At 41.0% G+C, this 144,179-nt stretch overlaps 1 protein-coding gene and 1 pseudogene across 1 annotated transcript; both read left to right on the top strand.

Moving 5' to 3' along the window:
* Window positions 1–33,099: 33,099 nt before the first annotated feature.
* LOC148031097 (uncharacterized) lies at window positions 33,100–136,841 on the top strand. Its single transcript, XM_087684623.1, has 11 exons — window positions 33,100–34,491; window positions 34,993–35,760; window positions 36,483–36,779; window positions 85,760–85,864; window positions 85,951–87,086; window positions 92,911–93,425; window positions 134,256–134,817; window positions 134,987–135,070; window positions 135,187–135,407; window positions 136,077–136,187; window positions 136,390–136,841. The coding sequence occupies exons 1-11, from the start codon at window positions 33,253–33,255 to the stop codon at window positions 136,539–136,541; spliced, it is 5,190 nt and encodes a 1,729-aa protein (XP_087540749.1). The 5' UTR covers window positions 33,100–33,252; the 3' UTR covers window positions 136,542–136,841.
* LOC148031098 (uncharacterized) lies at window positions 56,430–80,674 on the top strand (annotated as a pseudogene).
* Window positions 136,842–144,179: the final 7,338 nt, after the last annotated feature.

The raw sequence follows: 144,179 nt of genomic DNA, 5'->3' as shown, positions 1-144,179 counted from the left end.
TGTCCCAAGTATTCTACTTGTTTGGCCATGAATGTACATTTGGTTGCTTTAGCAAACAACTTGTGACTCCTCAATATGTCAAAAACTTCTCTAACAAGCTGTAAATGCTCTTCTTTGTCCTTGCTATATATCAATATGTCATCAAAGAGCACCAAAACTATTTTGAATAAAAGTGATTGAAGTATTTGTTCATTAAAGCTTGGAATGTGACTGGAGCATTTGAAAGACCAAAGGTATAACCATGAAATGATACAATCTCCTCTTGGTCCTAAATGTAGTCTCGTATTCATACCCCTCCATGCATATTTGGTGGTATCCCGATCACAAATCGATCTTTGAAAAGACCTTGGCATCCTTCAATTCATCCAAGAGATCATCAATCCTTGGTATTAGTTACCTATTTTTGATAGAGGCCTTGTCCAAGTCTCGATAATCTATGCACATGTGGAATGAACCATCCTTCTTCTTGACTAAGAGAACGTGAGAAGCAAAGGGAGATTGACTTGGTTGTATAAGACCCATTTCAAGTAGCTCCTTTACTTGGTGCTCGACTTCTTCTCTTTCCGCCTTTGAAAGGCGATATGGAGGCTTATTGATAGGCTTGGTATTTCGAAGCAGGTCGATGGGGTGATTCACTTCACGCTTTGGAGGAAGACAAGGATCAGCCCTGTTTTGATCCATTAATAGTAGGAAATGTAGGAATCTTGTTGTAGGTATTTATTGGCTTCTCTCCTTGCTGAAATTCAGTCTTTATTTGCCCATAATTTGCAGCTGTTCTAGTGGAATGCTTTGGCTAAAAATGTTGCCATGTTCTTTGCTGAAAACTCTTGTATTTCTTACCATACCTTTCACCCAATTGTATGGCAACTTGTAAAGAGGATGGTTTTATAGCTCCCACTTCCAAAGATAGAGAAGATTCAAGCCCAAATATATACTTATTCAGCTTGGCATTGTTGGATACTCCATTCACATACATGGAGAGGTTAAGGAAATGGTTAGAATAATATCTAACCGATAATCCCCTTTGCTCAAGAGCATACCACTTCTTCTCTAACTTCTCTTTTTCAATAAGAGACACAAAAACTTTGATCATTGCCCTCTTTAATGCATCTTGGTTGATAGGTATTGCATGGAGCTAGTGCTAGATGATGTAACTATGGTTGAGCTAGTGGCAGTATTTCTAGTGGTTGAGGTTGGTGTTCTAATGTCGTTAGAAGTTTGATTTCTTGTTGGTTTGTTGGACTTTGCTCTTGTGCAAGGAAAGTTGCTATTGTTAGAGTTTTTTTTTTGTATTAGGTTAAACATATTATGAGATTTTAAAAAAAGCATGTTTAGAGTGCTTACCTAAAAGGTATACTATCACACTAAATGGATTGCTTTGGGTGCCATGGATAAGGTTGTAGATGTCTATATTGAGTAAGTATGATGAGTGTATTTATTTATTGCCATATATTTTTTTAGTGTTTTGTTAGCTTCTTGTTTTTTAACTTCTACCAAGGCCTCAAGTGAGATGTTGAATCTGTAATGCAAGATTTCGACAATGTATGTGGAGATGCTATTTGTCCTAGTGTCTAGTAAGACTTGGAAGGCAACTCTTCATCGTGGATTGTCATGCGAATCTTCGTACTATAGTTTGAATTTGTCGAGTATGTGTTTTAGAAGTCTTGCCACAATGAGATGTGTTTGTATTAGTAGGGCTAGGATGTGAAAGAAAATAAATTTTTGAAGATGATAGCAATGTTTGTAACATTTGCAATTCTATTATGTTCTCCACATTGAGTATATACTTGGATGTGTCCATCAAGTTCTAGAGATCAATGTAGTTTGTAAAGCCATCAATGTATGTCGATGGTCTTTAGCCAAAAATATTTGCCATTCTCATCAGTTTGTTGTCAACTGCCTACACTTGTGCATTCACATGACAATGCTCAATTTGTTGTTGTATATTCTTATGGTTTTGGATGTATAACTTGAACGTTTGCATGCAAAGTTTGATGTCATTAGGTGTATTTATACTATTTTTTTAAAATAGATTTTCTAAGTAGTAATCTTTGTGATGTATGTAGCTAACCTGGAGTCATCTTTTGGTTTGTAAATGTTGTTTGTTTGTAATAACAAGCAAAAAGGAATCATGTTAGTATTTGTGAGAGGAGTCTAATACAAGCAATAATTTTTAAAAATGTATATTGAATTCTGATGAGGTGTGTTGTTTGTGTGTGTGAGTTATTGTACTATGGCAGATGGATCTAGGAGTCCGACTATATGTAATTTTTTTCTTTCAGTTATGCAAGAGAGCATCACATAAAATAGTTCAGGCATGAACACATTCCTTATATGTAGGAGTGATTTTTGGGCAATTATAGCTCCTTGAGATTTGTGACCAGTGATTGCATATACAAGTGTTAGTGAGAGTGTCGATTTGTGGCACCACTTGTTATTTAGTGCCTTGCATTAATGTTTGCTACATCGTAGTGTTAGTTGTTGGTTGGTTGATTGGATCATGACTTGGATTTTGGAGATCATGTTATCATTTGTTCTTTCGATACGGTCAATTTGACATGTGGCTCATTTGTGGTGCCTATGGTAAGATCGATATTCTTTGTTATCATTGCATTCACTCTAATTACTATCTCTTCTATCTCATGGAAGTTCTGGTCTTGTAACTAGCTCTACAATGTTAGCTCGGCAATTGCATTTGTTTTTGAAGATTGACAATGTGAATCTCTTCAGATATGTAGTATTTATGCAATAGCTACTTCTTGTACTTGTGAACGTCTCCCTTGTGTGCACATACGATTGTTGTTTCTTGGTCTACAAAGTCTAGAAAATTGTTGTTGTTGTTAATGATACACTCGTCTAGGCACTATTGTATCTCTTCCTTGGTTGGATACCGATACCTAATCACTTGTAGGAATTATAAGAATGGCAGGTCTTGAGCATGTTGACTGAAGTGTGGAGGGCATGGTGTTGCGCATGTGTCTGATATGATGATGAGGTGATGTGGCATTTTTGGAAAAACTTTATGCAATGGTTGCGAATTGATGGACTGTGCAAGGTCTCCAAACAATATCACAAGCTTTTTGTTGAATGGATTGAGTAGAGAGACTTGGCAAATGTTGACTATCTGGCATACTATTATGTCGAATATTGTTTGTGTCAACATTGACATCTCATCAATGATGGTCATGGTTGATTCTCTTATCACGATAAACTGCACATCTATCTCTTATAATGATATATGAGATTGATGTGCATGGACCAATATCTTAAATTAGTAGTGGATTATGGTTGGCAGGCTGGATAGTCTAGCTGCAACTACTCCTATACTTGTTGTTAACAATATACTTTTATTCCTAGCAATGAGATTATAACTATAGGAGCATATAAGGAAGCTTTTCCCACTGCGTGGTATGCCGATAACAATGTGGAGGCCGGATATTACATGGATGAGGTGGTTGTAGACCGTTTGTTGTTGTACTGTTAAGCTCCTATTAGGTATTGTTCTGAACTCTTTTCTCAGCTCTAACATCTTGATTCATGTTGATGCAACACTATTTTGATGCTCAGTTTACGATACGATTGTTGTGGATATTGTTGGGTTATCTTCAATGAAAGGGATTTTTTGGATGATCATATTCATTAATTGGTGGGCCCGGTCCAATGCAAGTAAATTCCTTTTTGTATGCTCGATGTGATGTATATTGCTCATTCATTATCAAACCTGACATTACTTGCTGCAATAATGTGTTGAAGAAAAATCCTTCAGTTTGCTGGCAACCCAGATAGAAATCGATGAATTGTACTAGTCTTTTGCGAGGTTAGATGTTGTTTCTGTAAGTGTCTTGTAGATTTTATTCTAGATCAAATGTAGATGAATATTTGGTGATGCTGTAGTTTTTGTAGTACTCATAGAATATTAGCTTCTAAGCATGATGGTCAAGTATAGTAGGTTGACAGAGTGCATGATAATATTCTGTGTCCTTGTGAGCTTTCATCGTCATATGTTAGGAGGGGAGGTGTCTATGTATTCGACAACCTTGCTTCTTATTACTATCAAAATTTGCATGCAATTCAATGCCACCTTAGTAGGAGATATTGTCTTAGAAAGTATTACAACGAAGACTAGTTTTTGCTTATTTGAATGCAAGCCTTGCAGGTCTAGTATTTTGGCAACTTCTGTTTGAATGCTTAATCTACCCATTGACTCTTCTCTCATTGCATATTTTAATAGGTAGAATGAGATGGATTCAATGAGTTTGTTACTCATTGAATATTCATGTGGGCCCCCCACAATACTAGTAATATTGGGTGATATGGCACAACATTGCAATGCTCATCTCCGAGATGGTAGTAGCTGTATCATTGTGTTTTAGGGTCTATTGTTGATTTTGGATTGTTGTGTACAATGAATAAAATTTTGTGCTTACATTTTCTATGGCATCTAGTACTAGTTATGTAGCAGGCATGATGACACTTATGGAGCTGTTTTGCCAAGAAGAGGGCTCTTAGTTTTTATGTCGAACTGCATCGATCATCATTCGATAGAATATATGCATAGATCTCATTTGTTGTATTGATAGTGTCTACCTTGTGCAACCATAAGATGACATGTGCATGCAATGAGCCCTTGTGTTAACTCTTGTACTATCTGATCACATGATGATGCACATGTCCTAGGCAAGCAGCTTTCCCAATGATGTATTCATTGAAAAACAGGTGGAACCTAGCAGGAAATAGGACAGTGCACTTGATAGGGAAATCTTTCCATGAGAATTCTAGATTGAACTGCTTTGCAATGGCTCCAATATTTTGATCTCAATCCACCTTGTACAAGTCACCTCATCTCTATAGTGAATGTAGAAAAAAAGTGAGGCATACCCTACATATCCACCATAGAAATGCTATAGCGAAGTATATGCGTGAAGACTTTCTCATTGTTAGAAATGTTCTTGTTTGCTCGCTTGTAGTTGTCGATGTCTCTTTACAAGCAAGTCATGTTTGTGTTGTTTACAACTAGCACAGCTTGTTTTAGTTGGTATAAGATTAGGATATAGTGTGTAGAAGCCAGTTATTGTCTCGAAGGATGATGCATGCAAACTCATGTTGATTACCCCCTTTGAAATGCTTGTCATCGACTAGGCTTGACTATATTGTCAACAAAGTATTACTTTCTTTTTTTTCTTGTTTATAGCATTGGGTTGAACAAGATCTTTGATGATGCAACTCTAGAATCCTTTTAATTAATTGTTTACTGAGGATGCAAAAATACATCTTTGGATGACATGGATGTTTTGCTATTGTGTTTGTACTTTTGGATAATTGGATTATCAACATATGAAATGCAAATACATAAGCGATGGTAGATGTTGTCAAGTTAATTATGGCAGATGGATGACCAAGCACTACATCAATCCAAGAGACCAAGGGATTGTCAAGAATTGATCATCAATCCAATGTTCCATTTGCCATTGTCGTCGTTGTTTTGGAAACTAAGATAGAGACATCAATGATGCTTAGAAGCTATAGTTGTAACGGTTCAGCATGCAAAATTCTTTTTGTGTGGTCTGGCAATAGGGGCACTACATGTTTGTTCCAACCTTTATTTGCACGAGACGATACACATGTTTCCACTACAATGTCAACTACGTGTTGTTGGCATGCAACAATGAGGATACTGCTTGAAAAAGCTATCAAAACTTACATTTGTTATGTGTATCTCTTACTTGTTTGTGAAGCTATAGTTTGATTATGCATCATGACTACTCTAGAAGTTGAACATATTGCTAGTGTGCTAATGATGCTCGCACATTCTATTGCTCAATAGAATTCAAATTTGCATATATCATACCAACTTGTATCATATGGTTTTAGCATTGTTTTTCTTTTCCTAGAAGGTTGCAATGACATCCTAAGATTTGGCCTTCACATGGAATCCATTATTGTTTGGTATCCTATTAATATACATCTATGCATTAGAATGGTATCATTCCATGATTAAATGGACTCTACCATCTTAATTTGAATGCTTGAAAAAAAATAGAAATTGTCTTGTACTACAGCTGAGCAAAATGGAACATCATCTTTTTAAAGTATGCATTACATGAATAATACTTATGAGTTTATGGAGCTAACTAATTTTGGTTGGAAGCTTGTCGTACATCTTGGCACTGTCTATTGATCAAGAGCACCTTGCAAAACTTAAAATAGAAAACAAAAAAATTGTTTTCGAGATGTGTTATTTTCCATGTTTGACTATGTTTAAAAACACATTTTGATTGGGGATTGAACTTCTAACTTTATAAAAGTGAAGTAGTAAGAAAAAAGAAAACATAAACATGCTATACAAGTAGCAAACCAAAGAGTTTGCACATGTCTCTTTGTTGTTTTATAATTATGGGGGAAGGTGCCACTCCCCCATCTTTTGAGAAAGATTCAACTTTTATTTGCTTTTCTTTGCTTTCCTTAACTATCGATTATAATAAAAAGGGCAAAAGGTAAAATCTAACCTTGTCAAAGCTTGTATGTATGCCAAATATAGTTGCTTTTCTTAAACTAGAGTCTGCAATGACTAAATAGAAGCAAATGAGCAAATTGCATTAATTCTAAGTAAATCAATTATTAGTTTCATGCTAGAAAATAATAACAATATAGTTACTGACTTTTTTATAATTAATTATTATATAAAATAAAATAATTCATTAAATTAAGTAATTAATAAATAGTGATTAATCTATTCAACTACTAATTAGTTATTAATCAAAGTAATTAAGTAATTTTACTAAATAATATTTAAAAACTCATTAATTAAGCTACCAAAAAATAATGACTAATTTATTAATATATGAAACTATGTGACTGGCTAAATTAATTTTAATTGTTCTCTATAACTAACTAATTTTCTAATTTCACATTGTATACATTATTTATTATACAAAAAAATTATTAAATTGAATAATTAAAATATAACTAATTACTAAGTCATTATTAGTCAAGTTAATTAAATTATAATGTCTAATTAATTATTAAATAAATAAGTAAGTAATAATCAAAGTAATTAAGAAATTTTACTATGTAATATAACTATTAAATTATTATTAATCAAATTAAAATGTTCAATAGTAATTAATTATTAATAGAATTCATTAACTAATTTTATTAAGAAATATAATAAAAATTACACAAAGTAATTAATAACAATCTAACTAATTAATAATTAATTAGTAATTAAATTAATTAAGTAATAAATATTGGTTAATGTTTAAAATAGTAATTATATTTAAATAAAGTTAATTAAGAAAATTTACTAAGTAATCTAACTACTAATTCATTATTAATCAAATTAAAATAGTAATTACTAATTAATTATTGTATCTAAGTACTAATCATTTTAACGAATAGTTACTACTAACTAAACTAATTATTTTAACTACTCCTAACTAAACTAATCATTTAATAGTTTAAATACTTTCTAAATAGTGAACTAATTACACTACAATTGAATTAGTAATGTTGTTAATAACTATACTAAGATCAAGTTATTAATGTTATTAATCATAAACTAACTTAATTACTAACACTAAGTACTAACATTATCCTAGAATCGAATTATTAATGTTATTAATCATGAACTAACTAGACTACAATTGAATTAGTAATTAAGTACTAACATTGATTATACTACACTAATACTAATATTAGTAACATTAATTACTAACACTAATACTAATACTATTACCATTAATTACTAACAATAAGTACTAAAATTATTGCACCACATCAACACTAAATACTAGCACTAAGTACTAATAGTAATAATACTACACTAACACTAAATACTAATGCATCTATATAGTTGAGCCAAACTAACTATTATACTATGATAACACTACAATCAAATTACTAATAATATTAATTATAATACACAATATTATAACATTAATTATATGAATATCAATAGTATTAACATTAACTACTAACAAGTACTAACATTAACTACTAGAATTAATTATATTATATTATGATAACACTACAATCAAATTGCTAATAACATTAATCATAATAAATAATATTAATTACATTAATAACAATACTGTTAAAGTTAATTACTAATAATAAGTACTAACATCAACTACTAAGATTAATTATACTACACTAATAGCACTAAGTACTAATACTAATATTATTGACATTAATTACTAACACTAATCAAATTAAGTGAGAGATATATCCTTCAGATAAAATTTTGATATTATTTGAATATACTTCTACTATTTCTCAATAGCTCATAAAATCTTTTAGTAAAATTTTGTACCAACTTTGGTTCTTTGTGTACAAAGTCTTGAAATTTGGTGCTTGTATTTTGAAAGTTGAAATTTAGGAGTGTTTTATTTTTGTAGGGGTAGGGGATTATTAGCCTTGAGAAATATGATTTGCTACCTTTATTGTTTTTCAAATAACTCTTGTAACCTTTTGGTACTTTTTGTAACTAGGTTGGGTTCTTTGTATACTATGTTTTAAAATTTGTACTTGGAAATTTAGAACGTTGTGTTTCAATAGGGAAGAACTAATACCCTCAAGAGAAATTTTTGATATAGTTTGGTATCTATTTCTATCTTAGATACTTTTAAAAGCTATTTGGTACATTTTTGGTGCAAGGTTATCTTCTCTATGTTTTGGTGCTTGAAAATGATGTTATGATGGATGAAGTGCTTAAGATGTGAGGAGAACATGTCAATAAAAGTAGAGCTCCATCATTGCACCACCAAGTCCTTTATTTTCTTATCAATCCCATATGCATCTACTTGCCTTCTTGAGACATCCATGAAGATCTTCATAGTCACGTCCCTACTATCCACACTAAAGTCTCATCACAACACATTGTCTGTTGGGATGAGTGCACAATGAAGTGCAAGACACATATGGAGTAGGTTTAGTGTTGAGAGTGAGAGTGAGAGAGTCCCAAGATGAGTGTATCAGTTGAGTGATGGTATACAAAGAATAAAATGTATTTGTATGTTAGGGTACAAATAAGGGTATGTTCATACACGTATAAGTTTATACACACAAAGATTAAGGGACTTTACATGCAATAACCTCCCATTTAAAGGCCCAATATGATACCTTTAAGCTAGTCAACTCCCACTAATCGAATGCAATGCTCATATTGGGCCTTGCAAGACTCTTAGTGGGAACATCAACAAGGTTATCTTGGGGTTTGACCCTAGTTTGTGTGACAAGGCCATCACCCAAGACCTGCTGAATGAAGTGGTACCGAACATCTATGTATTTGATATGTGAATGAAACATGGCATTCTTAGCTAGACGTACAGTACTTTGGCTATCACAACCAAGTATTGGAGTATGGGAAGAAAGACCAAAATCCTTGATTGAATGGCCAAGCCAAATAGCTTCCGTAGAAGCTTATGTGGTGGTTGAAATATATTCAGCCTCTGTAGTACTCAATGCCACAATTTTTTGCAACCGTGAACACCAAGAAATGGCCCACCAACCAAAGTAAAGACATACCCACTAGTAGATTTTTGAGTGTCAAGATCTCCTACCATGTCCAAATCATAGAATCCCTACAACTCTAGTGTACTCTTTGTTGAGATATTGAGCTCCACTCGTGATACGCCAGGGTGACCGTTGTGTATTTATGTCACCGACTTGTCAGTTGCAGACGCGGTTGGTACACCGCCCATGAATAATAGCTACATGATAGCTATCCTTATCTACTCTAGTTCGTGGCTCAGTTAGTATGCCACCTTAGTTAGTTGAGTTTGGTTTGAGACCCATATATAGGGTTCTTCTATTTCTTTGTACTAGAGTTCTTTTGGCTTCCACAACTAAGAAGAGGAAAACTGTTTTCAGCCTCCACCCTTGTGTGTATTCCCCCATTGTGCAAGCAAGAAAGCTACAAGTGAGACTCCTTTCTTCTCTCCCACAATCTTGACATGGTATCAGAGCCTTGTTCATGGTAAGGAGCTCAAGAAAGCAAGCCAAGCTCGCGGTGTTCTGGTAAGAGGAGCAGTGTTGCTTTCATTTTCTGTTTTGGGAGCAGATCTCTACAGGTAGCACAACCGAAAAGTGCATGAGTGCATTGTCTCAGGTTGAGATGCCCTTCGCGGTGAAGCAAGAGGGCAATATATGCTGCGGGAGAGGGCTTTAGCCCATGGCGACCTTGTTTTTTTGATTTAAGGCCATTTCGGGGCCTGCTTTGGAGGCAAAAGTTTTCTGCATGCACTCAGGAAAAGGCCCAGTTTTATGCTGTGCAGCCACTGTTCTCCAGGTCGGTGAAAAGTTACTGTAGAAATTGCATCGTATGCTTGTGCGCAGAGACATTGGGAGTTACAGAATCATCCTTGGTTCCTGTTTATGCAAAATCATCACTAGGAAGTGACTGTGTGGTCAAATACCACTTTCGCCAGTTTTGCAGATTTGCCCTTGTGAGGGTGAAGCTGTGTTTTTTGCAGTGACAGAATTTTTTGCAGTGTTATGTAATGGCGTCTGATTCTCTTTCACAGATTGTCACTGAAAAGCTTGACAAGAACAACTTCCAAGCATGGAAGTTTAGAATGACGAATTTCCTCATGGGAAAAGGATATTGGGAATTTGTTGCAGGAAATGAAGAAGAACCAGTTCTTCCTGATGTTCCTAATCAACAGCAAATGCAGGCATTTAAAGCATGGCATGAGAGAGCCAGGAAAGTTATGTATTGGCTGTCTATCAGCATTTCAGACTCTATGATTGTGCATATTCAGGATGCAAGTACGCCAAAGGAGGCATGGGATACTTTGTCAAAAATGTATAGCACAAATATGCAAGCCAGGAAAATGCAGCTCAAGCAAGAGTTGCATAATGTGCAAAGAGAAAATATGAGCATCAATGACTACCACATGAAGGTGAAGAAGATTGCAGATGCACTTGCTTCAATTGGGTCGCCAGTGGAAGATGATGATTTAGTTTCTGTGACCTTGAATGGTCTAGGAAAGGATTATGCACAGTTTCGGACATCCATTTCAGTTCGTGAAAGATTTCCTGATTTTGAGGAGCTGATTGCTCTTCTAATTTCTGAGGAGCAAAGAAATGGTGGTGCATCTTCTTCAGGAGGAACTTCAAAAGAAGCTGTCTTCTACTCAAATGCTGGAAGAGGTAGAGGCAGAGGTAGAGGAGGCAGATTTGGAGGCCGTGGTAGAAATCAGAATATGCAGCAAACTCAAGAAAACCAGTCCTATGGAGGAGGACGTGGTAACTCTAGAGGCAGGGGGAGCCAAAGAGGTCGTGGTGGATGGCAAAGAGGCCAAAATGCAAACAGTAATGTTGAATCCTACTACTGTGGTAAAATGGGTCATATGGCTAAAGACTGCTATAAAAAGCAGAATGACATCATGAATGGAAAATTGCAACAAGGGAATTATCCATCTTCTAGTAGACAGGGTGATGACAGAAATGAGCACTTGTTTATGGTGCAGCACATGAACAATTCTGTGACAAGTGTAGAAGAAAGCAATGATGTATGGTATGTTGACTCATGTGCATCAAACCACATGACAGGTCATGCAGAATGGATGGAGGATGCAAGGAAAATGGAAAAACCAGGATTTGTGGAGACTGGTGATGATACTGCACATCCTATTGTGCAGATTGGAAAAATTCCTTTGTCTATGCAGGATGGGAAAAAGAAATACATATCCGATGTATTTCATGTTCCCAATATCACCAAGAATCTGGTTTCTGTTGGTCAAATGGTTGAGCAGGGCTTGCAGGTCAGATTTAATCCTCATGGATACTTTGTTGAGGATATGAAAAATAAAGGTCACTTGATAGCAAAAGGAAAGAAGAAGGGCAGAATATTTACATTGGATGCAGACATGTCTGAATTGAGTGCAGCAATGTTTGCATATGGGACCGGTGTAGTTGCAGATATTGATATCTGGCATAAACGCATTGGTCATGTTAATGTACAACGACTTAAATTAATGCAGGCCCAAAATATTGTTGCAGGTTTGCTGAAATTCAAGGTTGCAGAAATGCATAAGGTATGTGAAGCCTGTCAGTTTGGAAAACAAGCAAGGAAACCATTTCCTAGACATGTTCAAGAGAGTAAGAAGCCATTGGAATTAATCCACTCTGATGTGTGGACAACTAAAGCTGCATCTCTTGGAGGCTGTCATTATTTTGTCAGTCTTATTGATGACTATAACAGAAAAGTTTAGGTGTATTTTATGAAAAAGAAAAGTGAAGTTTTTGGGCATTTCAAAACTCTTAAAGCGATGGTTGAAAAAGAAACAGGCCTGCAGATAAAATGCCTAAGGTCAGATGGAGGGGGAGAGTACCTCTTAAATGAGTTTGCAAGGTTCCTACAGGAGCATGGCATAAAGCAACAATATTCATGCAGTCATACCCCACAATAAAATGGAATTGCAGAAAGGAAAAACAAGCATATTGGAGAGGTATCTCGTGCCATGCTCAATGAAAAAGACTTGCCATATTTTTATTGGGCTGAAGCAGTTGCTACAGCAGTCTACATAATGAACAGGACTCCTGCTGCAGCAATACATGGAATGACTCAAGAGGAGAGGTATACTGGTAGGAAACCAGATATTTCTCATTTGAAATTTTTTTGTTGCATTGCCTATGTACATGTGCCAGATGAGTTGAGATCCAAGTTGGATCCAAAAGCTGAGAAGTGCATCTTTATTAGTTACTCTCTGCAGCAAAAAGGGTAAAGATGCTATAACCCTTCTACTCGTAAGTTTACAGTCAGCAGAGATGTTGTTTTTGATGAGATGAGTAGCTGGTATAAACCAGTAAATGTGATTGATGATGTAGATGCACAAAATGGTAATGCTGCACAGAATTCACAGCAGCAGTCACAAAATATTAGTGGACCTGGAGCGTCCTCTAGCAGTGGTTCACATTCTTCACCATGGACAGGCAGATTGAGATCAGGAGAATCTTCTCAAAGCAATGCAGATAGTGGTATGCAGGTATCACGAAAAGGAAAAGAGAAGGTTGATCAGCCCATGTTTGATATGAATGCATGTCACTCTTATGTGGATGGTGAATCCAGTGGCTCAGAACAGAGCATTGATGATGAGTTGGGTATTCCTTCTATTGTTACACCTGGAGTAAGGAAGACCAAGGATGTTTTGAGAGCACCTGGGAGTGAACCTACTTTGCACAGGTCTACGAGAGCTAGGTATCCTGTGGATAGGCTGAAATATGATGGATTTACAGCCATTCACTATGCATATATGGTCAAAGTGATACAGGAACCAGAACCCACTTCTTTTGAGCAAGCCATGGGAAAAGAAAAATGGGAGAAAGCCATGGATGAAGAAATGGATGCCTTGGAAGCAAATGCTACATGGGAATTGGTACCTTTGCCTGAAGGTAAAAATGCAATTGACTGTAAGTGGGTTTATAAGGTGAAGCACAATGCAGATGGTTCTGTGAATAGATACAAGGCAAGATTAGTAGTCAAGGGGTATGCACAAACATATGGCATTGACTATGAAGAAACATTCAGTCCGGTTGCAAGGATGGCAATCGTAAGAGCAGTCATTGCTATGGCTGCATCAAAGGGATGGTCTTTACATCAAATGGAAGTAAAGAATGCCTTCTTGCATGGTGATTTGCAAGAAGAGGTCTATATGGAGCAGCCACCAGGTTATGTGCATGCTGTTCATCCTGAGTTTGTTTGCAGGTTGAAGAAAGCCTTGTATGGCTTGAAGCAAGCACCTAGAGCATGGTCTGACAAGATAGGACAATATCTTGTCACTATTGGCTTTCAAATTTCCAAGGCAGATTTCTCACTTTATGTGAGAAAAACAGAGAAAGGTATTATGCTACTTGTCATTTATGTTGATGATTTGATTATGACAGGTGACAGTGATGAAGATATCCTTCATGTGAAAATGCTATTGAAGTAGAAGTTTGAGATGAAGGATTTGGGAGAGCTACGTTATTTCTTGGGCATTGAGGTGATTAGATCACCAAGTGGGATACAGCTCTTGCAGAGGCAGTATGGATTGGACATGCTGTCCAAATATGGGATGACTGGCTGTAAGCCTATTTCAGTTCCTTTGGAGCAGAATGTGAAGCTGAGCACAGATGCAGGTGAGCTTCTAGAAGACCCTACTATGTAGAGATGCATAGTAGGAAGTTTGATTTATATGACTATTACCAGGCCAGATTTGAGTTATGCTGTTGGATTGGTAAGTCAGTTTATGCAGGCTCCAAGGAAACCACATTTGGATGCGGCTAGACGCATACTCAGGTATGTGAAGTCCACATTGCAGTATGGACTATTTTATGAGACTGGGGTTCAGATACAGTTGCATGGATACACTGATGCTGATTGGGCTGGTAGTATTTCTGATAGACGGTCTACCAGTGGATATGTGTTCTCTTTTGGGAGTGCTGCAGTCACTTGGAGCAACAAGAAACAGCCTACAGTTGCCTTGTCGAGCATAGAGACTGATTACAGGGGTGCAGCAATGGCTGCATGTGAGGTAGCTTGGTTGCATAAGCTACTTTATGATATGCATCAGTCTACAGATGGGCCAGTTGTCATTTATTGTGACAACATGAGTAGTATACACTTGGCAAATAACCCAGTCTATCATGCTAGAACAAAGCACATTGAGGTGCATTATCACTATGTGCGAGAGAGGGTTTTACTAGGTCTTATTGATCTAGTTTATGTCAGCACAGAGGATCAGGTAGCTGACATATTCATGAAGGCATTGGGCGCAGAGAAGCTGCGCAAGTTCAGAGACCTGCTTGGTGTGCAGGAATTGGGATTGAGCTCGAGGGGGAGTGTTGAGATATCGAGCTCCACTCGTGATACGCCAGGGTGACCGTTGTGTATTTATGTCACTGACTTGTTAGTTGCGGACGCGGTTGGTACACCGCCCATGAATAATAGCTACATGATAGCTATCCTTATCTACTCTAGTTCGTGGCTCAGTTAGTATGCCACCTTAGTTAGTTGAGTTTGGTTTGAGACCCATATATAGGGTTCTTCTATTTATTTGTACTAGAGTTCTTTTGGCTTCCACAACTAAGAAGAGGAAAACTGTTTTCAGCCTCCACCCTTGTGTGTATTCCCCCATTGTGCAAGCAAGAAAGCTACAAGTGAGACTCCTTCCTTCTCTCCCACAATCTTGACACTCTTTCCATAGCATATACACTTTTCCTATGTACCTTTTTAAGTATCTAAAGATACATTTCACTACTTCCCAATGTGGCTTTCTAGGGTTAGACATGAATCTACTAACAACTCCCACTGCATGAGCAATGTTAGGGTGAGTTGCAACCATGGCATACATTGAGGAGTCATAAGCCGATGCATAAGGTGTGCTCTTCATAGCTGTAGCAACTACATCATCTTTGGGCAATCAGCTTTGTATGTGGCCACAAAGGCACACCAAGAGGCTTAGCATCAGCCATATTAAATCTGTCAAGTACTTTGTTCATGTACTTATCCTGTGAGAAAAACAACAAATGCTACCCTCAATCTATTTTAATGTGCATGCCCAAAATGTATTTAGGTGCTCCCAAATCTTTCATTGAGAAGGCTGAACTTAGCTACCTTTTAAGAGCATTTTACGTACTCTTATACTTTTCTGCAATCAACATGTCATCTACATATAAGAGTAGCACAATAAGGCTTCCATCATCAGCCTTTTAAGTGTATAAGTAGTGATCTGCATGATTGCGTTTAAATCCATGGTTGAGCATAAAAGTATAAAACTTTTTATACCACTTTCTAAGGGGACTTGTTTCAACCCATATAAGCTGAATTTCAATTGACAAACTAAATGCTCCTTCCTTGGAATAGCAAAACCTTCGAGCTATTTCATGTACAACTCTTCATCCAAGTAACCAGAAGAAAAGAAATATTCGCATCTATCAAATCCAACTCTAAATTCAAGGATGCAATGAGAGTAAACAAGACACGGAGCATAGTCATCTTTACCACTGGTGAAAAATCTCATGGAAGTTTATGCCTTCCTTCTGTGTATAGCCCTTAGCAACCAAATGTGCCTTATACTTGGGCTTACCATCAATACATTTCACCTTGTAAAACCCATTTGTTAGGGATAAATTTCCTATCCTTGGACAAAGGACTGTGCCTCTCTAAATGTTAGTAGCTCACCTTCATCAGTTAATAAAATGCAATTCAAAGATGGTTGAAACCTCTGTGGGTTGCCTTCTAACATGTACATGCCTTCTTACCCAATGATTTGTATTGTTAAACAATGGGGCTACATCCTCAGGTATGTGCACACCATTGCCTGGTGACTAATTCTTAGCATTTCTTGCTATTGTAACGTGCTTTCAACATGTTATTCTTGCTGTCCTATTCTATCATGTGCATTTATTTGTTGTCCATTATCTTTTGACTGTAGCACAATAGGTTGCTGCTCATTTTCAACATCAAAAGGAATAGAATCTTTAGCTAATGGTTGCTGACTGGCTGGCTATTCATACTGAAATTTAACCTTCTTTTGTTCAAGCTCACCATGTGTAGCATTTTTTAGCAACTTTGCCTCATTAAATACTACGTCTTGGCTACGTACTATCTTCCTGTCTTGAGGAAGCCAAACTCTATAACCCATCTCTCCCTCATCTCCATATTCCATGAAGATGCCCTTGATGGATTTCATGTCTAGTTTAGTCCTCTGATTTATAGGAATATGCACAAAAGCATCACAAGCAAAGACACACAAATGGTCATATGAAGTAGGTTTGCCAAAACAAACCTCTTCAGGAATGCCATTTTCCAATGCACATTTGGGAGAGTGATTACACACATGAACTGTAGTTTTAAGAGCCTCTCCCTAGAATTGATGCACGAGATTAGATATAGACAGCATGCATTTGACTCTCTCACAATATGTGAGATTATATATTTCAGCCACACCATTTGATACAGGATTGTAAGGAGCTGTCAACTTCCTCTTAATGCCATGCATCTCACAAAATTTTTTGAATTCATTAGAAACATACTCACCCCCATTATTCGTTCTTATAGCTTTTAAATTAAGCCCTTTCTGTATGATAACAAAAGCACGAAACCTTTTAAGGCGTACAACACTTTCTTTTTGCTCTTTAACACATATACCCATGACTTTCTATTGAAATCGTCAATAAAAGTGGCAAAGTACCATGCACCCCCATGTGAATTAATAGGCATAGTGCACACATCAAAATGTACTAAGTCAAGAGCATTGGACTTCTTAACTGTTGCACAAGATTAGCTATGGACAGCATGCATCTCACTCTCTCACAAAGTGTGCAAGTATATCTTTCAACCACGCCATTTGATGCAAGTTTATAAGGGGCTATCAACTCCCTCTTAATACCATGCATCTCACAAAACTTTTTGAACTCATTAGAAACATACTTGTCCCCATTATATTCTCTTATAGCTTTTAACTTAAGCCTTTTTGTGTGGTAACAAAAGCATAAAACCTTTTAAAGGCATCCAATACTTCCTTTTTGGTCTATAACACATACACCCATAACTTTCTACTGAAATCATCGATAAAAGTGACAAAGTACCATGCACCTCCATGTGAATTAACATGCATAGTACACACATCAGAGTGTACTAAATCAAGAGCATGGGACAATGACACTAGAGTAATAAGGAGACTTCACATGTTTTCCATATATGCAATCATTACAAAAATCGAAACCAGAGCCTTTTACATCAAATTTCCTTAAAGAGGAGAGAACTTGAAGGCCTTTTTGGCTCATATGGCCAAGTCTTTTATGCTAATGTTCCATATGTGAATGAACTATAGCCACAGCTTAAAACTTGCCAGGTAATGCTTTACAATGCAAATAGTACAAAGTCCCCTTTTTGGTGCCTTTAACAATCAACATAGAGCCCTTGTAGACCTTCCAAGATCCACCACCAAAGGTAGTAAATATCCTCTTGCATCAAGCTGCCCAACTAATAATAAACTTTTCTTTATGCCAGGTACATATCTGACATCATGTAAAATCAACTCTTGACTATTTTCAAAGGCCAAGTGAATGGTACCTATACCCTCTATTTCACATGCATAATTGTTGCCTAAGTAAATCTTACCTAGACAACCTCCCTAGTGTATTCATAAAATGACTCCAAAGAGGGAGTAACATGAAAATATGCACCATTATCCACTATCCATGATTGGGACACCCCATCATGAGCTAAAAGCAAGGTATCGATCACTTCCTTTTTTGTGATATGCATATCACCCAATGTTGCCATAACATCTACATCATTGCATGAGGCTGCAACAAGTATCTCTCCAATGTCAGAGAGCTCTTCAATAACCACATTAGATGCAACATTTTCATTTGCAACTTCTTTTGAGAGAGAGTTGTCATCCTTCTTTTTCTTTCTTTACTATTTCTTTTCTTCTTGCTCTTTCCTATAGTACCGATAATCAGGCTCTTTATGCTCTTTGCCCCCACACTAATAGCAAGTAACATCCTACTATTTGCCCTTGCTTTTCCTCCAGATTTTTCCTTTATTTCTTACATTACCCCTCTTTTTTGACCTCCCCCTAAGATGATAGGATGAACCACTACTTTCTCCACTGGACTTTCTTCTGATCTCTTTCATTGAGAATAAAGCCCTTAACACCATCAAAGGTTAAATAAGGGTTGTTGCTTAGTGAAACAACCAAAGACTCCCAACTATCAAGCAAAGTCATCAACAAGAAAATAGCCTTCAATTTATCATTGAAGGACTGCAACCCAGAGTCCTGCAAATTGACTCAAAATCCCTATGAAAGCACTCAAATGCTCCAAGGTTGGCTTAGACTTGTCCAGCTCCATGTTCACAAGCTTGCGCAAATGAGATGCACTTGATTTACCGGAGTTGTATTTTCATAAGTGTCCATCAACTTTTTCCATATGGCATAAGCTATATCAAGACACTTAATGTCTGTAAGTACATCAAATACAACCATTTTAATATATGCAATGACCTTTTTGTTGCATCTAGCCCAATCCTCATCTGTTATAGCTGCAGGCTTGATTTCCAAGAGGGCATCATCACAATTCTTGAGAAATAAAATGCATTGCATTCTGTCCTTCCACAAGTCAAAGCCAATGCCATCAAACCTCTTGATTTCAAGAAGGGATTTAGTGTCACTGCTGCTAGAAGCATTAGTGACCATTGTTCAGCAAAGTGTTAAGTACCAATGTTGTATTTTGTGATAGTAAATATTAGGCTAAATATTCAATTAATTTCCATCCAAATTTTCAGGAGAGAAGAGCAAGATTTGATCCAAGTTCATGTATGTCAGTAGAAGGAATGACTTTCAACAATATAATTGAGATTTCAGCATATAATCCATGCATACACCACTGCAAGGTGACTCCCACTTTAGTAATATCACCAAAAATACATTTGCAACAATCCCAGATCTGCAAATGATCACTAAAACTATTGCACCGTGAATATTCAAGAGTATATCAAGTCAATGGGAGTTGCTGAACATGTGTAATGCATACATAAATGCCCAAAAGCACTTATGAACTAAAAAAACACTAGAATTCTTTGCATTTTCTTCAAAATTTCACAAGTGGAATAAACTCAAATTTCACTACTTACAACACCAATATTGCTTCAACAATGTCCCCAATATGCATTTCACACATCAATTTGTCGAAATTCACAAATTTCAACAAAAGCCTTAAAATTTCACTGACCAATCTGCCCCAATTGCACTACTATGTGTTCCCAAGAGCATAAAATAGAAAAATTTAGCAAACTCCCCAAATTTCTTGGGTCCAAATGTGCACCAATATCAGTAAATTAAGCTCAACTAAGCAAAATTTCACTGATACAAAAAAACCCTAAAATCTTCAAGGCAATGTGCACAATTTCTGCAATTTTCGGATCCAATGTCATTGTTATGCATGAATAGTATCAAATCTTGGGAAAGCTCCGGATTTTTGGACACAAATATACAAAAATATGAGAGCTATACTTATGCATATGAACCCCCATCGTCAGTGAGTGTTAAAATATGCGAGATCTAGAGCATGGCTATGGCGGCTTGTAAGCATAGACTAAACTCATGATGACATTGATTGAAGACCACAACTGTTACACAAGTGAATTAGGTTCCAAGATGGAAGCTTGGACTCATAAACACAATCTTGTGTAAGACTGACAAGTACAAGATTGACACTAATTGATAAAGAAAAGCATCATCATGTATTCATTCATATATCAAAAGTGGTAGTCAAGTACAATGCTTTATAATTGTTGGATGGGTACAGTTTTCCCTTTCTATGCATATGGGATTCCTATAGCCTGCATGTCTTCATCCCAAACTGCCTCATACAAAGAGACTACATTAGGTGTGATTGCTAATATCTCAACACCCCTCCTCAATCACAACCAGAAAGTACAAAGTGTGTAGAGGCTTTAGTAAGAGTAGCACCTGCAAAGTGTGGGCACACCATAAACATGGCAAAACACTAGAGACTGTCGCAGAAAAGGCTAAGTGTGGGTACCACAAACATGACGGTCATCTAGAGGCTGTAATAGGGGCCTTACAGAGGCTGTAGTACAAGGCTACATGAGGAGTTTTACAAGCTTATGATAAAGACATTTGGGCTAGACATTACAAGACTAAAAAAGTCAGTAAAAAATAGGATTAAGGACCGTGAGACCCTTGCAATTTTTAGCATTTCTTTTGACATAGATCTTCGATTCATTGCAGTTCTTCTTGTCTAGCTTTCTTTACTTGTACTTCACTTTGTTTGCCACTTCAAAGTCTTCATGATTTTTCTGCTTCTTCTTCTTATTCTTGTTCTTTTGGTCCTCTTGATCTGCTTCTTCATTGACTTTGCTTGCAATAGTTGCATCAGTCTTTATGTCTATGTTCCCCTCAAGCAAAGGTATCATTGTCTTTGAGGCAGCATGAATGTCTTCAAAATCTTCAAATAAATTCATCGATTGCTCTTCAAAATAAGTAAATCCATCCATCCCTACAAGCAAAATAAACAAGTCTTCCATGTAGTTGAATTGAGCAATAAGAGTAATGTTACTCTTCATGAGAAGCATCTTCATAAAGACTTGATTTTGGTCATTCCCAAGATGAAAATCAACTTTAAATGACTGAGAATAACTAGCAATGAGTTGATCTTTGTATGTGTCAAAAGACACAAGCAATGACAGTGAAGTATCAAAAGATACGAGTTTGAAATTTGATGTTTGTTGCTTGAGTTTGACTTGATGATCTTCAAAAACTCTTCATAGCTTCCTCTCCTTGCTAATTTGATGGTTGAATACTTACTGAAAACTTCAGATTAGAGTGGCCTTGGCTTGGTTTAAGTGGCAGGAGAGAGAAAATGAAGGAAAAATGAGCTTGAAGGTAAGTGGCTATGGCTATCCTGTCACAAAACAGGGACCAACGACTGGTAAATGAGCTCCCATGAGCTCCACATGTCAAATGTACTCAAACCATTTAAGATGGAGGACCCTCACTAATGGGTCTAACTTCCCCTAAGAGGGTTTGTACTCGTTTTGCCGAGTTGGGAGATCTAAGCCCCCAAAGTGGTCACTATCAAAACTGTGCCCAGGTTTGGGAAAATGCAAATGTCAAGCATGGTATGCATCAATCTCCTTGATTTTTGTGCCAAGAAGTTGCATCTTGACCTGAAGAACAAATCTCGAGAAGAAAGCTCGAAGAGATATGGCCTGGTTGATGAGATATGGCTGCTCGAACAGAGGTAGGTAGGTGTTGTTCCCACAGACATAGTTATGGCATCGACTCTGAAAAGAGGCAATACTAAAGCTATAGTTGCCCAATCTCTTTGAACTTCCTTCTGGAGAAGTGTTTCTCCACTTCCAAAGCTCCTCCCTGGCACCTCAAGTATGGAGATAAGGTCCAGCAGTCAAACTAAGTTGAGCAGAGATGGAAAGGAGCTGAGAGGAGTGAAAGGAAAGTTGGGTCATGCTTAGCTGAGCTCTGATACCATGTTAAAATACACGAGATCTAGAGTATGGCTATGGCGGCTTGTAAGCATAGACTAAACTCATGATGACATTGACTGAAGACCACAACTATTACACAAGTGAACTAGGTTCCAATTGGAAGCTTGGACTCATAAACACAATCTTGTGTAGGACTGTGACAAGTATAAGACTGGCAAGTACAAGATTGACACTAACTGATAAAGAAGGGCATCATCATGTATTCATTCATATATCAAAAGTGGTAGTCAACTACAATGCTTTATAGTTGTTGGATGGCTATAGTTTTTCCTTTCTGTGCATATAGGATTCCTGCAGAGCCTACATGTTTTCATCAAAAACTGCCTCATACAAAGAGGCTACATTAGGTGTGATTGCTAATATCTCAACAGTGAGAAAGAAAATAGAGTGCAAAAAATAATTTTTTGAAACATGACAAAAGGAAGTTGTCATAGTGTGATGCCCGTTGACCTGCCTGCTATTCATGTGGTCTCTGCCCAGGTTGTCGCCTCACGCTTGACCTGTTGTGCATGTTGTTACCTTTGCTGACTTGTGCCTCACACCTAGCTTGTTGTTCACACCATCGACTGCTAACCTATGCTTGACATGTTTGGCCAAAACGACTGTCACCAGTTAGCAGTTGCCTGCTGCTGGCCACAACACTAACCTAAAGAAGTGCAACTAATGAAATTGGCTAGTCGCCTGGTCAAGACAAATGCTTGCTACCCATCGATTGACTAAAAGGTGGACAGCCCAATTCCTTCTTCGCGCGCGAGTGCTCAACTGACTCACGCTGTCCTCGAGAAGCACACACACTCTTACAGTAGCTATAATACCAATTTGTTGAGATGAGTGTGCAATGAAGTGTGAGACAAAAATGGAGCTAGAGCAATGTTGAGAGTGAGAGAGAGAATCCTAGATGAGTGTACTAGTCAAGTGACTATACACAAAGAATAAAATGTATCTTGTACGTTACGGTACAAATAAGGTTGTGTTCACACCCGTATAAGTTTATACACACAAAGATTAAAGGACTTTACACCAAAGCAACTTTACACCCAACATTGTCAACCTATTAATGCATCTACCACAATCCTTAAACAAGCTTTTTTTAAAATGGCATTCTAAATCACGAGGCTTTGGACATATAAGTGATTCCCACATATTGGTGATGTTATAATATACTGATTAGTTTGCTATACACACTTGGACCAGCAAATCTGTAATAGATGAAATAAGTGTAGGCATGATGCTTTCCATGGTGCACCCAAACTTGTTTCATCTCATATGATTAAATGCCTCCTTTAAATATATCATTTGAATGGAATATACACAACAACACATGTAGGCTCCTTCAATTTCCATACAAAGTGAGACTTTAATGCATCAACACATCTAAGATATATTTGTACTTCTAGACATGCCCTTTTGAACTCTTTAAAATATATCATTCGAATATGATATACACAATGACACATATAGTGCTCCTTCAATTTTTAGACAAAGTAAGGCTTCAATGCCTCAAAACATCTAAGACTCATTTATACTTTTAGATGGGTCCTTCTAAATCTTTGGTACAACTCAATCTATGGTATTAACCATTGAAACTCATGAGGTTAGTTTCTCATTTAAAATAATCATATGTATTGTATTTGAGCATTTTGTAGCCTTATTTGATACTATACAATGTAGATTTGGGAATCTATTGTACCAATTTGCTGCTTTATAGTACCAATTTCAAGCTTTATAGTTCCAATTTGAGAATTTAGATTACGAATATTGGTATTATGCTAGGAAATATAATAGATTAGTAGGCCCATTTGGTAAATAGAGTAGGTCTCATAGGTAATAAGAGAAACCAACCAAAGGAACAATTGACTGAGCAATGCACAAGTGTGTAGCCGGCCAAAGAGAGAGATATGTTATTTTTAAATTTCTAAATATAATGAGAGAGAGAGAGAGAGAGAGAGAGAGAGAGAGAGAGAGAGAGAGTGTGTGTGTGTGTGTGTGTGTGATGATAAAAGAAGAACAAGTTTGTGAGGAGAGATAAAAGGGGGGAGAGAGTGAGAGAGGGAGAGGAGGAGAAAAAGAAGGGGGGAAGAAGAGAAAGAAGAAAAGGGAGAGAGAGAGAGAGAGAGAGAGAGAGAGAGAGAGAGAGAGAGAGAGAGAGAGAGAGAGAGAGAGAGAGAGAGAGAGAGAGAGAGAGAGAGAGAGAGAGAGAGAGAGAGAAGAAGTTGTGAAGCAGCCTAATGTTTTGTGTGCAAAGTGTAGGTAGTTTTTATTAAAAAATTTATTGAAGAAACTAGATATAGATTCCTTGATAGGCTAATTTGTGAATCTCCCGGGTTATGGCAGAATGTTTTTTAGGCTATTTTTTAAATAATGTGGTGAAGTTGTATTTCAAACAAAAAGATAAAGTGAGTACAAGATCTTACATATGCAATAGGCTTCAGGCTAAATTGCTTAGTTTCCTCCAAAAGAGCCTATATATCCAAGACTTCTTCTTGCAGCTACCTATAGCCCCGTAAGGACTTCAATTCTAAGCTGGTCTAAATTTTTATCAAGAAGCTCAGCTATTTTTCTTCTAAATACCATATTATTCCACTTGTGCCATATAAATTTCAACGCCACTCCAGTGACTAGACCGATGAGTCTAATCATCAAAATGTGAGTGGTTTGCAAAGAAGGCATTTGACATCCCAAATTCAAACCTCAGATTAGCTTCCTTAAGCCATTTTTTAATGGTCGCCCACACTGGTCTCGCAAACAAGCAATCCCAAAAGACATGCTTTTCAGTCACCTCATCTTTTCCATAGAATGGGCAAAAAGGAGAAACTCAAATTCTCTTCGAAAGCTTGGTCTACAAGGGCATCTTTTTGACCAAAATTCTCAATCCTAATACATTAATTCTAAAGGATGGCAAGGCTTTCCACACACTACTAGCTCTTCTTTTCCAACTATTCATTGCTGCCTTGGAGCATTCCTTTTTCCACTTATGCTTCAATTCTAGCAATACTGCAGGTGAAGGAGACTTAAGGTCAACTAATCTCTTACACAAGGCTAGGGCTTTCCCAAAAGGACTCACAATGTCAAGAAGTATGGAGTCATTTTTTTTCACATAAGACGTTGGCCAATCTAATTTGCAAGATTGCGTCATCGTTCACAGCCAACCTCACTCCTACTTGTTCAGACCATACTTACCCGCCAAAACATGCAAACTCATCATGCACATACTAGAAGCATCCCAAGCATCAACCCAGTTCTTTAATCCTTTACAGTGCATAGCTCTTGACAACTTGCTATATCTATGTACCGGGCTAAAGCTTGGGTCACATGCCATCAGAGACAGCCACACTCCTGCTTAGTAAAGAGTCACCTTTCAACGGCCCTTTGGATTTTCAATCCACATTTACCAGAATCCTTTGCCACTGCCTAGCTAGGCCTTGACAAACTTTAGACATTGGGATCTTGATAGAGAGGTGTGGACATGCTAGGACATCCTACCACTACACATCCTTCTAGCTTTGGCCGTGGATTTTAGTGTTTGCAGTCTAGTGCTTCATCAATAACATCCAAGGCTGTGAGCTATCTACTCTTTTAAGAAGGGCAAAGGAGAGACTTTGAGCCTTAAGGCTAAGTGACACTAGTCATGCACCTCCTAACTTTTTATATGCAATCTTAGGAGATCCCATCCAATGATAGGATAGCCAAAAGTATCTCCTCTACTCCATAAAAAGCCTCTCAAATATTTTTCAACCTGATTCCAAGCAGTCTAAGAGAACGACAGAAACGAGTCTACATAAACAGTTGTTGAGGAGAGAATGTTATTGATTATGGTCAATTTACTGGCAAATGAAAATGGGCCATCTAGCACGCTTTTCACTTTTCCCTGGAATTTATCATAGAACCAGTTGAACATTTGCTTCAGGGTAACACCCACACCTATTGGTACTCCTAAGTATCTCATCATTTGACCATGCTTTATGAGTCTAAACCCCAACTGCATAATCCAGTCCTCCGACTCCTTCCATGATTGAAAAAGGGGCTCAGTTTTCTTTTCATTGATCTTAGACGTAGTAAGTACCAAGAATTCCTTGTATATCTCCATTAGATTGGACACATATTGTTTATCAACTTCAATCACATACGAATTATCATAGGCAAAAAATTGGATTGTAGTTTGTGAACCATCGAGGAGTGGAAGACCTCTGATTATGCCAGCTTGTAAAGCTTTATCAATCCTCCTAAGTAGTGGATCTATTATGAGTGCAAATAGGAGGGGGGCTAGAGGACACCCCTGCCTGATAGACTTATGTAGCTCAAAGGGTGCTATGGCAGTGCCATGATGTTGATAACATCTATTGCTTCTTTAAAGAGAGTATTCACCATACCAATAAACAGTGGACCAAACCTCATAGATGATAATACTGTTGTGATAAATGCCCAGTTCACCTTGTCATAGGCTTTATCCCAATCCATGTTGATTAGGAAAAAGTCTTTCTGCAGGGTCATTGCATGGTCAATTGACATTATGAGGTTCAGCACAACATCATGGATTTTTCAACCATGCACGAATCTATACTGCTTCGGGTGAATCAGCCTGCCAAAAAGATATTTAACCCTTGTTACCAATGCTTTGGCAAGCACCTTGTAGTTGAAGTTAAGCATGGTAACGGGCCTCCAATTCAAGACTAGTGTCCTATCTTGGGATTTAGGAACTAGTTTAATGAGCCCTTGATTAACATATTAGGGCATGATCCTTGAGGCTCTAATGAAATTCAGCAGATCCACCAAATCTGCACCACATTGGCCACATTTTCGAAAATACTTATGTTGGGATACCATCTATACCTAGGGCTTTCCCAATTTTCATGGAAAAAACAACTTACTTGATTTCATCCAGACTAAAGGGCCCGTCGAATAATAGAGCTTGATCCATGGGGACCCTATTAACAACTCCTCTTAGGAAATTATCCACTCTCCCTCGAAACCCGTGCACTTCATTTGGAGGCGTTCCAACGATGGAGGCCAAATGTTCTCTGAATGCTTTAGCAATCGACTCATGATCCTGCACCAATACACCCTACCGGTTGATAATCCTAGTTACGAACTCTTTTTTCTACTTCGCCTTGAGCTTAGAAATGTAGAAGGCATTAGGACCATCCCCAAGGAGCTCACGCTGTCCTTTAAACTGCACTTTAGGTGCCTGAACGACCTCATTTTTCATTAGTTTCATGTACTCCTCCAAGCTCCTGAGAAGCTAATGAGTAACCGCATCATTAAGGTTACTATTTGTTGCCAGCAATAGGGCTCTTCTTGCTTGTGTTGCTCTCTCAAAAATTTCCTTCCTGTAGGCGGCTTTCTTCTTACCCTGCCATTTTGCCACTTCAATGATTGCAGACATGTGTTTCTTCCATTTGTAATCCGACGTAACATGGGGATCTCTAGCCTGCTCCCATGCCTTCATCATTCTATTTACAATGTGTCTTTCTTCCAAGAAGGAAGAGTTGAGTCGGCGGCCCTTGGTCATTACCACTCAATAGGATGAGCTTGAATGAGGTGAGAATTGGGATATGGTCTACGATGTGCAACCATCAAGTATCATGTACTTGATTCCTCCACCTAACCACCATGCCCCATTGGAAGCATAGAATCTGTCCAGCCTAGAGCCCCTCCATGTGAGCCATGATGTCTATTATGCCATGTTATTTTTTGCACTTCTTCTCCTCTTGCCATCAATGCCATGTCTTCGAGCTCACATGACTTAGAGAAAGATTGCTGGGAGTCTCTTTCCTTAGTGATCATGACCGCCCCCATGCGTCCTGTCACAGAGCCTCTCCATCATATTCCAATCTCCCCCTAGCAAGACATTCATGCCTTGGAGATGTTGGTTAAGAAATGCCCATTGTTTAGCCTTAAAGAATGAGTATTACTAGCATAAATTGAACATACAACAAATATCTCATCATTTACCTCAACCCTTATGCAAACACAACTGCCATCACCAGCCGAGAAGGCCAATTGCGGCTTGAAGTATCCCTTGATGAATAATGGTGTGCCTTCGCACCCCTGAAATTGATTATCATAGAAGGTTAGAAAGCCTAGAATGATGAAAGCTCTGTATGCTTCCTCATTAAGTTTGATCTCCTATAGAGCAATGAAGCCAGGTTTAATTTTTTTAACTATCCCGAAGACAACCTGCTTGCGCAAGTTTGAGGACAAGCCCCTGATGTTCTAGGAGAGGAATTTAATCTTCCTAGAAAGGGTCTATCTCTCAACGCAATGGAGTCGAGTGGTCCAGCATTTCTTGGTCCTTGATGGGAGCATAGTAGTTTTGATCAACAAGCACGTTCCTGACCAAATACTTGATCAAGGGCTTGCCCCCGCTCCTCTTGGTACTGCCCTTATTTTCCCGTGCTTTAGGGGGTAGGTTCTCTTTATTAGCTTCCATATGTTCTTTGCCCTGCACGGCTTCAAACTGGTGCTTATTGGATATAGCCTCCTTAATCTCTTTATTCTTGGCATCTACTCTTTGAGCAGACGGCATTGCAGGCAGGGCCTTCGAAGAAGTATTGCATATCATCTGCTTCCCTTGCTGAGCTACGAACAGCTCCTTCTCCTTCTCATTCTCACTCTCCTGTGCTGCCGGGTTATCAGCAGCCTCTTCATTCTTGTTAGGACTGTTTCTTGCAAAATGCCCATTCCTTTTACAATGATAACATGCATCTAGAAAGGTACCAAACTTGATCGATAGTAATACCTCCACGCTTGAGGGGTCCTGCAGCTGCCAAAATTCAGGAGGCTCATTATGTCTGTCCCAGAGTATGCATGCACAACTAGCAGACTGAATGAGACCCCAAGGACTTGCTGGAGCCGGTGCATATAACAACTTCCTGAGCGTTGCCGCAATGGTAGGCATTTCATCGACCATCCACGACGGGATGTCAGATAGCTCAATCCAAACTAGGCATTCATGATTGAGGACCCCTTCAGGGGAGAAGGAAGACGACAAGGGTAGGGCATAAACCAGATTGCCCCGATAGCCAACAGCTGATGCAAGGAGCCAGTCTTTTTCTGCTCTGGATCCAAGCAAAGCCAAGTAAAAGCCATAGCCAATAAACTTAAACTCACAAAGACAAGCTTTACCCTGATACGTGAGGTCAAACCACCTGGGAAACTCATCCTCCATGGGGGGTCTCCTCATGAAGTATAGGTAGACACCGGTAGTAAGGAGGGCAGCACATCTGTCATGCACCCTATCATGAGAGAGGGAAACCGTTGCTTTGTGCACCCTGGCATCCTCGGCAGCCCTGGCCCTACTACAGACATTATTGTGCCTTTCCTGGTCCTTTCTCAGAGCCTTCTCTACTTGTTCCATGTCCTGAGTATGCTACTGCAGTGCCACCTTGTACTCCTTAGGTCGAGCTCTTGCATCTTCATGCATGTCTTCTGTGCGCTGCCTTTTGCCCTGGGTCACCAGCATGCACTCTGGCCCAACACACGTCACATTAACTCCTTGTAAATGCGCGTCAGGCCATGTCAGGGTAGTGGGTTCTTTCCTTGCCACGTCTACTCACTAGAGGGAGTGGAAGAGGAGCTTCTAGAGAGTATTGGTCTATCTCCTTTCATTCTTTTTGGCATACCTCCCCTCCTAAGGGAGGCTATCATATCTTACTACTATATTATTTTAGCTATAGGTTCGGAAAGCCTCGACCTCCAGAGGGCTTCCCGAACCTACCCCCTTGTTCAAACCTCTTTTCTTTCATCAAAACCCCCTCCCCTACTCTCTTTCTCACGTGTAATATCTCATTTTCTCTTCCTCTTCCCTTTTTTCATTAAAGCCTCCCTTCCTCACCTCCCTTTTTTAAATTAAAACCCCCTTCCCTTTTTAATTAAATTCCTCCCCCCTCCCCCCCTCTCTCTCATGTGTAGGGCCTAGGTTTTCTCTCTCCCTCCCTCCCTCTCTCTCTCTCCCCTTTAATTAAATAAAACTTCTTTTTAATTTTTTTTAAAAAAATATATATATATCTCTCAGTTAGATTAAGTTTTTTTAAATTTAAAAATTTTCAAACATAGTTTTTCACACACTTTGAGAAGGAGATAGAATAAAAGAGAGAAAGAGAAGAAGAAGAAGAAGAATGATAAAAAGAAGAAGACGGAGAGAGAAGGGCGAGAAATAGGAAAGAGAATAGTCTTTTTTTAATTCAACATTTTTCTTCTCCCCCTCCCCCCTCTCTCTTATGCGTAGGGCCTAGGTTCTCTCTCTCTCTCTCTCTCTCTCATATTGAACTTTTTAATGTAAACTTTTTGTTTAATTATAATAGAGAGAGAAAGTTATATTAATGTCTTCTAAAGACCAAAACTGGCCTATGAGATAAACTGTGATACATCTGATGAGGTCCAACTATCCAAAATAAAAGTGCTGAATGAAAAGCTAAAAATTGGAAACTAAAAATACGGTGCTGTGAGTGTGATAAGTGTCGTGTATGTGTATGTGTGTATGTAGCTCTGGTACTCCAGATAATGGCTACAAAAGGGGAACAAATGTCGGCTGTGATAGGGGAACAACTGTCAGTTGTGATAAAGTGGTGCGATGTGTATATGTAGCAGATGCAGGGAGATATACTATCCTGGGATGTAGTAGCAGTCGTCGAAGTCACTAATAGCAGGTGATCCCTCCTGGATGCAGGATGTGGTACATCGGCGGTGGAGAAAGAGCAAACTGGAGATCTGAGATCCAATGTGTCGAGTGTCGTCGGGTCTCAGTCTGCTGTCGATGTAGATCAAGAATCCTCAGGATCTCCTGTCGGTGTGGCTATGGGGTCCGAAATCCACGGATCCTCGTGCGGCGTCGGGTACGCTGGTTCTCAGCCTGCTATAGTGTGAGCCCGGAGGTCTGGCTGGAGGCTGGTACAGTAGCTCTCACTCTGTCTGTCTGAAAGAACTGTGTAATAGTCATTTGGGTGGGCCCCTCTCTGACTGGGACTCGCTGTGTGCTCTGCTCTCTGATGTGCCATGCCTCTCCCAGAAAATGGCCAAATGATCTCTGATCCATATCAGTCATATATCCCTGAAGTGAGCTGCTCAATGTGTATCTAGATCTCAACTCTGAGTATGCTGGGCATCTGAGAACAAAATGCTCCTCACTCTCCACCTCTAATCTGCAAAGGGGGCATATCCTCTCCTCCCACGGGAACACTGAGAGAGAGAGAGAGAGAGAGAGAGAGAGAGAGAGAGAGAGAGAGAGAGAGGATTATAAAGAGCAAAAAAGAAAGAAGAGGAGAGGGAGGGAACAGAGAGAAAGAGAATTATAGAGAGAAAATATAAAATTCAAGAGAGAGAGAGGAAAAGAAAACATGAAAAAAGAGGAGAGAGGGGAGATAAAGACAGAGAGAAGAAAATGAGAGAGAAAATAAGAAAAAGAAGAGAGAGAATTTGAACAGAGAGAATTATAGAGAGAGGAAAGATAAAATTTAAAAGAAAAAGAAAAGAAAAAAATTTAAAGAGAAGAAAAAAGGAAAAAAGAGGAGAGAGAAGGAAAGGAGAGGAGAGGGGGAAGAGAAAGAGAGAGAGAGAAGAAGAATAAGAAGAGAGAGGAAAAGAGAAAGATAGATGGACAAAAAGAAAAAAGAGAAAAGTTTTTTTAAATTTTAAATATTTTTTGTGAGAAAGAGGAAGGGAGAGAGAAGGAGAGAGGGGGGAAGAGAGAGAATATAAAATTTAAAAGAGAGAGGGAGATAAGAAAAAAAGGAAAATTAAGAGAAAGGGGAGAAGAAGAAAAGGGGATGGAGAGAGAGAGAGAGAGAAGAGAGAGAATATAAACATAAAGAGAGAATTATATATAAGGAAAAGATAAAATTTACATACTTTAAGAGAGACTAAGGGTGGGGAAGAAAGTGAAAGAAGAAGAAGAGAGAGAGAGAAAACATGTAGAGAGAATTATAGAGAGAGAAAAGATAAAATTTAAAAAGAGAGAATAAAAAATAGAGGAGAAAGAGAGAAGGAAGAGAGAGAGAGAGAGAGAGAGAGAGAGAGAGAGGAGAAGAAGAAGAAGAAGAAGAAGAAGAAGAAGAAGAAGAAGAAAAGGGGGGAGAGAAAAAAAGGAAAGAGAGAGAACTAGGAGAGGAAAAAAAATAAACTAAAATGGAAGGCAAAGAAAGAGAGAGAGAGAGAGACAGAGAGAGAAAATTAGACATAAGGAATTTTGGGGGGGGAGGAGAGAGAGAGAGAGAATGAGAGAAAAAAGAAGAGAGAGAAAGATGAGAAATGGATTGTTGAGCGAAGTTGCCGTGCGATAGCACGACAACTTTGCTTGCTGCCTCGACTGCCGCGAAGCAGCCTAGCGTTCTTTGTGAAGCGCATGCAGAACGCTAGTTTGATTATTTTAGGGGTTGAAGAATGTTAACTAAGGAGATCGTTTAAGAAATTGGAGCCTATAACATTTAATTATTATAGGGATTGAAAAATTGTCACTAAGGAGATTTGTTTAATAAATTGGAGAATGTCCATTATTTGTTTGATTGATCAATTTGGGAATCTCCCAAATTAAGAACAGAATGTTTTAAAGGCTTTAAGTTTCAATCTCCTTCCATTCCTTTTGCAAAAATTTCAAAGAAAAGCTTTTAAAAAACCTTGAACTTAACAAATAAAAATAGCAAATATAAGTAAATCAATGTAAAAAACCCTTTAACGTTTTTAGTTAAAGGTTTTGTATGTGCCAAAATAGTTATCCTATAGTGATTTGGATGTGGGTTGAGTTAAAGGGTTGTGTGAGTCCAAACCTTGAACAACCCATCTCTGAAGGTATATTAAAATATCTATTTTTTAACTACCTATTTGCATCGAAAAATATTTTTCATGGAAAGTACTTACCGTTATTATTTATTTGAATATTCCAGAGAATTGGGAGGCCTTATGGTAAGCTTTTGCTTCTCACTTGTTAATTTGTGGAAGCTTCACGTCCTTGGCTTGCCCCGTCAACCCACGAACACTCATCTTTCTTTTCTTGAGGTTATGGATTGATGAAGCATTTGGTCTCATGGATACTTTGCTAGGATTCTCTCTCTCTCTCTCTCTCTCTCTCTCTCTCTGCGTTTTGTTTGGCGCCTCTTCACTTTCTTGATGAGGCTTTACTAGCTCCAACGTAGATCATAGCAGCTGAGAGAGAGAGAGCCAGCCAGCTCGCCCGCCCTACCATGCATACATACTAAGCCATCTGCAAGGATTAAACAGGGTTTCTGATCATTATCATGGGCCGCAGATTAAAACATGAAGGGATTGCACGCCTGCATGCTGAGTCGCGCAGGTTCCAAGATGAACTCCGATGCATTCAGTCTTCCCTTTGCTGCCCTCCTCTTCAGCATCATGCACATAATCGTCATCATCATCATGGCCGTCATCGTCATTGTTATCATCATGCTCATCGTGCTGACACATCTGAAGAAGGCTCAGAGCGTTCTGTTTGGGACTCCCCTCAAGCTGCCAAAACCCTAATATTAAGCTCTCTCCAGGACAAGGTAAAATGTGTAGGCCTCACTGAATCTACGACGCAAGAGACCTCTTCATCCCGGGAATATACTGTCAGAATCCCTAGTTCTTGTAGGGCTCCTGATCATCAACATGATTTAGTGCCTAGCAGCCAATGCAATCACGGCATCAGTCAAAGGATTGGTTCGGATCCGAATGCCACATCGCAGTTTGAACCTGACGGAAGGGGAGTTCGCATAACTGCAACCACCTTCTTCACTGCAAACGGTGGTAACTTAATGTTCCACTGTCCTGCTTCTTTCCAGGTTGGATCTTCGAATCAAAGATGTGAGATTTGTGACAAAAGCATCGCCACTAGCAGCGTTGTCATATCAAATGGCCAGAAAATTGGGCCTTTCCAGAACCATGAGATATGTGAAGTTGAATTTCATGAGCAAAAACCATGCGTGCACGGGTCTGGAGCTGCAGTTCTACTGAACCATGCCTCTGACATAGAGAAATGTAGAAAAGGATGGCGTGGCGAGACTGTTGAGGATGATAAAGATAGCAGTTGCATTTGTACCAAGTCCTCAAACAATGGGAACCTAGATAGAATAGGCACAGAAGACTCGAATTTAGCCACCTCTTTGCATGTGAAGTCAGATACACCACGTCTGGCTGATCCATTAAAGATTAAAGTACAAGGAAGCATAACAAAGGACAATGCACAGCCAAATAATGAGATTGTTAACAGTCTTGGAACAGTTGTTGGAAAAGCACCGGAGAATGCAGAGAAGGCCAACCATTTGACAGAAAAAATAGGAGACCAAAGCATCAATGAATACATCTGTATGAAATTGCATGGTGCTGACAAAACTGATTGTGATAAGTTGGAATTGCCTTCATGTTCCTCTGAAGCCAAGTACACTGGAAATGTAATGAAGCTTAAAGAGAGGTTCAGCTCATCCAAGGATAGTGCCCTTTGCAGAAGAATGGCTTCAAGGATCAAGTTTATTTTACAGGTGCAAATGATCTCTGGGGCAGCTAAAGGAAGAATATTTTGCCTGTTTCATGTGCTTTGATTTCCAAGTATGCTCACATTCTTCATAGGAATCTTTTGTTTTGCCAGCAAGTCACTGGAATTCAGTTGCACATGCTTGCAGGCACTTTGTGACAAAATAAGATGCTCATTAATCCATATGAGCAGAAGACCACGTCATGGCAATTAAATTAAAAAACAGTTTAGATTTTGCATTAGCATATTTGGTAGACCATCTTGTCTGCTATTACATTCTCCAAAGAATCAGAAAATGTGTTTAAAGAATATAGCCTTCAAAATTTGACAGACAAAAGATTATTACATCTTTTGTCAAAATGTCTTTATTGTGTTGATAGATCCAAAGGAATTCAGAGAGTCTCTTATGTGCAGCCCTTGCATGTCTTATGCATTACCACATAATAATGTTATCAGTTTTTGGTTTCCACGATGCCGTATGATGTTACTGAAAACTGGTATCTTGCAGAGTCTGACCCCTACCAGACGGGGAATAAACAATATACAGTCTAGAGAATTGAATCATGGGATAACAGTAACACAACATCCAGGTCTATATGACAGAAACAAAGAGGTGTTTCCTGCTGTCTCTAAGGAGTCTTGGGACCCAACACAATTTAATCAATTAAGCCAAACCAGGATTTCTGGAATTCCTGATGCAGAGTCTTATCTAGAACATGTGGTTTCCGCACTATGTTTTAAGAAGGAATCAAAGCCTGAGGTTGATGCTCATGATCAGTTCAAGATGGTAAATGCTGATCGTGAAAAAACATCTGGACGTCCAGACCCTGGCATTCCAGCTATGCATGAAGAAGGTGTGCCTCTTCAATTAGAACCTATGGTGAAGAGAACAGTGGAGACTTGTGAACCTGCTAGCTGCAGATTTGATACATTTCATCAGAGCCCTCTTGCTGAATCTAAATTGTCAGCAAGCAGCAAAGGTGAAAATATTCAACCTTTGCATGGGCGATGCAATGAGATAGAGAAAGAAAACAGAGTTCAAGTTTCAAATGAGAACAATCTGTTAGATTATATTCCTCCAATTTGGCCAGTCGAAGATCTAGCTGCAGTAAATAAGGGCCATAATGTGGCAGAAAATTCAAAGGATGTTTTTCTGAAAAGTTGCAGAGAAAAGGTTTGCAACTTTCTTGCAGGTAATCTCATGATAGACGAAAATGCAGGTAAAGGCAAAAGTACAAATACAGAGGAATCAGTTGAGCTTGAGAAATACACCCAGGTATAGCAATGCCATCCTGATTTAGTGTCTCTATATCCCATGTTATGGTTCTTTTATAACTATGGTATGCACAACAATTTTGGAAACCCTTAGGCACATACATTGACAAGCTTTCACTATGGCTAATGAGATTGAATTATCCTTTCCTTGAAGTGGCTCTTTCCCGTTGTTGATCTGGTTTGGTCACCAAAAGGCTTGGTCTTTCTAGAACATTTTCACTACGTTACTGCTTTTTTGCTCATTCACCCTGTTTAAATCTAGGCAATACTAGAGTGGTGTACTGGTCACTAAGACAAATGTAACCTTCCACTGGATGGGTGAAAGAGAACTGCGTTGCAAGGGTGATATAGGTCCCATGCCCGCTGACCTGTATCCTCAAGAGAGAGATTTAGGCATGGGACAGACCTGCTTAGCATCACATTTAACTCTCTCTTAGTGCATGTGTTGCATCAAGTAGGATGTGGAACCAAGCACTGGGTAATATAAGGCATTGATAATTAGGAAGATAAGTAATACTTGTTCAGCTGTGGTTATGCATCGAATAGTGAATGCGGTCTTTGTCACTAGTCCTTTTGTTCTCATATTTAGATTGTATATGAGTTTTCAGACAAGAAAACCATATTCCTCCAAGGAATGGAATGGAGTAAAGTCTAGTGTATGAAAACACCCATATAAATTTGAACAAGACCGTTTTTGGAACTAAACTTTGGTGATGATTGAAGGAAGGAGATCACATTGTTGCAGAACAGGGATCTCGTGTGATAGTGTCACAGAAGGAGCTGGATTCTGGGCCCTGTTATGGAAAGAGCCCAGCAAGATCCAACCTGGATATCCCTGTGGAAGCAGCTGTTCAGGCAGCTAGTGACCTTGTAAATACTCTTGCCAGAAATGCGGCACCCATAACTCCACAACCTAGTGCCCAACAACTAGCTGCTGTTCAAGAAGACCGGAAAATGTTTGCAACAAAAGCAGTTCAGGATTTACTAGGAGAAGATTTCAACTACAACTCAATGTACCAGGTATGAGTACCTTTATCGCTAAGTTTTCAGACGCCAGCCATAGCAGCAGAAATCATCCAATGCTTGATATACCCAGAGAAATATTTTATGAACGGTGCAGTTTTTGTTTGGATGTGATTTTGATGAAGTGCACCTATAAAATGGATATGCATGCATGTCTATTGCTTTTTGTTGTTCAATTATGCGGCATACATGTGGAAGTGTGGAGACTGCTTGGTCATATATGAGTACTGATGTCAAGAACTTGCCATGAGAGCAGCAACATAACCAATCCTGCTGTGCCCACATTCGAACAGAGACATTGGCCAGTTTGGAATTGATAACACTAACTTATAACCTGTGACTTTTTGATACATCATTACACACTTGCTACCCTAAAGGGCACCCTGATTTTAGGACCAGAACTTGAAAATTCGTAACATTTAGAGATTGTACAACTTGAGGTGACTAATCAGATCACGAACCCAACGAGAACATGTAGCCACCATGAGATCGACGAGTATTGGGATCTCCAGCCCAATTGGAAATAGTGTACCCCTGCAAAAGCAAACCGTGACCACAAGAAACAGAGGATGCAAGATCAGGCCCAATATAAATCAACTAGAGAAGTTTGAAGTTTTCCTAAAATACACCTTTAGGTGTGCTCATCGAAGGGTTGACATAGAAAATTCTTAGATAAGTGGATGGTGGGGTCAAGTGGTGTGCCATAGGATGTGTCTGATTGGTACAATACTATTCCACTAACTAAAGAGTGTACTTCTATTATTACAAAAAAATACTATCCACATATTGAACTATCTCCATCTCCAAAAAATAGGATAATTGACCAAGGTAGTCATCTTAAACGTAGAGCAAGATTGGGCCTTAATATTTGCGATGGTAGAAGAATCTGAGCCTCTAATGAGTAAATCATCTACATATAAGAGAATGTAGTAGACCCTGTTTGAAGTGGTTTTGACATATAAGTTCGTGTCATAGGGAATAGAATGAAAACCATGCGTTTGAAGGAATGTTGTTGACCCTGTCTGAAGTGGTTTTGACATATAAGTTCGGGTCATAGGGAGTAGAATGAAAACCATGAGTTTGAAGGAACTCATCCATCTTATGGAACCACGAACGTGGTGCTTGCTTTAGCTCTACATAGACTTCCTCCTCTAAATAATCATTCAAAAAGGCACTTTTGATGCCATTTGATAGAATCGCCAACCGTGATGAGTGGCTAGTGCAACCAACAAATGGCATGATGTTAACCACACAGTGGATGCAAAGGTCTCCTTATAATCTATATCATGTTTTTGTCGAAAACCTTGTACTACAAGGCGAGCCTTGTATTTATTCAAAGTTCCATCAACTTTTAATTCCTAAAAATCCACTTGGTCGTGATGACTTTCTTGTGGTTGGGATGATCCACCAAGGTTCAAGTCGCATTTTGGTCAATGCTTGCAGGCTCCTTTTCCATGGCCTTTTGGCATTGAGGATGCTTTAGAGCCTCTTGTCAACTCTTTGGCTTAGAGTGCGTCATAGTTGTTAGATATGAAAGATACGTACGGTACGGTACGGTATGATTGAAATACTGTACTAAATGGTACCTTATGATTTTATAAGGTATGGTACGATATTAGTACGGTTTTTTTTTAAAACACGATTTTAAAAAAACCATAAATCATTAAATGATAACATATGTTTAAAGTGGAAATAGCCATTTCATTACAAAATAAGATGCATACATGAGGTAGGTTGGCCATCATGGTCACTATGGGTTGTGCACAATATACGATACAACTAGAGTCTAGTATATACATGGTCCATGGATGATGCATCATAGTGGCAACGGATATGTGGATACAATGATAGTAGATGCAAAAAAGAGAGAGACCTATGAATCTATGATGAGGCATCACTATCACTATTATTATCATCATCATCAGAACCATTTGAGTGCTCATCAAGAGAGTTTGAAGATGACTCCTCAGTGTCGGATGATGAGACACTCTTATACTCATCCTTATCGATGAGGTTACCATCATCATCAAATGATGGCTCCCTAGGCGTTTATTGTGTAGGCAAGGGGGGGATGTTATCATGAGGCATGGGATGTGAGCTACTAGAGCCTCGCCTTACATATGTTTACAAGCCACTCTAACCACCCCTTCTCGATATCGAAGGGCACCAAATGACTATGCCTCTGCTATCACCTACTCAAGCTCCTCGCCCACAAGCACGATGACTACGAGTGTCACAACTAACTGTTGCTATAAGCTCTCTATAGAGCTCTGCAAAGATTATCTACTCATCATCCACCTCTTGATGTATACTCGACAGAGTGTCGTCCGCCAACTTGAATGTATCAACATTCACCTACACAATGCACATAAGATTGTAAATGTTGAAGTCTAAATTGTAAAGTATGTGAGAGGTGAGAGGATGCACAGAGATCGAAGCTCAGCTGAGAGTACAGTTGATAGTGAAGAGAGTGTGTAAGTGAAGACATGACTCCCAATGCAATAATCAAAAGAGTGTAATGTGCAAGCACAAAGTACAACCCTTACACCTTAGGGTTGCTAAAGTGTGTTCACATCCGAAAGGTGTAAAACACGATAAGTGCTCAAATTGTGTAACACAGGCACATAAAATAAAAGAGAATAAATTTGGGAAAAAAGCCTCTCGTAAGGAGAGTAAAAAGTGGCGGAGTATCCTATCGAGGATTACCGGTACTCCTCTGTGAGTGTAGGCATAAGTCAAATCCAACAAACCCCCTTGGAGTGAAGAGTGATTAATATATAAGGATCATCCACCAAAGGAGATCAAATTTAAAGTATTGCGGAATGTTTCAAATTTGTCACAAGAAAGAGCTTTGGTAAAGATGTTTGCCACATTACTGGTGGTAGGATAGTAGACAAGGCTGATATCTCCTGCATGTAGCCTCTCTCTGACAAAGTGATAGTGGATCTCTATGTGTTTCGTGTGTGCATGAAACATTGGCTTCCATGCCACTACAATGGCCCTCTAACTGTGAGTAAAAAAAGGAGTAGGCTCCATGATAGATGCATCTAAATCAGCCAACAAATGTCTCAACCATACACATTCAATTGTGGTAGTGAAAGATGTCTTGTATTCAGCTTCACATGACGATGTGGTAACAATGGATTATTTCTTGCTAAGCCAAGAGATGCAAGATGAGCCAAGAAAGAAACACTTATTACTTGTATAGTGACGTGAATCAAAATCACCAACCCAATCTGAATCACTATAAGCATGTAGTTGCAGTGGTCTCCCTTGGCATAGAGCAATCCAAGAGTCTTAGTACCTTGCAAGTAACGAAAAATATGCTTCACAGCTTGCCAATGTGACATGTGTGGCTGGTGCATATATCTGCTCAGGTCTGAAATTGCAAACTAAATGTCTGGCCTTGTGTTGCATAAGTAAATGAGACATCCAACTACTGGAGCATACATATGGATATCAAAAAAATCATTGTCATCATGGAAGGAGAGCTTGAGTCCAATCTCCATTGGTGTACAAATTGGCTTGTAATCTTGTAAGCCAACCCTCTCAAGAAGTCTACCAATGTATCTAGACTGTGACAATCCAATTTCTCTAGCATCATGAATGAACCGAATGCCCAAATAATAGTGCAAAGGTCCTAAGTTTGACATCTCAAGAGTTTGCTACAAACTTTGTTTGAATGCTGAAATCTGATCAGCATGTGTCCGTGTGAGTAGAAGATCATCAATATAAAGACATATGACCAGTAAGGATCCCCCCTTTTTACATACGTAAACTGTAGATTGTGATGAGCTGTTAATGAACCTTTGGCTGAGTAAAAAGACATCAATTTTTTCATACCAAGCTCGGGGAGTTTGCTTCAAACCATAAAAGCCTTTTTCAGCTTGCATACCAGGTGTTTGGATTCTGCAATTGCAAAACCAATGGGCTGCTGTACATACACTTCTTCTTGAAGTTCTCCATGTAAAAATGTAGTCTTAATATCAAGCTAGTGCAGAGTCCAACCATAATGGGCAGCCAAAGCAACCATAGACCGAATGGTAGTCATGCGGGATGTAGGAGCAAATGTCTCCTCATAGTCAATGCCTTTCTTTTGCGTAGCCTTTGGCCACAAGTCTGGCCTTATACTTGTCAATGGATCCATTTGCATTTCTTTTCAGCTTATAGACCCACTTTGTACCAATGGCTTTTTTCCCAACAGGCAAGGTCACTAAATCCCATGTTTGATTCTTTATGATAGAATCAAACTCAGCTTGCATTGTTGTCATCCAATGCACACTATGTTGTGCATTCTCAAAACATTCAGGCTCCTCATCATTAAGTGTATGTGCTGCCATAATAAACTCCATTGTATTAGCACTATCATGCAGACTAGCTTGTCTTCTAGTACGACCAGCAATATGAGCATCCAAGTGACTATCTTTCATAGTCTGCAAGTACCATCTAGGCACTTGCCTAGCTTCCTGATTGTGTATAAGCTCCTGCTGAACTTCAAATTTAGCATCTTTAGATCAACTATAGGCTGATTTTTTTGCATTATTCAATGGAGCAGCTGGCTGAACATTATGTTCATACATAACTGCTTCCATCTAAAAACTATGTGGCGAACTCTTTGCTTTTAGCATACATCTGGCCATCTCCATGAGTGACCAATTCTTCCTCTTTGCAACCCTATTTTGCTGTGGAGTATAAGCAGTAGTGTACTGATGGACAATGCCTTTCTGTTTCAAAAAATTATTAATTATAGAAGGCATGTATTCCCCCTCTTGGTCCCAACGGAGAGTCTTAATCCTGTAGCTAGATTGATTTTCAGCAAGAAAGTAGTTGCACAATGTAGGGAATTAAGGGTTGCAAATAAATTCTTTGTTTGTGAATAGGAGGGTCACATGGCTAAGGACTATCTCAATAGATAGTAAGCTGGAAAATAAAAAAATTGGGGAGATCACAGGGGAAAGAAGCCCAAAATATTTGTTGGTTTGGTGCTTGATGTTGTTAGTGAACAACCCAATGATGATGCTATTGAGTTGTGCAGGGTATCGGGAAAAATCTCCATGGACATGGTAACCCGTTTAGGCGTCAAAGAGGATGAGATGGGGCCCATGGGAGAAATTGCTATGGCATAGAAGGTCCATGTAGAGCCTCTCACACTATTTATTGGGGAGCTTTGCTTGTATATTCAAGAACATGTGGATAATGAAGACATTTTTCATTGCACCGCTTGAAGATTGTGATGCCTTGCTTGGTATGCTTTGATGTCGTTGTGTATGTAGTGATTGATTAGTATGCTAAAGTGATCACCTTTTAGTATAAAGGCAAGGCTTATACTTTGGATGTAAAATTCAAAGGGAAATCTGTCCTTGTTGTATTAGTTGTTGCCATTTCTAAAGTAATGAAAAATCACCTTTCAACGGACTTGGTTTTCACTAACAATTAGGTTGATAATGAAAATGTTGGGAACATGTCTAAGTTAGAAATTGATTGCATGTCATTTTTGAGAATGTATCCTAATTCCTTTTCTCAATCACTTTTGGGGTAGCTACCACCTAAAAGACCATAATATCATGGCATAGATTTTATCCTTGGAAGTAGTCCTCCTAATAAGCCAACCTATAGGATAAGTGTAGCCCAATAAGAGGAGATAATGAGTTAGGTGAATAAGGTGCTATAAAAAGGACTGATTCAACTTATCTCATCTCCCTTTTGTTCTCTAGTGCTTTTGGTTCAGAAAAAGGATTGATCATGGCGTATGTGCATTGACTATTGTGATTTGAATAAATCATGATAAATAATTGGTTTTTGATCCCATGGATTGACGATGTTATGGATAGATTGTAGGGGGCAGCCATATTTAGTTGTATAGATTTTAAAAGTGGATATCATCAAATTTGAGCTAGACCATAAGATATTCTTAAGAGAGCTTTTAGGATATCTTTTGGGTTGTATGAGTTTCTTATCGTATCTTTTTGGACTTATAAATATGCTTTTGCTATATTTAATTGGATGATAGATTGAACCTTTGGGCCACATAGGGGATTCATGGACACTTGCTTTGATGACATGATTGTCTATTTAAAGAATGAGGTAGAGCATATGCAACATTTGGACATTGTATTCAATGAGCCACATAAGCACATGTTGGTTATAAATGACAAGAACAGTGAGTTTTTCTTATATGAGATCTACTTTTTGGGGCACATTGTGTTTATATGTATCTTGCAAAGGTTGAGGCAATATTCTCATGGCCACCTTTGAAGAATATATATGAGATCTGTAGTTTCTTGGGTCTATGTTCCTATTATAGATAGTATGTGTGTAGCTTTGCTGAAATTGCATCTCCTTTGTATGCTTTGTAGAAGAAGGATGTGCCCGTTAAGTGGACAATAGTGGAAATTTCAGCGTTCGAGAAGCTAAAATGAAAGTTGACTTCGGATTTTGTGCTTGTGTTGCCTAATCTAAGGAAGTCATTCATTGTTCAATGTGATGTATGTGGGAACAACATAGAGCTATTGTAATGTAGGATGCCCTAGTTGTGGCATATGAGAGTCATGTTTTCTATGGTGCAAAGATAAATTTGCAAGTTTATGAGAAAGATTTTCTTACTTTAATTTGTGCACTTCTGATATGGAAATGCTATCTCGTAGGGGTTGATTTTACAGTGTAGACGGACCATTCTCTCTCTCTCTCTCTCTCTCTGGGTTTCAAATTCAAATATTAGGCTAGTGCGCCTGCTGCTGAGCAGCTTGTGTCTGCTGGTTTGTTCCTTCATCAGGTGTTTCAGCTTGCTGTCCACACCCTGTTCGTAGAGGACATCTCAGTCGAAGCTGTCCATTGCTGTCTATATCAGTTGACGCTTGATTTCCAGGCCTCTTCTCGCAGTTTGGAGCTGATCCCAGCCAGGTGACTGCTGTTCTTGCACAAACGTGCTGCTGTACTGCTTGCTACATCATCTGTAGCTTGTGTTTGACAGTTTTGTCTCTCCTGTAGGTGTCGCCTAGCTTCTGCAAGCTATTGCTAGGAGGTCCATCTTGCGTTTGGCAATTTCTCTCTTATAGGTTGCCCTACATGTGTTTTTAGTCTTTCTCTCCTGTAGGTTGTCTTGCCCTGCGGTTTTAGTGTTTCTTTCTCTCTCTCTCTGACGGGCGAGCGTGTCTGACGGGCGCGTCTGACGGGCGGGCGTGTCTGACGAGCGTGTCTGACGGGCGAATGACGGGCGAGCGTGTCTGACGGGCGAATGCTGACGTGCGAGCGTGTCTGACGGGCGAGCGTGTCTGACGGGCGAATGACGGGCGAGCGTTTCTGACGGGCGAATGTGTCTGACTGGCGAGCGTCTGACGGGCGTGCTGACGGGCGAATGCTGACGTGCGTGTGACGGGCGTGGACGAGCGTCTGACAGCAAGCGTCTGACGGGCGTCTGACGGGCGGGACTGTCGTGAGTGCCGCCACTGGGGAGCTGCTCTGCAAGGTCACGTCTCTGCACAGGGAGACAGCCACTGTCCTGCAGGACACGAATGTACTTAGAATGACATGAATGCTGGCTTGTCTGCTGTGTCCTGGGTGAATGTACTGTGGCAGCAGTGACGAATGCAGACACTCTCAGATTGCACTTACTCTCTCAGACTGACATAAATGCATGCACTGTGAATGTACTGTGGCAGTAGTGACGAATGCAGACACTCTCTCAGATTGTAGACACTCTCTCAGACTGACATGAATGCAAACTGACATGAATGCAGACACTGTGAATGTATCGTGGCAGCAGTGACGTATGTATACACTGTGAATGAACCTTGCATGCTGTGTGGACTGGAAACCTACGGGATCTCAGACTGACGCACATTAACATCTCATGTTACAGTCATATCCTATGATGCAGTCACATTGACAGTCTATGATATACTGTCTCTAGTTCATGCTAGAGTGATAGTTTATGTCACTGGTTTACTACTCTACCCAGACTGTAAACAGTTTTATGCTATAGCGCATACTATAATTATGATGGAAGAAACTGACAATGAAGGAATCACAAAACCAGCCAAGGAGACAATGTTTCATACACCGCCAAAGAACACGAGATACAAAACCTATGGGCGTAAAACCCGAGATTGGAATGTCTCTCCAGGGTCGAGTAGATATAGGAAGACATCCCGCAAAATTAATGAAACACTATATGAGGAGATGTTGACCATACTCCATGCTGAAATACGTACCATGAGGAAGGAAATGGAAAAGGACATACAAGAGCAGGTTCGAGCTGAAATGATGGAAGAACTAAAAAAAGAGATGCAACAAACTTTGGATGCACGCATGGCAGAGAAAGACTCATTGATCTCTAATCTACAAGAAGAACTAGACGAATGCAAAAAGAAACTGGACACACAAAAGGAACCACAAACCGCACCGGAACTACAAAAAGAAATGGATGTTTTAAAAAAGGACATGCACACCTATGCAAGTGTGGTGGAAGGCACCCAAAAGAAAATGGAGAATGTTGAGAATACCGTCAAAGAAAATGCAGAATGGATAGATGTGGCAAAAAAGAACAAAGGAATGCATGGCAACAAAGTGGAAGTCATGAATGCCACCTTGGAAGAAGAGGCAAAAAGGCGGGTACGCGCACTCCACGTAAGAGTGGTTGGACTAGACGAGAAAAGCTCTCCAATTGAAGATGCTACAGCTCTTGCCACCAAAATTGGAGCTACAAATGTACCCATCATTGGGGTTTGGCGAGTCGGGAAGGCTGACACAAAAACAAAAGTCCTCATCTTGAAGTTTGGAGACCTGGAAAAGAAGAGAGCCTTCCTCTCTAAGAGGATCGCTCTCAAAGGAGAAAAGATCTACCTAGATGAAGACCTCACCCCAGCCCAGTTAGCCCACAGGAGGGAAAATATGCCACGTGTTCTAGAGGCACGGAAAGCAGGTAAATGGGCTGTATACAGAGATGGAAGAGTCATCATCACAGAGAAAAGGACGGCATGACGGTGCGCGGCCTATGAGACCCTGAAGTTCACACTGTGGAATTGCAATGGCTCCCTTAAGACAGATGTAGATTATTTTGAGGATACTTTCAAAGGTATAGACATTGCTATGTATACTGAGACACATCAATGTAAAGACAGCCGTTTACCTGATGTATATGGATATAGATGGGAAAGTGTATATCGCCCTCAGCCTAGACAGCCTGGAGGGACGAGGGGATCAGGAGGTGTGGCAATTCTATTTAGAGAAGAGCTCCGAGATACAGTCCAAGTGGTACATAGAGATGTAGAGGCAAGATACATGTGGATCAGGTTACGTACAAGCAGAACTCGCGACATGTATATTGCCATATGCTATTTTCCCCCTGCATACTCTAAGTTTGCCCCTAAAGAGGCATCCCCGTATACACCACTATATGAGGATATAATGGGATACATGAGAATTGGGGATGTTCTACTAGCAGGAGACTTTAATGCACGCACAGAAAACAACCAATCTGCTTTCTTTGACACTAGTGATGAGATGTTCAGAGATATTGCATTAGATGAAGTGGAATTAGTTAGATCAGCCCAAGATAGAGAGAGAACAAAATATGGAACACACCTACAGGCACTAGGAAGTGCACATGGTTTGGCCATCCTTAACGGGCTACCACAGTGGCCAAGATCTAATGGCTTCACATGTTGGAATAACAAGAAGGGGTCAAGCACAGTGGACTATTTGATTGGATCACCCAACTTGCTACCTGACATAAAAAGTTTTGAAATCTCGGACAGACCAATTGGATTAGTAGCAGACCATGCTATTCTAGCTTTCACAATGCAATATGGGCATATACATGAAGCACAGTCACATATACCAAAATTACCACGCTATGATTTTGTGGAAGCGACCTCACACATATACAGCATTATTGTGCGAGATGCATTGAGGGAGCTAGACACACAGGCCTCTCTGGATGAGTTTACAGGACAGTTGGCCGAGATAATACACACTTCAGCAGCATACGCTTTCCCACACACTACACCGTCAGATAAACCTCCACGAGGTAATGCTCCACAGAATGGCTGGTATGATGATGAGTGCAGAGAGACACGAGCACGTTTTCAGCGAGAGCTAGCACTTGGTATATGCACCCATAAGCATGCTCGAACACTCTTCAGACGGTTGGTACGCAAAAAGAAGCAAGAATACCTGAGCAGACTAGAAACAGAAATGTATTCCATGTTCTTGGGGCAGGACAGCAAGAGAGCGTGGAAAAAGATGCATGAGAGCCAGCCACCCCTACAAATTACTAGACCGGATGATTGGCATGGATATGCTTGCACACTCTATGATATCCCTGGCCAAGAGCCTATGCCACTCCCCTCAACCTCAAGACCAGCAAATTGCAGATTTTTCACAGAAAAAAAAGTGAGGAATGCCATATGGAAGCTGAAAAATGGAAGAGCCCAAGACCATGAGGGTTTAGTGGCTGAACACTTCACGCATGCCTGTGATATTCTGGCACCAACACTGGCTCACATCTTTAATAGGGGAGTTTGTGAGGGATTTCCAACCTGTTGGTCAAACCATATTATTGTGCCGCTCTTTAAGAGTGGAGACCCCGCACTACCTAGTAACTACCGAACTATCATGATTGGACACATGTTGGCCAAGATATATGGCTCTATCGTGGAACAAGCGTTGAGTGAATGGGCCGAGATGCATGGCCTGAGGTCAAAAGGCCAGGCTGGCTTCAGGAGGGGATATACAACTCTAGACCATATCTTTACGTTGAGGGCAATCATTGAAGAAGGCAAGGCATTCAAGAAAAAGATCTATTGCTGTTTTGTGGACTTTCGCAAGGCCTTTGACACAGTGCCACGTGCTAGACTCATGAAAAGAATGCAAAACGTTGGTGTGCCCGTAGAGATACAGTGGAGTATCTATGCCCTATATGAGACAGTGACAGGCAGAGTACGAACACCTGAGGGCATCTCAGATACAGTCAATAGCACCATTGGGGTGAAACAAGGCTGTCCACTTTCACCGACACTTTTTGGGCTGTATATAGATGAAATTTCAGAATATGTGGATAGGACAGGTGGGGCCGGAGCCAGCCTAGCTGGAGTGCTGATACCATTACTGCTTTATGCCGATGATATTGTACTTATATCTGACTCACCTGAGGGACTAAATAGACACTTGGATGCATTATCAGCTTTTTGCAGAGATAGAGATCTTAAGGTGAACCTTGGGAAAACCAAAGTTATGGTATTTAACACTTCAGCTGCTTGGGTGACAAGAGCTGAGCACCAGTTTACTTTTGACGGAGAGCCAGTGGAAATGGTTAGGCAGTATGTTTATTTGGGGGTCACATTGAAGGGACCACAATTCTCTTGTAGAGAGACATCAGAGGCTCGTTTGGCAAAAGCATATGCAGCCTTAGGGGCATTGGAGAGGCAATGTGCTCACATACAATTTCATGAGCCGCGCACCAAACTGTGGCTTTTTGACACCTTGGTTACACCCACACTCCTATATGGGGCAGCTATTTGGGGTCCGAGTTTGTTTCACACGAGGAGACAGCCTTTGGGAGACCAGGATGGACCAGAGAAGGAATACTATGATGGATGGGAGCATATGGAAAGACCACTGGTCATGATGATCTCACGCATGATACGAGCGAAGAGCTCGACCCCACATGAGATTATCAGAGCTGAGTTGGGGGCATCACCCATGGTGGCTGAGGCCTTGGTTCAGGCAGTGACTTTCATACATAGACTATGGGAGCTCCCCCAAGATAGATACCCACGGCTAGCCCTGGCCTCTTCTAGACAACTAGCAGCAGATGGTGACAGACACTGTTGGTATGCTCAGATGAGTACATGGATGCGTCTACATGGTCTGCAGATTGACAAACTACCCCCCTTTGACTATAGCCTGGATTGCCCTACACTTGACCTAAGCCGATCAGAGCTAAACCATGTGATCGGAGCAGACATACTGAAGTTAGATACGGAGAAGACCTGGATCCGACCCCCCTCGCCCCATGGCACGAGGATGGCACACTACCAGACCCACTTCCTCCAGGTATCTGAGGATGGTTTCATCACCCGACCCAATTACATGGACACACAGCTGCCTCATGGACTATGCACAGCTATTGGTCAGATCCGCACCTCATCCCACCACTTGAGGATTGAGACAGGCAGATGGGAGGGTATATAGACAGAAGAATGCATATGCCCACTATGCGACAGAGAGCCAGAGACAGAGGAACACTACATCTGCCGATGCACTGTATATTACGACATACGAGGTAGATACCACTGTCTGTTTCGAGAGGGTTTTGGACCCCTGAGATGGATCATGCAGTATGAGGATCAGAGATGCTTGGGATTTTTCCTCTTGGAGCTCCAGAGGCGCAGAGCAACAATTCTACGGAGTAGGAGGCCCCCACAGCTCGGCTCACATAGACAGAGAGCAGTCACTGACTTTTTCATGGATACACGACAGAGTATGGCAGATACTACTACTACTGCCACACAGCCTACAGGAGTACATCATCATTGGACCTCATCTTCTGTAGGTGTCCCTTTGGATAGAGCAGTGGCACTTAGCCGGTCTAGGCGCCCACGTCCACCCGGACGAAGGCCTAGACATCCACACCACAGACAAATTAAAGCCATCATTGAGCGCCACAGGAGACAGATGCCAAGACGCCTTAGCTATGCAGAGATACACTTCCCTAGAGAACAAACATATCATTGATGGAGAGTTTTCCTTTCTCTACTCTCACTTTCAGATCACTGACATGTTTCCCTTTTATAGGACACTATTTCATTTCATTTCCTTTTCAGTCTTATAGGCATGTTTTTCATCTTTTTTCTCGTTCTAGATGAGAAACACACCATCATTGTATGTACTGCTTTGGTCTCATAGGCCACATTGGCCTTTTAGAGACGTTAATATACTCTCTCTCTCTCTCTCTCTCTCTCTCTCTCTCTCTCTCTCTCTCCGTGCTTTTGAGAGTACACCTATCACTTCACCTTGATACCTCGCATAGGCAACACTTTGCCTTGATACCTTGCATAGGGAGCACATGTGTATGACTTGTTTTTAAAAAAAAAAGACAGAAGAAAAAAGGAAAAAAAGAGAAGAAAAGAACAAAAAGAGAAAAATTAAGAAAAAAAGAATGATAAGGACTGCCTTTAATCCACGCAACCTTGCTACTTGAATCAACCCCATCTCGCCTTGCCCTCGCACCCTACCCCTCATTCCACTACCTAACCTAATCCCTACTCTACTATCCTTGCCTCACTACCCGCCCTATTATCCTCTTGACACTACCTTGCTCTTCGGACTTCCCACCCACCCCCCTACCTAACCCACCCCACCTTGGCCTTAATACCCTCCCTACTATCTAGTCCACCTTGCCCTTTCCTCTTCACTTTTCACTTGCTCCACTATCCGACCCACCCCACTTCCTTGCCCCACTACTCGACCTCACCTTCTTTGCCTTGCTCTCCACGAACCCAACCCAACATCCATCAACCCAAACACCCAACTCGTCTTGGCCTTGCATTACGCAGGCCATTCTATCCCCCCACAAAAGAAAAAGAAGAAAAACTAGGAGGAAGAAAGAAAGAAGAAAAGGAAGAAAGAAGAAGAACAAGATGAAGGAAGGAGGAAACAAACAAAGAGGGAGAAAAAGAAGAAAGGAAGCATAGAAAAGATAGACTCGTCATTACGTTACCATGGCATTAATAAGCCCATCGCATTGTCTGTAGAGTCCTCTGAGGCACTCAACCTCAATATTGTTCCCATGTTATATACGGCTTCATCAATAGTGTCTTTAGGCCAACCGACATCTTCTCAACCCACAGTTCAAGTCACACTTTCTAGCTCCACCACTGATCACACGGTTTTTGCAGCTTCTCTACACAGTTGTGCTATTGTTGAACATGTTCATTGTGTGAGTATGCTTGGCATTGGCCATTCTCTTTGAACCAGCACTTACGCTACTCTTGCTTCTCTGATATTTCTTCTGCCCTATCTAGTTGGCCCAACACAAGATCTATTGGGTATCCTCTCACAAACCCCTCCCCTCATTGTAATATCTTTTAAGTTCATCCCATTAGGATGATGATGAGGTAAATTCCCCCAGGATGTTATATGGCTACACGTTCAGTAAAGAAAAAGCAAGGGAAATATATCCATACATGTATTTCAGATATATGCTTATGGGATACACAGTTATGATCCTAATAGGGTTTTCTAGGATCAAAACTGGTCCAGTAAAATACTCTCCTAAAAAAGCATAGAACAGTCTGATACCAAACCAATGCATGTACATCAAAATACCCTGTATAAGAGTAATATCAGCCTCTAAAACCTTGATCTTCAAGTCATCATACATCCAAGAAGACCATGTAATTGCCATAGATTTTTAAAGATAGCAATCGTGTCTTGAACTTGGTTGTAACTTGTTTCCATCATAGTTTTCACACACGAACTTTAAATAGGGTCATCCAAGTACTCAAATCGAAGTGAGCAAACCTATCAAGAAGTCAACGCGGGCAAAATTTTGAAAATCCCCTTAGAATAGTTGTAAACAACGCTTTTGAAAAACACATTACTTTTTAGTCATTGCATGTATTTAGATCCTCTCAAGTTCTCATTAAGTTATTAAAACTTAATAATGGAAGATTCTGGGCTTTAGATATATTGTTTTGTGTTTGTATTATTGTATGGCAAACACTATTGAGTTGATTTAAATTGGATTTCTTCTGAGCCATATTCTCAAAAATTGGAATCTCATTGAGCCATAGTCTCAATATTTGGGCTTTCTTTGGGCCAAAGTCTTATAAATATCATTTAAAAGTGAATGTATATGCTATATAGGGATGGAGCCAAAGCTTTGTCAAAAAGCATAATTTATAGCTGGGTTTCTTCTATGTCTTGTGAATCTATTGGATTTTGCCTTTATCTTCTACAATATTTTTTGTTTCTCTTTTGTAGACTCTTCTTGCCAAGATCCCAATGTTTTTAGGTGAGATATAGTAAATACCCTGAAATCTTTGGTGAAATTGACGTGAAAGGTCTACAGAATAGTTTTGCAGGATGGAAGATACTATAAGTTCTTCGGATGATATAAGGCAGTTATTGCAAACGGGGGTGATGGTTTGGACATGGAGTTCGAATCGGATGTAGATGTGTTAGGCAATCATGGAAGAAAATTGGCGATAAAAGCGCTTCAAGTGGTTGTCAGTGAACTGGGTCAATTTAATGGGCAAGAAATATCTAAACATCTCAGAACCTATTGCATATAGATGGAATGTTATGGTATTCCAAAAAACCATATGAAGAAGTATTTTGACCAGATTATGGTGAGTGAAAACAAGGAGCATTCTTGAGACATACAGCTAGAACATGGTGCAATGTGGGAAAAATTTGAGCAAGGTCTTAAACAAGAGTATTTTATACAAGTTCCAAAGTAAGATGGTGATCTAGAGCAAGCCTCTGAAAGGCCTCAAGAATCAGATTTAGTAGAACTATTACATGAAATGCATGAGTTGTAGTTGAAGGTTGCATGACTTTAAGAAAAAGAGTTAACAAGATCAGAAGGGATGGTTTGTAAGAATATAGGAATGACTTTGTAGGATGAAGTTGAGGAATTCTTACATAAAATGCATGAGGTACAGTGGAAGCGAATACGACTTGAAGAAGATGCTCAATATATTGAAGATGTAGATGACTTGTCCGATGATACTATAGATGTGTTTTCAATTGATGTTTTGCCTAAAGGTACAAAGGATACATTCCTTGTGAATAAAAATGATATAATGACAATGAATGTGGAAGATATAGAGACAATGGATACACATGCTTTGTTTGAAAATGCAAATGATATAGTGACAGCGAATACAATTGAAACAATGATAGTGCATGCTGATGATGCTTTGACTGCTAGTGTGGATGATATCTTGATAGAGAATGTAGATGATTCTTTGATTGAGGATGCAGTTGTGAATGATGCAAACATCATTCAATCTGTGCAAGCCAAAGAAAATGCTTTTCAAGGTGTTTCCCTAGCTCAAAATAGAGAGATATCTTCCATGCAGTTTGCTTCTTTATGGATGCTTGATGCTAGGATCATATGCTTTTATATACATGATGATGGGGCAAGTGTGGATGTATGCTTTTCTATGCATGATGTTGAGGTAAAAGTGGATATGTTTTATGAATCAGGACCATTTAAGCTGATTGCAAAAGGGATATGGAAAGCGGCAAGCCTCAATGCTATCGTATGATCCAAGTGGAATTCCAAGCTATGAGATGCTACGAAGTTTTGACAGGGTATTTCTACCATGTGATCTTGGTGGATTTATGAAATTCTTGGAGTAGGATACAGATGGCTACATGCAATTTGGGTTTCATGAGCTTTTGATGCCATATGATTTGAGAGGGAGTACTTGGGTTAGGTGCATACTTTTGTAGATGTCAAGTATCTAGATTTATGATCTAGGCGGAAGCTATGCTGTTCATGACTTATGCAAGGTAATTATCTGAGTTTTTGATCCTTCAGGTATCCATTGCATGCTTTTTTGGGAGATGAATATTTGGCTTTTTGACGTAGGCGGCGGGCTGCATCATATGGTACATGCTAGAGGATATATAGGTTTGGAGGGGGTGGATGTCGTGTGGCTACATGTTGCGTGAAGAAAAAGCAACGGAAAGACATTTGTACAAGTATTTCAGATATATGCTTATGGGACAGTACTCATGATCCTAATAAGTTTTTCTAGGATCAAAACTGGTCCAGCGAAATACTCTTAGTTTCCACTATTAAGTTCTAATAACTTAATGAGAACTTTGGGAGGGTCTAAACACATGCAAGGACTTATCTTGAGTACTACAAATTGTGATCTTTTGTCCTCCCCTCTCTTTAGTTATTAAAAGCTCTTCAATTATAAAAAGAGCAGGGAGGCAACCAGTGTATCAAGCAATCATTTTGTGCCAATGGAAGTGTGCTCTTTGCAAATTTGTGTACTTGTGTCTCTCTCCACTCCAGGCATCACTATCTCACTCTACCATTCTTGTCTCTAGACTTCTCACTCTTCCCTCTTCTCCCTAGACTTCACTTCTCTCTCCTCTTTTCTCAGGACTTCGTGTATCTAGCCCCTTGTCTCTAGACTTCTCCCCCTTCCCTTTTCTCTCCGGACTTCACTCTCTCTCCTCTTTCCTCCAGACTTCTTGCCCTGCCTCTAGTTCTCTATGCTTCTCTCCAAATGTAGACCTCTCTCTCTCTCTCTCTAAACTTCATGTCTTTGTCTTGGCCCTTCTCTCTAGACTTCTCTGTCTAACTTCTCCTCTTCCCCAAACTTCTCTATCTCTAGACTTTTTTGCCTTCACACGTCTCTGCCTGACTTTTCCCTTTTCCCAAACTTCTTTATCTTTAGACTTCTTGCATTTGGACCTCTCTATCGAACTTCTTTGCAACATTTTCCCTCTTCCCTCTCAACTTCCCTTTCCTTCCTAGATTTCCCTCCCATCTTTGCTAGACCTTCCTCCCTGGTCCTCTTCACATTAATGAGCAATGCTAAGAAATTCAGAGGTATATGCATTGATTGTAGAGCGAGCATACTACTATAAGGAACCCCCACCCCACCCACACACTTTTTTTTGTTGCTGATTTTATCTGTGAGTGATGCTGTGCACTATTCCCAAGGCTGGGCAACTTCTATTTCTGCTGGTCAACCTGTTTTACAGCCTCCCAACCTGCATTAACCGGTCTGCCAGCTCTGTTTACCTGTCAACCCCTGTGTTTTCAGGTTCTGTCCCTTCTGAAGGGCTGGATGAGACCATTGTGTGTGCATGATTGCATTTACTGGTCTGTCACCCTGTGTCTACCCCACTGCAGGCTGTGCCATGGTTAGTCAACTGCTACTAGGTGATCTCTTATTGTCATGAGCTGTTTGCCTATGTTTTTCCCCCATTTTCAAATGATGTGTTCTTGGGATGTCATGTTATTGACCTGCTTGTGCTCTTGAACTTGTAAGTTTTTGGGCTGAAGTCTTGGCACACCTCTCTCTCTCTTACCACTTTTTCTTTACTTCATCTTCTTTGCCTTTCCTCTTCAATGGCACTTCCTTATTGTTCTATTGATGATAAGCTTAAGGGGCTTGGCTATCTCACGTGGAATGCTTTGATGAAAGCTTGGTTTGTGCAAAAGCACTTGTGGTATGTTGTTGCACGAGGTATCCGGCATCCTTAGATGATAGAACCTATTCCAACACACTTGGATTCAAACAACTATGAAGAGGTAGTTCTTACATGGGAGACAGATGATGCTTGTGCTTACTCTACTCTTCTTAGATGCATCTCTAAAGAGGTTCTTCTAGTGGTTACCTCTTGTAAGATGGCCTCAAAAGTGTAGGAGAAGCTACAATTAACGTGCAAGGCTCCGTCAATTGTGCAAGCTATGACCCTCTATGGTCACCTACAAACTATCAGGTTCAAGTCAATTGATACGATCCAGTTCTTTCTTGCTCGGGTGACAAAATATGAGTTTAGGTTTCTCGAGACCTAAAACGGGCTCGACACTAGCTATAGGCACTAGCCGGGCCTCTAACACTCACAAGACAACCCCCCACATGGCCTCGCGGCTAGGAGCGTCAAGGAACATACTATCCTAATTGCTACTATAGATATTGCGTTTGTAGTGAGACATAGTCTAACGATTGTCCTTTCTTACTCCTCAGAGGGAGATCCCACACATCTTGGTGTAGTACACCAATGTAATACAAACATAAAGGAGGCACCCCTCTGGTTGAATACTGTGGCTCATTGCAGCTCTCTTACACCAAGAGGATTGGCCCCTCGATGCGCTGCTCTAACATAAAGAACACACGAACAATCTCCACTCTTATATATTTTGAACGATCCAGGAGATTCGATATTTTCTTATTAAGCTTGCCCCAAGAAACCATTCATCTACCCTACAACTTGGGTTTCCTTACACACTCCACATAGGTCAATGTTTGGAAAACAATTGCAATGTGTCCAAGTTTGATACCATGTAATGCTTTATGCAAGTGTGGATGACCATTGTGCTCAAGTATTTTATCATTAAAAAATAGCCAGGTGAAGTGCAAAAACAGCCTTTAAATGTTTTTTGAACTAATTGTACGTGCGGTGTTGATAGAGACTAGCACTAAATTTCTTCGTGCTACTAGTCTTCTTAACTCAAATGATAGTCTGTCCTATATGTTATGCATAGACAAATGGATCAGAATTTGGATCATTTTCAGCAACTAACCACTCTAAAAAAACCCTCTTCCCCCTTATTGTTTATGTTTTGCATTGTCGGATAGATTTAGGATTCATTTTTATGTCGTTTTTTCATTAAAAAATCGATAAAAACATACTCTAACATAGAAACAAGGCTTGCCTAGGGCTTGATTCTCATGCTCTAGCCTTGTTATACGTTCATGAACATAAAAAGTATTTTTTTCTAATTTTTTAAGTGCAAAACCTAATTTTTAAATTTTTTTTTTTCATTTATTTGTTCATAAAAATGTAAGTCATGAATGCCACCTTGGAAGAAGAGGCAAAAAGACGGGCACGCGCACTCCACGTAAGAGTGGTTGGACTAGATGAGAAAAGCTCCCCAATTGAAAGATGCTAAATGTACCCATCATTGGGGCTTGGCGAGTCGGGAAGGCTGATACAAAAACAAAAGTCCTCATCTTGAAGTTTGGAGACCTGGAAAAGAAGAGAGCCTTGCTCTCCAAGAGGATCGCTCTCAAAGGAGAAAAGATCTACCTAGATGAAGACCTCACCCCAGCCCAGTTAACCCACAGGAGGGAAAATATGCCATGTGTTCTAGAGGCATGGAAAGCAGGTAAATGGGCTGTATACAGAGATGGAAGAGTCATCATCACAGAGAAAAGGACGGCATAACGGTGTGCGGCCTATGAGACCCTGAAGTTCACACTGTGGAATTGCAATGGCTCCCTTAAGATAGATGTAGGTTATTTTGAGGATACTTTCAAAGGTATAGACATTGCTATGTATACTGAGACACATCAATGTAAAGACAGCCGTTTACCTGATGTATATGGATATAGATGGGAAAGTGTATATCGCCCTCAACCTAGACGGCCTGGAGGGACGAGGGGATCAGGAGGCGTGGCAATTCTATTTAGAGAAGAGCTTCGAGATACAGTCCAAGTGGTACATAGAGATGTAGAGGCAAGATACATGTGGATTAGGTTACGTACAAGCAGAACTCGAGACATGTATATTGCCATATGCTACTTTCCCCCTGCATACTCTAAGTTTGCCCCTAAAGAGACATCCCCGTATACACCACTATATGAGGACATAATGGGATACATGAGAATTGGGGATGTTCTACTAGCAGGAGACTTTAATGCACGCACAGGAAACAACCAATCTGCTTTCTTTGACACTAGTGATGAGATGTTCAGAGATATTGCATTAGATGAAGTGGGATTAGCTAGATCAGCCCAAGATAGAGAGAGAACAGAATATGGAACACACCTACTGGCACTGGGAAGTGCACATGGTTTGGCCATCCTTAACGGGCTACCACAGTGTCCAAGATCTAATGGCTTCACATGTTGGAATAACAAGAAAGGGTCAAGCACAGTGGACTATTTGATTGGATCACCCAACTTGCTACCTGACATAAAAAGTTTTGAAATCTCAGACAGACCAATTGGATTAGTAGCAGACCATGCTATTCTAGCTTTCACAATGCAATATGGGCATATACACGAAGCACAGTCACACATATCAAAATTACCACGCTATGATTTTGTGGAAGCGACCTTACACATATACAGCATTACTGTGCGAGATGCATTGAGGGAGCTAGACACACAGGTCTCTCTGGATGAGTTTACAGGACAGTTGGCCGAGATAATACACACTTCAGCAACATATGCTTTCCCACACACTACACCGTCAGATAAACCTTCACGAGGTAATGCTCCACAGAATGGCTGGTATGATGATGAGTGCAGAGAGACACGAGCACGTTTTTAGCGAGAGATGGCACTCGGCATATGTACACATAAGCATGCTCGAACACTCTTCAGACGGTTGGTACGCAAAAAGAAGCGGGAATACCTAAGCAGACTAGAAACAGAAATGTATTCCATGTTCTTGGGGTAGGACAGCAAGAGAGCATGGAAAAAGATGCACGAGAACCAGCCACCCCTACAAATTACTAGACCGGATGATTGGCATGGATATGCTTGCACATTCTATGATATTCCTGGCCAAGAGCCTATGCCACTCCCCTCAACCTCAAGACCAGAAAATTGCAGATTTTTCACAGAAAAAAAAGTGAGGAATGCCATATGGAAACTGAAAAATGGAAGAGCCCAAGACCATGAGGGTTTAGTGGCTGAACACTTCACGCATGCCTGTGATATTCTGGCACCAACGCTGGCTCATATCTTTAATAGGGTAGTTTGTGAGGGATTTCCAACCTGTTGGTCAGACCATATTATTGTGCCGCTCTTTAAGAGTGGAGACCCCGTGCTACCTAGTAACTACCGAACTATCATGATTGGACACATGCTGGCCAAGATATATGGCTCTATCGTGGAACAAGCATTGAGTGAATGGGCCGAGATGCATAGCCTGAGGTCAAAAGGCCAAGTTGGCTTCAGGAGGGGATATACAACTCTAGACCATATCTTTACGTTGAGGGAAATCATTGAAGAAGGCAAGGCATTCAAGAAAAAGATCTATTGCTGTTTTGTGGACTTTCGCAAGGCCTTTGACACAGTGCCACGTGCTAGACTCATGAGAAGAATGCAAAACATTGATGTGCCCGTAGAGATACAATGGAGTATCTATGCCCTGTATGAGACAGTGACAGGCAGAGTACGAACACCTGAGGGCATCTCAAATACAGTCAATAGCACCATTGGGGTGAAACAAGGCTGTCCACTTTCACCGACACTTTTTGGGCTGTATATAGATGAAATTTCAGAATATGTGGATAGGATTGGTGGGGCCGGAGCCAGCCTAGCTGGAGTGCTGATACCATTACTGCTTTATGCCGATGATATTGTACTTATATCTGACTCACCTGAGGGACTAAATAGACACTTGGATGCATTATCAGCTTTTTGCAGAGATAGAGATCTTAAGGTGAACCTTGGGAAAACTAAAGTTATGGTATTTAACACTTCAGTTGCTTGGGTGACAAGAGCTGAGCACCAGTTTACTTTTGACGGAGAGCCAGTGGAGATGGTTAGGCAGTATGTTTATTTGGGGGTCACATTGAAAGGACCACAGTTCTCTTGGAGAGAGACATCAAAGGCTCGTCTGGCAAAAGCATATGCAACCTTAGGTGCATTGGAGAGGCAATGTGCTCACATACAATTTCATGAGCCGCGCACCAAACTGTGGCTTTTTGACACCCTGGTTACACCCACACTCCTATATGGTGCAGCTATTTGGGGTCCAAGTCTCTTTCACACGAGGAGATAGCCTTTGGGGGACCAGGATGGACCAGAGAAGGAATACTATGACGGATGGGAGCATATGGAAAGACCACTGGTCATGATGATCTCACGCATGATACGAGCGAAGAGCTCGACCCCACATGAGATTATCAGTGCTGAGTTGGGAGCATCACCCATGGTGGTTGAGGCCTTGGTCCAGGCAGTGACTTTCATACATAGACTATGGGAGCTCCCCCAAGATAGATACCCACGGCTAGCCCTGGCCTCTTCTAGACAACTAGCAGCAGACGGTGACAGACACTATTGGTATGCTCAGATGAGTACATGGATGAGTCTACATGGGCTGCAGATTGACAGACTACCCCCCTTCGACTATAGCCTGGATTGCCCTGCACTTGACCTAAGCCGATCAGAGCTAAACTATGTGATCAGAGTAGACATACTGAAGTTAGATACGGAGAAGACCTGGATCCGACCCCCTCCCCCCATGGCACGAGGATGGCACACTACCAGACCCACTTCCTTCAGGTATCTGAGGATGGTTTCATCACCTAACCCAATTACATGGACACACAGTTGCCTCATGGACTATGCACAGTTATTGGTCAAATCCGCACCTCATCCCACCACCTGAGGATTGAGACAGGCAGATGGGAGGGTATACAGACAGAAGAATGCATATGCCCACTATGCGACAGAGAGCCAGAGACAGAGGAACACTACATCTGCTGATGCACTGTATATTATGACATACGAGGTAGATACTACTGTCTGTTTCGAGAGGGTTTTGGACCCCTGAGATGGATCATGCAGTTTGAGGATCAGAGATGCTTGGGATTTTTCCTCTTGGAGCTCCAGAGGCGCAGAGCAACAATTCTACGGAGTAGGAGGCCCCTACAGCTCGGCTCACATAAACAGAGAGCAATCACTGACTTTTTCACTGATACACGACAGAGTATGGCAGATACCACTACTACTGCCACACAGCCTACAGGAGTACATCGTCATTGGACCTCATCCTCTGTAGATGTCCCTTTGGATAGAGCAGTGGCACTTAGCCGGTCTAGGCGTCCACGTCCACCCGGACGAAGGTCTAGACATCCACAGCACAGAAAAATTAAAGCCATCATTGAGCGCCACAGGAGACAGATGCCAAGACACCTCAGCCATGCAGAGATACACCTCCCTAGAGAACAGACATATCATTGATGGAGAGTTTTTCTTTCTCTACTCTCACTTTCAGATCACTGACATGTTTCCCTTTTATAGGACACTACTTCATTTCTTTTTCAGTCTTATAGGCATGTTTTTCATCTTTTTTCTCATTCCAGATGAGAAACACACCATCATTGTATGTATTGCTTTGGTCTCATAGGCCACATTGGCCTTTTAGAGACGTTAATACTCTCTCTCTCTCTCTCTCTCTCTCTAGAAGGTCAAGCATTGGAGAGACATCAATCATCCGATTTGAGAGGGTGCAAAAAAATTTGGGCTCCCCCCCATCTTGTCATATTTTTTTGTTGAGCTTAAGCTCTTTTAATGAAACCTTAAGGTTAAATCATTAAAATAACCGGTTCATGTCCTTTGTGTTCACACTTCTCGGCAAGTGGATATTTTGATTTTGAGGGGGCAAACAGACTCGGATTCGAGATGTGTCTGGATATGCGACTTCGCAACATCGAAATCCATCATCTTGGCCTCCATCACGTATTTTCCAAATCCCGAATCCAATAGCTGCTTTATAATGCCAAACCTTGCGGGGATTAAATGGGAGGTCAAACGACCTCCGATTGACGAACCAAGAGACTTGCGTTAAATTCCTGACATCGAAATGTTTCGAGGAAAACTCCAGCTCGGCCATTTGTCACTGTTTGATTTTTCATGAAAATTTGGTATTTGGCGCTTCCCAGGCATTTTCTACTCAAAAAATGGCCTCAAATGTTTCAAACATGGCTCAAAATCGGCTTTTAAAATCCAGCTCGTATTGGCGACTACGGGACAGGGCGACTCAACTTGTCGAATCCCACGAATTGATTTGCACATACAACAATCAAAGCAAACATCAGGCTGCCACAAAAGTTATAATCAACAAAGCAGAATAATAGCTCTCATCCTACCCCCTAATAGAATCAAGGCATGAAAATCCAAAAGGGATAGGTCTAGCATAATCTGACAGAAATCTAGAGAGAGTCTCTAATCAACTGCTCGAACACGGATTGGCTAAAAAGCCTATTAAAGAGGTCATCCTAGTGGTGGTTTGAACTATCTACCTAACTGAGGACAACTCAACCAGGAGCTCCTACTAGGCGAGGACTCCTATAGCCTAATCAATAAATATTTTCATTTAACATATTTTCTTTGAAGGTTTCCATACTTGGGCTTGTAAAAAGGAGGGAGCTGAGCGTAGTGACCCAAGGAGAATAGGGCATTGGCCTCGTGTCCCGACTCGGTATCCAAGAACCTGCCAAGCACTCGCGAGGCGACACTTAATCCTTTTTTAGTGTTCACTTTTATTTTCACTTCAACTTTCCTTTTCTTTTCTTTTCTGCTAGCTACTAACCCTAGGAAAACAAGGCATCGGCCTCGGGTTTGCTCACTTGTCCCCAGGAACCTACCAAGCCTCCGCAAGGCAATAATCAACTGCTTGTAGGAAATTTCTTCCTTTTTTTTGTTCGTTTCTTATTGAGGGGTTAGAACCCCTTTTTACACACGTCTGTAATTTGTATTTTTAGATAGATTTAGATTGTGCTCTTTTCTTTAATACTTTGGCAGGTTTCTCTAACGGCCTCACACTAGCAAGGATTCCTAGGACAACTACCTAGCAAGCAGGCAGGACACAGTCACAAGGATCACCCTCTATTACAGGTATGTATTTCCTGACAATGTCCTAACAGGTGGTAGATAACTACTCAAATCTCCCTCAGATATACCTTACCAACCCTAGGACTTCATGCCTTGATTACCGGTCTCCAACAAACGAAAAGAAATTGATCCCTACATACACATAACATTGTCTGCTTAAGAGAAAACTCGGAAAGGGGATGATACCACTTGGAATGGCCACAAGAAGCTCCTCCGCGGTAAAGGCTCTCTCCAGTGACTTCGTCAACCTATGTGATACAATCACTAAAACAGAAAACCATTAAACGTATCTGCACCAAACAGACATATGGTCTTCTTGGCTTAAGGAAATATTACATTTCACACCCAACAAAACTGACACTCTTGGCCAAAAGAAATAAAGCATTTAAACTTGACAAAAACTGGCCCTTTTGGCCTAATGAAATCAAACAAAATAGCTTGTATATATCTCCCCTTTTGAAATCTTGATAATATACAACAAGATGCTCCATCCCAAGGAGAAAATAGGGCTCTTGCTCTAAACTAAATGCATCAGATTGTGACCCATACCTCCCGCGTAAATAGTAAGAGGGGTACACATAACGTGTTGTCTGACCAGCCTACGAGTCTAAGATAACAAAGGCAAATGGGTCTCGGTCACTCTTTGCATTACCCATACTAACCATCACTTACCATATAGGGTATGTTGCGATAAAATTCCCCATAATCAACCAGGTCCTATCTCATAATTAATAGAGATATCCAAACTAGGACCACAGTTGAAGAAAGGTCTTTTTCATAAGCAAAGTTTGCTAATGAGTTCTCAAACTGATTTCAATATCGTGGAACCAGCTGAAGACACTCTCAAACTCGTCGAGTAGGGTTATAGTAATGCGATAATACATAGAAAGAATAGGATTTCGTACTGTGTATGTCCCATTTAGTTAGTTCAATACCAATTGGGATTTCCCCTTTACTAACAATCGACGGATACCGCCTCTCTTAGCAATGTTCAGTCCCATGATTAAAGCTTTGTATTCCGTCATGTTATTGGTAAATCCAACCCTAAGATAAACAACTAATTTCATCACGACTCTACATCCGGGATATCTAATAACCACCCCTATATTTCCTTTCTTATTGGGACCCTTGGACGCTCCATCAAAGTACAATGTGTATGTTCACAATGGGTTCACTTATTAATTGAATATAACATGGATGCTTGTCAGAATTTGTAAGCAGTGATGAGAGAAGACTTTGATTTCCCAGACAAATGATCCGTCCTCTTGTTCAATCACTTTATATGCTTTACTCCACCAAATAAGCTTTTCCTAATGATATCGTTGCTCCAAGTATGGGTGTTTCAAGTAAGGAATAAGTCACCCTATCAACCAATGTTTTCTCTTGCAGGTTTCTGATTAACCTCGCATTGGCTTGCAAGAAGGTATTTATTTCATTAGTGCATTTAGAGATAATAAGGTTTAATCTTGTTAAGATTAACCTTAGTTTTAAACTCCACTACTAAGGTTAATCTTAATAAGATTAAACCTTATTATCTCTAAATGCACTAACGAAATAAAAACCTTGCAGGTCAATGCGGGATTAATCAGAGATCTGCAAGGGAAAATATTGATCGATGGGGCAGCTTATTCCTTACTTGGAACACTCGTACTTGGAGCAGCGATAACATCAGGGAAAGCTTATCTAGTGGAGTAAAGGATATAAAGTGATTGAGCAAGAGGGCAGATCATTTGTCTGGGAAATCAAAGTTCTCTATCATCACTGCTTATGAATTTTGACAAGCATCCTTGTTATATTCAATGAAGAAGGTGGGATGGCGCCTTCACTACATCCTCTGAATATGCTAAATTTTAACTATCATAATTACGAGTAGAGATGACAATGGTTGGCTATGTGAACCCATTGTGGACATACACATTGTACTTTTATGGAGCGTCTAGGGGTTCCAACAAGAAAGGCAGTATAGGGGTGGTTATTAGAGATCCCCGACGTAGAGTCGTGATGAAATTAGCTATTTATCTTGGGGTTGGATTTACCAATAACATGATGGAATACAAAGCTTTAACCATGGGACTGAATATTGCTAAGAGAGGCGGTATCCGTCAGTTGTTAGTAAAGGGGGATTCCCAGTCGGTATTGAACCAACTAAATGGGACATACATAGTACGAAATCCTATTCTTTCTATGTACTATCACACTATTGTGACCTTGCTCGACGAGTTTGAAAGAGTATCTCTTTAGCTGGTTCCACGATATTGGAATCAGTTTGTGGACTTATTAGCAAACTATGCTTATGAAGAAGACATTTTCTTCAATTGTGGTCCTAGTTTGGATATCTCTATTAATGATGAGATAGGGCCCGGTCCATTATGGGGGACTTTTATTGCAACATGCCCTATATGGCAAGAGATGGTTAGTATAGGTGATGCAAAGAGTGGTCGAGACCCATTTGCTTTTGTTATCTTGGACTCATAGGCTGGTCAGACAACACGTTATGCGTATCCCTCTTCCTATTTATGTGGGAGGCATGGGTCACAATCTCATGCATTTAGTTTCGGGTAGGAGCCCTATTTCCTCCTTGGGATGGAGCATCTATTGTATATTAGCAAGATTTCAAAAGGGGGGATATATACATCTATTTTGTTTGATTCCATTAGGCCAAGAGGGCCGGTTTTTCTCAAGTTCAAATGCTTTATTTCTTTTGGCCAAGAGGGCCAATTTTATTGGGTGTGAAATGTGATATTTCCTTAAGCCAAGAAGGTCATATGTCTGTTTGGTGTAGGTACGTTTAATGGTTTTTTGTTTTAGTGATTGCATCACATAGGTTGACGAAGTCACTGGAGGGAGCCTTTGCCGTGGAGGATATTCTTGTGGCCATTCCAGGTGGTATCATCCCCTTTCTGAGTTTTCCCTTAAGCAGATAATGTTATATGTGTATGTAGGGGTTAATTTCTTTTCGTTTGTTGGGGACCGGCAATCAAGCCATGAAGTCCTAGGGTTGGTTAGGTATATCTAAGGGAGATTTGAGTAGTTGTCTACCACTTGTTAGGACATTGTCAGGCGATACAGACCTGAAGTCCTAGGGTTGGTTAGATATATCTGGGGGAGATTTGAGTAGTTGTCTACCACTTGTTAGGACATTGTCAGGCGATACAGTCCTTAGAGAAGCCCGCCAAAGTATTAAAGAAAAGAGCATGATCTGAATCTATCTAAAAATACAAATTACAGAGGTGTGTAAAAAGGGATTCTAACCCTTCAATAAGAAACGAACAAGAAAAAGAAAGAAAATTCCTACAAGCAATTGATTATCGCCTTGTGGAGGCCTAGTAGATTCTTGGGGACGAGTCAGCAGACCCGGGGCGGATGCCTTGTCTTCCTAGGGGTAGCAGCTAGCTGAAAAGAAAAGAAAAGGAAGGTTGGAGGGAAAATAAAAGTGAGCGCTAAAAAAAGATTAAGTATCGCCTTGTGAGTGCTTGGCAGGTTCTTGGATACCGATTTAGGACTTGAGGCCGATGCTCTGTTCTCCTTGGGTCACTATGCTTAGCTTCCTCATTTTTACAAGCACGAGTATGGAAACCTTGGAAGAAAATATGTTAATGAAAATATTTATTGATCAGGCTATAGGAGTCCTCGCCTAGTAGGAGCTCTTGGTTGAGTTGTCCTCAGTTAGGTAGGTAGTTCAGACCACCATTGGAATGACCTCTTTGATAGGCTTTTTAGCCAATCTGTGTTCGAGCAGTTGATTAGAGACTTTCTCTAGATTTCTGTCAGATTACGCTAGACCTATCCCTTTTGGATTTTCATGCCTTGATTCTATTAGGGGGTAAGGTGAGAGCTATTATTCTGCTTTGTTGATTATAACTTTTGTGACAGCTTGATGCTTGCTTTGATTGTTGTATGTGCATATTAGTTCGTGGGATTCGACGGGTTGAGTCGCCCTATCCCGTGGTCGCCAATGAGAGTTGGCTTTTAGGAGCCTATTTTGAGCCGTTCTTGAAGTATTTAAGGTCGTTTTTGAAGCAAAAAGTGCCTGAGAAGCGCCAAAGATTGAATTTCTATGAAAAATCAAACAGTGGCAGATGGCCGAGCTAGAGTTTTTCTAGATACATTTCGACGGCAGGAATCCAACGCCAAGTCTCAGTTCGTCAATCGGAGGTTGTTTGACCTTCCATTTCATCCCTGCAAGATTTGGCGTTATAAAGTAGCTATTGGATTGGGGAGCCGGAAAGTGTGTGATGGAGGCCAAGATGATGGATTTCTATTTTGCAAAGTCATATGTTCAGACGGATCTCGAATCCGAGTCGGTTTGTTCCCTCAAAATCAAAATATCCACTTGCCAGGAAGTGTGAACACAAGGGACATGAACCGGTTATTTTAATGATTTAACCTTAAGGTTCAATTAAAAGAGCTTAAGGTCAATTAAAAAAATTGACGAGACAGGGGGGGCCCAAATTTTTTTGCGCCCTCTCAAATCGGATGATTGATGTCTCTCTGATGCTCGACATTCTAGAGAGAGAGAGAGAGAGAGAGAGAGAGAGAGAGAGATTGCTGATCCATGCAGAGAGAGGAAGATGATGGCTGTAATCTTGTCAAATTTCATGAAGAAATGAGAAATCTGATTTTGTCTTTCTCTCTCCTCTTGCTGTTATTCATATGCACCAATTCAAGAGAGAAGGGGGTAGGGGTGTGATGCAGAATCCGGAACAAATGATGATGCTGGAGCGTTAGAAATCATAGGTCAGTCCAAGAGAGTGCGTTAGCAGCAAAAAAGAAGCATCAGTGGCCTCCCGACCACGACATACGAGTCTCAAACCTGCCGGTTTCTATGTGATTTTTTTTTTTGTTTTATGAAAAATAATTGAAGAAAGTGCTTGATAATGATTGTTCTTGATTCTTATGTTGCATTTTCTCTGAAATATGAAAGAAAACTAGGAAATGCAATGTTATAATAATTTTCCGCAAAACATGAAAAATCCGCAAGTTGTGGTTTTTATAAAAATAATGGAATTTGGAAAAAATATCACATTTTTATGAACAAATAAATGGAAAAAAATAGGAAAAATAAGAAAAAAATACATTTTATGTTGGTGAACATATAACAAGGTTGAAGCATGAGGATTAAGTCCTAGTCAAGCCTTGTTTCTATGTTAGAGTATGTTTTTATCGATTTTTTCATGAAAAAATAACATAAAAATGAACTAAATCTATCCGACAATGTAAAATATAAACAGTAAGGGGGAAGAGGGTTTTTTAAGAGTGGTTAGTTGCTGAAAATGATCCAAATTCTGATCCATTTGTCTATTCATAACATATAGGATGGACTATCATTTGAGTTAAGGAGACTAGTAGCACAAAGAAATTGGGTACTAGTCTCTATCAACGTCGCACGTACGATTAGTTTGAAAAGCATTAAAAGGCTGTTTTTACACTTCACCTAGCTGATTTCTAATGATAAAATGCTTGAGCAGAATGGTCATCCACACTTGCATTAAGCATTACATGGTATCAAACTTGGATGCATTGCAATTGTCTTCTAAACATTGCGAAGACCTTACGAGCTCAGACATTGACAATACTAGTCATTTTTTAGCACATGTCCTCCATGCTCGTTGACTATGAGACTTCTTTGCATTTTTAGAGAAGGCTTCGATCTCAATATGGTAGCCATCACAAGGCTTATATATCTTCAGAGAGGGGTGACAGGAAGAACAATATGAAGGCACAGTGTTATCATTGTGAAAAGAAGGGTCATCTTTGAAAGGATTGCAAGGATCTGGTGGGATTCTGGAGAAGAAGAATAAGGGTAAGTACTCCTTTGACGAGGAGTCATCATCTTTAAATTCAGATTTAGATTCATACTCACCAACAACATAAAGGCCAACGCTTCAAATGTCTCATCTTCTTTGGAGAAGGCAAAGGCTGTGAAGGCCTTCTCTTCCTCCTTCTAAGCCATGGTGTTATCATCCCTCATGACTCTCCCATGCCAAAGAGGGATTGTGAGAGGGTGGTAGTGATGAGGCATCCTAGCATCATTGAATTGGGTGTCCACTAGAATTTGAAATCCTAGAGTTGGGATTGACATCCATGTTCATGATGGGCTATTTTATTTGTTAGAATATCAAGCTCGTTCATGTGTGTTTGACCGACATGAGCTGGACACAGCTAGTTTGGCTAGATCAGTTAGGTACATTAAATAAGTCGGTTCTACTTCTAGTGTGAATGGTTTTTATGACCTTAGGTTGTATATGCACTAAGTGTGTGCTGAATGAATAATAAGAAGAATAGAGAGAGGAAGCAAGTTGCTTCACTCTGCGTTGCTCTCCTTCCTGCATCCATGAAATCTAACATGGTAGCAGAGCCATGAATGGGCTCATTGGTGGAATGCACTCAAGAAGAAGACTTGAAGAATGACTTGAAGAGCTGGAAAAGGAAGAGGACTGACAGTCATTTTCATCAATGGTCACACAGAGGTATGTACTGTGAAGCATTGCTTGAAGTAGGAGCTGTGGCTTGATGAGGAGTCTCCCAAGGATTGGTTGAGCAGCAGTGAGTGCCTTATTATAATAATAATCAGCAAAATGGGCAGCAGCAGAGGTCAGACCAGCCAGCGTGTTTGCGCCTGTTTTCAGGCTGAACTCCATGGCTGAGATTCAGTACATGGACTGCTCACCAAGGCTCCATTGAGCATCAACAAGAGTGTGGCTTGTCTGGAGACTCACCAAAGCTCCATTGAGCATCAACAAGTGGGCAAATCTGATCTGAATATACTCTGAACAGTCTGTGTGGACTGTGCCTATGAACAGGCTGCTCTCATTGGCTGAGATTCAAGAAGTATAGCACTTGTCAAGTGGCATAGAGCTTGGATGCATACCAAGGAAGGTTCTTGAAGGGTATACCTTGCTATTGCTCTTGTGGGAGCTCATGTGTGAGCTGTAATAGAGGTGTACAAATCTGAATACATAGGGCTGAACTGTCATTGAAGTTACAGAGACATTATACACTTGGGATGTCTGTATTTTTGGATGCTCTTTGGCATGTACATTGAACTTGAATGTAGCACTTGATGCTTGGTAGAAGACATGTCATATTTCTTGGGTATTTTGACATAAACTTGGAGCTTGGAATGGCCTGATCTGAGAGCTTGTGACAGGTTGAAAACTGAAAAAAAAAAAATTGCAGACATAAAGCACTAATTGGTTATTTCTGAAGAACTAGTTGGTTTGGTTTGTCCCATAGGTACTTGAAGACTTGGTCTGTGGCTGTTGAATGCTTGAGCATTGGAAACGGAAGTGATGCAAATGGTTTATGGGTTTTTGGGACTGAAATTAATCCCTGTTGCCAGTGCATTGGCTGTTTGAAATCTGGGAATTTATTTAGGACATTCATATATGCTGGTTATATATTGTTTTGTGGTTCTATGCCTATGCATGGCTTGACACACGTACTAGCAGCTATCTATGGAAGTTTGGGGCATGTATGACATGTATACTACTCAGTTTTGGGCTTGAAATCAGTGCTAGTCACTCACAGAATTACAGTTTTCAGACTGCATATATGTACCCTGGCAGTGAGGTTGCAGGAGTTCAAACCGAAGTGAATACATAGTATTTGCACTGATTGCTTTACTCACAGGTTAAGCCACTTGGTTGTGAGCTGTTTTGGACTATTAGTGGGCTGAAATACCTTGGTTTTTTACTGCAATTAATTGCAGAAAACTGTCATAAATAGTTCCGGGCTGAAGTTGAACTGTTAAGAAGATCTTGGTTTGCAGGTAGTCAGGCAAGGTTTACAACATGGCAAATGCTGATAGAACTGATAATGTGACCCAGATTGTGGGAGAAAAGCTTGATAGCAACAATTATGCAATATGGAAGTTCCGCATGGAGAACTTTCTGATAGGCAAAGGATACTGGGACTTAGTGACAGGTGTTGAGGCTGAACCTGAAGTTCCAGAAAGGAATCCTATAGCTGATCAAAGACGAGCACATCGAGCTTGGACAGAAAGAGCTCGCAGGGTTTTACATTGGTTGTCATTATGTATCTCGGATGATATGGTAATGCAGATCATGAACTGTAAATCCCCAGCAGATGCATGGAATATATTGGTCAAATACTATGGCACAACTACAAGTGCAAGGAAGATACAGCTGAAGCAGAAATTTAATAACATGGAGAGGAAGAATAGATCCATACAAGATTATGTCACAGAGGTTAAGACCATAGCAGATCGGATGGCATTTGTTGGCTCATAGGTTGAAGATGAGGATATGATTGCAGTGACCTTAAATGGCTTAGGTCTGGAGTACAAGACTTTTGACACTTCAGTATCTGTGCGGGCTGAGATGTCTGACTTTAATGAGCTGGTTGCATTATTGATTCATGAAGAGGTGAAGCTTGGCTTAGCTACAGGGTCAAGTAGCTCAAAGAATAAGGATGCAGTTTTTTACTCGAATCAGCGTGGTTGTGGTAGCTGTGGTAGAGGCTATGGATCTGGCAGAGGAGGCCAGCAGAATGCATCCTTTAGTAATAGCAATCAGCAGTTATCAAATGCAAGAGGTGGTGGAAACTTTCGAGGCAAGGGGAGATCTAACTCCCGTGGTAGAGGCTCATGGCAGCAGCAGCGTCAGTCAGACAATCCAAATAAAGATAAGGATTGTCACTACTGCGGAAAGTATGGGCATATTGCAAAGGACTGTTGGAAGAAGCAGGGAAACCAAAAGGGCAAGCAGCATGGATATTATGCTACGTCCAGTCAGGCAGATGACTTTGGTGATAGACTGTTTGCCATGTAGTATGTCAAAGATAAGGCTGCTGAAAAATCATCTGATGATGCAGTGTGGTACATTGACTCGGGGGCGTCGAATCACATGACCCCTCACGGTGATTGGTTCACGGATATGGTGGCTGAAAAGCATGGCTATGTATGCACAGGTGATGACACGCAGCATAGCATTGAGCATAAAGGCAAAGTGCCTCTTGTGGTCCATAATGGTAGAAAGAAAAATTTGCATGATGTATTGCATGTCCCTTCAATTACGAAGAACTTGTTATCTGTTGGTCAGATGACAGAGCAGAACTTGCAGGTTAGATTCAATAAGCATGGCTGCTTTATTGAAGAGTTTGGCAATGGCTGCAAGTTGATAGCTCGTGGTCATAGGAATGACAGAATGTTTACTCTTGATGCTTCTTTGCCAGACCTGAATTCAGCTATGTTTGCCCATGGTTCTGGCATTGTTAGGGATTTGGAAATATGGCACAAGAGAGTGGGGTATGCCAATTTGCAAAGGCTGCAAATTATGCAAAAGAAACAGCTGGTTACAGGTTTACCGAAGTTCCAATATTCAGATATTGGTCATGTATGCGAGGCTTGCCAGTTCGGTAAGCAGTCACGATTGCCATTTGTCAGGCATGTACGACAGAGTACACGTCCATTGCAGTTAGTGCACTCTAATGTTTGGGGGCCAGCTCATAATGTATCTATGGAAGGTTCCAGATATTATGTATCCTTCATTGACGACTACAGTCGCTATACCTAGCTTTACATATTGAAAACAAAAGATGAGGTCCTTGCTGTTTTTCAGCAATTTAAAGCACAGGTTGAGAAGGAGTTTGAATGCTACATCTCTTGCTTGAGATCTGATAGTGGTGGGGAGTATGTATCAAATGAATTTGATGAGTTCTTGGCTGAAAATGGCATTCGTAGGCAGCTCACCTGCAGCTACACTCTGCAGCAAAACGGAGTAGCTGAAAGGAAGAATAGAATTCTGATGGAAGCTGCTAGGGCTATGATGAATAAAAAGCATATGCCACTTTACTACTGGGCAAAGGCTGTTATGACAGCCGTATACATTTTGAACAGGACTCCCACTGCAGGTATTCATGAGGTGACACCGGTTGAGAAGTTGTATAGCTATAAGCCGGATGTAAGTCACATGAAAGTCTTTGGCTGTCTTGCTTATGTGCATATTCCAGATGAGAAAAGGAAGAAGTTGGATTCCAAAGCACATAAGTGTGTTTTCATTGGATATTCGCAGGAGAAGAAGGCATACAAATGCTATGATCCCTCTACCAGGGAGACTTTGGTAAGCAGGGATGTTATCTTTGATGAGATGGGCTCTTGGTATGTATCACCAGTTGCAGTGCCAGCGGATATGCCTTCCACTCATGCCTCTACAATTGATTTACAGCAGAGCACTGCTATGACAGGACCTCGTAGTCAGACAGTATCCCCATGGACAGGGAGATTGAGGAGCTCGTCGTCCACTGACACCGATATGTCAGTGAGGGGGAGACATGACGTCTTGGACAGCAAAGGAAAAGAGAAAGTTATTGAGGATGCATCTGGGATGATGACACCTGGCAGAATGACTTCTGGCTATGAGTCTAGTGATACTCTAGACAGCGAACTTGGTATTCCGACTATCTATATGCCTGGCACAAGGCAGAGCAGGTATATTCTACCTCATGAGAGAGGGGAATCGAGTAGTGCACCACAGCTTAGACGCTCGCAGAGGGTCAGATACCCTGTTGACAGGTTGACATACAGTGGCTACTCTGCAAAGCATTATGCGTACATGACAAAAGTGATGGAGGTCAAAGAACCAAGTACATATGGTGAAGCAGTGAAAGATGAGAATTGGTGTGTAGCCATGGATAAAGAAATGAATGCATTGGCTGAAAATAAAACATGGGATTTAGTACCACTGCGTGAAGGGAAAAAGACCATTGGCTGCAAATGGGTCTACAAAATCAAATGTAAGTTAGATGGCAGTGTGGAGAGATACAAAGCTAGGCTGGTCGCAAAGGGGTATGCCCAATAGTATGGACTTGATTATGAGGAAACATTCAGCCCTGTTGCCAAGATGGCAACTATACGCACTGTGATTGCCTTGGTTGCTGCTAAAGGCTGGAAATTGCAGCAGATGGACGTTAAGAACGCATTTCTTAACGGTGACCTAGCAGAGGATGTCTATATGGTTCAGCCGGAAGGGTATGTTCACCCTGATTTTCAGCATTATGTATGCAGGCTGAAAAAGGCATTGTATGGGCTAAAACAGGCTCCGAGAGCTTGGCATGCTAGGATCAGTAACTACTTGCAAAGATTGAGTTTTGCTGTTGGCAGGGCTGATCATAGCCTATTTACAAAGAAGACTGATAGTGGTTTAGTAGTGCTGGTCATATATGTTGATGATTTGATAATCACTGGTGATGATGACTTGGGCATACAGCATGTAATGAAGATGCTGAAATCTGAATTTGACATGAAAGATCTGGGAGAACTGAAGTATTTCTTAGGCATTGAGGTAATTCCAGCTGACAATGGGTTATGGCTGATGCAGAAGCACTATGCCATAGAGATGCTGAAGAAGTATGGCATGGCTGAATGCAAACCGCTGGATACACCTCTTGATCAGAATGTCAAGCTAGACATGAACACTGGGGCTGAAGTAGAGGATGTGACTATGTACAGACAAATGGTTGGCAGCTTGATTTACTTGACCATCACTAGGCTTGACTTGAGCTATGCTGTAGGGCTCATAAGCCAGTTTATGCAGAAGCCTAGAAAGCCGCACTTGGATGTAGTACTCCTGGCTATGAATCCAGTCGTACTCCTGGCTATGAATCCAGTCTATCATGCCAGGACGAAACACATAGAGGTACACTACCATTTCATCAGAGAGATGGTTCTTGCAGGACGAGTTGATCTTATGCATGTGAAGACTGATGAATAGGTAGCGGATATCTTTACCAAGTCCTTAGGTAAAGATAAGTTCTGTGTTTTTAGACACCTGCTTGGAGTACATATGCTGTCTTGAGCTTGAGGGGGAGTGTTAGAATATCAAGCTCGTTCATGTGTGTTTGACCGACATGAGCTGGACACAGCTAGTCTGGCTAGATCAGTTAGGTACATTAAATAAGTCGGTTCTACTTCTAGTGTGAATGGTCTTTATGAACTTAGGTTGTATATGCACTAAGTGTGTGCTGAATGAATAATAAGAAGAATAGAGAAAGGAAGCAAGTTGCTTCACTCTGTGTTGCTCTCCTTCCTGCATCCATGAAATCTAACATTATTTGATAGAGAGTAGGCTTTGCTTGTAGTGTGAGCTCATGTGAGGAGACACTTTGGTGGTCTAACCAAAGGTGGGTAATCCATGGTCATGATGTGCTTTTTGTGGAGTTCATTTATGATAAGCATTGACAATTTCTATGGCTAATTTTTATTTTCAGGGATTGGTACAGTCAACATTGATATCAATGTCTTTTTGAGGCGCCTTGGCAGTGGCTTGATCACCCATTGCTTAGTAATCCATGCTCCTCTTTGTATGTCATTGTTGTATGTAGTATGATGAGTCATTATCATGGTATCTTTGATTGTGTTTATTATCCATGATTTGAGAGAGGGTGTTAGTAGATAGTACATCTTGTGGGTTAGAGTTGTGTGTTAGTGGCCATTTTGTGTTTTATGCTAGAGTGGGCCACCTCGATTTTGGGTGCCACCAATGGCTGGTACGTTGGATACCCAGTTTGGACTGGCTAAGTGGTCATCTACCTTGGTATTTTTCTTGCCTATTTATAGGTAGAGTTCCTCCTCATTCATTCACTTTAGTTGCATCTTGGTGGAGAGAGGGAGACTGTGCCTACTGCTAGCTTTCAACAAGTAGGTTAATGTTAAGAGGACCGAGGAATAAAATTTCACCAGCAATTTGTCAAAGGAGCCAATTGTTTCTTCCCACACTCTTTGCCAATGATTAATATACACCAATAAATCAATCATACACAAATAAATTAGTCATTAAATTGATTTGGACCTGCTCTTTGGGTGTTCTTTTGAATGTCTTTTTTTCCTCAAGTTATGTTGTTTAATATAACATTCAGTAGTGTGAAAGATGTCTGCATGGTCATCCTGTTAAATTTTTAATTGAAGTCTTCGAAAGCCTTCAAAATCTTGCTTGGAAATACCAAATTAATAAGAATTTCTCTTTGTTTTGTTTTAAATGAAACTTTTGGAGACTTCACATGGCTTGGCTTTCTTTAAAATGGTCCAAGTTCAATTGAAGAGGATGCTGCCCAATACTTCGAACTTTGCACAAAGGTTTTATTTTCTTTTTAATTTCTAGCTTTAAGATCGAGAAATTTGATAACAAAAGAATCATGTGTTTGATTGTGACTTGCTGATGTGAAAATTTGTCGGGAAAATTCTGAAGTGAAAAATTCTTACAATGTATACATTTCTTAAAAAGTGAATGGTTCAAAATCCCTAATTTCAAGTTCTCAGATCTCAAAACCACTACTCTATAGTACTCTCACTAGAACAAACTACCATCACTTTCACTATCATACTCAGATAAACTTGGAGTTAATCTCAAAGGCTCTCGGCCTCTCTGTGCACATTGATGAGGAATATGAGAAGCAGTTGCAGTAGATGACTTTGCCGCTTCACGACCCCAATGTGTAGAGGATCAGCTCAATGTTCTCATGAATGAAGTCATAGACATCATCTTTAGGGGTTTGGGGTTGGAACATAGTCACATTTGCTGCTCGCACAACAATCTTTCTAGGGTCAAGCTGATGTGTTGTCCAACTTGCCAATCCCTCACCATCCAACACTCGTATTTTCTCAAGCACTCGAAGGTTGGCATTTGTATATGCCAACTTATTGAATTGGCTAGTGCTAAGCTTGCAAACACAAAGGAGATACATATAAATTATAATGTTTAGGATACTTTGTAAGTCACTATCTTATTTCAAAGCTTTATATTTACCATTACCTATTGTAGTCTTTGGTGTGAATATCATCCATAATGCTCCAAAGACGCTCTGTTGTTGAATAACTAACTGGTTGTGATAATACTCACAAAGCCACCATTTGAAGGGTTAGAGTTAAACCCCCAAATTTCTCCTACCAAGATATTGGAAGAGCAAGATTATCCTCATCCTTTGCTATTTGTCTTGCAAATTGTGTATTTGCATTTTCCCTATAAGTTAGGAGGTCATCCTCAATGCTATTTTGCATAGTAGATGTTGGATACACTCTCTCCAAGTATTGCGTCCACCCCAACATTAATGTTTTTTTTTTCCCAATTTAAAAAAATCTATTAGTAACACATTGAAAAATCCCCCGAAGCAAAATACAAAGTACAAGAAGCTCTATAAAGAGTAGCTAAGAGTAAGTTCTAACATCACAATTCACAAATACAATGGTCGTATGATTGGCAATGGATTCACACTTGGCCTATGTGGCATATGATGGCCGAAAAGATGAACCAGCTGCCCTCGAACTGCTTTGGCGATGCCTTCATTCTGAATCACAAGTGTTGAAGTGTGTTGCCCGCCTTCTTGAAACAATGTGCTCCATGATTCATGCCTACCCTAGAATAGCCGAGATGATTGCTGAAATTATTACGCTCTTGAAAATCTTGACCAATCATCTTCTTTTGCATCACTTCTATCATGGGCAATAGTCGAGATTGAATTGACTTTTCGTCTTCATTTATCACTTGACATAAATTCTTCTTCTTCCTTTCACAACCCTTCTCCATCCAGAATCACAATATCTACCTACTCTAATACCACTTGTTGAAAAATTCAGAATTATGGAGACTGGATTTAGAACAATTAATGTTGAAGAAACAACAAATTATTGTGACATTAATGATAAAGAGAATGCACAGAAATTGAACAAGTGGATTTCTTGTTTGATCTTCATCTAATATGAAAGTTACATTGCATGACTTTGTTGGGGATATGCCTCTTCATGTCCTCCTATTTTCAGTTAATTAAATAATGTCCTTTTAAATCATCCTAAGGTGTATTCACCGTTTGGGTGACTTTCATCAAAGTATATAATGTCCAATCAATATGGGTATCAATCAAAAGTTCTTAACAAATGCAACAAATTGCCACACATAATACATCCAGAATAATCATGACACATTGTTGATGATGAAGAAAACACACCATCATGAAATCCTTCAGGTTCTCAGCCAAGAACCGTAATCAACCAAGCATTCATATTTTGTTCTCTTATTCAAATCAGTTTTGTTGCACAAAGGCCACAGTTAGTGAGAACAATTGTTGGCAAACGCATTGAGGACAAAAAGGAACTGAGCAAAGGGGATTCAACCATGTTTATGTGAGTAACAGTCGGCAAAGTTACTGGGGACAATGGCAGATGCATGGAAGACAAAGTTAGACTCTTTTGGAAGTGAAAATGTAGAGATTTTGGTGTAGAAATGGGACTGATTTGCAGTGGTGATGATTATGATTTGAAATGGGGCATTCCTTGGTGACTCAAGGGTTCTTGGTCACTAGTGTAGTCCATCTTGAGCGTTGATGATTATGATTTGAAATGGGGCATTGCTTGGTGACTCAAGGGTGCTTGGTCACTAGCACAGTCCATCCTGAACGTTGATCAGCTAGGCAAGCAGTACTTCAAGGCGGTCATAGGTTCCTCTCGTTGTGCTGCCGCTGCCGCCATTGTGCCCCCGCACTCCCCCCCATTCCTCCCACCATGTCACCCTGTGGCATGCTGCACCTCCCCCTCGCGCCAGGCAATCCTCCCTTTTGTGTTGGGCCCCCGCGTTGCACCTGCCTTCCTCACCCTGTGGTTTCCATCTTGTACGTCCCCCCGCGTTGCTCCTGTCTCTTCTGCCTACCTTCTTGTGGTGCGTTGCGTCCCCCTGCCCCGCCAGAAAACCGCATGTCTGCCCTCCTCGCCACCTCCCCCTTCCCTTCCCCCCCCCCCCCCCCCCTACCACACGACCTCTCCTCGTCTCCAAGTTGTCCCTTGATCTCCCTTGACTACCCCCCTCTCCCCACCCCCCCCCCCCCCCCCCCCCCAGTTGCTCCCTCCATCTTTGCAACAGCAACATCCCCTTCCCCCTCCCCGATAGCATAGTAGCTTGATCGGTAGGTCCTCAGTAGGGACGCGCAATGGAAACCTCTTGTCAGATGCCGATGCATTCTATGAGCGCCCCCTAGTCAAACACCTTGCAAATCGTTCTTTTTGAGGAACAACTCTTAGCCATCCGTGCCACAAAGCTGGAATTGAAAGAAACAATAATTTTTGGTTAGGTCATAGGACACTCCCCATCCAAGGCCCAGCTTCAGAATTAGCTTTACTCCATGCTCGCTATGCATTGGCACAACGCAGATTGCGGAGGCAGTTCTCATGGGTCAAGGGATCTTCATTTGACTCATCTTTGCAGACGTAGCCCGTGAGCTAGTGGATAGCTCACCTTATGTCTCCACGAAGGGGGTCATCTATATGGTTCCCTGGTTTAGTGGCTTCACATTGGAGGAATTCGCACTTCACAACACGTTTCTTAGACACCCGGTCACCCTACTATTCCCCGGACTGGTGGTAGAGTATCGTCAGTTAGTGGAGGACGTTGGACGGCTCTTCAGCATAGTTCTTGTTTTCTTCGCGGATACAGTGATAACCACAGGAGTCCCGAAGGTACGGGTGGCTGTGAAAGATACAAAGAACATACCTAAGTTTTTGGAGATTGAGGCAGGCAGACACTCCTTCAGGCAGTAGGTTATTGTGATTGGGCAGCCAAGGTAGTGCTTGCGATGCCATGACTTTGGGCATCAGGTAGCAGCTTGCATACGCTTCGTAGCCAAGGCGGCTCCGCCGACAGGCCGGCAGGTGGATGTTGACGGTATTCCACGGGTCCCGTGAGACGACAGAGAGGGAGACGGCGGGGGACCTCAGTCAGACCCTCAAAACACAACCACGGCAGCAGAGAGCAAGAGGGCGAGTGATGGGGCAGAGCACCCCCCAGCTCATCCCACCTAGCAGGATCACAAACCTCCACCTCCACCCATGGAGGTGTCACAGGCTACCCCACCCAAGATCCCACAGTCCCCACACCCACCCCCTCCTCATGGATCCCCCCTCGACCCTATCCCACAGCCTCCCCCTTCTAGGGCCACCCGCCCCTTCCACACCCGCCTCCTATCTTTGATCACCCCACCATCCCTCAATCTTTCTCCTCCCTACCATCTCCCTGGTCAATCAGTTCCCTTGATCCTCACCCAATACATGTGACCCCCTTCCCCCCCTCCCACCCATCCCCGCCCTTCGCACAGGGGGTGACGAGCATCATACGCCTATATCTTTTCCTCACTAGCAGCCTAGCCCCCCTCCCCTTCTCACACAGCCACTAGCTCATCTAACCCAGCCACTCGTTACACTTTCCCTAGACAGGCGTAGGTGCTCCCACAAGAGTTCTTCTGTAGTGGTCTATGGTCCTACTTGAGAGTTGTGGAGCGCAGAGAGTTTTCACTACCTCTAGAGGTGGGAATCTTCGTGGTCCGCAAGTCAAGAAGCGGCAAGGTCCATTCACTAGCACCACCGGATGGACCAAACTATGCTTTCTTCTTTCAGACCTCTCTAGGAGATTGGACGATGACACAGATAGTGGAGGAGGTGAAGGGCCAAGTTGCGGACCACATCTCCCAATGGATGGGAGGAGGACTAGCACTCTTTTCCTAGCAGCGGCCAGGGTGCATGATGGACATTAACTGGTGGGCTAGAGCTGAGGTCCCACATCTGAGCATTATTTTTTGAGCCCCTCCATAGTGGAGAGCATCGATGGATGTGATCGAGTGGCCCCTTGCACAGGTTGTCCGCTTCTACCAGTGTACAGAGTCACGCCTCTCAGCCTAGCTGATAGATGCCCTGGTGGCACCGCTTGGAACATCTATTACCCCCATGGTCCTCGACTGCCCGAGAGCCACCATGGGGGAATGGAGTTCACCTTCCAAGCCTGTGGCAAAGCGCATTCGCATGCTCCATAGCTCTTCTTTTTCATCAGCAGCTTCGACACTGAACAGATGCCTGTTCGTCGGTCAGTCACATGCCTCCCTATGAGTTTACACCTAGCATCCTAGAATGTGAATAGCCTCCACTGCAGTGGGGCACCTGGTTCCAGGAAGTTGATTGTTCGGCAAGAGTTGTAGCCTGCCCTTGCGGGACGGATCGATATCTTACTTCTGTAGGAGCATAAGCTCACCCTCGCCCAGGCCCATTGGGTAGGGAAGGTACTTCCAGGCAGCTCATACACCTACTGGGAGCACTCCATCGGTGCCCACGGCAGGAGTGGAGGCGTATGCACCTCTATTGGCCCAAGACTTACTGCTTGTGTGCGTGACCACGAGACGATTGTGAAAGGGAGGGTCCTATGGATCAAACTGGATATAGGAGACTCATGCCTTGGAGTCCTCAATGTCTATGCTCCTAGGGAGGTTAGGGCACACAGCAGGTTTTGGATGGAGATTGCAACAGGACTTCCAGAGGTGGACTCTTGGATTGTTGGAGCCTTAGAGGACCAGCAGGGTAGAGGCAGAGACTACTGGGGTATGGTAGGGGAGGAGCAGGAGGCATGGGAAGTTTTCCTCCTCGCGGTAGGAGCACATGATGCTTGGCGGGACCCAACTTTTCACAGGAGAGAGAGGCCGCTGGACTTCTCTTGGGGGTACATGCGGCTGGGCGGAGCTCTCTTGGAACGGCTAGACCGGTTTTATGTGGGAGAGTGGAGGTGCTCTTGAGAAGGCCAGGTAGGGCAGTGTGACTGGCACCACCTTGTCTGCTCGGTTCTCCTCACACTTGATGCTCCAGCTTTAGCCCTTGACACGTGATCCTGTCGGATCCCTAACTCGATCTACAGGAGGGAGGATGTGAGGAGGAAGATTGAGCAACACTAGACTAGGGACTGGGACTGGACGGACCGGATCACAGAGGAGGTTGCAGAGGTCTTAGCTGAGTCGACCAAGATTTGCTAGGAGGCAGCCCTACAGGCTAGGCATCAAAGTTGGGAGGAGGAGAGAGCACTCTAGCAAGACCTAGCAGCCACACAGAGACTACCCCAAGAGGCATGAGGGGATCCCACTCTCCACACGCAGGAGGTGCGCACACGGGCAGCCCTTGCCAGTCTCGAGGACAGGAGCTCGGAGTTTTCCTTCCGTACCTCAGCAGCTTTTGGGCATGGAAGGGGGACACGATGTGCAGGGAGTTTTCTCAGGTGCATCAGCCTCGCATCTCAGGAGATCAGATTCACAGCCTTCGTGACTATTATGGGAGGATTCGCTCTAGCCCAGATGAGATGATGGAGATTGCCACTGACTACTACAAACACCTTTTTCAGCAGGAGGTAGTCTCAGCCAGAAGACAACATTATAGACAGTAGGTCTGGAACTGCATTCCGTCCCTCGTCATGAGGAGATAGGACGCTTCCTCCTAGACCCCTTCACAGAGAAGGAATTAGCGGAGGCTTTCCATGCATAGGATGGAAAGAAATGCCTGGGTGAGGATGGTCTTTCTAAGGCCTTCTTCACTACCTACTGGGAGGTGGTGAAGGACCCTCTACTGCTGGCCTTTCAGGAGATTTTCAGCTCAGGATGGATGCTAGGGAGTCTATCAGCATGTCTTGTCAGCCTCCTTCCTTAAGGGGAGATCGGTTGGAGCAATCCTAGTGGAGACTGATCACCTTGTTGTCAATGGCCTATATGGCACTGACCAAGATGATCGATAGACGACTCTGCCCCGTGCTTCCAGACATCATTCTTCATGACACAGAGATAGGTTTTGTCCAAGATAGGAGCATCCTAGACAATGTTTTCACCTTCTTCAAGGTGACCGAGTGGGCCCAACACAGTGGTCAGGGATTGGCTGTACTTCTCTTGGACTTCGAGAAGGCCTATGACAGGGTTGACTGGGACTTCTTAGAGGGCACCACGGTGAGGTTGGGCTTTCCCTAGGCATGGATCTGTGGGGTTTCTGCACTTTACAGATCGGCCACTAGCAGGGTTCTCATAGGTGGTAGGAGGGGGGAGGAGTTTCGGCTGGAGAGATCTGTCCGGCAGGGCTGTCCTCTTGCCCCGTATCTGTTCTTACTCTTTGCAGAGGTGATGTCCTATTTCCTCCGATCACGTATGAGCGGGCAACCTGACCTTCGACTTTTGGTGAGGGAGGAGATGGAGCTGCTAGATTCAAAGTATGCAAATGATATTGCCCTTTATATAGAGGATGATGGGTTGATGTTGGAGAGAGTGAGACTAGCTCTGGAGGTGTTTTGCACTGCAGCTGGAGCGAAAATCAAGTGGCGAAAGTCGGTTGGTTTTCTTACAGACCTGGACTCTAGCACGGAGTGAGCATCCACTTGGGGTTCAAATGGGTGTGCAGGGGATAGACCGTTAGATACCTAGGGTTCTAGGTGCGACTTGACATCACTTCTGCCCAGCAGTTTCTTCCAGTTCTAGACTCTATCAGGCGGAAGCTGACCTACTGGAGTACTGTCTGCCTTTCCTTAGCGGGCCGAGCCCTGGTGGTCAACCAGGTCCTCCTATCGACAGCTTGGTACATTACCTCAAATTGGTGCTTTTCCTCATCTTGTGTAGTTTAGCTTCGTCGCCTAGTGCGGAATTTTCTCTAGGCTAGCTTAGACGATTCTAGGAATTCTCAGGCCAAGGTAGCATGGGCGACCGGCATTGGTCTAAGGTAGGGCTTGGGATCATAGACGCAAAGTTCTAGAGCCTAGCCCTTTTGGGCAAGCTAGTAGTCTGTGGGCTCACACCAAGAGGGAAAACCTAAAAGGTTCTTTTGCAGGAGGGTCTCCAGGAGTGCAAACTGAGGCTTGGTGGTGGTTGGAGGCCATCCTTGAGATGGATCTTTACGACTGCCCAGATCACGCCACCCAGATCTTCCTTTCTCCACAGCCTACTTCATGTGTGGTCCTCCGTAAGGCCCTAATTTAGAGACCCCCAGGATGCTAGGAGGAGATAGATCGCCACCCGGTGGTCTCGAACCCCCAGGTCAGAGATCAGGACGAGATACAGATTGGCAAGCGCCCCCATATCTAGTGGGCTGGATGGGAGGATGGCCGTGCTCAAACTATCAAGACGTGGCGGGAGGTGTATAGGATGGTGGATCAGGAGGTGTTGCAGCGGGCATCAGGTTGTCAGCAAAGGAGCTGAGGTTAGGAGAAGGGAGATTGACTCAACGATCCCTTAGGAGTGGCTTGACCCCTCGATCTGAGAGCCAGTGGAACCTGGTGAGGTGTGGACCGCTAGATTCTTACCGATAGGTATCCCCCTACAAGTGATAGGTAGAGTGGGTGGTGCCCCCTACGGGATTTTCTTCACCCTGATGGGGGGCATTTGGTCCTTGACAGAGGGCAACAAGATGAGGAGATCGTTGTCCTTCCTTGGAGGATTCGTGTGGTTGGTCTCCAAGGGAAGACCTGGCGTCTAGACCCTTACGTGCTCTGGGAGGAGTTCCGGGAGTGGCGCCTCTAGATATGGGAGAGCAGGCCACTTGATGAGCTGGAGTGGGACCCTAGAGAGTGGCTATGGCCGGCCATTGCGGTTGCTAAGAAGCCATTGAGGCTCTTGGAGTACACAGCAAGGATTGGTAGACATGTACTGATGCAGGAGGACATGGATTGGGCACCTTTGCATAGCAGATACTGGGCGGAGCACAACATCACGGATGCCTTCCGTCGGACTTTTTGGCGCCGCCTATGGGACAGCTGGAGGCCGAGGAGGGTGTCGTATTTCCTTTGGATTTTGGCACATGAAGGTCTAGCGGTTGTGGGAGTTGGCTGGCCCAGATGTAGCAGGATGGAGGGTGTAAGCGCTGCCACAACAGCACTTGGAAACCCCAAAGCATTGCCTTTGGTCTTGCAAGGCGGCATAGCTCGTGTGGAGAGGAGCCTGCCGCATTCTCCGCCATGTGGCACCTAGCCTTGGATGTATCTCATGGGGGGGTTTTTGCTGGCAGGTAGTCAACCAGGGCCATCACCTTTTGCATGAGGCCGGGATGCAGGAAATGATTTTCATCATTGAGGCTCGGTCTTGCACAGTGGTCGGCTTGGAGGCTTTACCCAGTCGCCGAGTATTGGAGCGCATAGCAAACCGCTCAAAGGTATGGGAGATCATAGGAAGTCTTACAGGATCGCACATCTGAAAGACACACTGTCAGGAGATTTTGGGCGAGGAGTGCCTTTCAGTACAGGCGACTTTGGCAGAGCTTTGGACTTCTATCATTCACTCCCTCTGCAGCTGGTGGGACCAGGTGCATGGCGAGTCTCGCAGCCCCAGATGGCGATACACCCCCCTCCATGGCTTCTTGCCCCCATCCCCCCCAGACCACCTTGAGAGGCTTGTATACATGATGTATTTGTGATTTGCATCAGCTCCAGCTAGTTTGTTGAGCATGAGCACTCTGTTGTAATCAGCCTTCTGAGTAATATATTTAGCCACATTTTACTTGCAAAAAAAAAGGCAATCAGTACTTCACCTAGAAGTGAGAAGCTGGGCCGGATTTGCAGCCGCTATGATACAATGGGGTACTTTTTGATGTATAAGGAGTGCATGACCATTGGCGAAGTCCATCCTGAATCTTGATTGGCTGGGCAATCAGGATGTGGCCTGGAATTGAGAAGCTGGGCCAATCAGCTTTTGTAAACCTCTTCAGTAATTTTTAAGAAATACTGCAAAGATGCTGGTCTTTAGGGCTAATTCATGTTGTTGACATTGAGTAGGAGCACTCTAGCTCCACTACTTGGGAGCGTCTATTCTTCTGATTTACTACTAATGTATTATTGTGCTTGCAAGTCAATGCCTTATTGCCCTTTAGTTGATACTGAAGGCCGGTTTAAGGCTCTGCTTCCCTTACACCATGCATTAGCGACACTCAGATACTCCATACCCATGTGCACATGCCACAATCAGCTGCCAAACAAGTATGCAGGAGGAGTAACTTGCAGTAAATGATCACTATAGCACAAGATACCACATGTATTTTTCTGTTTCCGATATTTCTTTGGCCCAGGCATGAACCCTGAGCCACACAGAACTGATCTGATGTGTTCATGTATGCCATGACCCCTGCCTTATTACCTGCTAGTTGCTTGGTATCACCTGCCCGTTCTACTCTTATGTTTGCCTTGATACGTCCTGAGCCTCATGCCACTTAACTGCCACCTTCAACTATCACATTTGAGCCAGTGTTGCATTTTACACCACCTGTTGAGGTAAATGAAACCTACTCTGCAATTGTCACATGCTACTGCAGTAAACATGTCCAACTACACTATTCACCTTCTTCACCTTCTAATGTCAAACTGGAACCTCGATATGTATAGAATAACATAGATTAACTGCAATGGGAGAAAGAAGAGAAATAGGATCTTGGACCCGCTCTGATATCATGCTGATAAATGTCAACCTTCTTTACTCGAAGCACATCTACAAGCCACCCAACAAGTGACCACCAAGAAAGTGCCACACAAAAAAGATCTAGATGGAGGAGAGGTCCATCAACATTAGGCGGAAAGAGGCTTGCATGGTTGCACCATGACCTTGTTGATCCCTACCATTTGGAAGACGACTACAGAGTATAAAAGATAGTAGGTGGAGCTCAGAATCAAAAGCAACACCGAATTTCCATTTTATGAATGGAGAGCACAATGAGTACTTGAATGTGATTATAGGGAATTTGGTGTTTGTCTCTAAATCTCATCGGAACAACCATGTCATGAGCTGCTAATGGATTTCTGAGATTGTCTGATTTGCATATGTATTTTGAGTACAGGTGTCTGTTTGCTGCTGACATTGATTCAGTGGTGTATTTAGGAGCTCAAAACTCTTCAGGTGGAGAGAAGGAAGCTTGAAGTACGTGCAAAAACAACTGTTCATCTGCTTACAAGTTCAAAAGAAGGGGATGAAACAAATAAAAAGGTATTCTGTGGAAGATATTTATCAATTTATTTATTGCAATATGTGAGCTACACCTAATTGATTCGGTTACTTCATATTGTGAACAGAACATATTGAGCCGTGAACAATATTTGAGGAGAAAGGCAGATACTGCTGATTCTTCCTTTACTGTATCAGAGGCAAAGCGCCGACGAACCTTAAAATCATCTGAGCGTTATGCGAGAAGCAAGGGTTATGGATTAAGTGCTGGCAGAAATGATCCCATACAAAACAATCTTAGATCTGCAACAGTTGTTTCCTCTCTTGATATATCTCTCTTGGATCAAGAAAATTGGGATCTAGAAAAAGATTTCAGAGACATTGGGTTGAAGAAACAAAATCAAGGAAAGACACGTGCTGCTTCTTATGGTCACTTTCCATTCAGAGGGAACTATACTTTGCAAAGTTCTGTGTCCATGGCAGCAAAAAGGAAAAGCAAGCCTCCTGCCTGGGCTGAAAGAATGACACAAGGAAGACCTAGCCACGATTTTGATGAGTTCAGGAAGAGGAAACCATCTGGATTAATGGAAACAAAAAAATGTGTTGTCAGAAAAAGCGTAAGGCCGCCAGGCTCCATATTCAAGTCAACCACTCATATAGAATGGGCTTCTGATCCCATTTCTAAAAAGAGGTCCAACATGCATAAGGGAAAGATGCAAAACGAGAGAAAGCCAGGCCTCAAAGTAAAAGTAAAGCGATCTGGTATTCCCAAAGATCACCTAACCTCACAGGGTCCTGTTGAACATCCAAGTAGTGATGCACTAGGAAAGCCTCTAACAATTTCTGGAGGAAACATAGGTGCTAATGATGAGCTTGGAGCTCAGGATGTTGGAGTGGATGAATTAAAAGATGATAAAGGAAAACATGAAACAAACGGAAGGGTGGAAAGTTCAAAGGATAATGTGGCTGGTATAAAAAGCTTATTGAAATCTTTTCCAGAAGATGTACACTTCTTTGGAGAAGAAGAAGGTACACAAAAGAAGCTGGTTGGACCTGCCAAAGTTGGAACAATGCCAGAAAATGTGTCATCCGGACTTTTCACAACTGAACGGAAGTTACATAACACTTTCTTGGACCCAAATGCACATGACAGCATCCTTATTGATGATTACAAGAGAAAACTTGACAATGAGTTAACCCAAGGTGCTCTATTAGCAGCTACTCTGGAGAGTATCTTAAATGATCAGACTTCAGATGAAATTGGGTACGTAGGCTCACCCAAGTGAAGCAGAAAATTTGGTCTCACTTGATTTGATAATAACAGAGCAGTGTCTGTGCTTTTGTACAACCTTACATATGTGGGATTTTTTAACCTTGTAGTAATCTTTAATCTCAGCAAAGAGGGATAGACGATCTACTAGCAGGGAAAGACAAATCAAACTGTTAAGAACCTTCTCATCCACAAACCAGCTTACTTCAGATGATCGTATAGACAAGCAAATCAGAGAGGTTAACTCTACTACTTATACACTGAAAACTTAGCACATCCAGAGGGATTTAGTGATGACATGCCGGTGAAAGCTAGAGAGGATGGCTTAGTCGTCTTTCGATAGAAGCATGAGATACTGCCAATAATATCTAGCAGGAAACGTGTTTATGATGCTACAAATCAAAAAGACCTCCATGTCTGTGCTCTTAACAGTCCAGCTTGTCTTGATGTTATGAAGTTGAGAATTTGTGAGATCCAGTGAATTATGCAGATACCAATGTTTCCGGCTGGTGAGTGGAGGAGACAACCTTTATAAAAAAGGATTGGGCAGCTCAATAAGCAATCTTGTTGATTCTGACTAAAGGGAAATAATATTTTGGGCACAGCCAAGTGACCAGCTTGGGAGATTTCTATGCCCTATGCTAATATTATTTTGTGCAGCTGATAATGAAGCTTGAGATTTTTTCTCTAGATTGGGAATCACCTTGTATTTACATTGACATATAATTTAGAAGGGAATGGAAAGAGTGAAAGGAGACATCCACCGATTGTCAAGGCATTAGAAAAGGCATGTAGGGGAAAGATTCGAGAGTGGACTTGGTTACTTTTGGATGCTTTATAGATTGATCACACTACTCATAGTGTTACAATAGGGTATATGCCAGCAGAGTTGATGTATGGGTAGAAGCCCATCATACCAACAAAGGAAGTAACTGTTGTATGAAATATATTGCCATGGGATAAAGGGATGAGTAGAGAAGAGCTGCTAGCTCTAAGGACTCCTTAGTTGGAGAGTAGGCCAAAAGATATAGAGCTTGCAATATAAATACAAAAAAATGCTAGGTTAAGAAATAAAGATAGGATTGACAAGAGACATAGACTTTGACTTAGAGCTATTGAAGAAGGAGATTGGGTACTTCTGTATGATAGTAGTTTGGATAACTAACATAGTACCATTAGGAAGTCTCTAAGAGATGGTTTGGTCCTTACATCATAAGGCATGCATATGATGATGCAACATATTCTCTTACTGAGTTGGATGGAACAGAGTTGAAGATATCCATAGCTAGAAAATGGATCAAACTATTCAAGAGGATGGATTCTTCCACTTATGAAGATGACAAGGATGACATTGAAACTATTGAGGGCATCATAGAAGAAGAAGAGGAAGATAATGAAGATGAAGTAGATCTTGATTATGATGAAGAGTAAGAGAAGTGGCACATATTGGAGGATATGCAAGTTTAGAGGGGATGGATGTTATGTGGTTCTATGTCCAATAGTTGAAAACTTACAGGAGGTTTGGTAGTGACTATTTGTTATCTATGTGCCTATGGGATTGCTCTACCTATGGCTACGCTGAATTTATGGTCAATTGTCATGAAGTTTGAAGTGGATTTATACCTAAATGTGAATGTAGAGTCATAGGAACTTGATCTTGGACAAGTGACGATTTTATGGGTTTTGGACAAGTGGGAGAGTTAATTGGATAGTGTGAAAGCCTCCAGGATAGCCCCTATGAATTGCACCGTGATTTTAGGGTGTGGAAGTGTTGCTCTCAGTTTGCTTATTTAGCAAGAGAAAAAACATTGTGTACAAGGGAAGAACATAGGGAAAAGACTTAAGAATATTGGAAGAAGACTTGTTGATGCTTTATGTGTGCATGATAGGACCGATCTGTGATTTCCAAGATTTTGTTTTTCAAAGTGTGGCTAATTATATTACTTCAGGAAAAACCTGAATACAAGGAAGTGCTCATGCTCAACAGACTAGGTGGAGCTGATGTCGAGACACATATATATTAGATGTACAAGCCTCTCAGGGCGGTCTAGGGGGGATGGGGGCAAGAAGCCATGGAGAGGGGGTGTATCGCCATCTGGGATTGCTTGCCTGGATCACAAAAAATAGGTCCTGGCCGCCCCAAGTGTGCATGAAATGACAATGGAGCTCCTGATTTGCCCTGGACTCGCCCTGCACCTGGTCCCATCGGCCACGGAGGGAGTGGATGATGGAGATCCAGAGCTCTGCTAAGGTCACCTATACTGAAAGTCTCTCTCCGCCAAAAGCCTCCTAACATCGCGCCTTCTAGATATGCCATCTAGTAAGACTCCCTATGGTCTTCCATACCTCAGAGCGGTCTGCTGTGGGCTCCAGTACCTGGTGGATGGTTAGAGCCTCCAAACCGACCACTGCGCACGACGTTGCCTCAATAATGATTATCGTGTCCTACATCCTAGCCTCATACAGAAGGTAACGGCCCTGGCTGACTGCGTGTTAACAAAAAGCTCCCCATGAGATACATCCAAGGTTGGGTGCTATACGGTGGAGGATGCAGCATGCTCCTCTCCACACGAGCTACGCCACCTCACACGACAAAAGGCAGTGCTTTGGGGTTTCTAGAGGTTGCTGTGTGCAACGCTTACAACCTCCCTCCTGCATCTGGGCTAGCCAACTTCCCACTGACAAGTCTCCATGTGCCACTAGCCATAAGAAATATGAAAGCCATATATGACAAATACTTTGATAATGGCTTGGACAAAAGTTTGTAAAGGCACGTGAGGTGTACTCTCCACCATTGTCAATCCTCAAGCACTTAAAGTTCTTGGATGATTGATTCTCTATAAATTCTAAGAACTTTTGAAATGCATCCAACATATCACTTTTCTTGTAAAGAGGATAAACCCAAACCTTCCTTGTGGCATCATCTATAAAAGTGATCGAGTATGATACTCTACCCAATGAAACCATGGGCTTTGGCCCATACAATTCACTATGAACTAAATCAAGACATTTTGATATTCTACTACCACTACTCTCATATGCGACATTTTAGTTTACTTTTCAAAGAGAATGCTCACAACAATCAAGATTAGAAAAATTTAAGTAAGGAAGATAGTTCAATTGCCACAAAGCTTGTATTCTTGTGAGTGACTTATGTCCCAAATGGTGATGCCACAACTTGCACAAAGTTTGTAAAGCCATGTGAGATGTACTCTTTGCCATTGTTAGTCCTCAAGCACTTAAGCTTCTTGCATTGCAAATTCCAAGAACTTTTGAAATGCATCCAATACATCACTTTTCTTGCGAAGATGATAAATCTGAATCTTCCTTGTGGCATCATCTATAAAAGTGACAAAGTAGGATGCTTTGCCCAATGAAACAGTGGGCTTTGGCCCATACAAGTCACTATGAATCAAATCAAGACATTTTGATATTCTACTCTTAGTACCTCTCTTATGCGACATTTTAGTTTGTTTTCCAAAGAGACAATGGTCACAAAAACCAAGATCATAATACTTTAGGTAAGGAATATAGTTCAAACAGCACAAAGCTTTAATTCTAGTGATTGACGTATGCCACAAATGGTGATGTTATAAAGAAATAGATGGCTATTCTCAGTGATAGCTACAACACGGTCTTTAACATAAAAAACATGCAATGGATACAAAGTACCACATTTCGGTCCATTGGCCACAATCAGAGATCCCTTGCAAATATTCCACCCATGCTTAGCAAATATCACTCTATAATCACAATCATCAAGCTATCTTGTATTAATTAAACTTTTTGTCAAGTCTAAAACATCCCTTACATTGCACAAGACAAAAGAAGATCCTTTTGGTAGTGACAAGTGTATACTCCCAATGCTAACATTGCTGCAAGCATAGTTATTTCCAAGACAAATGCATGCTCTCTCCAACATCATAAGTAGAGGACCGCTCTCTATGTAGAGTAATGCGAAATGATGTTTGAGAATCCATTAGCCACTTTTGAGACATGCCATTGTCCATGGAAACCAAGAATGTATCAACTCATTACCATACATCAATATAAACAGGCTATAACTTGTAGCCAAAATACTTAGCATTGTTATATGAAAACTTTTGTTTTTGTTTTTTGAGCCGGGTGCCTAATCAGGCTCAAAGGCAGAACCTTTTGCCACTAGCTTATGATTTCGCTACTTCCTTCAGAAACATGTTCCTTGGAAGACTCTGTTTACCACCCAAATGACGGAGCGTGGGTAGGCACTTGGCACCACGGTTCAGGGGTCCAGGTAGTGCTGGACTCTCACTAGCTAAAACCGCCAATCCTGGCGGATTCCCTTAAAGGGATGCCATACCCCAAGGTTGGCCATTGGCTCAAAGAAGGGATGCCATATCCCAAGGTTTGACGTTGGCTCGAAGGTTGTTATATGAAAACTCAATGTGTGGAAGATAGGGCTCCCAATTAGATTATCTACCAGAGACATATGTGCATAGCATATCCTCCATGATTTGAATATGACTCATTTTCTTATGTCTTCACATTCAACTCATTCTTGTTTTTGTATGACATATTCACACACAATATTCAGCAGGCATGCAGTCCCAGCCATGTGGCAGTGGGGGCCAAAAGATGGGAAACCAAAAGTAACCATTCCCCTATCAAAACATGTGGTAGATGTGTACTGATCCCAAATTTGAGATGAAGTGTCTTAGTATTATTGATCATGGGACCTATAAAGGCTACAACTCTAGTGTGGTATCCATTTGGAACTATAACTAGGACTCCGAAGTCTCTAGAACTCAAGCTCTGTGTTCATAGATCTATTAGATAGCTTTGTCTGTGTTTGGAACTTACAAAAGGATGGTCAAATAAATATCCTCCAAAATGTGGAAGCCCAATGTGGGACTAGGATAGCTCCATCAAGGGCTGGATCAGCCTCCTCAAGGGATAGATGACTCCCTCACAACTTGGATGGTCTCTGTTAAGAGTCAGAATGTGTCCTTATGAGCCTGAAGAGCCATCTACTGCAATGCCCTCCAAAGTTCCCTCTATTGAGTCCTGTAATGCTTTAATGTCATCTGAAACAGCCTTCTTGAAACTCCTATAAGACTGGATTATTGCCTAAGATATCACCAAAGACATCTGCTTTTAAACTCTGTATGTCAATCTTTTTGCATGAGGCATAAGAGGAATGAACCAAATCATTTGCAGTCCATATGAGATTATTGATGTCTTTAGACTCCAAGGCACCTAATGTTGTTGTCATCCATCTGCAGAATCTGAGATTAGAACTGTATTGTCAGACTAAAAGAGTATAAACTTTAGGGTAGAGCCAATCATAGATTATGTACCATTCATTTATCCATATGGCATAAATCCTTCTCTCACATATATATGGAGCATGTGAATCAGGGAGTTCCTTTTCTAGGTTCTTGTATTGTGTTTCTGGTGATCAGCCGTGAAATTTGTGGTCATAAGTGTCTACCTTCATCAACAAAACTTGTGGTGCAGGAAGCAATTTACCTTGCTCCGATGCACAGGCCAACAGTTTTCATCAAAACAATTTCTTGGTGATGATGCCAGGCTTCAAAATTGACGTTTTTTTTCTGTACTTCATAGGCAGCAGGAATTACATGCTTTTCAGGAGTTGCATTTGGCGAGTTCAGAAGTTGAAGTCCTGTTTTATCAACACAAAATTCTGCTGGTTTAAAGGTTGTTTTTAGTGTAGTAATTCAAAAGACTGCATGGAATTTCAAGCATTAACATCAGAATATGTGTACGTAAAAGGTTTGCAATTGTTACTTGTCCATTTAACTCTCATATTGTACTGCAGAGATCTTGAAAAATCAAATGATATGAACCTTTCCATTGCTAATGGTTCTCTTGAAGTAGAGTGCCAGACTAACATGTCCAAAGCAAAACAGGATTGTAAGGGTGTACAGACTACTGAGTCTAATAACACATTTCCCACACATATGGCATTTCCTTCAATTCCCATCTTTCCAGCTTATGTGATGCCAGATAGTCAAATGTTGTTACAGACCTCATCTTATTACATTCCTCCCACGCATTCTGTGCACCCATTGATTCCTTCACATGAAGCAGAGTGCTCAAACTCAGCATTCAGCAATGCAAGAAGAAAGGGTGCTGCACAAAGTTGCCGGCCAGGAAAAAGACTTTTTCAGAAAGTAAGATGGAAGTCAAGGATATGTACAAAACCTAAACACTACCTATCCTCAACACCAACACCAAGTTCACCTTCTTCTATTCATGAAATTGAAGATATATGTGAAACAAGCCATACTGTAAATCAGGAGATGACACTGGCAATGCAGCTTTCGAATCAAGGTGTGCTCTCTCTCTTTTTTTTCGTGAAGATAATTGAATTAGATAGTGAATATTTACATCAGACCATTAGGTCAACATTCTCTCTGTATCTCTTACTTTCTATTACATCAGACCATCAGGTCAGCATACTCTGTCTCTCCCACTCTTTGTGTAACTAATATTTACATGAGGCTTGCAGGCTCTCAGAACAACTAGAACAACCTATTACATGAACATTACTAATAGATCACACAGAAGGAACAACTGGAGTAGAGCGAACAATCGCTAGCCAGGGAGCAGCAATATCCAGAAGAATCAGGTCCACTGACATCATAGAGGAGATTTTCCATAACACTATTCCATGCACACGGGCCACATACCCATGGATGCCCGATGTTGAATAAAAAATAAAGGCATTGCGAGTACGCCATATATGCCACAGGGCTGTCCATCTAAGGAAATGAAATAGGCAAGAACAATCTGAACTCAAAGAGGGCATAGAGGACATATTTTCCATAATCCACAAACGAACTGATAGGCGGTGCTCAGTCACCAAGGACCACACATGGGAAATGAAATTCCAGATTTGTCGTGCGACAAGGCAGAAGACAAAGAGGTGAAGCAATGTCTTATCACACGTAGTGCAGAAAACACAACACCCAGTAGAGATCTTTCGGGCACGGAGCACATCTCCTGTTGGAAGACCCCCAATGAGCAGCCACCACATGAACACTTTTCCTTGGTACGGGACCTTAGACTTCCAAACCTGGATAAATCTTTCCTGCCACTTTTTTTTACTGTCCCTACGATGCCATAACCTATTCATTTTCCCCATGATCCATCTCTTGGCTTCCACCATCTGATGATATATCTGATTAGCTGACCTTTTCCCAAAATCATTAGGAAGCACAAACATCCAGTCACACCAAGGATCCAATGGTTGTAACGTAGGCAAAGGAAAGAACCTTTGAAGATTGTCCTGTATGGATGACCAAATGTCCTTGTATCCGCGAGGCACCTTAAAGTACCGACGAATATGCCTAAAGGAATAAATGCAGGGCTGCCCAGGAATAACACCATCACAGACTGTCTTCAACCCCAACCTAGCTATCCGATTGAACTTGTCTTGCTGCAAATCTTTTTATGGCCAATCCAACAACCTTGAGGAAGCTAGTATTTCTCCTTGAAGCGAGTTTTTCTCTTTACGAATATCCGGGGGACGCCAAACTGCAAAACGAAGCATTTGCTGCCAGGAAGCTATCAAATGAGAAAGGAGAAAAGACTGGGAGACCTTTAAAGCCTCGTAGAATTAAGCGCATGCCACCAGGAAGCATGAATAGCCGTGCTACTATGAGAGATGCCAGTCTTTTCTATGAAGAATTTGGCACTGTCTGACCAAGGATGACACTGGATACATAGACTCTGCAATAGGGATAGCCTCAAAGCGGCCATATGCAAATTGATATCTAGCAAAGCTGCACCTCCCATCCTTTTCGGAATGGTCACATGCTGCCAGGAGATCCATATCTGCTCCAAATGATTGTCTTTCTTTTTCTAGAGCATAAATCTGATAGGTTGAACCAAATCCAAAATGGACTTCTTAGTCCAAGGAAGCAATGGCAGAAAGAATGAGATCATACTGATCATAATGCATTGAGCCACTTTTGCATATAGCCTCAAAGCGGCCATATGCAAATTGATATCTAGCAAAGCTGCACCCCCCATCCTTTTCGGAGTGGTCACATACTGCCAGGAGATCCATACCTTCCCCAAACAATTGCCTTTCTTTTTCTAGAGCATAAATCTAATAGGTTGAACCAAATCCAAAATGGAATTATTAGTCCAAGGAAGCAATGGCAGAACGAATGAGATCATACTGATCATAATGCATTGAGCCACTTTTAGTCTAATATGTAGTGGCCAACTCTGGGATTTCCCGTACATGAACCTATCATGAATTCGGAAGGCCATCCAATCCAGCAAGGCTCGAGGAGCAACCTCCACACCAATAGGATATCCCAAGTGCTTGGTTATATTACCCCTTGTGATCAAAACTCCATTCTAGCCCAAGGCTTGCAGATCATTCTCCGTATAGTAGAGAAGGGTGGATTTCTGAGTATTAATATGAAGACCCGATGCCAAAGCAAAAAGATTCCAGGCCACCATTGCCCGATTAACATTAATATGCTCCACCTTAAGGAATATAAAAGAATCATCTGCCAAAGATTGACCCACAAAACTTATCCAGTAATGAGAGCATGGGGTGAGTTACCAAAACAAACAACAAAGGGCTGAGAGGACAACCTTGCCAAAGGGACCGAGATGAGGCAATTTTCTCTGTAATCCCTCCATTAAGAGCAATACGAACCATGGCACCATGACTGATGGTATCAACTAGAGAAATCATACGGGGCTCAAAATCCATTGTAGACATTAATTGCTGCAAGAAAGACCAACTGACATGATCAAATGCCTTCTTAATATCCAGCTGAAGCATAACAACCTGCTGGCTAGAAGCTTTGGCATAGTCAATTCCGAGCTGAACATTCAAAATGTTGTGCATTATATTCCAACCTTTAATAAAACCATATCGACGTGGATGAATGAGGTGTGGAAAAAAAAATTGCAATCTATTGGCAATAATTTTGGAGAAGATTTTATATAACGATTCCATAACAGAAATGGGTCTCCATTGTTTCAAAGAGGTCGGAGAGGGAACCTTGGGCCACAACCTGACGATAGCAATCTTCCAATCCGAAGGCATCATACTAGAGTTCAACACCTGTTGATACAAGCGAGTTAATGGGTCCTTAAGCAGTTGGCACATGGGCTGAAAACAGCTCATTAAGAAGCCCATTCCAGCCTGGACTTTTCCTTCGAGGCAAGTGAGACAACACTTCTTCCACTTCATCTTCAAAAATATTAGCCTCCATTAGATTCACCCATTCTAGTTTGACTTGATTACAAACCAGGTCACAAATATATGTTCGAGAAGAGAGAACAGCATCGGAAAGAAACTCTTGTGGACCCAACAAGGCTCTATAAAAGTCAACAGTCATCCGAATAATAGAGGTAGGATTGGTCACCATATCACCTTGCCCATCCTTTAAGCGCACAATATTTTCCTGGGCATATTTTGAATGCAGAGGAACAAAAAATTGATGAGTTTGACAGTTGTTATCATGTAAAGCTTCAGCTCTGGCCAATAGTTTGTATTTTGCATATTCCTCCTCCTGAATAGATTGGACCCTACCTTTCAGCCATTCAATGCATGTGAGCAAGTAATCATTGGAATCCCCAATCTAACACAGAGACAAGGAATGAGCTAATAAGGATTGAGCATGCTGCAATTCAGCTCGAAACAAGGAAGCATGCTGAATGCCATATTGTCGGGATAACGCTCGCGCATTATCCCTAAAAACCGCCCATGCTTCCATCCCTGTAGATATAGGACCCTTCAGCTAAAAGAGGCTATCAATTGCTAAACACCTTTCAAAAACTGATTTGCTGCAAAAAAGATTGATTAAATCGGAGAGGAAAATGAGCAAGGAGAGCCTTAAATATATGAACAGGTCTGTGGCTCATTTCCAGGACCAAAGGGTAATGATCTGACAAAACATGCTGTTTTTCCACGTGCATATCGATGACTACAGGAAGAAAAGAGTCACTTTGGCAGATGTATATCCTATCCAGTCTAGCTCAAGTGTTTGGATGTTGAAAAGAACGATAAGTGTATCCAGCTTGTGATGGACGCATCTAGGACCACATGTCCTATTTCAAAGATGCCACCGTAAGAGCGCCCCAAGCCTCTCTCTCGGGACCATCCATAACTGAATGCGGAGAGGATGCTTGATCTGTAGAAACACAGGCATTAAAATCACCCATAACAAAGCCTTGACAAGCCATGGCAAGGCAATGCAGGTCTTTCCAAAGCTGACGATGTTCCCTTGCATTAGGAGGAGCATACACACCTACCATCCACAAAACCTCACCCTCATAAATTATTTCAAGAATAAAAAATTAGCCACGAGGGTCTTGAGAGACCAACGATGGTTGTATGGAGGATTTGACAACTAACATAACTCCCGATCTGTGTAGAGAACGACCACTAAAGAAAACTGCATAATCCTTATATACATATGAAGATCCAGCCAAAGTGTGTTGTTTATGCTCCACAACACAGAAAACATCCCATTTTCTAGCTAGCACCACTTTTCACAACCGATACTGCTTCTGCCCGAAGAAATACCTTTCACATTCCACAGAGCAATTTTCATGATGGATCATAAAATAAGAAGAACTATTGAGCCGTCACTTTCCCTTTCCCTCTTATATCAATAGTCTTGGCAGCTTGGAATCTCTCTATTTCACCTCGAATAACATCAACAAGATCTTCCCTCTGCAAGCCGGCAATGGAAGCATGGGAAGGGAAGTTCTGTTGCTAGGAGCGGAAAACATCCCGAGGAGGCACAAGCCTCCCATGCGCATTGAATCTCTCTATTTCACCTCGAATAACATCAACAAGATCTTCCCTCTGCAAGCCGGCAATGGAAGCATGGGAAGGGAAGTTCTGTTGCTAGGAGCGGAAAACATCCCGAGGAGGCACAAGCCTCCCATGCGCATTGAAGCGCAAAGCAGAATCAAAAGGCCTTTTATCTTCTACTGTTGGAGCATGTGAAGATTGGGGTTTCATATAAAACCCCCTTCCTCTATGTTGAAAGGTTTGAGTGATAGGGGCGGCGGAGGATGGGCAAGAGTGGAGCGAGAATCCTGTCTTGCATTAGGAAGCACCACTGTAACCCAGGAATTCTCCTGAAGAGGCAAATTCCGCCCACCCGCAAGTGAAGCACGCTCCCTATCACCATGCGAAACGTCCTTCTTGCCTTCATTACGACCATGTTGGGAAAGTTACTCAAGATCAGCCACGGGCTTCTGAATCGTCTGTTGAGGGAGGTGTAACTAGCCACATCTAAAACAGTGCCTTGCAAAAGTATCCCATTTCAACTCATACCCCAATGTTTGTAACCCTAGAATCTCCAAATGAATCTTTGTCGGGCGAGGTTTCCCTGTATTCCAAAGCATACATGCCCTATTCCGATTGTGGGAAGCCAGCCGAGGTTCCACCAAAACCTCCCCAATAGTTCTCAAAACCAAAGGGAGGAGTCTCGAGAGATGCGTAGGGAAATCCACCACCTCTACCCAAATTGGGCATGCTTGTCTCAGCACCGCCTGAAACTCAGTCATGGGCCTCCAAGGGACCACATGAACTAGTTGTCCATCCATAAACAGAGGAATTTGTTGCATAATAAGAGCCCGTACTTCTGCACAACGAAAAAGAACCTCAAAGAACCCCTTCGGGCCATCATAAATCTCTTCCACCAGGGAGACCTGCATACGCCCTGAAACATCTTCGGAGCACTGTTCCAAACAGGCAAGCATAGACTGCAGCCAAGCACGAATTCTAGTGATCAAAGAAGTCCTTCCAGTAAAATAAAATATGGCTGCCCTCTCATGGAAAGTATCTATCTGTTGTAAAACCAGATCGGTTCCCATGACTACAACTACTTGATCCCCATCCGGTAGTGCGTTAGCTTTATCCTCATTACAATGGACATTATTTGACATGAGATGATTGGCAGTGGCCAGCATGAACTGTAAAGATTCATCGGGCTGTGAACACGAAACATGAACCTCTGGCTGAGACAAGTTCGGGCCCAAGGCTGGTTCTTCGACCGACATCCTACGACGTTTGCCCATCTCTTCACTATCCTGCAACGGCCCAAGTTCATCAGCCAAGGAATCACCATCTGGATCAGCGAAGTCTTTGTCATTCCCTTGCCCAATCTGCTAATCGAGAAAGGCCATATCGATGCCATTAGATTCCTGCAGATTAGCCATAGCAGAACCAAATTCCGAACACAGAATTCTTTCTCTCTCTCTCGCTCTCTCTCTCTCACACTCTTTCACTATACAGGGGCAGGTCTGCTCTTGTTATCGGTGCGCAAGGGTAGATTGCACGTGTAATAAAGTCTGGTCCACAGGCTCTGGATAAGGACGTTCAGAGGATGCGCAATAGACTGCACAGGACAGCAGGTCGGTTATTGCCTGGGTGCGTGAAGGCTGGCCATGCAGAGGCGGGGCAGAGCTATCCCTTCATCTGACGCAGGGATTGTAACTGAGGAGCAGATCTGGGCGAAACTCTGATTGCAGAGAAAAAATGGTAGCGGCAGATGATAGCATGCAGGGGCACGGCTTGCAGAAGGCTGAACGGGCCAAGCGGAGGCACAAAAGCACAATACCTTGTTGAGGTGGAACGGCAGAAGCAAGAGACAAAGAGCACTGTCGAGTGTGGGTTGCAACGAACCGGAAAGGCAGGCGCATGAAGGAAGGCAGGTGCAGACGACGCTGGGCTTTAACCTGGAGCCCCAAGGCGGCGGACTGCACGAACGAGAATGGAAGACGTAGAGGCGACAGACGGAAACCCTAGGTTGGGTCCCGTTGCATCCCCACCATCACGCTCACCATCTTCTCTCTCTCTCTCTCTCATAATAGGCAATCATATTAATCACAAAAAATGTACAAGGTTACAAGATTACAAGATGTAGGATGGCTCTAGGCCATTGAGCATAAAGCAGTTACAGTAGACTAAATAGATGCTCCTCGAGGCATCACTATCAAAGTACAAAGGAAGTAGATGGACTAGCCGAGGAGAGAAGAAACTGTAGCATGCCAAAGAACAAAATCCTATCTAGGGAGAATATTCGCCAACTCAATCAAGTCAAGCTACCAATGAAGAAGTCCTTTCAAGCGGAATATAACTCTCCACTCTCGATGAAGCATCGAAGATTAATCCATTCCTCATAGTGTATATATGCCAAAAACCCTAGAAACGTAAGAAATGAAAGAGCACTTTCATGTTGACCCACATAGGATCTATGAACTTGGGATATCCAAAGACCTAGTCTTTTGGAAACATCGATCGCCCAACCACTCGGAACCAAATGGCTGATAGTAGTGACCATACCTTTTGTGCCACAAGGTAAGTAAGGGACTGATGATGGGGGGTTTCTACAGATGTTTGATAGAGGAAGCAACAACCATTGGAAATCCTTCGCCTTGCTAGGTGAGAAGCTTTGAAATAGCTAACACTTCAACTCTCAAGGAGTTTGTTGTCTCTTGATCTATAGGTGAGTGCCATAAAGATTTAACAATGATCAATTTCCAAGAGTGGACCAAATGATTTAAAAGCATAGAGGACTTAAGGCTGTTCAAAATTATCCATATGCCACCATGAGGTAGAAATAGCCCCATGCTTAATACCTTTAGTCTTAAGAAAGAAGCTGGTAATCAAAGACGTTCAGAGCAATATCATCACTCATTCTTTTGGGAGTGCAAACATGGTCCCAAGAGATCCAAAAAATACCCATTTGTGTAGAGTCTTTTTTCCAAAGCAAGAACCGGAGGGGTTGAGTAATCTCCTAAAAATTAGACTTCAGCCAAGGGAGCAAGGGAAGGTAATATGAAACCATTGGTACCATGATTGTGTGAGTTGTTTTCAATCTTATGTGGAGAGGCCAAGCTTGTGATTTCCAAAACACAATCTTATCCGTAATGCCCAAGGAGATCCAATCCATTAGTACTTTAGAAGAAACTTACATCCCCAAAGGATAGCCAAGATGCTTGAAAACAAAGCCTTTAACCACAACCTCCCCTTGCCAGCCCAAGGCTTGTAGATCTCTCTTAGTGCAACTAATAAGAGTTGACTTAGATGCATTAATGTGGAGTCTTGAGGCAAGGGCAAATAAGTCCCATGTGGCCATCACTCTTCGTATATTATCAGGATTAGCATTGAGAAACATGAAAATGTTATCCGCCAAGGCTTGCCCAACCAACTATTCTTGTGAATGGAGAGAGAGTCTAACCACTAAGCAAAGGACTTAGCAGGCAGCATTGCCTAATAGATCAGTGGAGGGGAAAGGGTGCTGTGGTGCCATTGAGCAGAACTCTTGAAGAGGAATCCAAACTAATAGTATTAATAAGTCTAGATATTTTCGGATCAAATTTCATGCCTTGCATAAATTAATCCAAGAAGGACCATTCTAAATGGTGAAAGGATTTTTTCACATCCAACTGAACCATCACCATTTCCTGCTTTTTGTAGCGAGCATAATCTATCGAATATCCCCAATTTGGGTGTTCAAGATGTTGTGCAAAATATTCCTCCCTTTGATGAATACATATTGGGCAAGGTGAATAAGGTACGAAAGATATTCATGCAATCTATTAGCCAAGACTTTGGTAAAAATTTAGTACATAGAGCCCATCAAAGAGATTGGTCGCTAGCTTCAAGGTTGAGGGGGATAGCACTTTAGGGATCAGTTTAATGAGACCCTTCTTCGAAGAGGGTGGCATGTGTTGAGTCATCCAAACCTATTGGCATAGGGCTGTCAAAAGTGCAACCAAGTGAGTTGCATAGAAACTCATGAGTGGTACCATCCCACCTCAAGCTCATCTTTAGGTAGATACAAAAGAATATCCATCACCTCATCTTGTGTAATATCCATATCCAAAGTGTTAGCAATATCTGGTGGGACTTGCTCTTTAACTAGGTCACAAAACAATCAACAAGCTGCACCGACCGTATGAGAAACAAAGGATTGCGATCCAAGCAAGTCCATGAAATAGGTCTTGTACATTTGCACAATTGCTCGAGGATCTATGACCTTTTCACCTTCGGAGTTATGCAAGCAATTGCTCAAGGATGTATGCGATTGACAACTATTTTCACAAGAACATGAAATTTTATTACTTTGCTTGGTATTCGACTATAAGTTATCAAGTGTGCTAATGTGGAAGTTAATTATTTCACAGTGTGGGATCCAAGACCCCATGATATCAATTGATGCTAAAGACAAAAGTTGCAATAAGTTATATCTGGCAGGTACTAGGTGGTAGTTGGTGTCAAATTTTGGCCTAGACCAATTTATTGGTCACTAATGGTCACTAATGTCAATGGTGACATTAGAGACTACGCATCAATTAATTAATTAATGCCATTCTAAGGGTCAATAATTGCTCAAGCATACTTGGAAGGAAAATCGGCCTAGGCAATTTAATTATTGGCTAGTGGAATTAAATTTTTAAGCATTAGATTATTATTATTAACTTAATTTTCAGACTTAATATTCTAAAAATTAATTTATAAGCTGGATAATGCTAAAAAATGGGATTAGAAGGTTGTAATTTGGTGAAACTTGCACATATTAGTGGGAAAAACGTTTTGGGGATTTGGTGGAAGTCTATTCCAGCCATTGTGCTATGTTGTAAATCCTAATTCACAATAAAAGTTAGGGTTTGATAGCCACCTCAAGATGCGTGCTCAGAATTGAGGGCCCAGGACTTGAATCTTAGAAAAATTGAAATTAAGGAATGCCATAAAGATTTAAGAAGCTAGCTAGCCAATATAAGATTTGGGGTTGAATTTTCCTTTCAAGGAGTAAGGTGAAGGCTAATCCCAACCAAGGGGCAAATTGGTTTGGGGGTTTGGTGGCTAGTTTTGATAACAAGAGGCACTTGTATTAGCTGAGAAGTTAAGAGGATCTCAGTTGTATTTCATCCATTTGCAATAAAAGCCAAAGAAATACTACAAGAGGGGCGCTAGTTTTGGGGTCAACAGGTTATCCACTGTCCAAGATTAAAGTGGTAAAGTGTGCATTTCAATTTATGTGAATTAATTACTTGCTGTAATTAGTGCTAAATCAAGTTAGTACCACCCTTTCCAAGGAAAGAGGATGGTTTCAATTATTGTCATGTAGTCACTCTGATATAGCAGAAAGTTCAACTTGGTGATATGATCTCTTTTGAAAAATATCAACAAGTTGTATCAATCTTGTAGAGATAGAAAGTAAAAGGGGATCTTGTGGAGAATCCATTAAAATAGAGTGCGTCAAAGCTAAGAGTTGCTTGGTAGCTTGCAACCTTTGCTTGCGTAAGGTAGTATAGTATTCCATATTTTCTAGTAACCATTTCCATATTGTGTATCAATTGATCAAAGGAATCTATCCTTGAGACGGAAGGTCCAACAAAAATTGATGTAGCAAATGTTGCATGTAGCTATTAAATATCTCATGCCAAAAGAAGGAGTTGAAACGCAAACGCATCTCACTCAAAATGGCTTGAAAGGGATGATAGATGCGTATGCATCTCAAGCACCATAGGAAAGTGATCAAAGAGAATATAGCCCTGCAAAAACCTGATTTCTAAAACTTTTAGCAAAAGGGAATCATCATGCATAATGTAGAGCCGATCCAAGCGGCTCCAGATTTCCAAGTGTTGGTGCTTTCTCTCTCTCTCTCTCTCTCTCTCTCTCTCTCTCTCTCTCTCTCTCTCTCTCTCTCTCTCTTGGAGGTCACATTGAAGGGACCACAGTTCTCTTGGAGAGAGATATCAGAGGCTCGTTTGGCAAAAGCATATGCAGCCTTAGGTGCATTGGAGAGGCAATGTGCTCACATACAATTTCATGAGCCACGCACCAAACTGTGGCTTTTTGACACCCTGGTTACACCCACACTCCTATATGGGGCAGCTATTTGGGGTCCGAGTCTCTTTCACACGAGGAGACAGCCTTTGGGAGACCAGGATGGACCAGAGAAGGAATACTATGACGGATGGGAGCATATGGAAAGACCACTGGTCATGATGATCTCACGTATGATACAAGCAAAGAGCTCAACCCCACATGAGATTATCAGAGCTGAGTTGGGAGCATCACCCATGGTGGCTAAAACCTTGGTCCAGGCAGTGACTCTCATACATAGACTATGGGAGCTCCCCCAAGACAGATACCCACGGCTAGCCCTGGCCTCTTCTAGACAACTAGCAGCAGACGGTGGCAGACACTGTTGGTATGCTCAGATGAGTACATGGATGAGTCTACATGGGCTACAGATTGACAGACTATCCCCCTTTGACTATAGCTTGGATTTCCCTAACTTGATCTAAGCCGATCAGAGCTAAACCATGTGATTAGAGCAGACATACTGAAGTTAGATACGGAGAAGACTTGGATCCGACCCCCCTCCCCCCATGGCACGAGGATGGCACACTACTAGACCCACTTCCTTCAGGTATCTGAGGATGGTTTCATCACCCGACCCAATTACATGGACACATAGCTGCCTCATGGACTATGCACAGTTATTGGTTAGATCCGCACCTCATCCCACCACCTGAGGATTGAGACAGGTAGATGGGAGGGTATACAGACAGAAGAATGCATATGCCCACTATGCGACAGAGAGCCAGAGACAGAGGAACACTACATCTGCCGATGCACTGTATATTATGCCATACGAAGTAGATACCACTGTCTGTTTCGAGAGGGTTTTGGACCCCTGAGACGGATCATGCAGTTTGAGGATCAGAGATGCTTGGGATTTTTCCTCTTGGAGCTCCAGAGGCGCAGAGCAACAATTTTACGGAGTAGGAGGCCCCCATAGCTCGGCTCACATAGACAGAGAGCAGTCGTTGACTTCTTCACTGATATACGATAGAGTATGGCAGATACCACTACTACTGCCACATAGCTTACAGGAGTACATCATCATTGGACCTCATCTCCTGTAGGTGTCCCTTTGGATAGAGCAGTGGCACTTAGCCGGTCTAGGCGCCCACGTCCACCCGGACGAAGGCCTAGACATCCACACCACAGACAAATTAAAGCCATCATTGAGCGCCACAGGAGACAGATGCCGAGACGCCTCAGCCATGCAGAGATACACCTCCCTAGAGAATAGACATATCATTGATGGAGAGTTTTCCTTTCTCTACTCTCACTTTCAGATCACTGACATGTTTCCCTTTCATAGGACACTATTTCATTCTTTTTCAGTCTTATAGGCATGTTTTTGATCTTTTTCTCATTCCAGATGAGAAACACACCATCATTGTATGTACTGCTTTGGTATCATAGGCCACATTGGCCTTTTAGAGACGTTCATATACTCTCTCTCTCTCTCTCTCTCTCTCTCTCTCTCTCTCTCTCCCCCTCTCTCTCTCTCTCTCTCTCTCTCAGTGTCTAGCACGGTTGGTGTAAAGCAAGGCTGTCTGCTCTCCCCTTTGCTGTTGGATTGCACATTGATGAGATTTTAGACCCCATACAAAGATGGGGTGGTATGGGAGTCAACTTGGCTGGGGTATTGATATTGATTTTGTTATATGCAGACGATATTGTGTTCATCTCAAATTCACCTAAGGGTCTACAGCGACATCTCGATGCATTGCATGTGTTTTGTGAAGAGAAAGGCCTCAAGGTTAATCTTGGAAAGACTAAAATTATGGACTTTAACACTTCAGTAGCTTGGATGACACGCTTAGAGCATCGCTTTATGTATGACGGTTAGTCTATGGAAATGGTTAGACAATATGTATACCTTGGGGTCACTTTCAAAAGGCCACAATTTTCATGGAAGGAGACTTCAAAGGCTAGGCCCACACGGGTATATGTAGCTTTGGGTACTCTAGAGCAATAGTGTGTACACATACAGTTCCAGGAGCCCCATACTAAATTGTGGCTCTTTGACACTTTAGTTATACCCACACTACTCTATGGAGTAGCAGCCATTTGGGGCCCAACCTTTATCATACTAGACGGGTGCCTCTCGTGGACTGTAACAGACTTGAAGCACAACATTATGATGGTTGGGAACATATGGAGAGACCGCTGGTCATGATGATAGCACGTATGATAAGGGTGAAAGCCTTAGTACCACAAGAGATCATACGAGCAGAGTTGGGTGCAGTACCCATGGTAGTGGAGCCACTATTCTAGGCAATCACCTTCCTCCAGAGGATATGGCAGCTCCCTAAAGACCAATACCCTAGGCTAGCTCTAGAGTCTTTGAGAAAGCTTGCAGCAAAGGGAGATAGACAGTGTTGGTATGCACATATGAGCACATGGTTAAACTTGCATGGCTGAATAGAGTGATCAGAGTAGACATCACTAAAGTGGAGACAAAGAGGACTTGGTCCAAGCCTCCTTTCCCATTAGGCACGAAGATGGCACAATACCAGTGTCACTTCTTGTAGCTTTCCCATGATGGTTTTGTAGTGAGGCCGAGATATATGGATACTCAACTTTCTCACGGGCTTCGAGTTGCCATTGGAAAAATCCGCACAAGTTGATGGAGCCATGTTGCAGCAAATGAGAGGATGTGCCATCTTTGTGGATGGGAGCCAGAGACGGAGGAACACTACATTTGTAGATGCACTATATACTATGATATCCGAGGATGCTACCATTGCCTCTTTAAGGACAGCTTTGGACCATTGAGACGGGTGATGGACTATGAGGACTAGAGACATCTGGGCCTTTTCTTTTTGGAGCTCCAATGGCACAGAGTAGCATTGTTACAAGATTGGAGGCAACCCCAGCCACATCCACCCCTCCAGAGAGCAGTTACAGACTTTTTTAGTATAGTTGAACCCTCCGCCGTTGCCACTTTAGACACTACATCTCCTACTGACATGCACCATCGAGGGACATCAAGTGGCATCACAATAGACAGAGCTACAACATTATGCAAAGCACGATGCCCCAGGGTACTTGCTCGGCAATGTAGGCATGCTCATATGTGACACATTCGTGTCATGATTGCTCGTTATAGACGAAGATTACCACGATGACTTAGTCGGAGGTAGCTTGTAAAGTCTTGGTGGATTTCGAACATTGAGAGGGAGATACTCTATACTCTTTTCAGTTTTTGAGTTTTCCATATTTTTCATTTTCCATTTCAATTTATCATGTAGACCTAGACATAATTTTGTTTTCTTCTCCAATGAGAGATGATGATACCACTTGTGCTAGTTATGGTCTCGTAGGCCATTCTGGCCTTCTAGAGATGTTAATATATATTTCTTTCTTCTCTTTTTTTTGTGAAGATAATTGAATTAAGTAGTAAATATTTACAGCAAACCATCAGGTCAGCAAAGAAAAAAACACAGACACAAATGAAAGTCTATCAAAACTCATAAATGTCACTCAAAAAGGACAGCTGGTGTGGAGCGAACAATATCTAGCCAGGGAGCAGCAATGTCAGGAAGAACCAGATTAGTTGACACCATAGAGGAGGTCTACCATAACACTAAACCACGAACACGGGCCACATGGCCATGGATGCCTGATACTGAATAAAAAATGAAGGCATTTTGAGTACGCCAAATATTCCACAAGGCTGTCCATCTAAGAATTATTTCTTATCTCTCTCTCTCACACATAATAGGTAATTGTATTGATTACGAAAAAAGTATAATATTACATGATTACAAGATGCAGGATGGCTCTAGGCCATTGTGCATAAACTTGCTTTATAGAAGATCAAATAACTAAAAGAGTACAAAAATCACGGCCAAGAAGTAGCATAGATTTCTGTATGCCAAGGGACCAAGTCCTTGGAAAGAATATCAGTGTGCTAAATAAGGTCAAGTTGCCAATGTAGAAGACCTTTCAACTTGGTGAGGTGAGTTTGCACTCCATATGCGGAATCAAAAATAAAAGCATTCCAAGTTGTCCAATTGTGCTAGCAACCCTAGAAACAAAGAAATGGAAACAAAATCTTTATATGTGGTTGTATCAAAGAAGGATATTTGGGTTGAGCAAAGACTCGGGTCAAAGGGGCGCTGTGATGTGCCAACCACATCCTGCCAAATAGTGGACAATAGAGATAGGATTTTCCATGCCAAAGAGAAAAAATAGTGGTGAGAAGTTTTTGCAGTGGTGAGGCAGAAAAAATAGGTATCATTTGAGATGCGATGTTTGGCAAGTGAGGCAACCCACCGACCATGACACGCCAAAGGAAGGCTTTATGTCATGAGGACATGTATCTTTGCAAGCCTCACTAAACATGTGGATTAATTTTTAATCACATGTTTAGGTAAATGTTGCACATGTGTGATGCAATTGAGGCTAGTGTAAATTAATGAGCCTGGGACTTTAGGGAATCATCGGATGTCGAAGGAAAAAGTTGCAGTTAGTTATGTTGCACAGATAGTAGGTGGTATTTGGTCCCGATTATTGATATAAGTTGATTATTGATATAAGTTATTTATTTGGGCATAAGTATCAATTGACGACACTAGAGATGTGGCGCTTAATGGTACTTAATGTCGATCTGATGGTCAAAAATGGCATAGGGACACTTCGGAAATAAAGTGGCCTAGCTAATTTAATTATTGGCTAGGTAGACTATTTTTCTAGGCACCAAAATACTTATATTAAAAATTTTAGTTATTTAAGAGTGAATATTAATAAACTAATGTGAATAATATTGGAAACTCATTTGGAAAGGTTGCCACTTGTTAAATTTTCGAAAGGGAGGCTACAAGAAATATGGAAAAGGTTGGAAGAGCAAAAATGAAAGCTTAGAGAGGGAATCATTCATTCTTGCTCGAAACATATCATGAGGCGTTGGACTAGCCATCATGAGTTGAGTTTCAGTCAGTACCAACAAGCGTTTGCATATTTGAAGCAAGCGATAATTGCACGAGATCCTAGGTAGCTAGCAACAACCCTAGGCTAAAGGCATTAGCAGATTTTGGGTCTCTAGGTGTAGGCGGCAACATTTATTGCTGTTCAGACAGGGCAATAGCTGCATTTGACTGATTTTCTATCATTTCTCATAACAAAACTCAGAATTTTTTCTCCCCTCAGCATTTTCTCTCATTTCCTATTCATTTCACAGCCTTGCTTCGAAGATCTCAGCATTTGGACCCTTGGAGGATGAGGAATTTCTGTTTCCTTTGTTGTAAACCCTAGTTCACAGAAGAAATTAGGGTTTAGCAGCTGCCTCGGGAAGTGTGCCAGACGTTGAAGACTCCAAGACTTGAATTATTCAGGGCTGAAGGTGATTTTTAGCGGAAATCAGGTGGAGGATCAGCCAGCCATAAAATTTGGGGCATTTCTACTCTTCTTGAAGTGGGTGAAGGCCAATTAATTGCCTGAATCAAGGGGCAAATCGGATTGAAGCCTTGCTGGTCACCTTTGGACAGCAAGGGAGTTTGGATTGCAAAGGGGGATTGGGAGAATCCCATTGTAGATCAACTTCTACTTCAATAAAGCTAAAGAAATACGGAAAGGGGTGCCAGCTTTGGGGTCAACTAGGTGTCCATTGTTCAAAGATTAGTAGGTGAATTTGTATTTTCAGTTTTGCAATAAATGCTTAGTAATGTAATTAAACTCTAATCAAGGAATTACCACCCATTCTTTGAAGGAAGGCTGGTTGCATGGTTCTCTTGCTAGGATATCATCAAATCCTTTGAATTGGTGGGCCCGTGGCACTCAATTACAACTTGGGATCATTGCAATCTTGCTGAAATTGCTCAGTAGTGAATTACAGCAAGCATGTCTTTACACGACGGTGATAGAGGATCAAGTGGAGAGGATGCAGTACTCCTTGTTCATTGACGTGGTGAAGTGGGAAATGCAATGACTGATGTTGGACATGGTTCTTAGCATAGGCAATAAGCTGAAAACGTAGGAAATGATCCAAATGTTGGCACTTCTATGTATCAAGAGGCTGATGACCGGCAAGAGGCTGAAGAATTTGATGATAGCTTCAAGGATTGGATGTGAACACAACAAAGCTCTTTATTGAATTGGCAAAGGACCCCTAGTTTACTCGATTCTTGAACGCTCCAAGGAAGGATAGCAAAGGCAAAAAGTTTGATGAGCATAAACAGTTGGTATCCGTGGGACAAGAAGTGCAAATGCATGGCCAACTTGATAGTGCCAATCCATAGGAGTATGGACAGCAAGGTAAACATGCAAATGTAAGTATGGGGCAGCAAGGATACTTTAGCGGAGGTACCATTTTTCATGCTATGGTTGGACAAGCATTGCATATGGGAATGTATGGCACAAATCCCTATGGTATAAAGCAACCAATGCATGACTCACAACACCCAGGATAATGCAAGAGGAATGTATAATCCCATATATGGCAGCATAGGCATGATGCCTGGGGCACAAAGTGGGCCATATGGATATGTATCTGCATGCCTAGAGATTGTTGGAGCACAAGGATTTGGTGCTAGTCATGCAATTGCATCTGATAGTCTTGGTTTTCCTGTAAATATAGCAAATGTACCCTTTTTGTAGTAGCCTATTTATGATAACTTGACATCCATAGGACCACCAAAGGACTATAATGAAGGTGGTAAGTGTGAAGTTTGAGCCTTACTATGGTGCACAAGATAGCTTGAAAGCACTTACTTTTATTCAGCAGTTTGATATAGCCTATTCTAGAGGCAACTTCATAGAGACATCTAAGATGCGCAAGGCAGACACATTTTTTAAGGGAAATGCGTCACAACGGTGGTATATACTTCTCATTCAGGGAAAGGCACTTACCACTTGGGTCAAGTTCAAGTAAATGTTTGCTTCAAATTGGTTGACAATTACCTTTGAAGTAGATACTATAACAACGTGGAATTAGTTGGATTCCAAGGATTGCAAGAACTTGGATTAGTACAACAGACAGCAAAGAAGTATGCTTGTGGTTTGCCAAAGGGTATACGGGATTTTTTCATAAAGTCCACTATTTCTAGCATGTCTCAGCTCATAGAAACTACTACTACAACTGGTGCATTGCTATGTGGAAAAGATATGGGGTTCCAAGACATTGATGCCAAGTCACATGTCAAAGAGGCTAAGGTTGAGAAAAAGGACAGATTTGAAATAAAGGCTAAAAATCAAGGTAGATCTGAAATTAGGGCTGGAAAGAGGAAGAGACTGTAGAGAAAGAGTGGGAAAAATGTTGCAAGATGTAAGGAATTGATAGCTGCAAATAAATGCTTTATTTGCGAGTAGGGAGGGCACATGGCAAGGAGCTGTCCTAGTAGGCAGCAAGCTGAAAAAGATGATAATAGGGGAAAGAAATGCAAAAGTAGTGTTGGTTTAGTGTCTGATACAGTGGCAGATCAGCCCAATGATGATAGTATTGAACTTTGTAGGACATGGGGAAAATTAGAGATTAGCATGCATTGATTTTTCTCGATCCAAGGGCATGATTAAATTTCATCTCACTTGATATGGCAGCCTGTTTAGGCATTAGAGAGGATGAGATGGGGCCCATGGGTGAGATTGGTATGGCATGCAAGGGACACGCAGAGCCGGTCACTCCTATAATTGGAAAGCTTCGTTTGCACATTTAGAGTTGCGTGGACAGTGAAGAGTTCTTTATTGCTTTTTTGGAAGGATGTGATGTCTTGCTTGGTATGCCTTGGTGGCATCGTGTGCATGCAATGATTGATGCTCATGATAAGATTGTGACCCTCTTTCAAAGAGGTAAAGTTCATACTTTGGATGTAAAGTTGAAAGGCGAATTAGTCCCTATTGTATCTTCTTTTGCTATTTTCAAAGTAATCAAAAATAATATTTCAACGTACTTGGTTTTCACTAAGGATAAGAGATAATGAAAATATTGGGAATGTGACTCGTTTGGATAAAGATCGCATGTCATTTTTGCAAATGTATGCTAATTGCTTTTCTCAGTCACTTTTGGGACACTTGCTAGGCCTGAGGATCATGGCATAGATTTGATGCGTGGTAGTGGCCCTCCTAATAAGCCACCTTATAGAGTCAATGCAGCCCAACAAAGGAGATAATGAGTTAGGTTAAGGAGCTGTTAGAGAAAGGGCTGATTCAGCCCAGTTCATCTCCATTTTGTTCTCTAGTGCTTCTAGTGTAGAAGAAGGATGGGTCATGGCACATGTGCATTGATTATCATGCTTTGAACAACACTCTCTGATGAGACATAACCACGCTTGTACTATATGATTGGGTCTCATAGGTCTTTTTTGCCTTTTGCACACATTAGTCCATAATCCCACATGTAGATGTAGATTGGGAAGCATCCACACACATTAAATTCCCCCATTAGCAAACCAAGCCAAAGACGTGTGCAGTTGTTGCCATAAGCCTCAATGTTGGGAAACATCATTGGATGCTTAAACACCAACCAGCCACATGATCTCCCCTTTGCATGTAATTTTAATCACAATGAATCGGATACATCTGATTTTATCAAAACTGGCTGAAATTTCTCATGCAGGAGCATTGACACACTAGGATACTTCCTAGTTAGGACCACAGCATAAAAAATTTAAAGTGATGATGATGGACTCCCTGACCAGCTTCTTTATGTATTTTATGCTCAACAACACATAAGACATCTCAACTGTTTGCATGTAAAACTCTCCACATATTGTTTGTTGTGAGAACAAACACCATGGACATCTTGAGTGATTGTTTCATAGGAAAAGAAGCCAATAGATTTATTTACAAGGTTGTTGCAACCTCCCCTTCTCCTTAGCATCCAAAGCTGCAAATATATCCTCATCCACAACATCGGCCAATAATGCATATGCATTTTGCCCTTTGTTATCTAACTTTAAGTTGAAGGTTAGTCCAGATTCTAGGCATTTTGACATGGGATTCGTGTGTCTCAGGGTGCAACTACCCTCCCCTCATTCTCAGAAAAGAGATGAGCAGGAGGAACATGAGGTGTGCTCCTCCTGCGCCACAAGTTATTATTCGGGAAAGGGCTAGGAGAAGCTTTATCTTTGAGCAAAGGCTCCCCAAGGTGTCTATCCTTGTGATGTGCATAAGTATGGATCACTTCCTTATGTCTTGCCTCACTTCATCGTATGTTACACACTTTCATGTTTTTGGCCCTCTTTATTATGAAACCCTTGCCATTTAGATCCCATATCTTTTCCATTTGTCTAATCACCATGAAGCTAAGTCCATACGACAAGGGGCAACCAATTATTTCTATGGTTAGCTTTCTTAGTAATCAAGTTTGGATATATATCTCTGACAATTTGTTGTTAGGGCTTTTCATCTCAAAGTGACCCAAATTACCACAAGTGAAGCAGTGACTAGCAAGCATGCCCCATTCCAACTTGAATGTCGATGGACATACCCATGAAGTTAATACGTAACCAAGAGGGACGTTTTTTACCAGATGTCCCAAAACATATCCATTCCATTGCAGTAATTGGCATATACACTCGGAGTTCCCAAGACCTTTCCTATAGCATCCATAGCATCCAGTAACAATGGCCAATACACAGCAAGGTATTCTTCCACCTCCACCCAGATGAGTCGATGTTGTTTCAGGAATATTCAAAAGTCTATTGTGGGATGCCAAGGCATAACATGACCGGCTGTCTATAAAATATTCAGGGCCTCTATAAAATGCCTCTCTCCAGTCTCTAAAGATGTTTTTTAGTCTTGCATGGGCATGACGAGTGGCAGCCTTCCCAAATGGTTTTTCTAGTATTATCCATTATTAAATATTAATTTTCACTCTTTAAATACTAAAAACTAATCTAATAATTATTTCAATACCCTGAAAAATAATCTGACAGGCCAATAATTAAATTGGCTAGGCAACTTCCATTTTCGAGTGTCTCTACGCCATCTTTGATCCATTAGATTGGCGTTAGGTATTATTAAACGCCACTTCTCTAGTGTCACCATGTAACTAGTCTTCTTTCTGTGGATGGGTGGTAATTTCCTAATTACAGCTTAGTTACAACAATAACATTTATTACAAAATTGAGAAATGCAAATTAACTTACAATCTTAGACAGTGGACACCCTTTTGGCCCCAAAACTGGCGCTCCTTTTGGTATTTCTTTAACTTAATTGAAGAAAAAGTTGATGTACAATGGGATTCTCCCAATCCCTTTTGGTATTCCAACTCCCCTTGCTATTCAAAATGACGAGCAAGTCTTCAATCTGATTTGCCCCTTGATTCGGGTAGTCAATTGGCCTTTACCCTCTTTGATAGAGATGGAAAATACCCCAAATTCATTGATTTGCTGGTCCCTCCACTTGAATTTGACTGAAAACAGCTTTAGTCTTGTTGGATCCAATTCTTGGAGCTTCCAATTTTTAGGACGCTTCTCAAGGCTGTTGTTAAATCCTAATTTCTGCTATAGATTAGGGTTAACAGTGGAGAAATCTGAAATTTCTTGGTCTCTAGTGATCTCAATGCTATAATCTTTGGAGCAAGGTTGTAGAAAGGCTAGGATATGAGAGAGAATGCTGAGGAGAGAGAATTTAGACTTTCTTCATGGAGAACTGAAGAAAATCTGTCATTTATTGTTGTTGCCCTGTCTCAATAGCTTGTAGATGCAAAGAACTAAAAAAAACAATCATTTCCTGCTGTTGTTACCTTGTCTCAACAGCTTGTAGATACTGTCACCTTCTGTTGATTGGTCTTTCTTCTACCCTTGGCTGCCTCAGAAAGGTCCTCCAATGGCTGCAAATCAGGCCAACAATATCTCCTCCCTCTCTCTTGTAGATTGAATACACTAAAAATGCCTCTCTCTAGCCTCTAAAGATGTTTTCTAGTCTTGCATGGGCATTTCTAATGACAAGTGGCAACCTTTCCAAATGGTTTTTTCACCATTATCCATAATTAAATATTAATTTTCAATCTCTAAATACTAAAAATTAATCTAATAATCATTTTGATGCCCTGAAAAATAATATGACTGGCCGATAATTAAATTGGCTAGGCAACTTCCGTTCCCGAGTGTCTCTGGGCTATATTTAACTATTAGATTGGCATTAGGTATCATTAAACGCCACTTCTCTAGTATCACCCAACTGACACTAATGGCCAAATGAATGATCTAGGCCAACAACTGGCACCAGATACCACCAAGTACTTGTGCGGCATAACTTATAGCAACTTTTGTCTTTGATATCCTATGATTTCTTGGAGTCCCAGGCTTGTAGTTAGACCTCACATGTGCAACATTTACTTAACCATGTGATTAAAAATTAATCCACATGTTAAGTGTGGTTTCAAAAATATATGTCCTTATGACAACCCTCCCCCTTATCCTTGGAATCATCCTCGATTGCACTATCAGATGCATCAAAAGAAAAATAGTGGATTGGAATTTCCACGAGGCATTATAGTTAACACAACATTGCGTATTGTTACTCAACCATTCCATATGTCCAACACATGCTGAAAATTACCAGCCAATCATAACATAACATAAGACTTACAAAGAATCTTAAAAACATTTCCAGATTATCATGTGACATGTCTATTTCTCATGAGCTCAACTCATCTAGTAAAATCAAACCATAGTATAGAATAACCAAGTATAAACCATGGCTAAACCATCAATGGCATCATAACATATGCTATTGTCCATGGAACTAGATGTAAACCATTGAAAATTGAGCATAATAATCTGATTATAAAGTGATCACTTGCTGATCTAAGAACTAATCAAAAACTCATTGCGAAAACTAACCAGCAATCAATGCAAAAATTGGTGCAAAATTGATCCCAAAAGTGACTATAAACGGTTCTCAAGCTGATAAAAAATTGAGTTGAAATTGATTAAAAATTTCATCTAAAGATTTAGGCGAAATTCATGCCAATTTGATCATAAGCCGATGCAAAAGTATAGTTCCAGTGCCCAATTGAAACTCATACTCATCTGCATATATCTCATAGTGACTAGTACACTAAGAAGTGACCTCATGGCAAAGATACTGTCAGTGCAGTAGCTTGGATACATACTGAATACATCCGAGATCCACTACATATAAGAGTTGTCCATAACTAGAGGAATGGAAGTGCTACCTCCCTCTTGAGCATTAGACAATACTCTAGACCCTTGCTATGCTGAACTTAATGGAGCCCGAACTAAAGTCGGCTCTAACTGAAAGGTATCTAGGTAAAGTTGCAACAACTGAGGATAGTCTACTGAGTCATCCTCTTCCATCCATTTGGCATCCACTGGTAAATAATTCTGAAATTTCACCAAGTATCTTCTGGAAAGCTCACCTTTGATCTTTCTTTTCTTATGTGTCAAAATTTACTCGGATACCAAAATTCATTCACCTCCTCAACCTCAGACTGAATTTCAGTAGACATATCCTTTGGCACATCACCATGAAAAGGCCTCAACAAAATGATATGAAAGGCATTGTATATCCATCAATGTGGAGGTAATTTTAGCCAATATGCCATATCATTGATCTTCTCCAACACCTGAAAGGGCCCATAGTATCTCATACTCAACTTCAAATATAATCTTTCTCTTCCTTTCATCTTTTTCAGCCTTGTCTTTTCAAAATGCAACAATACATAATCACCCTCTATAAACTGCAAAGCATGTTTGTGGCAATCAATTGCTCTCTTTTGCTTTTCTTGCGATATTTGAAGTGCATATTTTATCTTTGCATAGGCTACATCCAAGTTGTCCACATAACGATCAGCCTTAAAGATCTTATCCTTAGTTTGCAGAATAGATGGTACCTTCTTGCCATCCTCAACCACCTCAAATGGAGCTTTGCACGTAGAACTATCCACTGTGTTGTTGTAAGAAAACTCAGCCAAGGGCAAATACTGCTCCCATTGTGTCTTGTGGTTTGAAATATAGCACCTCAAAAGATCTAACACTATGGAGTTTGCTTCCTCAGATTTATAATCTATTTGCGGATGGAAGGATGATGAGAATTTCAGCATGGTACCCATATTCTCAAACAACCCCTTCCAAAATAAACTGGTCATTCGGGAGTCTTGATGATTAACGATCAACTCTGGCATACCATGATACTTAAAGATGCATTGCAGAAACAATTATGCCATATGATTAGCCTTTATTTTCTTCCTCAGCGGAATGAAATGGGCTTGTTTGCTAAATCTGCAAATGATAGTCCATATCCCATCATTCCTTGTAGGTGTCTAAGGAAGCTCAAAACTAAAGTCCATTGCAATGCTCTACCAAGGCTTATCTGGAATAGGCAAGGGCTGCAACAAACTCGGTATCTTTTGCCTATTATGCTTTACCTATTGGCATATGATGCATGTCTTAACAAATTGTTCTACATCATGCCTCAAAGCTGGCCAATAAAAGAAAAAACTCCATTGCCTTGACCGCGGTATCAATACCTCTATGTCTTTCGTACGGAGGAGCATGACTTTCAGTGATAACTCTAGGCCTTAATTGCTTTGTGACACACAATCATCCATGCATCATTAGAAATCCATCTCTTAGCACAAAGTGTTCATGCCTTTGGCCATTGCAAAGTAGATCATAAACATTAGCAAAGTCCGAATCAGCAACATATTGCTCTTTCATGGCATCCAACTCAATGTGATAAACCATGCTGACGGCTGAAATTTGTGGCTTACATGACAGTGCATTAGCCACAACATTCTTTTTACCATCAATATGTACAATCTAAAAATGAATCATAGAGAGAAAATTTGCCCATCTCATGTGCTTCTTTGACAACTTTGTCTGCGTCAGAAAGTACCTTAAAGTTTGATGGTTTGTCTACACTCTAAAATCAGTCCCTCAACAAATAATGTTTCCACGTAGACTGCATGAATTACAACCAAGAGCTCTTTCTCATAGACCTGCAAATTCTTACTTTCCTTAGCATCCAATTTATTCCAAGTTGTCATGATATCCACCTCAAAGGTACTTATCAACCAATTCGATGCAAACATTTGCTTGAATTGTACCCACGTTGACGGTCCTCTACCTTGCATCAAAAGAGTGGACCACCACTGTAATGCATTCCCTTTCAAGAAAGTGGTTGCCTTTCGAATCTTCGAGGACTTGGTGAAGTTCCCCCCTGAATAGGCTACATCAAACTACTGAATGAAAGTCAAAGCTTTCAATTTATCTTGTGCACCATTGAAAGACTCAAACTTCACTACTTTTCCACCCTCATCGTAGTCTCTTTCTGCTCCTTTGGGTGTCAAGTTGCCGTACACTGGCTGCTGCAAAAAGGGTACATTTGCTGAATTTACATCAAAACCAACACCAAACAGAGCATTTGCATGACCAACATTCATTCCTTGAGCCCCATAAGCATTCGGGGGTGCAGATGCAATACCAGACATGCTACTTTGTGCCCCAAGCATCAAGCCATTGCTGCTATACATAGGGTTTTGCATATTTCCAGCCATACTCGAATACATTGGGCCTTGTACACCATGCATTGGTTGCTACATACCATAGGGATTTGTGCCATACAGTCCCGTGCAGTCCTTGTCCAACCATAGCATGAAAAATTGTACTTCCACCAAAATATCCTAGCTACCCTATCATAGCATGCATGCTCGGCTGTCCAAAATCCATTGGATTGGCACTTCCGTGATGACCTTGCATTTGCATTCCTTGACCCGTAGGTACCAATTGTTTTATTTCATTAACATCTTTGAGAGCTTCAAATGAAGGGTTTGGCATTATCTTCGATGCATCTTGTTGTCCCAAAGGTGTAGAAGATGTCTTTTTCTTCTTGCATTTGCTGTCCTTTGGAGTATTCAAAAATCGGATAAATTGAAGATTCTTTGCTGATTCAACAAAGAGATTTGCTGCTATCCTCATCTGATTCTTGAACTAGTCATCAAATTCCTCTTTACTTTGCTGGTCAACAGCCTCCTTATGCCTTGAAGGCCGTGTATCTTGCCCAACAGTAACACTTTCAGCTTGTTGTCCATGTTTTGAGTGTTGTCCAAGGTCACGCATTGCATTTCCTTCATTCCCACGTGAATGTTCATATTGAAAGGCATCGCCACTGCTTGAGTCCATCTCACTATATAAAGACATATTGCTGTAATTTCTTGATTGAGTGTAGAAATCAGCACTAGCACAAAGTTTTAGCTTGCAATTAGGTGCCTCGGGCACACCAAATCAAGGGACTGAGTGGTAATCCTGGTGATGGAACCATGTAAACACCTTCCTTCCATGGTGGGTGGTAATTTCCTAATTACAACTTAGTTACAATAATAACATTTATTACAAAACTGAGAAATGCAAATTAACTTACAATCTTGGACAATGGACACCCTATTGGTCCCAAAACCGGGATGCCCCTTTAAGTATTTATTTAACTTAAATGAAGAAAAAAGTTGATATACAATGGGATTCTTCCAATCCCTTTCTGTATTCCAACTCCCCTTGCTACTAGTTAAATCCAAGTCTTGGAACTTTCAATTTCTGACACGCTTCTTGAGGTTGTTGCTGAACCCTAGTTTCTGCTACAAATTAGGGTTTACAGCTGAGAAATTTGAAATTTCGCAAACTTTGATGATCTCAATGCTGTAATCTTCGATTTGTTGGTCCCTCCACTTGAATCTTCTTGAAAACAGCTTCAACCCTATTGAATCCAAGTCTTGGAGCTTCCAATTTTTAGCACGCTTCTCGATGTTGCTACTAAACTCTAATTTCTATTGCAGATTAGGGTTTACAGCACATAAATCTGAAATTTCTCGACCTTTGGTGATCTTAATGCTGTAATCTTCAGAAGGTTGTAAAAAGACTGGGAGATGAGAGAGAATGCTGAGGAGAGAGAAAATTCAAACTTTCTTTGCGAAAAACTGAAGAGAATTTGTTATTTACTACCGGTGTCCTATCTCAATAGCTTGTAGATCTTGTCACCTACTATTGATTGGTCTTCTCTTGCCCTTGGTTGCTTTAGAAGTTCTTCCAATGGCTGCAAATCAAATCAACAGTATCTCCTCCCTCTCTCTTGTAAGTTGAATACATTGAAAATGCCTCTCTCCAATCTCTAAAGACGTTTTTCAATCTTACATGGACATTTTTAACAAGTGGTAGCCTTCCCAAATGGTTTTTCTAGCATTATCCATAATTAAATATTAAATATTAATTTTTAGATACTGAAAATTAATCTAATAATTATTTCGGTACCCTAAAAAATAATCTGATTGGCCAATAATTAAATTGGCTTAGCAACTTCCATTCGTAAGTGTCTCTGTGCTATCTTTGACCATCAGATTGGCATTAGATACCATTAAACATTACTTCTTTAGTGTCACCACAACTGACACTAATGGCCAGATGATGGCCTAGGCCAACAACTGGTACCAGATACCTCCAAGTACCTGTGTAGCATAACTTATAGCAACTGTTGCCTTTGACATCCCGTGATTTCCTCGAGTCTCTGGCTCGTAAATTTACTCTAACCCTAGTTGCACCTCACATGTGCAACATTTACTTGACCCTGTGATTAATAATTAATCCTTATGTTAAGTGAGGTTTTAAAAATACATGTCATCATGATACACCAACTGACACTTGTGGCCAAATGAATGACCTAGGCCAACAAATGGCACTAGATACCACTAAGTACTTGTGTAGCATAACTTATAGCAACTTTTGCTCTTGACATCCCATGATTTCCTCAGGTCTCAGGCTTGTAAATTTACTCTAACCCAGTTATACCTCACATGTGTAACATTTAATTAACCATGTGATTTAAAATTAATCCACATGTTAAGTGAGGTTTCAAAAATACATGTCCTCATGACATCAAGAGGTAGGATTACCATAAAGCATTAGTGTGAGGATCGCTTGGTTTTGTCATGTTGCAAGAGCACCACCTCTTGGTAGAGAGTATATGCTAACGTTATTGGAAGTTATTGCGAGGATGGAGTCACACTTATTGGGCAACAACTATTGGAGTCACAAAGACATAATCCAGAATATGCATACGTGTTGGGGAGCAGTGGACCCATTCAGTACAGTGCTGGCTATTGTAATTCTAGGGAGATCCATGTGGATCTCTATAAGAGTAAAGGATGTGCTTCTTGGCTTGTCATTTATGCCCTGAATGGCTAGTGAGACAAGAGACTGCAGTTCTCTAGGAGAGATAGGGTAGTAGGAGCCATGACTTTTTCTAGGATCAATTGATTCTATGTGGATGATTGGGCCTATGGCAAGGTGGCCTAATGGGCATCATACTTGGTATGACTCTCTTGGACCACTCATCAATTCAACTACTTTTTGAGAGAGTTAAAGGATAGGAGAGATAGATGCACAAAAACTATCAGAGGAGAGAAGGCTGTTTTGGAGGAGCTATTATTTTAGATCAGAGGTTAGGACCCATGGTTCAAAGCAGAGTTTGGCAGATCCACAAGCTTGTTATAGTTCTCCAAGAGAGACAAGGTAGTAGGAGCCATGACTTTTTCCAAGATCAATTGATTCTATGTGGCTGATTGGGCCTATGGCAGGGTGGCCTAATGGGCGTCATACTTGGTATGACTCTCTCGGACCACACACTGATTCAACTACTTTTTGAGAGAGTTGGAGGATTCCACTCTAGTGTCACGATTCTAGAGCACCTGTTCTACAATAATGATCTTAAAGAGACAATTACACAAATTTGGAGATCCAGACTCTTGTCAGTTGGACGTGTAGCTAGAGACTTGGATGAGAGCCTATAGGAGATTGGTTCCTTCTTCAGCAAGGAGACCACGAAGAGACATGGCCTTCTAGAGAAGGAGAGGTCCACTAGAGCATGATTGGCTGTAGTACAAAGGGAGAGGAGAGACGTTGAGGGTACAAATGGGTAGCTAAAAGGATACACATTACCAAAACAAAAATTGATGCCATGAAGAAAGCCAAATCAGAGTAAGGTCTTATGCGAGATTTTACTTTTGGAATTACTTTGGTAACAGGGTTCACAAAGACTTTTTTCACACCACAAGGCTAAGACACTCTAGGTAGGGCATTTAGAGACTCAAGAGAGATGATGGATCCATTGCATAGGGCCCTTCGCAGAGGTGGGATAGATGGCTACACAATATTACATTGCTTTGCTAGGATCCACTACTAGACTCTGGCTATGAGAGGCATAGAGAGACAATATGGCAAAGTGCCAAGAGGGTAGTCACAGATAGGATGAGCAAATATCTGATGGTCCATTTTATGGAGTTGGAGAAGGCATTTCTAGCACTACCCTCAGGGAAGTGTCTAGGAGAAGATGGATTGGATAAGTCCTTTATTTTGAGCTATTGGGATCTTATCAATGCACCTCATGTCAACTTTTCTAGAGATGATGGCATAAGAGGTTATGCCAGAGAGACCTTTTCAAGGGATTGATTCACCTCATTCCCAAAGGACATGGAGAGAGATTGGAGATCACATAGTGGAGATTGATCACTTTGCTTGAAACTGCCTATAAGACCCTTGTGAAGGCAACTAGTCTCAAACTATCCTCGGCTGATATCACATATTGTTATCCACCCCATTGAGACAGGCTTCTTGACTTTGAGAAAGCACATGACCACGTGAATTGGGAATTCTTGGAGGGCACAATGCTAATCATGGGATTTCTAGAACTATGCATCAAGAGAATAGTGACTCTTTATTCCTTAGTATATTGCCAAGTTATAACTAGTGGGGTGATAGGAGACAGATTCAGCATTCAAAGATCAATTAGACAGGGCTGTCCATCAGCTCCCTTTTTGTTCTTATTTGTAGTAGATGCCATAAGCACCTTCTTGAGAGATAGATCTACAAGTATCAAAGGTGTCAAGTTATCCATGCTTGAGTTTAAGAAGCTTCTTGATGTGGAGTTGTTGATGACACACCAATCTATCTAGATGGGGATGAGAGTAACTTGCTTTTGTAATGGCCATGGAGATATTTTGCAGAGCAACAAGTGGCTTAATTAGTTGGCATGAGTCCTATGGATTTTGGGTATACAACACTAGGCACTTGGAGTTGTGACTACATGAGGATCTCCTGTGGGTTTCCTGTGGGACCACAGTGAAATATCTTGGATGCCATGTGGGGATTGACATTACATCAAAGCAATAGTTGGCACCTCTTATCTTGAGCATTGAATAGAAGCTTATTTATCGAATCTTAGCGAGACTCTTACTAATAGGGAGAGTAGTGGTCTCCAACTAGTCTTGTGACCATGTGGTACATCACTTCTTGTTGGTTATTTGTTAGCACGCATGCATCGGCTAGACAAAGTGCCTTATTAGGAACTTTATTTGGTTGAAAGGAGATGGGAGCTAACTAGAGTGAAGGTGTCTTGGGATGTCATCATATAGCCTAGATCTAGAGAAGGGTTGGGGATTATAGACCCAAACAGCTAGAGCAAAGCCTTATTGGGGCTAAGCTCATCATTAGGGTTTGCTTCAAGGTGAGGTCCAAAAAGAAACTTCTGATAGGAAGGCTTTAGTTTATGAAACCTACAATATTCATTGGATTTTTCAAAAGAACAAGACTAAAGACTTAGGGAGGAGCTTTGAGGTTTGATTCACAGGTGCCATTATTAGAGCATGGAGATCTATGTCATTGAGCCTTCGTTAGCTGCCCCCCATTATAGCTGAAGAGAAAAGGAGGCAGCCTCTTCTCTTTAGTCACTATTTTGAGATCAAAGTTGGGCCACACTTCGAGACAAACAATGTATCTTGGGGGATATTCTCTCCAAAGGTTGTTGCATCAGTGGGAGATTGGTTTGCATTTTATGAGCTATTGTAAGAGACTCAAAGACAAAGAATATAGGGTCTTAGGGAGCTAAAGCTATGATTGAGATAGTGATGGAGTTCCACTAGGTTGGCGGGTAGATATAGGCACTTCTCAAACTTAGAATGGCTCTTCTTTAGAGGGGACATTTTTCTAGCGGCCATTGTGACTAGTAGAGATATGACATTCACTTTTATGATTGAGGAGGATAGCCATGTCTAGCGAGAGGACTTGGATCTGACATCATTCACTAGATGCTCCAGATAGAGGATTAGAGTAGTGGCCCAATGTGAGAGAAAGTGGTATATCGAGCCACATGCCTGATAGATGGATGGAGATTTTGGGCTTATCATAGAGGCCTCGTTAGAGATTAAAGTGGGACCCAGGAGAATGGATGTGGAGGGATCCATTTCTTGATAGGCCATATGATGTGGCCTTCTTTAGCTACACTACTAAGTTGGGGAGGAGGATTTAGATAAGCAAGATCAAAGTAGATCCAGTAGCCACCTCCTATTAACATAGAGAGGCGTCTCAGACCGGTTCTTATATGACTTTTGGAGAAGGCTACATGATAAGTTTAGGACTCGGAAGATATCTCTCTTCCTATGGCTTGTAACTCACAGGAGCTTAGCGGTTGCCTCTTGGCTTGGGTATGATAAGCTCAGAGTGGCATACATGAGATGCAAGAAGCTAGAAGAGATAGAGAGAATGCTTATGGGATTGTCCTAGGGCCCAAGAGGTATGGAGGAGAGCCCTAAGGATGATATTCCACAGCACAGAAAAGACGATGGTAATGACTTGGCAAGCTGTAGCTTGAGCCATAGATAGAGACCTAGAATGTAGCTATGAGTATGTTCAAGGGGGCACTTTGTGTGAGAGTGTACAACGGAGAGAGGAAAGTGAGCACGGAGAGGAGACAAAGAGAACGCATGAGAGAGAAGGAACAATGTGACTCCAATGGTTGAAGGTACAAGGTTGCAATGGTTACCCCCAACACACAGCTCTATGCATTAGCGTGGGCACTAGACGGTAGCAGGGGGGTGAGAGAACAAGGAGGGTTGGCTGAGCAAGAAGGATTAATGATGGATAATGAGATTGGGAGGGCAGACCATCTATATATAGGCAAAAAGTGGCCAAAACCCTAAATATGGTCAAATCTCTTAAAAAATAGCCAAAACTGCACAAAAAGAAATGCACGAATGTGCCATCCATCTAAAGTGTCTAAAACACATAAAATGACAAACACATACAATATCAGAGCTCCTAATGTCCTCATTTAACTCAAACTGAGGCTCATAGGTAGGAGATGACCACACTATACACACATGACTACTAATACCCCCTCTCACATCTTGGATGTGGCAGAAGGCCAAAGGAGATGCGGATCCAACGGTGGTACGAAGAGCATCAATGCCGATGAAGTTCATCGATAAAGAATGCCAGCCAAGGAGCAAGACCCTCTCTCCATAGAAAAATATGATCAAATGAAAGGCCACCAAAGGGCAAAGGAAATGGAGAGGCGTTGAACAGCTCTAGAAAATGCTAGTCGAGGATGGGTGAGCCACGCCTCTAACCCAATTATGAGACGATAGCGCACCATAAGTTGCATAGAAAAAACAAGGACCACAGACCAAGGAGGAAAGGATGGTGGCTCAATGATGAAAAAAAGAGATTGCCACATAAAGGAAAGACCCAAAGTACACTGGAAACCCTAAAGAAACTCCATACGTGTTGGATTTGACTCACACCTACACTCACAGAGGAGTGTCGGTGATCTGTAGTAGGACACTGGGGCAATTTTTACTCTCCTTACGAGAGGTTCTTTCCCCCAGTTACATTATTTTCTATTTTACGTGTTTATCTTACACAATTTGGTCACTTACCGTGCTTTACACCTTTCAGGTGTGGACGCACCTTAACAACCCAAAGGTCTAAGGGTTGTACTTTGTACTTTCACTTACATTGGGAATTACATCATGTATCGTGCTCTATCTTGACTCTCACTCACTCTACCATCTACTGTGTACTCTTAGATGAGACTTTCATCTCTGACCTCACATTTGGTATCAAAGCTCATGCTCGGCACGGACCAACTCATCCACCTGCTGCTAGAGCAGTCTTGTATCAAACTTGCAATAGTCCACGCCTGCCACCCTAAAGGCTCGCTCGCCTGTAGCCCCTAGTCCACAGTCGCAGTCCCGCCACCAATTGTAGCAGCCCCTACCACCACCACTAGCTCCGCCTGGTCGCAGCACTGCCCCAGGTCCACCAGCGCTGCCAGCCTAGCCAGCCGCTACAGTGCAATCACCAATCTCCAGCGTTGCTTCCGCCTACCTTTTGGTCAACACTTCCGTCCCTGTCCACCAGGCCTGCCAGCATCTTCCCGCTCCTCTAGGCCATTAGCATCCTCCTGCCCCACCAGGCTGCCAACATTAAAGGTAAAAGGAGACATTTATTGATTTTTAATTCAGAAATCTGAAGTACAGATTGGGGCTTTTGTCCAAGGAGTACATTTCTACTCCTGCCCGTGCTTTCAGGCACACAAACTGCAGATTCTTGGGATTTGGGTTAGATAATTTGGGGCTTTTGGCTGTTTAGAGGGCATTGGCACATGTACTGAAGGTTCACTCTGAAATGGACTGAAACTGTACATTTTGCATAACAAAAATTTTTGGGCTTTTGCATTTGTTGTGTTGTTGAGCATTGTTTGTGCATTGGATAGCATGTACATATTGGACACAATTTGCTAATTACAGCTTGGTGTATGCTGTAATTTTAGGAAATTTGTAGATTTCCAGGTAGTTCCAGCTTTGGTTGTAATTTTTGGAAATTTGTAGATTTCTAGATTGTTCCAAATTTGATTCTTGCTCTTGAGTTTTTTGAAACATTGACATTTATCATGGCTAATCAAGGACAGTGTGATGTATTTACATATGTATCCAAAGAGGATAGATTGGACGGCAATAACTATTCTCTATGGTCCTTCATAATGATGCATTTTTGGCTTTTGTTACACTTGTTGAAAATCAATCTAGCTGCAGGATTAAGACTCTTCGTTCAGACTGGGGGGGGATACATATCTTGCTGAATAAATTTTTGAAGGACAAAGGCATTGCCCAGTAGTATACTATTGCATATACTCCCTAGCAGAATGGGGCTACAGAAAGAAAGAATTGGTTACTCATGGAAATGGCTAGATGTATACTAAAAGCTAAGAATCTGCCACATGGTTTTTGGATGGAAGCAGTTATGTGTACTTGTCACGTTTTGAATAGGTGCCATACCAAGGCATTGAAAAATGTCATGCCTTTTTGAGGCTTGGAACAATCGGAAACCTTCAATTGGCCACTTTCGTACTTTTGGGTGTCTAGCATATGCTAATATTTCCAAAGTACTAAGAAACAAGTTAGACAACAAGGCTGTCAAATGCATTTTTGTAGGGTATAGCAGTGAGTGCAAAGGATACAGACGTATCATCCTATTTCCAAGAAAGTCTTTGTCAGTAGGGATGTGATTTTTTATGAAAAGTTGGAATTATCTCTTGTTGGTTTTGATACAAATCAGGCTGCAAATTATATGTTTGAAGGGCTGCTGCCCATTTCTCTTGGTCATACAGTTGGAGTTTTAGTAAATGAACAAAATGTTCAGCCAGCTACTCCATTAAGCAATGCAGATATTCCACCTATGGTGGCTGATCTGAACATTCAACAAGATGCTGAATTAGAGGTTCATTAGGAGCATGTACATAATCAGGAAGCCAGACAAATGCCTAGATGGTACTTGCAAACTATGAAAGATAGTCATTTGGATGCTCCTATAGTTGGTCGTACTAGAAGACAAGCATGTCTGCATGATCATGCTCATACAATGGAATTTGTTATGGCAGCACACACACTTGATGATGAGAAGTCTGATTGTTTTGAGGATGCACAACAGAGTGTGCATTGGATGGTGGCAATGCAGGTTGAATTTGATTCTATCATAAAGAATCAAACATGGGATTCAGTAACATTGCCAGTTGGAAAAAAAGTCATTGGTACTAAATGGGTCTATAAGTTGAAAAGAAAAGTGGATGGATCCATTGATAAGTATAAAGCTAGGCTTGTAACAAAAGGCTACATGCAAAAGAAGGCTATTGATTATGAGGAGACATTTGCTCCTACATCCCGTATGACTACCATTCAGTGTATGGTTGCTTTGGCTGTCCATTATGGTTGGATTGTGCACCAGCTTGATATTAAAACTGTATTTTTACATAGGAAGCTTCACGAAAAAGTGTATGTACAACAGTCCATTGGTTTTGTAGTTGGGGGATCCGAACACCTAGTATGCAAGCTGAAAAAAACTTTTTATGGTCTGAAGCAAGCTCCACGAGCTTGATATGCAAAAATTGATGCCTTTTTAGTTAGTCAAGGATTCATTAATAGCCCATCCAAGTCTACTCTTTACGCATGCAAAGAGGGGGATCCTTGCTGGTCATTTGTCTTTATATAGATGATCTTTTTCTCACAAGGACATATACTGATCAGATTTCAACATTCAAGAAAAATTTGCAGCAAAATTGTGAAATATTAGATTTGGGGCCTTTGCATTACTATTTGGGCATTCACTTTATCCATGATGCTAGAGGCACTGGATTGTCTCAGTCCAGATACATTGGTAAACTCCTTGAGAGATTTGGCTTTCAAGATTGCAAGCCAGCTAGCACACTGATGGAGACTGGACTCAAGCTGTCTTTGCATGATGACAGTGTTTTGTTTGACATTCATACATATGCTCCAACAATTGGATGTCTCATTTATTTATGCAACACAAGGCCAGATATTTAGTTTGCAGTTTCATTCTTGAGCAGTTATATGCACAGCCCACGCATGTCACATTGGCAGGCTGTGAAGTGTATTTTTCGTTACTTGCAGGGTACTAGGACTCTTGGATTACTTTATGCCAAGGGAGAATCATTGCAATTACATCCTTACAGTGATTCAGATTGGGCTGGTGATTTTGATTCACGTCCCTCTATGAGTGGAAACTGTTTCTTTCTTGGTTCATCTTGCATCTCTTGGCTTAGCAAGAAACAATTCACTATTGTCACATCATTTTGTGAAGTTGAATACAAGGCAGCTTTCACTACCATAGTTGAATGTGTATGACTGAGACGTTTGTTGGCTGATCTTGATGTATCTATCATGGAGCCTACTCCTTTGTTTACTAACAGTTACAGTGCCATTGCAGTGGCACCGAACCCAGTGTTTCATGCATGCACGAAACACATAGAGATTCACTATCACTTTGTCAAAGAGAGGCTATATGCAGGAGATATTAGCCTTGTTTATTGTTGTACCACGAATAATATGACAGACATCTTCACGAAAGCTCTTTCTCGCGATAAATTTGAAGCATTTCACAATACTCTAAATTTGATCTTCTTTGCCGGATGATCCTTGTATGCTGATCACTTTTCACTCCAAGCGGGTTTGTTGGGCTTGACTCACGCCTACGCTCACAGAGGAGTATCGGTGATCCATAGTAGGATTCTGGGGTACTTTTTACTCTCCTTACGAGAGGTTTTTCCCCCCCGTTATATTATTTTCTATATTTTACGTGTTTATGTTACATAGTTCAGCCACTTACCGTGCTTTACATATTTCGAGTATGAACACACCTTAACAACCCTAAGGTCTAAGGGTTGTACTTTGTTCTTTCACTTACACTCCGAATTACATCGTGTATTGTGTTGTGTCTTCACTCTCACTCGCTCTATTGTCTGTTGTGTACTCTCAACTAAGAGCTTTCATCTTCGACCTCGCATTATGATCTTGGGAAGCCCCCTTTGAAACACAAAGGGCCAGGAAATCCACGGTCAGCCGCAACATGCAGCTCTGTGTCAGTCTGGGTGCCAGATGGTAGCAAGGGAATGAGAGAATGAGGAGGGCTGGCTAATCATGAAGAATCAATGATGGATAATGAGCATTGGAAGGCATGCCACTTATATATAGGCAAAAAGTGGCTAAAACCCTGGTCAAACCCTTGTAAAATAGCCAAAAGTGCACAAAAAGAAATGCACTAATATGGCCTCCATCTAAAGTGTCTAAAACACATAAAATGATAGACAAATAAAATGTCAGAGCTCCTAATGTCCTTGTTTGACTCAAACGGAGGCTCACAGGTAAGAGATGACCACACAAGACACACATGATTGCTGACACTTTGGACCTAGGGACATTTTCATAGATGCAAGCTAATTACTAGTATTATGGCCTCATATGTTTGGATTGTGAGATGTAGTCATGTTATGGACCTTTAGGGTGTATCCACAATGGAGACTCTATCAAGGATTTGGATAGACATCATCCACACTCTTTGGCACCTCTAAGAGGATGAGGAAGAGAAAAGAGGCCCTCTTGTAGACGTGGGACTCAGACACTTTTTCCAATACTTCCCCTTCAATGGTTTGGCAGCATAGCCCACCACCTTGGTTGTTCACATAACCATTGTATTTCTAACATACTTAGCTAGTTTTTACAAAGTTCCTTGTACTTTGTATTTTGCCTCAGGTTTATTCTCCGAGGTGTTATTAATAGAATTTTCTTTCCTTGGGGAGAAAAATCCAGTGTAGCAATCTATTCTCAAGCTGCCTTGAGACATGGTAAGCATGACATCCTAGTAAGCCCTTATATTAATAGGATGGGCCTATATCTGTGGTGGTGCAAGTGATTGTCCCCTATGTTGCAAATCATAGACTTGACGATGCCATGAAAGGCCATTCTAAGGGCTTAGGAGAGCCATACAGTAATCCCAAATTCAGGTCTCTTTGTCTCCTCTAGCTCCTTGCATCTACACAAGGAATAGGATCTTTGTTGTTACCCAGCCATGTACCTTCTGTTAGCAGAGTATTTGTCAGCTCATGTGTGAGTCTGAGCTTGATCTGGGCTGGGCATTTTTATTCGGTATTTTAGGTTTTTTTCTGGTGTGGCATTTTATGCCATTGGGGCATTTTTATGCACTAGTCGGCCAGCATTAATGCTGTCCGACCAGCATTATTGCTCCCCACTTTTTTAGCCTATTTATACTCAGTGGCTCCTCTTCAGTCAGTATCATCATCATCATCATCATCTTCACCATCTGCAGACTCTGTGGAGAGAGGAGCCAGTGCCAGTGCCCATGCAGTCAGTGACTCACTGTTGTATGTGACTGTCTCGTGTTCAGGTATATGGATTCCATTTCCCGTGCATACATCTGAGTTCTCATCTGTATTGTGTTCTTTTCTTTTTTCTTTTTGTCTTGTGTTTCAGCAGTTTATTTCAGCACATGTTTATGCTTCCACCGCTGCTCCACTTCTGACACCTTCTTGGGGTAGGACAATAAAAGGGCTTGGAGGATGTTCCAAGAAGAGAGCCTACCACCTCGATCACAGTGCGTAAGGTATGTCATGAGTATGCTAGAACCCTGTATGATTTAATGAGACAGCCAAATCTACCACACATAGTGACACCTAGGATGGTGATAGCACCCTCTCTCTACATGGACGATGGTTATGGATGCCATTGATAGACTGCAGACAGGGAGAGCACAAGAAGCATGATGAGCTAGTAGCTAAGCACTTTTCATATGCTCCTAATATGTTGGCTTCTATGTTGGCACATATGTTAATAGGGCCTTTTTTGCACGGTTTCTAGAAAGCTAGTCTGATCATACTATTGTAACGCTTAAAGAGTGGAGATACCATGTGCTATTATTTGGCCAAATAATAGAACATGATTGGCCATTTTTTGGCCAAGGTGTATGGCTCTGTTATTAAGTATGAACTGAGTCAATGGGTAGAGAAACACCAGCATAGAGCTATAGGAGAGCAAGCTGGTTTCCAGAAGGGATACAGTACTTTGAATCATGCGCTTATACTTGGGATATCTTAGAGAAAGGGTGAGCCTACAAGAAGAGAAAATATACCATTGTCTTTTGGATTTCCACAAAGCCTTTGACATTGTACCACAAGCTAGGCTTGTGAGGAGGCTGTAGGACATCGGAGTGCTGGAGGAGCTAAAATGAGGGGGTATATGCTTTATAGAAGTCAGTGAGTGGTCCAGTGCACACACCAAGTGAGTGGTAGAGTGTGCACACCGAGGCATGTTGGATAGAGTGACCAATACTATTGGGGTGAAATACGAATGAACAATGATCAAATGAAGCTCATGGTGTTTAACACCAGATCAGAGCTCCATTTCACTTGGTAGAAATCCCATTAAGATTGTCAGATTCTGTGTGTATTTGGGACTGACCTTCAAAAGCCCACAATTCTCCATGTGGGTGCCCGGAGGTGGCAAAAGCCACACTAGCACGAGGTTTTGCAGCACTATGTGCAGTTGAGAGAGAGTGCACATCTTAACCATATGAAGGGAGAGTCAATTGCAGGAATGGATAGACTGGAGAGAGTTTTAGGATAGATGGTAGCCCATGGATAGCAGACCATTGGTTATGGTGGTGACATGCATGACCCAAAGAAAATCGTCAGCACCCCATGAGATTATTAACCTGAGTTGGGCACCACACCTGTCACAGAGGCCCTCTTCCAGGTAGTGACATTCCTTTAGATAGAATGGGAGCTCCTGTAGTAGAGATACCCCTGGCTGACACATCCTCCAGACAATTAGCTACATCAGGAGATGCCCACTGCTGGTATGCACAAATGTGTACACTGCTGAACTTACGTGAATGAGGATAGATGCACTTTCACCATTTGACTGTAGTCTTGATTGTTCTCACCTCGTACTTGAGCATTGCAAGTACATAATGCCAAAAAAGCCTCCACTTACTGGATATCACAGAGGTGTTGTATATCATATGTCGAGCATTTGGTGGGAACTTTAAACAAAACCCTTAGTCACACACCTTTCTAGTGTGTTAAAATAATGCATTAACTATCCACGTACAGAGTAGCTGAAGGCTGCAACCGAGTGCAGCCTAAATGTTTAAAGGCACTCACGACAAGTATCATATTCAAGTCTATCAGATGCTCTCATGACGAGACTGTCAGTAAGAGATCAGTGCATCATTCTCCTGAAGTATAGTCTCAGAAATAGTGGACTCAAAAGTAGCTAGGTTGCAGAGGTTCCATATTATTCAGAGTGTGCAAAAGTGTACCCAAGAAAACAAAATAGTGTAACGTCTCAATCTAAATGGGAATGAGCCAAAGAGCCAAAAGAGCTTGCCAAATCCCAAAGAAAGAAACCCAAGTCAGAGAGGAAGACATCGACATCTAAGGAACGAGTGTTTGGAACTATGGACAAAGCCAAAAAACGCAAGTTAAGGTCTCATGTAGACCACCACATCTATGCCAACAATTAGGGATCAATCCTTCTAATTTCAAGATAGAACCTGAAGGAACAATATCGAGCACACATCTACATGAGAAAGTGTCTCCTTATGTGGCAACCTCCGTCACTCACAAGCAAAGGATATAGACAATGGGTCACAAGCAAAGAAAATAGACAATGTGACCAACATAGATCACTAAAGTTTGCCCAATATCTTAATTTATGCGAGTGTCAACGTGCATTATTAAAAGAGAAATTATACAGAGAAGTCTTTTTCTTATCTTAGAGCTGGGTCTGGTCACCTACCAACATTTACAGATCTCTCTATTCCTGGAAAAACACCAACCCACAAACAGAAACACCAGCCCATAGACAGACACAATAGTGAGTTGGTACTCATCAGTTGCCGTTGCACAGCTGAAAATTTGCAACTGCACAAATGGATTGGAGAATGAATTCAAGATAGGCTTTTATCTGTAAAAAAGTTATTTCAAGACTTTGACCTGGTGTATGTTCAAACTTCAGGTTCATATGCAAAAACTTGGGACAATTTTTGCAGGTGAACAAGCAGAATTTGCATTGTGCAGCATTTAGTAATTGTGCCTGTCCTCATTGACCTGCCCCATCCTTCATCCCTAAAGTGGATGCATAAGGTCAAAAGGCTCCATATCACTTAAAGGTAATGGAGTACTGCAATCAGAACTGTCTGAATTCAGGTCCAAGAAGGGCATATAGATAAATATTTTCTTGAGAATGTCATGAGAGGTTTGAAGTATAGGTACTGGAAACTCCCCCGAACTCCACTTTTTTCCATTTCAATGTTCCTGTTTTCATTTTCGTTCTCATTTCCAGTTCTTCCTTTGTCATCTTTTAAGCTACTGGAAATTCTTTGAAACTCCAAATTTTGGCTGTAAATGTACTGTTTCTGTTTCTGTTTCTCTTTCCCTTTCCCTGTTTCCTATAACCATGGTTAAAGGTGTCTCTTCCAGCTTATTTTTCTCTAGCTGTCGTTTCATGATTATCGTTGCTGTTTTTTTCAGACAAACACTTTACGAACTTTTTCTCAATAAGAGGTAAACATGAGCAACAATTGTTGTCTGTCATTTAGTGAACAAGAACTATCTGATTATATTAGGATGAGGCTTATAACTGTGAATTTTCAAAGCTAAGGCTATCTTTGATGGATTTTGTACATAGCATGCAGGTTTAATTACAGAAAACATAAAGGGAAGCACTGATCGGTCTGTAACATCATTATCAAGACATAAAGGCAATGTCATCTCTGATAATATAAAACAGTTGGAACCTTTTCAGGCAAGTGAAGAAGCTCAAGTGCAAGTCCATTTAGCACTTCCAAACCATAAAGAACATGCAGGTGCATTGACAGAAAACATAAATGGAACCACTGATTGGCCTGTCACATCGTTACCAAAACATAGAGGCAATGTCATTTCAGACAATATAAAACATATAGAACCATTTCAGGCATGTAAAGAAGCTCAAGTCCAAGCGCATTTAGCACTTCCTAACAATAAAACAGAAGATTTGCTAGACACTGATGCGAATGAGCAGCCACACTCATTGACAACACAATTTAAGAAAGATGAAAACCAGCGTAAAGACAAAGTGACTGAGGTATCACAAACTCAATTTAAGAAACAGAAAAACCAGTATAAAGATGAAGTGACTGAGGTATCACAAGCTCAAAGTCTTCATGACTCTATGGACCTCGCAATGATACCCAGGTTACTCAACTCAGAAACAAGGTGACACAGAAGTTATGACTGGTTTAACAGCCATTTTAAAAAAATAGTATTGGTTTTTGTTAAACCAAAATTGACCCAAATCACAACTACATTAACATAACCTGGTATCACCGGTTAAAATTGATGTTATATTTGTATCTCACAGAAACAGTGTGTAAATTCCCTGCAGAAGCTCTAAAGTATTTAAGGATGAAGGTGTTGTAACCAAGAGGAGGCTGACTCTTGTTCCTTTTAGGGAGCATATATATCCAAGGTGCGTCCTTGTGATTGTCAATTCTATCAAACGTATTGCTAAAACCCTTGATTCTCCCATTTTAGCATCTTAATTGTTATTGACCATGCTGGAACTAATGTTGTTTTGTTGTACAGTCCGGAGAACAGTGCAAGGAGAAGTCTAGCAAAATTTGAAATTCCAACATGGGCACTAGTGGCCAAATCAGACTCAAAGTCACCATTTTTGAAGGGGGTGGTTCCTAGATGGTCTGAGATCAAACGCCCGATGATGGTTGGCTCTTCTTCAGAGGACTCATCATCTATAGCAACTACAAATTCAGGATCATCATCATCACTTGGCCAACTTCATGAGAAAGGTTTTCCTTCTATCATATGCATGCACACTGTGGCATCCTTTTATTGCCTTCCTATTGGAGCTGTTTTTTTTGTTTAACCGTGCTAGTTCTACTCTTGGGCCCGCTCAGTTTAAGCATTACCATTCCAATCGCTCAATGTTTTATTTAAAACACGAGTTCTGTAAAGTTCACAAGATGACAAGGATGTGGGAGGTCTACTCCTAGTTCAAGCAAACCCTTTTGTGAGATTCTCACAAGAATCAGAAATAGCCAGCCATTCGGCGCATGGACTAAATTCGGAACATTTTCCTTTTGAGCTCCTTTCTTCATGGAGGCACAGGGCCTCTTGCATCTCCTCATGGGGAGAGAAAGGCCTTTCGTTGTAGCCTAAGTTAGGATCAACAACAAATCCAACACAATCTGCATTGATGAAGCGAATTACGAGCAATAGTTAACTCCATCAGATAACTCAAATATTGCAAACTGTTGGATCTGTATGGGACTTTGTAGACACTGGAATTTCCGATCAATGTTTTGCAATCTTGAATGTGGGCGACCAAGCATGTATGTCACATTTGTTGTCACTAGTCAGTTGCGAATGCTTCAATGTTACCTGACAAGTATAATGTTTACGTACATTGCAAAAACACACACACACACAGGCGCTAATACTCCCATCGTTTCTTTCAGCCTTGGCAATTTTAAGGGAGTCTGTTTATACAAGTAGACCACAAGCTAATGGGGTCTCAGAAAGGCCTCAACAGATGGGCAACAGTTTGTCGAGTGTGGAAATATCAGACGGTAAGACAGCTTTCTACTCTGTCGTACCTATTTTTGTCAGATAGCCATTGAAACTATCACAAGCTTGAAAGGCCATGGGTTGGTGCTAGCCTCTAGGAGTTGAGGTGTCCATGTGGCAATGGATGAACTTCAAGTGTGACAGCGTTATCTGGAGGGAGGTGGCTGGCATGTAAAATAATATTTCACCGTGGTGGTGGTGCAGGGGAAATTCCAAATGTTCCAAGAAGGACCAACATGGTGGCAGAGCCTTATCGCAGCAGCATCCCGGAGCCTGGCGAGTCCTCCAACGTCGCTCGCACATTCAATGGCCATTCATCTGAAGGCGAAATGAGCCCTGGTTGCATACATCCATGAATGATGATGGTGGATCGTGCACCATCTGTAGAAGCGACGATGCCAGATGTTTTGTACAGTCTAGTCAGAGAGTCTTTGATAGGAAAGTTGCTTGTTCAATCTTTCCACTACCAACTAGCTTATTTACTTGCTATAACTTACATGTTGGAACGCCCAAATTTTTATTGTTAGCATGAGCCTTGTGCGTGCCCGTGCACGCGTGCGCACACGCGCACACACACATACACATATATCTCTAAAAACAAGTCTCCTCGAAAAAGTAAAAAGAGGCAAAGATTGGTTATTGTCTTGCATATATATGGAAAGAAAAATAAAGATTACGAAACATGTATGTGAATTAATTAACAAGGATCATGTCCCTTAGAAAATATAACAAAATGAGTAATGTAGGTGCTATTTTGCTTTGTGGCATAATGGCATGTGTATTCAACAAAATATTGCAAGTGAAGGTGGAGGTGCATGATAGAGGAGCAAAACAATTCACTCACCCCATGCAAGATACGCACATTGTCGCAAGGAGATCCAAATCCTCATCTAAAACTGGAATATCTCAGGGAGCGAGTCCCATGTGTTGTTTGATACAATCGTGATGTGTTTCAAGCTCTCTAATAAATCTTGCATTTTTCCAAGCTTATGTGGTAAGTATGACATGTAGAGAGTAAAATAGTTCCTTACAGACCAACATGCAAAGATTAACAGCAAACAAACATGCAAAAAGTTGTGACAAACATGCAAAGATTTACGACAAATCACATCTTAACAAAGAAAACTAGAAATTTAACAAGAGCTAAGAATCAAGTCTTACCTAGAGATGGAAGAGCTTGAATGCTTGAGGGAGGGTGAGTACTTGGGTGCTTGAGTCTAAGTAGAGATGAATGGTCTGAGGAACAAGGCTATATAAAGGTGCCTCCACAAAATGACAAAAAGAAGATATGGCTCATTGAAAAGTGTACATCTACAAAAAAGTACTTGTTTAACTTTTAAAAGTAGAGTTGTTTGGACCCCCTTTTTGGGAACTTGTATACAAAGAGACCCTCTACTATAATTTGAATCTTCTAAAGACAACTATTTGACTTAGACTCAAACTAAGGTAACATCACATTAGATACTACACAACCTTCTAGCACAATCCTTCATGTTTTTGTTAAGTTTTGAACATCGTTGATGAGGATGCGTAGATATGCAATATAAGAGCTCAATATTGCTTACAATAGCTTGTGATTGTAAAGAACTGCAACAACCTAAAATCTTCTTTGAAAAAACTTGTGTTTTTTAATATGATAACTTGCATACTTATGAAACACAAAAAAAAAACATTGTTGGTGTTGTCCAAGATACTTGAAATTATGTTTCTAAAGTCGAATGGAAAAAAAGCTATTAAAAAATCATTTCAAATACATAACTTTTGCTCATTAGGTTTGGATTAATTGTGTTTCATAAATCAGATTTGCAAGCTTATGAAAAAAAAAAACTTTAAATTTTACTTCGATGAAAAAAAAGAGCAAGAAATGAATAATGTATAATATTTGTATTGTTTGAGCATTCTACTAGGTGTGCGATCAAGTTTCATAAGTCAAATTTGGAAATTTGAAAAAAATCTTCAAAAAAAGTAATCATCTTATGGAGGCATTTTTTTTGTTGTGCATCGCTTTTATCATGTTAAGAAAGCTTTAGATTTTAAGCAAGCCACCCTTCTAATTGTAGTGACCTTCTCTTAACATGGCAAGAACAATGTCAACAAGTAGGAAGCAAAATTGTGATCCTAGACAACTACCTTAGAATGTTTACCAAGCTTGAAATCTAATCAAACTTGACAAGCCAAGTGAACCAAGGAGAAATTTTTTTCAAGGTGTGAGATATCTCAAGAAAATAAGAAAGATAATGAAAGCTCTCAATCTTATGGGGAGATTTGTGATATTCACAACTTCAATACTAGAAGGTGGACAAGGATAGCTCTTGACTACATCCAAAAGGTTGCATAGGATTTTTTAATTGATGTTTTTTAAGATGTCTATATTTGTGTTGTATTGGGGTGAAGTCAAATGGTAGCCAATAGCCATTAAGATACCCCTTTTATAAGTACACATTGTATAAACATATATGTAAGTGAAGATAATAAAAAATAAGAGTACCATTTATTGTACCCATTAGACTCTCTTGTGTGTTTCTCTCTCTCAACCTCTTACACTCCATAGCTTGTACCCTGCATCCCACCTACAACCTATCATGTCATGTTATATGTACAATTGGTATCATAGTGGTGTTTGTGGGTGCTTGTGCTTGGACCAAGGAGTGCAAGGAGTGAAGCTTTGTTGTGAAGGTCAAGGATTTGAGTTGCTTCTTTGAGTTTGATGTGTACTATCCATATCTTGATAGAGGTACTATTCTCACCTCCAAGATTTAGATCTAAGTCAAACAAGCAAGCATTTGAGCCATTGAAGCTCAATTTGGGGTAGTAAGGGCTATCTTAGCATTGATTCAGATGGCTATTAAAGGCTATGATTGAAGAAAAATAGCTTGGCTTTGGATGCATAGGAAGAGATCTTGATATTTGGTTTTAATATATGCAAGTATAATTTCTGCTTAAGCAAGGAGCAGCTCATCATTTGGTATTAGGGGTTTCGCTTGCCAAAAGCACAGGACTTAAGCAAGGGGATTTAAGTACGGCCTTTAAGGAAGGAGTCTACTACAATTTATAATAGAGAAAAGGAGAGAGAGAGAGAGAGAGAGAGAGAGAGAGAGAGAGAGAGAGAGAGAGGCTTGATGATACGTTGAGATCATGATAGTTATGGATTGTGTTGCTCGTCTAGATGTGCAAAGGGGTCATTTATGATGATTTTGACTTGTGTTGATGCATTTTGGTGATTTGGATTAGTCATGCTATTTTTCTAGGATTTTTTATGTTTAGAAAGCTTTAAGGCATCTATTTTATCACAAAAACCCTTTTAAACAATCTTTATATTAAGGTTAATTGAGTCAGAACTCATTTCACACTAGAAAAACAAGACATGTGTGCTTATGAGGTTGTCTTTCTTTAGATTAACAACTGGGAATTCAAAAAAAAAAAGAATTGCAAAAAGATTGGTATGTGCTAAAAGTGCTTGGGCTATCTTGCTATTGGTTTTATATTTATGGTCTTGTAGTTGATTGTATCTTTGTTGCTTGGTATGCATTTGTCTTAGTTTTGGTCTATTGATGCTATTTTAGCCATTATTTGGCCTTGTCTGTCATTTAAATTGCTGTCACTTGGTCTCTCTTAGCTTAGAATTGAGCATAATTTACATACTTTTACATACAAGATATATTACAATTTTTTCTTCCACTTCTAAAAATGCATTATTTAATTATGAAAATTTGGATGGCATTAATGTTTCTTACTAGAGAGAGAAATTCTATAATATATTGGTTTAGAAAAAGCAGGTAAAGCCAATTACATATAAGGATGTTAAGCCTGAGGGCATGGATGTTGATGTATGGGAAAAAATGAATGAATTGATATGTTATGCTATCATGTCAATACTCTCAAATTTTGTGCATTTTATTGTAAAATACACAAAAAGTGGTGTATTTGATGTATGTAAAAATCTTGGTAATCTATATGAGAAAGAAAGTGCAACTTCGTAGATTCATTGGTTGAAAAACTCATCTATCTCTACATGGATGAGAAGGCTTATTTGTCCAACCATCTCGATAAGGTCAATATTATTTTTAACTAGTTGATATCTTAGAAGTTCACCTTTCATGATTTGGTTAAAACTATGTTTTGGTCGGTCACCTTGCTTGAAAGTTGGGACACTTTCAAGACAACCATTAGTAACTTTATGCCTACAAATGGTCTTATGAGTGCTGATGTTGAAATCAATTTGCTCACTAAGGTGGTGAATACGAAGAACAATGAAGGTTCAAAAAGCTCTAGTGAACTTATTGTGAGAGAATAGTCAAATGTCATGGAAAACTCTTGTGAGAGAGGTACGTCAAGGAGTAACTCTCGTAATTAGAAGGATGCAAAATGCTACTTTTGTAATAAGAAGGAATATATAAAGAAGGATTGCTACATGTGGAAGAACAAACAAAAGGGAGAAAAACAAAATGAAAATGATGGCAAGAATGAAGAGAAGGGCAATACAAAGTTGGAAAGATTAATAGATGTAGCAATAATGATGGAGATGTTTTGTATGTATTCTCTTTTGGTGATGCATTCTTGGTTCCCATGGATAATGGCATGTCACAACATTGGTTTTTGGATTCTGGAGCATCATTCCATGTCACTTCTCATAAAGAGTGATAAAGCACTTGTGATGTTGGGAAATAAGGATGTCTCCATCTTGGGCTTTATATCTTTTCAATATACACTATATATCTTGGATAGATTGTATTTGAATGGCTTAATAACAATGCATGTAACATTGTTAGAATTGAGGAGATACATTTGTCACTATCTAATGGATCTTCCTTTGTCTTGCAAAATGTATGCCATGTTCTAGCCTCGACTAAGAGTTTGATTAGTATAGGAAAGCTTGATGTTTGTGGTTATAGGACCCTAAACATTTTCAAAGGGTCTCTTGTTGTTGCCAAAGGGCTTAAATTTGACACTTTATATCCTTTGTATATCTCTAGGTAAAGATCATGTTGTAGTTGTTACTAAACTACTATCAGTATAATTATGGTATATATCAACTATTGAAAAAAAAGTTTTTTGTAGTTTGAATTATCTTCCATGTTCGAACTTCTTTGATCTTGTTTTGGTGAGTATAATCTTTTTGGTAAACAAGCAAACTTCTTGCATAAGAGAGACAATAATAATATGAGATTAGAATACTTAGATTTGGTTCATAGTGATTGCATGGGCCGATGCATATAGTCTCATTAGGTGGAGTTTCATATTTTATTACTTTCATTAATGATGCCAAGGAAGGTTTGGGCTTAGCCTCTTCATATGGAGAGTAATGTGTTGGATGCAATTCAAACTTTTTTAGCATAAACAGAAAGCTTTACTCAAGAACTAACCATGGTGGTGAATATACTTCTAATGTCTTTACAAACTTTTGCAGCCATGGTATCAAAAGAGAGTTGATAGTTCCCTAGAATCCAACTTGAAATAGTGTGGTTAAGAAGATAAATAGAATCATTTAGGAAAGGGTCTATAGTATATCCTCTAATACTAGTCCCATTGATGAATTGTGAGTTGGAGTTGCAAAGATAATAGTATATTTGAGTTAGAGGTCTCCAATAAGTCATTGGATGGTAGAATTCTAGAGGAATTATGGTTTGGAAAGAGGCCTAGGTATAATCACTTATGTATCATTAGTTGTGAGGTTTTTATACATGTGCCTAAGGATAAGCAGAGTAAGTTTGATTCTAAGTCCAAGATATGCATCTTTTTTGGATATGTAGAGTTGGGAGAAATGGGCTATCGGCTATGGAATCCTCAATCTTAGAATGTAATATGCAAGAATGACATCATTTTTTATGAGAATGATAGGATGCATAAGTAGCCCATTACAGTAGTTATGTTTTGGATATATAGAGTTGGGAGAAATGGGCTATTGCATATGGAATCCTCAATCTTAGAATGTAATATGCAAGCCTGATATCATTTTCCATAAGAATGATACGATGCATAAGTAACCCATTACAATATTTAAGATACATAGGGTAAGGTTCCAAGAGGATTGATAGTTATCACATGAGTAATATGTATGGCATGTTTCAAATGATGGAGAGCTTGGATAGCCAACTAATGTTGAGATGGAAGTGCTAAGGGAGAGAATGTGCACTTGTGGCCTCTACACAAATGGGATCCATCTCTACACATTAAAAAATGCGAAATGAACACCATCTAGCCAAATTGGAAGTGAACTATGATACATTTTACACACATGAGTAGAGGGATGATGATGTAAAAGGGGAAAAGAGGAAAATATGTGGTACAAAAATATGAAAAAAATAATTGAAGATGTTAATATTTAGAGTTACAACTAATGCATCCAAATGTAAAAGGGTGGGGAGACATGTACACATAAGTGGAGGGATAATGGTGGTGACGATGTAGGAAGAGAAAGAGGAGAAGGGACTGGAGAGGATGATGGTGCAGAGGGGATTGGAAGTAGTGGAATAGGGAGGAAGGGATAATGAAGGGATGGAATGAGAGAGAATGAGAGAAAAGATACGAGAGAGTGAGGGTATGATGAAGTGTAGGGCAAGAAGGGTGATAGAGTTGGAAGATGGATGGGGAGTGAGGGAGAGGGAGATTGTGTATGTAATGAAGTGGGAAAGAAGGATGGTTGAGTGGGGAGAGATAGGGAAGTAGTGAATGAGATAAAGATAATAGAGCTACTGAGAATGATGCGGTAGAGTAGGATATGTGTGTGTCCCTTTGAAAGTGCAAAGGGGATTTTATTTATAAGCACTTAGCTCGATTATATTATCTGTTAACCCTATATAATCAAGTATAATCTTGATTGATTAGAGCTCCAAGTTGGATTATGCACTAGGTGATGTAAGGCAATGCATGGAGTCTCCCTTCAAAATGCATTTTGTTGTCTTGTGTGTATAAGTATTTATAGTTAAGCTTTTCAAAATAATAAAAAATAAAAGATAAACTACAAAGGTTCAAAAATGTGAGGGAGAGTTATACATGTGTATTATTAATATAATGTGATGTTTCATGATATGGGATGGATAGTTTTATAAGGTTTTGAGTAGAGAAAATGTGATGTTTCATGATATGGGATGGATAGTTTTATAAGATTTTGAGTAGAGAAAATGTGAAAATGTATATACACTTCTTACAATATGTTCCATCCCCTCCAAAACGAGTGAAAGCTTGTTTTAGATAGAGATTCATGGAGAAAAATACTTGAATAATAATTGAGAAGAATCTCAAATCTCCACCATTGTAGATGTGGCCTTTGTTACAAATCCTTTTATGTACCAATATATTATTACATTTTCTTATTTTGCTAGCCAAAGCTTTTTCTATGCATACACTATTTATGAAGCTCTTAATATTAAATGGAAAATATTATAGTTAATAGGCTAGGAAAAGTGAGATGCGTGAAATGATGAAAATATAATAGAGAAGAAAATTGGAATCAAATGTATATACCACATGGGAGAGTTATTAGAGTATTTCTTAGAATACTCAAAGGCATGTATGTCCAAGTTTGGTCATGCTTCTTTCTTTCATTTACAAATATCTTTGCTCTAAGTAACGGATAACTTTAAATTTTTTATGGAAGGTTTCTTCATATCCCCTTATCCTCATATTGACTTTCTTGTATGCTTTGTATTATTTCCTTAAATTTTAGAAGACTCTTATGCACCACTCCAATGTTTTTTTAAATGTCATGTGGCTCACATCAGAATCCATCCAAGCCCAATGTTAGAATTATTGTAGATAAATATTTCTAAAGAGGATTACTTTTAGAAAGTAAAATTTTGAAGAAAAAGAAAATAACTCTTATTTGATAGAAAATTTCAAGCCTTTATGAACATTGGTTTCTATATAAAGCTTAAACTATGTACCCAAAAGTTATGTACAACTTGCATGATTCCAAGAGGAGGTTCATATGGAAATATAAAAGGTTGTGAAATGCACCCATCAGTGCAATAGCTAAGTGGACAACCTCATGTTTT

The sequence above is a fragment of the Lygodium microphyllum genome, chromosome 9, assembly GCF_053477565.2.
Source record: "Lygodium microphyllum isolate KBCC chromosome 9, Lygodium_microphyllum_v1.1.10, whole genome shotgun sequence".
Classification (NCBI taxonomy): Eukaryota; Viridiplantae; Streptophyta; class Polypodiopsida; order Schizaeales; family Lygodiaceae; genus Lygodium; species Lygodium microphyllum.
This window is presented reverse-complemented; position numbering and strand designations above follow the sequence as displayed.

Excerpts from the sequence above, each read along its gene's own strand:
- LOC148031097 (XM_087684623.1), top strand. The coding sequence starts at position 33,253 with ATGGGCCGCAGATTAAAACATGAAGGGATTGCACGCCTGCATGCTGAG. Across the intron at positions 85,865-85,950 it reads GGGATGAAACAAATAAAAAG|AACATATTGAGCCGTGAACA; the intron begins GTATTCTGTGGA and ends TATTGTGAACAG. Across the intron at positions 134,818-134,986 it reads TTACTCAACTCAGAAACAAG|AAGCTCTAAAGTATTTAAGG; the intron begins GTGACACAGAAG and ends AATTCCCTGCAG.